This window comes from Osmerus mordax, chromosome 2, assembly GCF_038355195.1.
Source record: "Osmerus mordax isolate fOsmMor3 chromosome 2, fOsmMor3.pri, whole genome shotgun sequence".
In the NCBI taxonomy this organism is placed as follows: Eukaryota; Metazoa; Chordata; class Actinopteri; order Osmeriformes; family Osmeridae; genus Osmerus; species Osmerus mordax.
The window spans coordinates 20,951,596-21,087,892 of record NC_090051.1 but is presented as its reverse complement, the minus strand read 5'-3'; the positions used below and the strand labels follow the sequence as shown (position 1 = coordinate 21,087,892).

General features: G+C 47.9%; 8 protein-coding genes across 13 annotated transcripts; 7 read left to right on the top strand and 1 right to left on the bottom strand.

Moving 5' to 3' along the window:
- Positions 1-42,465: 42,465 nt before the first annotated feature.
- On the bottom strand, positions 42,466-48,513 carry LOC136967581 (ICOS ligand-like). The gene is made up of 7 exons (XM_067261425.1): positions 48,470-48,513; positions 45,310-45,378; positions 44,808-44,878; positions 44,113-44,460; positions 43,698-43,988; positions 43,000-43,092; positions 42,466-42,611 (listed from the first exon to the last, which is right to left on the bottom strand). Exons 1-7 carry the CDS (start codon positions 48,511-48,513, stop codon positions 42,526-42,528), a joined length of 1,002 nt encoding a protein of 333 aa, XP_067117526.1. The 3' UTR covers positions 42,466-42,525.
- Positions 48,514-53,001: 4,488 nt separating this feature from the next.
- LOC136963764 (exosomal polycystin-1-interacting protein-like) lies at positions 53,002-58,387 on the top strand. Its single transcript, XM_067257840.1, has 2 exons — positions 53,002-53,272; positions 55,652-58,387. The coding sequence occupies exon 2, from the start codon at positions 55,721-55,723 to the stop codon at positions 56,480-56,482; it is 762 nt and encodes a 253-aa protein (XP_067113941.1). The 5' UTR covers positions 53,002-53,272; positions 55,652-55,720; the 3' UTR covers positions 56,483-58,387.
- A 1,258-nt stretch (positions 58,388-59,645) lies between these two features.
- Positions 59,646-64,874, top strand: crfb1 (cytokine receptor family member b1). Of its 3 annotated transcripts, none has more exons than XM_067254384.1 (8): positions 59,646-60,420; positions 60,603-60,714; positions 61,425-61,542; positions 61,874-62,013; positions 62,269-62,444; positions 62,519-62,678; positions 63,219-63,385; positions 64,189-64,874. In XM_067254384.1, the coding sequence occupies exons 2-8, from the start codon at positions 60,666-60,668 to the stop codon at positions 64,729-64,731; spliced, it is 1,353 nt and encodes a 450-aa protein (XP_067110485.1). In that variant the 5' UTR covers positions 59,646-60,420; positions 60,603-60,665; the 3' UTR covers positions 64,732-64,874. The 3 variants fall into 3 exon arrangements, with proteins under 3 accessions (XP_067110485.1, XP_067110493.1, XP_067110475.1); XM_067254392.1 differs by having other exon boundaries at positions 61,422-61,542; positions 63,219-63,349; XM_067254374.1 differs by having other exon boundaries at positions 61,422-61,542.
- Positions 64,875-65,419: 545 nt separating this feature from the next.
- Positions 65,420-77,704, top strand: crfb2 (cytokine receptor family member b2). Its single transcript, XM_067261415.1, has 14 exons — positions 65,420-65,545; positions 66,005-66,166; positions 66,332-66,461; positions 67,340-67,518; positions 67,897-68,045; positions 68,549-68,708; positions 68,815-68,927; positions 70,405-70,817; positions 70,857-71,745; positions 74,660-74,856; positions 75,139-75,314; positions 75,633-75,781; positions 76,544-76,703; positions 77,057-77,704. Exons 2-14 carry the CDS (start codon positions 66,118-66,120, stop codon positions 77,455-77,457), a joined length of 3,165 nt encoding a protein of 1,054 aa, XP_067117516.1. The 5' UTR covers positions 65,420-65,545; positions 66,005-66,117; the 3' UTR covers positions 77,458-77,704.
- A 983-nt stretch (positions 77,705-78,687) lies between these two features.
- Positions 78,688-82,589, top strand: LOC136960155 (interleukin-10 receptor subunit beta-like). Its single transcript, XM_067254520.1, has 7 exons — positions 78,688-78,883; positions 79,144-79,267; positions 80,026-80,195; positions 80,567-80,721; positions 81,068-81,218; positions 81,467-81,612; positions 81,834-82,589. Exons 1-7 carry the CDS (start codon positions 78,832-78,834, stop codon positions 82,056-82,058), a joined length of 1,023 nt encoding a protein of 340 aa, XP_067110621.1. The 5' UTR covers positions 78,688-78,831; the 3' UTR covers positions 82,059-82,589.
- Positions 82,590-82,768: 179 nt separating this feature from the next.
- Positions 82,769-93,807, top strand: LOC136960146 (interferon alpha/beta receptor 1b-like). The gene is made up of 7 exons (XM_067254509.1): positions 82,769-82,988; positions 85,651-85,774; positions 86,610-86,794; positions 87,160-87,320; positions 88,496-88,654; positions 89,764-89,916; positions 91,371-93,807. The coding sequence occupies exons 1-7, from the start codon at positions 82,925-82,927 to the stop codon at positions 91,725-91,727; spliced, it is 1,203 nt and encodes a 400-aa protein (XP_067110610.1). The 5' UTR covers positions 82,769-82,924; the 3' UTR covers positions 91,728-93,807.
- Positions 93,808-94,594: 787 nt separating this feature from the next.
- Positions 94,595-107,212, top strand: senp7 (SUMO specific peptidase 7). 4 transcript variants are annotated; one of them, XM_067228614.1, is made up of 24 exons: positions 94,595-94,753; positions 95,378-95,503; positions 95,916-95,987; positions 96,263-96,378; positions 96,782-97,144; positions 97,443-97,564; positions 98,770-98,906; positions 99,088-99,211; positions 99,242-99,457; positions 99,595-99,752; positions 100,746-100,877; positions 100,975-101,008; positions 101,817-102,044; positions 102,331-102,989; positions 103,381-103,511; positions 103,640-103,756; positions 103,858-103,977; positions 104,105-104,197; positions 104,284-104,492; positions 105,009-105,064; positions 105,221-105,264; positions 105,485-105,553; positions 105,655-105,805; positions 105,962-107,212. In XM_067228614.1, exons 2-24 carry the CDS (start codon positions 95,441-95,443, stop codon positions 106,112-106,114), a joined length of 3,567 nt encoding a protein of 1,188 aa, XP_067084715.1. In that variant the 5' UTR covers positions 94,595-94,753; positions 95,378-95,440; the 3' UTR covers positions 106,115-107,212. The 4 variants fall into 4 exon arrangements, with proteins under 4 accessions (XP_067084715.1, XP_067084707.1, XP_067084722.1 ...); XM_067228606.1 differs by having other exon boundaries at positions 99,088-99,457; XM_067228621.1 differs by lacking the exon at positions 95,916-95,987 and having other exon boundaries at positions 99,088-99,457.
- Positions 107,213-109,966: 2,754 nt separating this feature from the next.
- Positions 109,967-126,218, top strand: impg2a (interphotoreceptor matrix proteoglycan 2a). Its single transcript, XM_067228976.1, has 21 exons — positions 109,967-110,036; positions 110,111-110,380; positions 111,897-112,063; positions 112,171-112,196; positions 112,371-112,403; positions 112,966-113,012; positions 113,326-113,411; positions 113,757-113,921; positions 114,538-114,596; positions 114,729-114,749; positions 116,752-117,002; positions 118,135-118,199; positions 119,657-119,939; positions 120,131-121,149; positions 121,448-121,729; positions 122,113-122,332; positions 124,144-124,354; positions 124,776-124,964; positions 125,173-125,374; positions 125,740-125,819; positions 126,161-126,218. Exons 1-21 carry the CDS (start codon positions 109,967-109,969, stop codon positions 126,195-126,197), a joined length of 3,783 nt encoding a protein of 1,260 aa, XP_067085077.1. The 3' UTR covers positions 126,198-126,218.
- The last annotated feature ends 10,079 nt before the right edge of the window (positions 126,219-136,297 follow it).

The window sequence follows — 136,297 nt, the reverse complement described above, 5'->3', positions numbered from 1 at the left end:
ACACAAATCCGCACACACACACACGCACACACACACACGCACACACACACCCACACACACATCCACACACGCACAAAGGTGACAGCCTCATACAAGACACAATAGAAGGGTCTCTACTCACAGCCTACCAAGCGTGTGTTTACGGCACCATGATGTCACTTCCTGTCTTTCTACTGTTCAGGGGTTAATTATAGCAGCAAGCATGGGGCTCTCTCTCTCACACACACACACACACACACACACGTGTATACACACTTTCTCACGCCTTCTATGATGGCATTCGTTTGTCCGGTCTCCACACTGTAGAATAAGTCATCTCAGAGGATTGACGTCAGCTGCAGGGAACTCCATGTCTTTTCTGAAGAGATGAAATATTAGAGAGAGAGAGAGAGAGAGAGAGAGAGAGAGAGAGAGAGAGAGAGAGGGAGAGAGAGAGACAGAGAGAGAGGGAGACAGAGAGAGGGAGAGGTAGTAAGAGAAAGACAAAGAGAAGGAGAGAGTGAGATACCAGATCTCTCGCCGTCTCTCTGCATCACTGTCTGAGGTCACAGTTCAGAGGTTGTCCCCTGCCCCCCCCCCCCAATCTCTCATTGTCCATCTGTTTATCTAGCCCTCTTTCTCTCTCTCTTCTCCCTCCTCTCTCTATCACTCTCCCTCCCAAACCAAACACTGCCCCTTCTCTCTCTTTCTCTCTCGTCTCCTTCCCTAGCTGTCTCTCTCTTCCTGTCTTTCAGCTTTACGAGCCTGTGCTCTCTCTTCTCTCTCTTTCTCACCATTACCGTGCCCCCCGCTCCCCCTCCCCCCCCCCCCCCACACACACCCCTCCCTCCCCCCCACAAACACACATCCTTTCTCCTTTGATTCGTCATTCTCTTCCAGTCTCTCCCTCTCTTTCCTCCTGGCTCTCTCAGCTTCAAATGGACATTTAGTCACCTCCTCTGTCCACTCTCCCTCCCTCCCCTCCCTCCTCTCCCTCCCTCCTTCCCTCCCCTCCTCTTCCTCCTTCCATCCCTCCCCCCTCTCCCCCTCTCCCTCCCTCCATCCCTCCCCTCCCCTTCTCTCCCTCCATCCCTCCATGCCTCCCTCCATCCCTCCCTCCACCCTCCCCCTCCTGTCCCTCTCTCCCTGTGTCTCAATCCAACTGAGAGCTTGACCTGTGGTTCAAAACCCAGATGGGCCGTGTGTGTGTAGTCTGGTGAGTTAACCCCCCCACTCTCCCCCCCCTTGTCTGACGGGCTCACAGGACCTCACCTGGGGGGGGGGGTCGGAGAGGAGAGGGGGGGATGGGGGAGGCCTGGAGACAAAGGGTGACACAAGGCACAGAGGTCAAGAAAAGGAGAGACGGTAAAGAGAGAGAGAGAGAGAGAGAGAGAGAGAGGAGGAGAGAGAGAGAGAGAGAGAGAGAGAGAGAGAGAGAGAGAGAGAGAGAGAGAGAGGTAAACCCTCCCCCCTTATTAAGCCTCCACCCAAGTTTGGGACCATTCAACCTTAATACCCCAGAAATCCCAGGCTCAGAAGTGAAGTCCCACACTGAACACCTCCTCTCCCTCCACACACGCATGCCTGGAGGGAGATACACACACACACACCTCCACACACACACACACACACACACACACCTCCACACACACACCTACACACACACCTCCACACACACACATACACACACACCTCCACACACACACACACACACACACACACCTCCACACACACACCTACACACACACCTCCACACACGCACATACACTTACACACACACCTCCACACACACACATACACACACACCTCCACACACACACATACACACACACCTCCACACACACACATACACACACACCTCCACACACACCTCCACACACACACACACACACATACACACCCACACACATACGCTACATCTATGATGTACAATGCTAGTTTGTTGTAAATGCACACAAGGACGAATCTGACACACCTTAGCATTGTAGTCAGACTTGCGTAACATTCATGCACAGAAAACTCAGGCAGACACACACACACACACACACAGACACACACACAGACACACACACACACACCCAGACACACACCTACACACAGGGTTTCTTTCCCAGGGTTTGTTGATGCCTCTGTTTGGTGACCTGTGGTGGGAATCTCTGTCCATCCAAGCAGAAAGAGAAAAAAACACCTGAAAAGTAAAGACGCTATTGTCATCTTTTGCGGTCATCCCTTGGCCAAGCTGTTTTTTTCATTACTGGAGAGCGTCCAGCGAGGAAAAGAGAGACAGGAGTGACACACACACACACAGACACACACACAGACACACACACAGACACACACACAGACACACACACAGACACACACACACACAAAGACAGAGGCAAGGGAGCTCCCACTGCAAAACAATAGCTACAAATATAGCAACCTCTGGGAAAAAGCCTCCAAACGGGGTGTCCATCCCTGAGCCCAGTCGCCACGCCCAGCCCTGCGCTTCCTGTCTTCGCCACCCCGCCGAGGGAAGAGCATTGTGGGAGAATGACCCCCGTCCATGAGAGCCAGGGCCGTTGTCACGTCGTCACCTAGACGACCTGCAGCAGGGAGACACAGACGTTCTGCAGCAGGGAGACACAGAGGGGACAGTGGTTGTTGTTGATGTTTGTGTGTGTGTCTGGGTGTGAACGTGTGTTTATTTCTATGTATGTGTGTGTGTGTGTGTGTGTATGTCTGTGTCTTTGAGTGTGTGTGTGTGTTTGTATGTGTGTGTATATGAGTGTGTGTGTACATGTGTGTTAGTTCCTATACTGTCCATGCAGATTTTCAAACAGCATCCTTCTTATGTTGTATTTGTAATGGGAGCTTTATATTCACACACACACACACACACACACACACTTTCTTCTATGTACAGATCCAGAGTTCAGAGAAGTCTCTTGGTCGCTCCCTTCCTCCCACACACACTCTCACACAAGCACACACACACACATTGACACAAAGACGCTCTCACATCGTCAGCAGTGTGTGTGACCACCTGAGGCTGACGTTGACCTTCTAAGGTTGATTAATTCTGTGTGAAAGCACAAAGAGTAGAAGTGGACCTCTCTGTGATCGCATGATTGTATGCATGTGCATGAGCATGTGTGTGTGTTCTTGTGTGTTTGTGTGTGTGTGTGCTTGTGTGTGTGTCGTTGCATGTCCACAAATAAGCCTCTCGTGCATGTCTGGTGTGTTTGCATGCATGTGTGAGGGTATGTGTGTGTGTGTGTGCATGTGTGTGTGTGTGTGCATGTGTGTGCATGTGTGCGTGTGTGTGCATGTGTGTCTTTCCTGCCCAACAGTCCAGCCTCTGTGTGTGTCAGTGTGTCAGATAGAGTGTGTGCCTGCATGTGTGTGTGTGTGTGCATGTGTGTGTGTGCCTGCATGTGTGTGTGTGCACACGCGTGTGCCGTCACAGGAAATCAGAGGAACAAGAACCAGCCCCCACCGTGAAGGCTGCCTTCCTAAGTGTGTCAGAGAGGAGGAGAGAGGAGAAGGGAGGAGAGGAGAGGGGAGGGGAGGGGAGAAGGGAGGGGAGGGGAGAAGGGAGGGGAGGGGAGAAGGGAGGGGAGGGGAGGGGAGGGGAGAAGGGAGGGGAGGGGAGAGGAGAGGGGAGGGGAGAAGGGAGGGGAGGAGAGGAGAGAGGGGAGGAGAGAGGAGAGGAGAGAAGACGAGAGGAGAAGAGAGGAGAAGGGAGGGGAGAGGAGAGGAGAGGGGAGAGGAGGAAAGAGGAGGAGAGTGGAGGGGAGAGGAGAGGAGAGGAGAGGAGGAAAGGAGAGGAGGAAAGAGGAGGAGAGTAGAGGAAGAGAGAGGACAGAGGGAGGAGGAGTGAGAGAGGAGGAGAGGAAGGAGAAGGAGGTCCCGGCCTGCCGGATCTGAGGGGGTGGCAGGAGGTCCTCAGGGGCCCAACCCCGCCCCCCCCCTGCTCCCCCCCGAGCCCCCCTCCCCCACTCCCCCCGGCCTCATGGGTCATAGGTTCAAAGCCCAGGTGGAACCGACACACCACCACCCTCCTGGTACTGAGGCTTGGATGCACGCAAGCACGCAGTCACACCCACACATAAACACAAAACCACACACATACAGTTGAAGTGGCGTGCATAGAAACACACTCTTCTGCACACACACAGACACACATGCACACACAAACACACACAGGTACAAAAAAACGCAATCCTCCATTCACACACACATGCGCGACTGTAGATGCACGCCCCTCGTGCACGCACGCCCCTCGTGCACTCACGCCCCTCGTGCACGCACGCCCCTCGTGCACGCACGCTCTCTCCCTCCAACGCATCAATAGAGATCTTCCATCTGCCCGGCTCCTGTTGTTAATCCTCCCACATGGAGGAGAATCTCAGCAAGCTCTCAGATTCATGGAAACGCGCAGGAGCTGGAGAGAGAGGAGGACTTGTGTGTGCAGAGTAAACTGCTCTTACAGGATATCTGCTTTTAAAACCCGCTGGCTTCACTGCCATCCAAGCAGCACATGACCACACAGCCTGTGCTGCTGAGGGAGAGGGCTTTTGTTATGTTGTTTATACCTTTGATCTGTGTGTGTGTGTGTGTGTGCATGTGTGCTTGAGTGGGTGTGTATGCATGCCATCAGTGTGTGTGCATGTGTGTGCATGTGTGTGCGTGCGTGTGTTTGTGTGAGTGCACGTGAGTGCACGTGTGTGTGTGTGTGCGAGTGCACGTGTGTGCATGTGTGTGTGTGTGTGTGCCATTGTGCACATATGAGTGTGTGTCTATCAGGACACTCATAGTGAGGTGAGCCAAGCTTGTCCAGTGTGACTCTTGTCTCTCTCTCTCTATCAAAGAAGGAAGATCATTGTTTTCCAAAATTGGCCAGAGTCTTTTGTTGCAAAGGAAGTGATTTTGTATAGAGAGGGTGGGGGGAGGGGGGGCCTGAGAATGGAGTGAAGTCAGGGGGGGGGGGGGGGGTGGTGGGGGGGGAGGGGGTGACCTTGGAGGCCACACAGATTCACACTGCCTCCCAGACATCAGGGCAGCAAGGAAGACTGGAGACCTAATCCAATGACACACACACACACTACACACCCCCCACCTTGAAAGTACACACACACTAGCAGACCTAGATGTGTGTATGGAAGAACACACACACCTCGCACCTAACCGACTGCTTAAATTCTTTTCAGGTCGCACCTGTATTCAATCTATCAGCCGCTCAGCACCAGGTGTGGTGTTGACCTTTTACACGCAAAAGGCAATCTAAAATCGGAAGCGTTTTATCCGTAAACAGCCTGATTCCTAGTTATTTAGAGTACAGCGCTCCATAGCTCTGGTGTGGTACCCCCCCCCCCCCCCCCTGCCCCTCTGGCATCTTGTCACCTCAGCAAACTGGAAATGTCACCTTCACTCTCTCAGGTGTGGGAGGTGCAGGGGTGGGAGGGGCTGGCAGGAAACTGTTACGCAAGCGCTTGTCGCCCAGGGCGACGGTAGTGCCCCCCACCACTGGTGTGTTCCTGGCTTCATGGCGACCCCCCGTGATGATGTCACAATCTGGGGGTGGTTCTGTCACCCATCGCGGAGATACATACTCCACACACACACACACACCTTTGGTGTACACACACACACACACACACACTTCAACAGTGTTCACTCAAGCACATTACACACACTCCAGAACAGAAAAACGTGGCTGCCTTCAAACTGACGTCACACACACGCACACACACACACACACAGACATACACACACAGCTCCTAATGAGCGACGCGGAGGTGCTGATGATGGCTGTGGAAGTCACAGGGCCTGTCTGACAGCTTCATCTGGAGCACCACAGAGGGGACAGATGGCTCTCTGTCTCTCTGTCCTCCTGTCACACTCCCCTACACACACACACACATTCACTGACACACATGCATATTCACAAATCCCCCCCATCACACACACACACACACATAAACACACATATACATTCACAGATACACACACACAGAAATGAACTGCTGGCTCACGGCTCTGCTACACATAATGTAACACACCTGATCACACAATGTAACACACCTGATCACACAATGTAACACACCTGATCACACAATGTAACACACCTGATCAGACAATGTAACACACCTGATCAGACAATGTAACAAACCTGATCACACAATGTAACACACCTGATCACACAATGTAACACACCTGATCAGACAATGTAACACACCTGATCAGACAATGTAACACACCTGATCACACCTGATCACACAATGTAACACACCTGATCACACAATGTAACACACCTGATCACACAATGTAACACACCTGATCACACAATGTAACACACCTGATCACACCTGATCACACCTGATCCATGGAGACACGGGCACGCTTGGATTGAAACATTTCAAACTTCTGCGTCTATCTAAACAAGCACACAGGTTTCCACTGAGACAGGCGGTCTGTTGATGCAGGAAAACACAATATGTTCAACAAATTGAGATCATGTCGAAATTATCTTTCGCCTACGTCTCACCAGTCACTGCTGTGGTCCAGTTTCATGACATGAATCAACTTCAAAGACGGACACACACTCACACACTCACACACAGACAGACAGACACACACTCACGCTAGCTCGTAGCCATATCATAATTAATCCCAGATGGCCCAGAGGCCTCTGGGCCATCTGAGAAACACTGAAGTAATTAAGAATTAGCAGTTCAAAGAGTGAATCGATGGGAAAAAGGCAAGCAAATATATCCTTTCCTCTGAGTGTATGTTGAGTGTTGGTGTGGGTTAGGACACTTTTCCTCAAATGTAAAATGTTCCTCAGGAACTCAAATCCACAAATCCCTCCTTTGTCTACCAGATTGTTGTCTTTTCCTACAATAACCAAGTTGTGTATATTCTCAGAGTCTTTGAGAAAAGCATTATACAAACAAAGGTATTTGGGTTTGTTTCCTGAGTCCTGTGTGATTAAATTGGAGAAAATCCTATTTCTTAATTTCCATAACAATGAAGAGCTTTCTTCTGAATGTGCATGGGCTTGACACAGCCACACAACAGCACCCCCTAAAGGCCTCCAGGTGTAACTGCAAGCAGTCTCCTAGTCCAGGAGCCACTTCACATCCTCCCACGCCACAGAATTTCTTCTGAAACGACACCAACAATAGTCAAATATAAAGTAGATCTCTACATTTTCTATTTTTCTGTTTCAGATCCTATTTCCTCCCCGCTCCATCACTTATGTCCCCTTCCTTCTCCACAGAACTGCTTCTGGTTACTTCATTGTTTTGTTAAGAGTCATAACTGGTCGGTAGCGTGTGTTCCTGGGAACCTGTTTGCCTACCACAACTCAGAGGGCATGGAATCTGGTGAGTCAGTGTGTGTGTGTGTGTGTGTGTGTGTGTGTGTGTGTGTGTGTGTGTGTGTGTGTGTGTGTGTGAGAGAGAGAGAGCTCGTGCGTGAGGGTGAACACACATTGCGTGTGTGAGAGAGTGAGTGGCAGGCGTGTTTAAGCCGCGTCGGTGCGATGTGTGGGAAGCGAGCTTGCAGTGCTTCCTCTCTGTTTTCTCAGCACCAGTCATTACCAGCACGGAAATGCTAATGGCTGTTTAGATAGCCGCCGAGCAGGGCCAGAGCATTTGTTTTACTTGGTGATCCTCGTCTGGCTAACAGGGCCTAAGGCCTGTTGTTTTAAAAACTGGGGAGGGGGGGCAGAGGTACTGCTGCCTCGGCAAAGGTACCCACGAGTGCTGAACCTCCGCCCCCCCCCGCCCCCGCTCCCCCCCGCCCCGCCCCCCGCTCCCCCCCAGACTGCTGAGTGATTCAAGTTACGAAAAAATTCTGTTTTTGTTTGCGCCTCGAGTTATCAAGTTGAGCACACCTGATTTGTGGCTGGAACAACATCGGGACAAATTATTTCGAGGCTGCGAGGTGGGAGTTGTCGCTAGTTTCGTTAGAAATACTTTCTGACCTTGAAAGTTTCGAAATGCCTGTGAAACGCTTTGTTGGGTGAGGGGTGGTGGTCCATAGCTAAGCACGTATCATGGTGAGGCAGACCAGAGGTCAAGATTAAAAACTGGAGAGAACAGTTAAAAGTTAGTTTGCCTTTCTCATAGATTTGACCAGAATCAAGGGTAATGGTTTTTGAAAGGCAGTTATTCTTCTAGGCAAAGTAGTTAATTAGGCAAGAAAGCACCGGACCAATTCTTCTCTGGACCACTGAACTGACCACTATTATTAAAAGCATTGCTTATTTTGGACAGTCTGGAATAATGAGCTATCACAATGGTTAGATTGGCCCTCAGTACCGTTGAATAGGAAGGTCTTGCTGAAACACAGAAAAAATCCGTTCACCTTCGACCTCTGGGCGCATCGAAAGTGACCCGCCACCGGAGGCGAACAAAATTTTAATTGCAAACATTAATTAACGTGTGTGAATGGGTGTGCTCTTGCATGGCCGTGCCCCTTTGTGTGTGCGTAGGTGCGTGTGTGCCAGTGCATGTAAGGAATGTGTGTGCGCACGTATACATGCGTGCGTGTCATTTTAAAGAGGCAGTTGGTCTGTGTCTCTGCGTGTGCCCCCCCTGTAATAAAAACAGGATTACGGAGCGCTGTACTCTACAGATCATCTCAAGGGGCCAGCCTTGTCTGCAGGTTGCTTGGAGGCGGCCATTTTGTAGACTCTCAGCCTCACCAGATGTTAGCGTTTAAGCAAAATGAGTTGGTAACGCTGTCATTTAGAAAAGTAGGTCAAATGGTCCTCACCCTAAACCCATCATTAGAATCATCCCTGAAATACCAACTTCATCTGGAGGGGAAAAGAAAGATAGTAATTACTTCATTTTTTTCATTACAAAATGGGGAGAATTAAAGTAAACATACTTAATTTCCTTTTGAAGCTAGGCTACACAGACTGTAGCTTCTTATCCAGAGAGTAGAGGAGGTCACCGTGCCAAATCGAACAAACACCCATCCTAGGGTTGCGGCGAATACTTTTAATTTTTTCTCTGAATCTCTGCTATTTAAAAGATTGCCACGTAGGCTCTCAACACTAAGCTGTACGTTCTAAGTCTCGCGTTAGAGGATTCTGTTCCAAGTTAATGCAGCCTTTGTCTTCCATGTAAATCTAGACGTCTGTGTTGCGTATTGTAATGTAAGCTATGACTGTATTCCAGGGGTTGATTTTCATGGCTAATGTAGCTGAACAGTGATGTGTGTAATTGCAGTGTTAAGGGTAATGATACGTCTGTGTGGCTTGTTGAAAAGGTCACCATGTCGACACTCCAGTGTTGAGTGACAGAGCCTAGTTAATGTAGCGTTGAGTACTAAACCTGGACAAAGATAAACATTGTATGTGTGTGTGTGCGCGCACGTGTGCATCTGTGTATGTCAGTATAAATTGAATTTTTGTTACCAATACACGTTCCTTTCACAAAGAAATCCTTACAAAACGAATCAATTTGAGTGCAGTGTTTACGAAGCGAGCTAGATCATTGTAGCACTAGGCCTACAACAGCCCCACTGACAGCAGACGACACTTGAAAAGGTTCGACTCCACGTTTTTGTGAGGGAGCTCAGGCCCAGTGGGCAGATGTAACGCTGTGGTGACCATAGCGACCATGGAAATTACCTTAATGTGTTTTTCTCACTGCAGCTCTTGAAAGGGCAGACCCTGTTGGTCAGTAGATCGTTTACATTCGCTCATAGAGCTTGAGAATAGTCCGAGATTACCATTTAAAAGCCCTCCAGATCTCCTCACACGTTCCTGCCGACAGAACAGGAGGAAAAGCAGAACACACACACGCACACACATACACTTTCCTCTGAATGCCTGTGTGTGGGGGGTAAAGGCCCCATCACCACCACCCCAGCGCCCTAACGGCCGGGCCCATTCAGGTGCAAATGTACCCAGGCACGCTGGAAATTTACTGCCTGGCTTTTACGGCCTTGCTGGCTGGTCACTCCTTCACCCTGTGGCTCCTGTCCCCGGCTACACCAGTCTGGGTGGCTCCCAGAAACATCAGGAAGGGGACAATGGCCCCATGGGAGCCTCTGGGGACCCCCCTGGTCTCCAGTCCTTGCCGCTGACACATGCAGCGAACCCCACGCAAGTCACACCCAGCAGCCCTGGCACACACACATACTCTCTCTTTTACTACGTGTCGCTCACTTGCAAACTCCGACGTGTTTGCGACCGTATTGTTTCGCACAAAGCCACTCGTTACAGGCTGGCGCATGGACACATCTCACACACATACACACACACAAACACTCACACAGTAAATTAGAGGCGCTAACTGAGGGTTAGCTGGGTAGTGTGTGTTCTTTGGGGTGGGGGGTGGGGGGGGGGGGGGTGATGATGTCAGTGAAGAGACACCACTGTCCTGCTCTCAGCTGGGTCACACACACACACACACACTCGTGCAGGCACACATTACGTGCTTGTGAATCCAAGGATGTACAATAGCACACGCACACACACACAAATACACAAACACACTCATACATGCACTAGTGAATCTTTCCAAGGCTGTCCAATAGTACACACATTCCCACTCACCCCACCCCCCCGCTATCCAGACACTTACACACATAGGTGAAAGGGGGGACACACTCTCACTCTCACCACTTGCCCTCTAATCTGCCTTTAATTCAATCCGGGCCTGGGGAGACTTAACTCAATTACAACCCCTCCCCCCCCCCCCCTTTTACCAGACACACACATCCCCTTCCACACACACCCAAAGTACACACGCACACACTTAATTGAGATCTTCCTCCTTCCCATACAAGAGGAACATCAATCAACCTTGAGTAGTTTAGTACTTTCTAAGGGTTCACAATTCAATTTATCCACCGCCTGTCCAGACAGGGACTTGGGGGGAACACACAGACCCCTCCACAGCTCTCTCTCTAACTCCCTCTCTCTCTAACTTTCCCTCTCCACTTTCTGGCTAACTATCCCTTTCTCTCTCTTTCTAAGGCTCCCTCTTACTCTCTCCATGTCCCTCTACCTCTTCACTCTCTTCCTCTCCCTAACCCCCCCCCTCTCTCTCCTCTTTCCCCTGCCCTCTCCCAAACCCCCAAAGTTTAATTAAGTGCCTGGTAATTCCCACATAAAAATACCTTGATGGTATTACCCTTCACGTGAAGCCCTGATAGTTGGATTAGAGGCGGTGATATATTTGTGTGTGGAGCAGGTCTTTATTTCCTTGGCCGGGACTCTGTGGGTTGCAGAGAGGAGCATTAGTCTTCCTTAACGCCAAGCGCTTCACCAGAGCGGTAATGAGAGTTAATGTGTTGGTGGTAGGGTCCGTTGATCCACATGCTGAGTGTCCATCTAGAGGAACACAGTACACCAACACACAGTGTGTGACACTGTGTGTGTGTGTGTGTGTGTGTGTGTGTGTGTGTGTGTGTGTGTGTGTGTGTGTGTGTGTGTGTGTGTGTGTGTGTGTGTGTGTGTGTAGAAACAGGAGCACAAACGGGGACAAAGGCATATTAGGGTGACGTGTGTGTGGGTTTTCATGTTACTGCAAAGCAGAGGAGAGATTCTTAATGTTGTGAGTGATACATGGACAAAGGAGATTTTGTTAAGACTTGGAAACCCATTTACATGCATACTGTGTGTGTACATACAGAATGTTCACACACACACACACCAGTGTTGCCCCCCTCAAAAGTGTGACCTCCCTTTTCCATTCCCCTCACCAGACCCCCACACACACATACACACACACACAGCCTCGCTCACACCGTCACGGCCACAGCCCCCTGGAGGCGTCTCACTTCCAGAGGGCAGAGTGAGAGACACCAGGGAGGGGGGGGGGGGGGCAGGGCGTGCAGCGCCAGGGTGGGCGGGGCCTCTTCAGCGTGCCAGCCTGCTGGGGTCTCTCAGTGCCAGGCACCGGGGGAGCAAGGTTTATACGTGAATATTTATTTCTTTGTTTGGATTCTCTCCGGTCCCCCCGTGACGGGCTTCCCGGCCCCGCTAAGGAAGATGGATGGGAGAGATTAACGCCACCCGGAGCGGCGTGGAGAGGAGTTGGTTCTGCGGACACGGTTCTGGAGAAAGACCCCCGAACGCCAGCGGCCATTGTGAAGTTTCTGTGCTATCTATCTGTCTCCTCCTCTCTCTCTCTATCCCCCTCTCTCTCTCACTCCCCCCCTCCTCTCTTTCTCTCTCTCTCCCTCTCTCACTCCCCCTCCCTCCTCTCTCTCTCTCTCTCTCTCCCCTCTATGTCTATTTTCCTGCACTCGGTATTTATCATTCTCTAATATCCCTTCTGTATTTCTCTCCCCAAGTGTCTGTCATCCTAGCATCCCCTCCTGGCTCCCCCCTCCCCGCCTCTCCCTCTCTGCTCTCTCCCTCTCTCCTCTACTCTCTCCTCGGCACTCTCCCTCTATCCTCTGCTCTTTCCCTCTCTCCTCTGCTCTCTCCCTCTCTCCTCTGCACTCTCCCTCTCTCCTCTACTCTCTCCCTATCTCCTCTCTGCTCTCTCCCTCTCTCCTCTGCACTCTCCCTCTCCTCTGCTCTCTCCCTCTCTCCTCTGCTCTCTCCCTCTCTCCTCTGCACTCTCCCTCTCTCCTCTGCTCTCTCCCTCTCTCCTCTGCACTCTCCCTCTCTCCTCTGCTCTCTCCCTCTCTCCTCTGCACTCTCCCTCTCTCCTCTGCTCTCTCCCTCTCCCCTCTGCTCTCTCCCTCTCTCTCCTCTGCTCTCTCCCTCTCTCCTCTGCACTCTCCCTCTCTCCTCTGCTCTCTCCCTCTCTCCTCTGCACTCTCCCTCTCTCCTCTGCTCTCTCCCTCTCTCCTCTGCTCTCTCCCTCTCTCCTCTGCTCTCTCCCTCTCTCCTCTGCTGTCTCCCTCTCTTCTGTCTGCTCTCCCTCTCTCCTCTGCTCTCTCCCTCTCTCCTCTGCACTCTCCCTCTCTCCTCTGCACTCTTCCTCTCTCCTCTGCACTCTCCCTCTCTCCTCTGCACTCTTCCTCTCTCCTCTGCACTCTCCCTCTCTCCCTCCCTCTCTAATGTTAAATCGCTCTGCCCTTAATCGTGGTTTATGTTGCCATTCCTGTGTTGAAGAGTAGCCAGAGGGGAGGTTGGATGGGCAGTGAAAGAAGGATGGGATGGAGAGATGGAGGGGGAGTGAGGCCTGATTTATCCTCTGGCCGTGCAGACTGGATCCAGCTGAATCCAGAGCCCATATTAGTGCTCCAGGTAGAGATACAGATAGGATCCTATTACCATGAAGTGGGGGATTAGATAGAGAGAGAGAGAGAGAGAGAGAGAGAGAGAGAGAGAGAGAGAGAGAGAGAGAGAGAGAGAGAGAGAGAGGAAAGCAGAGGGAGAGAAAGAAATAAAGAGGTAAAGAAAGAAAGGGAGGCAGAGAAAGAGACAAAGGATTTGTTATTACAATCCAGGATATACTGTATATTACAGTGCTTAATGTACAGTAAATGTACAATGACTGCCAGACCTCTTTCCCCTTTTCCATCTCTCTGCACCCCTCTTTCTCTAACACACTTTTCATGACTTTGTGGTTCTGGCTATTTTTTAGGTGAGGCTTTTCATATGGAGTTGGACCAATAGTACCTTTTACTGTCCAAACCCACTGCGTTAGAGCACAACAGCCAGCTATGAGAGCATTTTCATAACTGCAGGATCACAATTACATTCATGAGCATTTAGGCAAAAAAAAGAAGAGGGAGATCTTGCAACCCAAATCGTTTCCTTACTCTCATTAAAAGTTTCAAATCAGATTAAACGAGGGAAAGAAGGGAAAGAAGGAAGAGGAAAAAAAAATACAACGAAAAAAACAAGATTCAAACTTGAGCGTTTCAACTTTGATTCTTAGCAGAAAATCCTATTTCATGGTGGTGGGGAATTCCGATCCAAAAACCTTTTTATCGTCTCCCTCATCTGACTGGCTAAGGGATTTTTGTAATCTCTCTCTCTCTCTCTGTCTGGTTCCCTCCAATCTCCTGCAGCACTTTGTCAGGGTCTCACAGACAATAATGTATTCTCAGAGCATTTGTTTTTGATTTGCAGTCATGGAAGGCTTGGCTAGCCCGCCCTCGATCATTGCATTACCAAGAGATACAGAGTAATTGGAGAGATTAAAGCCAACATCCAATTTGATAGTCTTGCTGAAAACCAAAGGACGTATGTTTACTTGGTGAATGTTGATTAGACTGCTTGTGGTTGCTCATCATCAAATGTGAATGGACCCAGATTAGATTATTCTATAATACAAATAAACTGCCAACCCTAGATCCAGATATACTGTGGTGTCCACTGTTCTGGGTTTGAAGCACAACATCAAGTTTAGTTAAAAGTGGCATGATGGACTGTGATGTTGAGACAAAGAACAGTGGCATCACTGAAAATCTTCTGCCTACGAGCACACACACACACACACACACACACACACACACACACACACACACACACACACACACACACACACACACACACACTCACACAGCTGTCCTCTACCTGTTTTGTGGCTTTCACATTTGAACCTTGACTCCTGACCCTGACTGAAGTGGTCCTGCTTGCTAATCCTCCCAGACAGATTCTAAGCTCCATGTCTCATGCCCCATCATGCACAGCCAAAGACGCCAAGTCGGCAGAGCTGCCAACTGCTACTCCTCTCGCTCTCTCCCTGCCTCCTCTGGCCTCTCTCTGTGGTCCCTCTGTGCTCCTTCACTACCTCTCCTCTGACCTGTACTCTCTTCTTCCCTTTCCCTTATCGTTTATCCCCTACATTTCCTTCACAGGACATATTTTACCGTTCAACATTCCGTGGTGTCGTCTCTCTTGATCTGCTAACCAAGCTAGCCACTAATTCCCTCGCTTCCCCTTCTTCTCCTCCACTGCCTCACTCTCTTTCTCTCAAGGTTAATCGTGACTGAGGTGGTCTATCAGCCATGTCAGCGGATTTAGTTGATCTTCGCTCCGCAGAGAGGGAGAGAGAGGGAAAGAGAGAGGGAACGTTCTCCAAATTATGTGTATCGATCCATGCTTCTCAGGGTGAAGGCCTTCGGGCATCAATCGATGGCCGGGGATCTCTTCTAATACCGGACGTAAACAGTCTGATCCAACTGACCAACATGAGCTCCAGCGAGCGTAGAAGCTAATAACTACTGTCCACGACAAGGCCTTAGCGTGGGGTCTTAGCATTTAGCAATTAGCTGGTTATCGATATAAAAAGATTTGCGATGGAATATTGAAGGAGGGCTTTTGCACATGCGTTTGCATCCTTTGTGAGGATCAGCATTAGCTTACAGTTGTTATCTTTTGACAGTGACGCCTGTGTTTGCTTTTTTTGTGGTATTTGCACTGCTAGCTCGTTTCGTTTTACAGAAACGTGGCTTTAAACATTGACTCTCTTCAGTGTGTTTTTTTTACCTTGACGCTAAGTCAACTATGAAACAGAGCTAGCAACACAGTCAGCTCTTTTTCATGCTATCGGCGTCAGCTTCGGTACTGCGTTCCTCTCATAACTGTGGAGTTATGTGTGGAGCTATAGCTAATGTTATGATAACAGAATCGACCTGACCTGACCTACCCACCTCCAGACGAAAGCTAGCGTGCCGTAACCGGAACCTTTGCTTCATTGTTCTCGCGTCTCTGCACTCCGTACACAGTCTGTGAACCCGGTGTTCTCTTCAGTTGCCTACAACCGGCATTATTTATCCTGGCCTTCAAAAAGGACAAGAACTCCTTCATGAACGTCAGGCTAATGGTGGATATGGGTTGATAAAGAAAATCTCACGCTCTTGTTTTGGTTCTGCGAAGTGTTTTTCCCACTGCTTACTGAGAGGGGAATGTGTAGTAGGTACTTGGCACACATCATATGATTAGCAACCGAACAATGCATGTAATGACTTAAATGTTCTTTTCAGACCTTTTTAGTCTAACCTAAACCATTTGTAAGTCCACATGGAGGGTTTAAACAGCTTTACATGCTGGGAAAGGATTAATCCACGTTCCTTTATTAATTCTCTGGGTTAACCACCCAGTCTAACTCTCACCAGTGCACCTTTGAGTGGTTTAGTGTATCCTCTTATCCACCTGATACTCCTGTGTTTGTGTTTTTAGTCCACCTGTAATCTAGTCTAACTCCCTCAGCTCTCACGTGGTGTGGAACAGGCTACTTCCTGGATTTGGGAGACCTTTGAAAGTCTAAACTCAGTTAAGTGTTTCACATCTACTCCCTTTGATATTGTATGTTGATGTTGGTATTTTGTTGTTGTTGTACTCACGTAAAAGTATGGGTATACGCTACGGTCTTTTCTGTTATTACTTCATTCTCTTCTATAATAAAAATTTTAACTTCTGAATTGAATCAAGAAAATGTTTCCCACATAATGTGCTTTATCAGAGATGTGTCATACAAACTGGAATACATGAATATCTGACGTTTATAATTCATCATAATCTTGATTGTCTGATCTCTGTTGCCATCTGTCCAATCCCAGACGTGTGGCTGGTTTCACTCAGTCTCCCATTGCTCTCATTTCCCCACGCAAACACAAATGTATTTATTAAAACAATAGTCAACCAAATAATGATGGAGTTAAAACAAAGTTACCCTCTAGTGTAAATTCAGTGGATGAAGTATAAACACGTAAAAAGGAGCAGGAGGATTGATTGAGAGGGGATGTGGGAGGGAAAGGTTGTGTGTATGTGTGTGTGTGTGATGAATGTGAAAGAATAAATGAGAACTCAAGTGGGCTGGCAGATCTGACTGATGGTTGAGATGTTTGGGTCATTACATTGTTTCATTGGGTTCATTTAAATCACTCAACTGTGGGAGAGAGTCTCCTTGTGTTTGCATGTGTGTGTGAGTGTGTGTTTGCGTGTGTGTGTGTGTACAAAGCAAGCACACAGTAAGTGCATGCTCCCATCTGTCTTGTTGCAGTGTTTGTATATCTGTATGTGGCACAAAGGTGTCTGTGATCGGCTGCTCCACTTCCATGTGTGTCCGTGTGTGTGTGTTGCTGCGTGTGTGTGTTGATGTGTGTGTGTGTGTGTTGCTGCGTTCTCCCCGTGTTTGCGGAGCATCTGATGATCAAACAGAGAGCCGTTGGTAGTGAAGTGCTGGATTAGGTTCTCACCCACCTTGACACACACACACACAGTGGCTACGCAGGTGCTAATGGCAGAGCACACACACACAGGCCCAGTCCAAACACCCTGTCCTCCACAGAGTTGTCAGGGCTTGTGGGTAATGAAGTCATACCTCACCACGCCTGTGAGGAGGAAGAGAGAACGGAGACCTCACGGAAGAAGGCCAAGGAGTTCACCCTTTCACCGAGGATGTCAAAACATATCACAGGAAGCTGTGCGTCGTCACTTCCTGTCGTGTGGAAGCGTTAGAAGTTGTACGTTTGCACATGTGTAAAGACCAACGGTGGTTTGGTGTGCGTCGAAGAGTGTTTGTTGTTAATATGACTGAGGGGTTTACCATTGTATATTATCAGGCCATAGAGAGTAACTCCATTGATTTCCTCCAGTATTTTACCTATAACTCAATGAGGTTTCCACAGTAGACATTAACCTTGTTACTGGTAATGTAATATCTCTCCCTCCTTCCATTGTCCCTCCTTATCTCTTCCTTCCTCTCCTTTTTTCACCTCGTTTACTCCTCTGCAAATGTTATCTCACCCCATTCCCTCTTTCTGTCTCTTATCTCCCCCTGCCTTTATCTCTGCCTCACCCCCCCTTCCCCCCAGCACCATTTGCAACCCCCCTCCCACACACAAACACACACTCTCGCCTTCGCACTCCACGGACAACTGCTGTCACCAGGTGATGATCTCACAGATGTGTTTCCTGATACGGGTTCTCCCAGGGGGCCTGCAGGGGTGTAAAGGGTCCAGAGACGCTGATGTCCAGGCTGGAGCGCATCCACCTCTCAGACTGCTGCCCCAGCTCTCTGCCATCCACTTGTATTGATCTGCATTGATCCTTATCAGGCTCTTAACAGGTTGAGCACTAACCAGGCTGCCTGTGAGCTCACCCGGTCCTGAATCCCAAAGCCTCTCGGTCTTCCCCTGAGGACCACAGGACCCTAAAAGGCTGGACGCGCGAAACACGTTTCAACCTGAGGTAACCGTAGACCCTAGGCCAGAGCAGGCCCTGTATTTAAGGTTAGGGAAGATCAGTGTGGTTGACTTGTAATCCTTTCTATTGTTGCTACACTGACCTCTGGCCCCTACTCTGACTGAAGAATTTGATACTGTGGGTTTTTGGTGGTGTAGGATGTCGTAGTGTGTAAGTTTTAGCTTTGTAAGGCTAGTGTGTGTGTGTGTGTGTGTGTGTGTGTGTGTGTGCCTGCATAAGGCTTCCTTACTGTTCTGTCCAAACCATCTCCAGACATGTTTGCCTTCATTTTCTAAGGAATACAAGACAAAACAAAACGTCTACAAAGCAAACAAATTGTTGGGAAATAAGTGATGAATATCTCTTTGGAAAGTGCCAGGTAAATATTTGTCCCATGGGTATTTAACAACTTCAGAGGGTTTTCAGGTTCTGTAAATGTAAATATTAATCTATTTCCTGTGTTAACATACAATGTTTGTCATTCAACATCACAACATTTTGTTTTACTCATGGCTTGATGAAAGTTCACATCCACACACACACACAATTTCATTAGACCACCGGTGTTGCTGCAAACTGCGTACCATACATCCACACCATGTGATATAATGCAGTTGTGTGTCCATCCATGCACTTGTGTGTATAATAAACACAGCTTTATGACATATTATAGTATGTCACATTTATCAAGATGATGAAAGAGAAACACATGTCACTTTCCTCAGAAAATGAAAGATGATTAGAAAACATGATTAAAGGTTCTGGGTTACAGAAACACACACACACACACACATGGGCACACACTCATACACACATACTCCATGTTTCTGGCAGGTGAGAGTTCACTCTGTTTATTATACCTTACACACTCACGGACTTTCCTTCTTCTCTCCGACAGATTCTTTCTCTCCTACTCCCCCCCTGTCCCCCCTCCCTCCCTCCCTCCCCCCCCATCCCTCCCCCCTCCCTCTCCCCCCCGCCCCCCTCCTCTCCAGACGCGACGACCCGGAGCCGGGCAAACAGCTCGAGGGAGGAGAGGAAAGAAAAGAATACACGGACGAACGGACGAAGGAATGGAAGAAAAAACACAGTCAGGCTTCCTCCTCACCACAACCTCCAATTAAAGTGTGTGTGTGTGTGTGAGTGTGTGTGTGAGGGAGGGGGGTGCGGTGGGGGGAGGAGAGCTTGACGGTGTGGTGGGGGGTAAGGGGTGGGAGAAAGAAAGGAAAACAATATTGATTGACACTTGGGGAGTTAATCCCCCATCAATGGCACCAGGAGAGGGAAGGAGCCTCACAAAGAGTAAGGATCAGTGACAGGGAGAGAGGAGGAGGAGGAGGAGGAGGAGGAGAGAGAGAGAGAGAGAGAGAGAGAGAGAGAGAGGGGAAAGGGTGAGAGGGGCATAGAGGGCTTTGAAAGGGCAGCTGTCCTGCTTTGAGACACACAAAACACAACATTTTTACACACATTCACACACAATGTATACTCTCTGGAGGGGAGTGAGAGAGAGAGAGATGACTGTGTGTTTTCGGTTTGTCCATCCGAAAACACACAGTCATCTCTCTCTCTCTGTCACACACTCTCACACAAACACACAGTCATCTCTCTCTGTCACACACTCTCACACAAACACACAATCATCTCTCTCTCTCTGTCACACACTCTCACACAAACACACTCTCTCTCTCTGTCACACACCCTCACACACAAACACACTCTCTCTCTCTGTCACACACCCTCACACACAAACACACTCTCTCTCTCTGTCACACACCCTCACACACAAACACACTCTCTCTCTCTGTCACACACCCTCACACACAAACACACTCTCTCTCTCTGTCACACACCCTCACACACAAACACACTCTCTCTCTCTGTCACACACCCTCACACACAAACACACTCTCTCTCTCTGTCACACACCCTCACACACAAACACACTCTCTCTCTCTGTCACACACCCTCACACACAAACACACTCTCTCTCTCTGTCACACACCCTCACACACAAACACACTCTCTCTCTCTGTCACACACCCTCACACACAAACACACTCTCTCTCTCTGTCACACACCCTCACACACAAACACACAGCATCCATCGAGAGTCACCCCCACCCTCCAGACCTTCGCTAAGCACCAAGTCATTCCCCGAGTAACACACTCCATTAAGTCTCTCACACTGCTGTCTGAACGAGCTCCAGGTGGAGGAGCAAAGAGGGGCAGATGCTGTCTCTGTTAGCCTGACGAGGAGCACCTTTGCCGGGCAGGGAGGGGGTTTATGGTAGGCTACTGCCGCACAGAAGGCCTTTTACAACCCTTCCAGAGAGACGGAGAGAGATAAAGACTGAGGGAGTGAGAGAGGCTCACTTCTTAATGAGCCAGAGTTAATATTTTAACACGGCTGCCATTGTTCAGGCATATGTCAGCGTGTGTCTGTCGGTGTCACTGTTCTACGGGGCAAGGGAGGAGAAGGGATCGAAGTAGAGAATGGAGTCTACCAGAGAGAGAGAGGGAGGCGGAGGGAGGAGAGAGGAGGAGGAGGGGAGGGAGGGAGAGAGGACTTATGGGTGATTCAGCTGTCTGTAAGAGACTGATGGTATTGCAACAAGGTGGGTGGTTTTGGGTTCAATACTGTCACCCGGATGTCTCTCTGTTCTGTCAGTTGAAGTTTCCTCAACCCCCCATTCCTATCCCCTAGTCCCCTGTCCCCTCTCCTACCCACATCACTCTGCGCAAACCTTTGTTGTTTCTGCATAACTTCCTAAACTGGTTGTTCGAATTGTTTGACCTCTCATGTGCAGCCGAAAGCATGTTTGAAAAGCCCTTGGGCAGGAAAAAAAGAAATGAGAAGAGAGAGAGAGAAAGAGAAAGAGAGAGCGAGGAAGAGAGAGAGCGAGGAAGAGAGAGAGAGAGAGGAAGAGAGAGAGACAGAGAGAGAGAGCGAGAGAGAGATAGGAAGAGAGAGAGAGAGAAAGAGAGAGAGGAAGAGAGAGAGAGAGAGAGAGAAAGAGAGAGAGAGAGGAAGAGAGAGAGAGAGAAAGAGAGAGAGGAAGAGAGAGAGAGCTCTACATCTGGAAGAGACCGAGGCAGGATGTCACCCATCTGTGGTCAAGCAGCTGGGGGCCAGAGTGGACCCTTTTACCCATCGGTGTGTGTGTGAACATGTGTGTGTACATATGTGTGTGTGCCCTGGTCCGGAACGCTGGCCACTGAGCATGGAGCAGAGGCTTCTGGGACATCCTCTCAGTGGACAGTCAGCTGGGAGGCTGTAACATCTGTCTCCAGTGATGCCTGGTACAGACCGACCCGCCCTCACAGAACCTGGAACAGCACCCTGCCTGGTGGACCAGATGTGGTGATTCTGCACTGAGCCTGGTCAAATACAGACATTCCTTGACAGTCACCACCAAAATACTATTAAAACTATGTATTTCTGTTCCTTGATTTGGGATAAATGATTCTGTTGATGAATGAGGGTTTTAGACGTCCTACACCTGAAAGACCCAAAAAAAGAATACAAGACAGTTGGATGAAGATGTTACTCTGTGGTCGACCGCTGCCACAATAACTCACTCGCGAGGAATTCTGATCCGTAGCTGAAAGTAGGAATGTGAGCAGCTTCAAACTTTCATCTGTGTGTAGCTTTATGTGCGCTCATCAATTACACACATGATTCTGTCACAAGATAGTTTATGTCGACGGGGCAAAAATCAACGTGCCTTGAGTTATCTCAATGATCTGTAGGCTTTCAGGTGTGCGCCACCTGTGACAGCCAACCTCACTTCCTGTTGGCTCAGCCCGCCTTTCAAACCCATCTGTTCGTGTGATCACCTACCCTCAATCAAACTGACAGCTGAATGTGACACAGTTACTGTTAGCATGCCAGGAAAGTCACTGAAACACACAAAAAAAAACAAAAAAAAAGTTACACTTGACAGGTTTTGCATTCAGGAACTCTGTTTCCGTGTCTGCTCATTCACATGGAGGCACCTGAAAGCTCTTCTTTGTGCCGTTTGGCAGTAAAGGGACGACACGGTTTGTTCTTCACACCTCATAACATGACATCGCTCCTGGCCAGACGGGTGAGGGTGCATTGTGGGAAGGTTGACCTCCTGGGCTTGGTTACCCACGCTCACCTTGGGGTTCAAACGGAGAGGTTAACCTCTGCAGCCTCTCAGGTTCCCCCTCACCTTCCTCTCTCACGGGCCTGGAGACCACAGTCTGGAGGGGGGGGGGGGGGGGGGGGGGCATGTGTGTGAGGGGCGGGGCGCATGCGTGTGTGTGGTGGAAGTGTGTGTGTGGTGTGTGTGGTGTGTGTGTGTGGTGTGTGTGGTGTGTGTGTGTGGTGTGTGTGTGTGTGTGTGTGTGTGTGGTGGACTGGGGTGTCTGAAGGGTCTTTTTCTTCTCCCATCAAAGCGAGTGCTGATGACCCGTGTAGCAACCACGGGCGAAACCTGATCAGTTGACGAGCTCATGGTGGTTGCGGTCTCAAACGCATTCTGCAGGTGGCACACACGCACACACACACACACAATGACACACACACACACGCACACACACACACAAACACCCTGGCGGTCTGTTGTCCACAGACACTATAGCAGGAAAGGGTTGCTAAGCTTTCCCAAGGGAAACTCCAACACAAACTCTCAATGGACATTGTTATTATGTGTTTTCTTTAGTGTTCCCCCTGTTCTAAGCCTCTTCTCGTTCTCCCAGCCTCTAATGGCTTTTACAGGTGATTAATGTGCAGTCGCCACCACTGCTTTCTCACTTAATTAGACTGAGAACGCTTTGCTGATGCCAGCAGAGCAAGCAGAGTTGTGTATGAGTGGGATGAGGTAAGCTGGCCAGGGCTCACTTCCCTCCCTGTCCAATGATACCAGTTTATTATTGCGATGACCCATGAGAAGTCAAAAGGCTGTTTAGGACAAGGACTCTTACAGGTCTTTCTCCCTCTTGCTCGCCCTGTCTCTCTTTCTCTCTCTCTCTCTCTCTCTCTCTCTCTCTCTCTCTCTCTCTCTCTCTCTCTCTCTCTCTCTCTCTCTCTCTCTCTCTCTCTCTCTCTCTCTCTCTCTCTCTCTCTCTCTCTCTCTCTCTCTCTCTCTCTCTCGCTAATGAGGGTGGTTCTCAGCCTTTCCTTGGATTAGCAGATGGAGGTGTAGAATGGATATGATTGAGGGAGGGACTGGCATGGGGAGAGAGGAGAAAGACGGAGGGAGAGGGAGATGAGAGACAGAATGGTGCGAGGCCGTAGGGGGTAAACCCCTCATACAAACCCACACCCCAGGAGGACACTCTCTTTCCTGCCTCCCTTTCTGCCCCCCCCCCCCCGCCCTCCCCTTCTCTGCTATCACTTTGCATTTGCGATTCAAATTATACGTATCTCATTAGGTTTTATTGGATTGGAACTTTCATTAGAGATGCGAGATGTTGCAACTTTCCTATCCTCGTTTTTGTTCCACACACACAAGAGAACATTTTCTCCTTCCTCCTTTCTCCCTCCAGGAGGTCCACCTCTTTCCCATCTCTCTCTCTCTCTCTCTCTCTCTCTCTCTCTCTCTCTCTCTCTCTCTCCCTCTCTCTCCATCTCCTCCTGTTTCCGTTCCTGTTATCATCCATGCTCATTACTCCTCCACATCCACCCCGCAACCCTCCTCCCCCCTCCTTCTCTCCTCGTCTCCCTCTCCCTCCTCCTCCTGTCACACACGAGAGGTGAGACACAGAGGGGGGGAGGGCGTGGTGCCTGTCGCTAGCTCCACGGTGACACCGTGACTTTAGGTGGGCCCGTGAGGCGGCTGTTCTCGTGGCTGTCGTCTGAACTATTTGACAGCAGCCTACGTGGTTCACTTCGATGCCGCTGCACGCGTAACAGGTCGTAACAGTAACAGGTCGTACCAAATGTCGCAAACGAGCTGCGCTCTGGTGCTCGTCGCAGAGCTGAGCCGTGTGGAGCGCTGCCGTCTGTGCCCCCCGCCCCCTCTTCCCCAGTCCTGCCCAGCATTGTCCTGCTTCCTGCCTGGCCAGACGCTATCGGGCTGGGATCAGCGCCGTGGAGCGTTGGGGGTAGGGGGTGGCGGGGGGGGGACAAAGGCTCCAGAGGTACACAGTCCCATGTGGACCACTCCAGGCCCTCAGCGGCCCTGGAGCCACGGGCCCCCAACGCTACGGCCCCGGAGCGGGAGGGGGGGGGGGGGGGTGGGGGAGGAGGGGGAGGGGGGAGGGGGAGGGGGGGGCAGTTCCCAGGTCAGCTGGATACTTTGCTCCCTGCTTTGCTCTCTCTCTCTCAGTCAGTTTCAGTGTGGCCCCATGTCCTCCCCCCCCCCAGCACCACAATATGAGGCCCACAGGGTTGGCCAGGGCGAGCGGGGCGAGCGAGGCCGGTAATCAGCTAAGTGAGCGGAGTAAATGTTAGTGTTTGCGCCTCATTGGCCCGTCAGGCCGCGTTAGTGCACACGGGAGGGTCAGCTGACCCGGACGGACACACAAAGACGCCCAAACATCCCTCTCCGTCCTCCTCATCCCCTCATCCCCTCTCCCCCCTCTCGCCCCCTCCCACCACATCCCAGGACTGTCAGTCAGAAGCTTCGCACATCACGTCTGCCCCGATGCTCTCGAATGGGAGAGGGATTTCCCCTCATGCCCCCTTCCCCCCCCTCACACACCTTTATCTGCCGTGCGCATCGTTAAAGCACGGGTCAAGACAATGTTTCATGGGGTTAAGGACGAGGGTTTAAGGCTGGTGACCAGAGCAATACCCCCGCCTCAGTCCCTCCATCCAGCTCCCTGCACACTGACTCTGGGGTCTGAGACCAGCTCCCTGCACACTGACTCTGGGTCCTGAGACCAGCTCCCTGCACACTGACTCTGGGTCTGAGACCAGCTCCTGCACACTGACTCTGGTCTGAGACCAGCTCCCTGCACACTGACTCTGGGCCTGAGACCAGCTCCTGCACACTGACTCTGGGTCTGAGACCAGCTCCCTGCACACTGACTCTGGGTCTGAGACCCAGCTCCCTGCACACTGACTCTGGGCCTGAGACCAGCTCCCTGCACACTGACTCTGGGCCTGAGACCAGCTTGCCTCAAACATCATTTGTTTCTATAGCTTGTTCTATAGCTGCAATGGGATATTTTATTTTATTGTTTTTACTTTTAACAGGTTAAATACAATTGATCGATCCAACTTTTTCCTGCTTGGTCTGCTGGTGTTTTCATGGATCTTTGTTCGTTGTGATAGCATACTCATAGATCTCTCTCTCTTTCTATTTCCCCCATTTAAATGTCCCCCATGATCTCTTCATCTCTCCAGGGTGTCTGTGGGGTTTATCACAGAGATTAACCCAGAGAGAGAGAAAACATCCCTCTTTTCTCTCTTCCAGCTCATCCCCCTCTCCTTGTTCTCTCCTTTCTCTCACTAAGAGAGATGACGTGAGCTAATCTAGGATCAGCCCCAGGACTTACAATCTCTCTCTCCTCCTCCTGCTCTACCTCCTCCTCCCTGTCCCCGTGATCTTCCTCATTTTTCTCTCAAAATATCCTCATCCCTTCTTCCTCAGTCGTTTGGCCGATTTTTCCCTCTCTCTCTCTCTCTCTCTCTCTCTCTCTCTCTCTCTCTCTCTCTCTCTCTCTCTCTCTCTCTCTCCCTCTCTCTCTCTCTCTCTCTCTCTCTCCCTCTCTCTCTCTCTCTCTCTCTCTCTCTCCCTCTCTCTCTCTCTCTCTCTCTCCCCTCTCTCTCTCCCTCTCTCTCTCCCTCTCTCTCTCTCTCCTCTCTCTCTCTCTCTCTCTCTCCCAGCACTCCCTCTTTCCTCTTCTCCAGCTTTGTTTACCCTCCCCTCATTTTAATCTCTGTCTTCATTATTGTAATCTTTCTATCCTATCCTCCTCCTCCTTCCCTTCATTCCCTCTGGTGGCCCTGCCGGTCCCACATGACCGGTTTGGGCCTGGGGGTGGAGGGGTCAGACAGGGGGTTCAGGGGCGGGGGTGAGGTAGGTGGTGTTTGTGAGGGAGGAGCTGCTGACTGTGTTGAGAGGGGGGAGGGGAGCTCGATGTAAAGGTCCCAATCTTGTTAGCTCTCCTCTTTTGTTTTTGGTCCCCCATCATTGTGAAGGGGGGGGGGGGGGGGTCGGGGGTTGGGGGTGGGGGGGGGGGGGTGTTTGTGTTGCATGCTGGAAAAATACAGACCTCTTTGTTATTTCACTTCTCCTCCTGCCACCGGGCGATATCGGCCTGCGTCTCGCTGTGGGAGAGAGAGCAGAGGGGAGCGAGCGAGGAGTCAGGGAGAGGGGAGCAAGCGAGGAGTCAGGGAGAGGGGAGCGAGCGAGGAGTCTGGGAGAGGGGAGCGAGCGAGGAGTCAGGGAGAGGGGAGCGAGCGAGGAGTCTGGGAGAGGGGAGCGAGCGAGGAGTCAGGGAGAGGGGAGCGAGCGAGGAGTCAGGGAGAGGGGAGCGAGCGAGGAGTCTGGGAGAGGGGAGCGAGCGAGGAGTCAGGGAGAGGGGAGCGAGCGAGGAGTCTGGGAGAGGGGAGCGAGCGAGGAGTCAGGGAGAGGGGAGCGAGCGAGGAGTCTGGGAGAGGGGAGCGAGCGAGGAGTCAGGAAGAGGGGAGCGGGCGAGGAGTCTGGGAAAGGGGAGCGAGCGAGGAGTCAGGGAGAGGGGAGCGGGCGAGGAGTCAGGGAGAGGGGAGCGGGCGAGGAGTCAGGGAGAGGGGAGCGGGCGAGGAGTCTGGGAGAGGGGAGCGGGCGAGGAGTCTGGGAGAGGGGAGCGGGCGAGGAGTCTGGGAGAGGGGAGCGCGGCGAGGAGTCTGGGAGAGGGGAGCGAGCGAGGAGTCTGGGAGAGGGGAGCGGACAGGATACCGCAAAGGAGAGAGAACAAACAGGAAACGTCTCTGGAGACACCGGCGGCCGTGCTTGCGCAGACCGTGGCTTTAATTAACCCTTTTAGTCACAGCTCCAGTCGCCACGATAACAAATGTCACTGTCGGAGGCCAACTTTTGGTCCGAAAATTAGATTTTCCAAAGTGGAGAAAATAATCTTCCACCCTTGGGCACTTTGCCTTCAATTGTCGCTCGTTACGCGTGCCAGTTGAACAAGGTCACAAAGTCAGTTTAATGTTGTTTAGGTCTGGTTTTGTGTTTTAATGTAAACTTTCGGGTTTGGAAACCAATCCAGAACAGACAGAGAATTGGCCCCATGTGAGAACGCACATGAATAAAGATAAGATGCTAATCAGCCGAGCAACAGAGCCAACCGTGACACAACAGGAACACAGGATTGTGAATCAGAGGAAGTGTGATGCGTTCAGGCACAGATGACTGGTCATGTGACAGTGTGCCATGTTCTAAAGGCCACAGCAGGACAGTCACATGGCCCCACAATGACTTAAATTCCTCTCAAGCAGCTAAATAGCCAAAAAAATAAACCACTAAGACTATGTGGTACTTCGGAATGTACGATACAAGCACGTGGTACTACTGCAAAGCAAACCAGGCACCTTGAATTGTGTATTTAGTTTATTTTTAGGTATTGAATAAATTTACATTACATTTACATTTATTCATTTAGCAGACGCTTTTATCCAAAGTGACTTCCAAGAGAGAGCTTTACAAAGTGCATAGGTCACTGATCATAACAACAAGATAGCCGCAAAACATTGCGAGTAGCCAAAACATGAAGCACACATTGTGAACAACCAAAGTAAGTGCCAAAGGGAAGAACCATAAGAGCATGTAGTTAAACAAGTTACAATTAAACAACATGAACCGCTATGAGTGCAAGTGTACCTGTGGAAAACACAAGCAACAATAATAAAAACAATTTATCACAGCGATTACAAAATATTTAAATCAGTTACCACTAACCACAAGAGCAACAAGTCTCTGAGCAAGAGTCATTGTGATCCTTGAGGAAACTAACATCGGGTCAAGCGAACCATTCCTAAGTACCATTGTACTTAGTTCAGTAAGAGTCATTTGAGATGTGTACATTTTGCAATGTACGCATCTACACACATGTACACACACGTATCTCTTTCTTTGAGGTGAAGACAGTTTAAAACATTACAGGACACAGCTACACGTGACAGAATCTGATTCTCCCTGACCTGAAGACCCGTGCTGACACACTCCCCAGCTCTGTATTCACTCTGTGTCCCGTCTGGGACACAATCAGTGGATTCTCCCAGGCTCTCGTCTCGAAGGCCTCGTGTGAATCTGATAGAAACTGTCAACACACACACACAGATCCACTTGCACGCACACACACACTCACACACCCCTCCCTCCATACTTCAGGCCTGACAGATAATTGGATACACACTCCCACTGTTATATCTTGTGCTCAGTCAACCTTTCCTCCCCTTGCACTCACACATTCTTACACAAGCACACACACACAAACACCTTACCTGTACAAACAGGGCACAATAAATCTGCTGTCCTTTTTCTGGACCGCTCACCTTTTGTGTGTGTGTGTGTGTGTGCGGGGGTGTGTGTGTGTGTGTGTGTGTGTGTGTGTGTGTGTGTGTGTGTGTGTGTGTGCGTGTGTGTGTGTGTGTGTGTGTGTGGGTGTGTGTGTGGGTGTGTGTGTGTGTGTGTGTGTGTGTGTGTGTGTGTCAAAGTAATGTGTCCCTGAAGGCCCTGAAGGAAGGGGAGTGGTGGTCAAATAAGCAGTGTTCCCTTTGGCCTTCCTGAGTATGTTAATCCACATACACACAGACGTGCACACACACACACTCATGTGCAGACACACACACATACATGCACACACACAAACAAACTTGGCCGTTTCCACACCCTGGTACTTCCATATTTTGTAGGATCCAGGAGGAGGGGCTTGTGAGGCTTCCAGGGGAATCAAGGAGAGTTGGATAATAACGCTGTATCCAACGAGGTATAATGACCATAACCCTAACCACAGAGGGAAAGATTCAAATGAAAGGGCTGTGGAGAGAAGGAGAGAATGAGAAGAGAGAGAGACAGAGAGATAGCGGTATGTGGGAGACTTAGATGAACTCCAAGCCACCTGCAGAAAAGAGTTAATTGGAAGAGATGTCTGCACCACCCAAGACAGGAGCCTGCTACTGGAGGGTTATTCTGGGGTCATGTCATCCAATCTTCTCACTCAAAGCTCATGTGATGTCACATCCTGTCTCTGTTCTCCAGGGATCTCTTGCAGAGTCTCTTCCCTGCCTATCTTCTCACATCGCCGCGCTCTGGCATCGACACTCAGAGTTGGAAGAAACAAATTAGGTTTGTATGGAAAAAATATGAATCCATGTTCCTCCAGCAGCTCGTTCTCTGTGGTGAAGAGTGAACAGGGAACAGACGTTTGGTTAAACAAGTTTTGAATGTGGTCGTTTTCAGAGATTTAGCAGATTAATAACGGCTGTTTCTTTCTGAGACTTTCAGAGAGTCACTGAGTGCAGTTACAAACTGAAAGACTAAACTAGACACCTTTCACACGTACATCTTTGTACGTTTTGGGAGTTGAACTGAAGAAGCTTGACCACTTCCAAGGCCCCCCTGTGGTCCATTTGTTTTCTCCTCTGTGTAGGTCTCAACTGCGACTACAAAACCAACGCACCCTACACTTTAACTCCACCCGCATCCCCCCATTCCACTCATTCCCCAAACGAACGCAGCCAGACATGAGGCCTTCCTTGAAAAAAAAACGTGTTCGTTCGCTAAACTCCCCTCCTCTCCTCACCCCTCTCTTCATCTTCCACACACTGAGATAACTAGAGCATGCTCTGTAAAAGAGGGGGAGCAGGGAGGGCCGACCATGGACTCATCCCTTCTTTCTTTTCTTTTCTCTTCCTCCTCCTCCACATTCCTGACGTGGTAGCATTCCCAGAGACGCACGGCCACATTCCCCAGCCTTTGTTTGGGATCAGGATGCTCCTCTAGGGAGGGAGGGAGGCAGGGAGGGAGGGAAGGAGGTTAATGATAAGGGCTGGTTTACGATTGTTTCCCCTCCTTTAGTGACAGGCTGGAAGTGGCGCCTAGTTCAGGTATAGACCAGAGTGTTCACAGTAGGCTTGTAGATGTGTGTGTAAGTGGCCCAGCAGGGGAGGAACTTGAAACGTTGCTGTGCTACGCTGAAGACACTGTTAAAGCATGAGGCACTGTTCAGTGATGCAGAGCCACAGAGGACACAGGATGAAGATATTAACTTGTTAAAAGTTGTTGTTAACTCCCACAAAACGTTTTTAACTGTAAGAACAGTATTCGTATCGTATGAAACCCTAATGTCAAGAGGCTCAACAACAGAACGAGCAAGCTCAAGAGTGTTTTAATAAATCGGTTTGTAGATGAAGGGAAGGTTTCACTTCCAGACACTGTTCAGCTTGGTTAATGAAACACATCACAGGCCTTAGTCACCGTTCCATTCATTCTCCATTATGTAGTCCAATGTCTTGATTGCTACATTAACATTCCTCTACCCAGACATACAGAATCACACACACCCTCTTCCTGAAATACCCCCCTCTGCTCTGATGAGTGCCAGCACAGCGACCCCCCCCCCCCACCCCCCCCCACCCCCTCACCCCCACCACGTGAAAAAACTCTGTGAGGTTTCTGTTGGCCCACAGATGTGTAAGTCTGATAAGGTCCCTCAGTCTGGTTCTCAGGAACTCTCACATTGTGGACCAACCAGAATCCCACAACAGAGTTCTATGTTTCTCAGTAGGATATAAGACACACACTCACCCTACACTGTAGGGTATATGTTCGAGCAAACATATGCACACACACACCCGCAAACGCAGACAAAAGCATATAGACTCACAGGCAAGATATTGTATATATTGTCAAAAAAAAAGAAAGAAAAGGATATAACCGCATATGTAAACACACACATACAAACAGTTCTCACGGAACCACAGCCAGACTATCAAACAGCGGGAGGGGGGGGTTTCTCGCCACCAACCTGGCATCCCACCAGGCCAGAGGTAGACATATAGCCGAGAAACCGTCTCCTGTTCCCTCCTTTCTCCCCCCCTCAGTTCAAACACACAAAAGGTCTCGCACAATATCCTGTTTCCGAGCGCAGGTCCTTAACGTGGGATCCCTATGTGCCCGGCTGGAGAGGAGAACACTCCGGCCTGTGAGAGCCGGCTGTGAAGCTTTCACATGGCTGTAGTAACAGGCGGAGACGGCGGTGAGACGGAGCGACACTCCTAGAGAAAATATTCACGATTTCCCGACAAGGCATCTGTATCATTTGTCAATTCAGGGCATAACCTTTTCCACGTTAATAATAAATCTTCCTTTTTGACTTGATTAAAACGTAACTGACCCTATCTCTGAGGCAATGTTGGACTCGTATAAAGGCTATGATATGTATGCCTATAGTGGTTTCCTAGGTGAGTGCGTGCGTGTTTCTCTGAGGTTATCCATTTAAACCTCCCAGATAGGAATGCCACACTGATTTTGGTTACCGTTGCTAGCGCTGTGCTTATCAAAAACAAACGTTGACTTTATTTCCTTCAAAGGACACGTTCCCTGTCTCAGAGCAACGTGCTATCTTCCTCACACCAGGTTGAGACTCTCAAACAGGAGCTGGCCTGAGATCCAACGGTAAATATCTAATCCAATCAATAACCAATAGGTAGACGCACAATGTTATCAGATTCCACCATATGTCAGTATGGAGCCAGTCTCATTGTGGGCGGCGGGTCTCACATTTGAAATGAGATATTGTGATTCAGGTCAATCATTTCCTTGGGTCCTGCATTGATTGAAGAAAGAGAAGATTTAGGTTAAATGGAGGTTATAGGTGTTACTGGATGTGTTAATAGGCGATTGTTAAAACTTCCACAGTAGCTTTTACAGCGGTTGAACTGGGCGACCTTTCTCCAGAGTGTTTCTGTGTTTAAGTGGGGGTTAAGGAGAAAACCAGGGAGATAAGAAAGAGCGAAAGAGCTTGAAGGGAAGGGAGACAGTGAAGTGAGAGAGGAAGAAGGAGAGGTAGAGAGAAGGACAGGAGGAGGAGGAAGAGACAAAAAGGGAAAGAAACAGAAAGGGAGAGAGTAAAATAACGATACAAACATACGAAAGAGAAAAACAGGGAGAGAGAAAAACACAGAGAGAGAGAGACAGAGCGATAAGAAAGAGAGCGAGATAAAGACAGAGAGAGGGGGGGGGCAGAGAGAATAGCTGAGGGTTTCATGGTCAGTAAAGGGCAGCCCCCTCACTCAGTCTGGTATTTACTGCATCCTGGGTGAACAGCAGGAGGACTGCACAAAGACCGTGTTTTATTGATCCCACGATGTGTGTGTGTGTTTGTGTGTAAGTGTGTGTGTCACACACACACATTGATTACAAACACTCTGGCTATACTATACTTTGAGGTTTCCTGAGCATCTATCCGGAGGTCCATTAAGACAGTGAGGGTGACAGGGCCAGAGTCACACTACAGTCACTGCTGTGGGGAGAGGAGAAGCAGAAAGGTGCAGTCACTGCTGTGGGGAGAAACAGGGTAATGTAGATCTGTGTACTAGCATGCCAAAACACCACATATATGATCCACTTGAAGAAGGTTTTTCACAATAATCGGAACCAGCACATCCCAATCTTCTGTTAGTCTACCTGTCATGGCTGCTGTCTGAGAGGAGTGCCAGCTGATGTTTCCAGCTTAACTGGTCCGTCAGAAATGTAATAACAACGCATTCATGTAGCAGACACTCTTATCCAAAACGACGCACAGCATGGGGGGATTTGAACCTGCGACCTCTTGGTCTGTGGCTCTCTAAGGAAAGCAGGAACAGCTCTGGTCCGTGTCACAGTGTCTGTTGCAAGTCTCCATGTTGTCTCCAACAGAAGCTGAAGGCTGGAAATACAACCCTGGCCTGGTTGTTATGTGGAATGAAAGGTGTTTTTTCTCTAAAGGCCTGCATTATAGCTTTAGTGGGGCCCACACCCCAGCTATCATAAAACACTACTGAACTGCTTAATGGCAGGGCCTGGGGTTAGCATGGCTATGCTGTAAAAGTACAACCACACACAGAAGCACACTGCCACGACACACACACTTGCACAGAAGCAGGAATACAGATAGCCATGGGGCGGGCGAGGGGGCGTGGAGGGAGGGAAGAGGGGCGTGGAGGAGTGACTGCCGACACCTGGGGGACTATGAGAGGACAGGTGTGTGTGTGTGTGTGTGTGTGTGTGTGAGAGAGAGAGAGAGAGAGAATGTGGGTTTGTGCCTGTGTGTGTGAGAGAATGTGGGTTTGTGCCTGTTTGAGTGTGTGTATGAGAGTATGTGGGTTTGTGCCTGTGTGTGTGTGTGTGTGCCTGTGTGTGTATGAGAGTATGTGGGTGTGGGTGTATGTGTGTGTGTGTGTGTGTGATAGAGAGAGAATGTGTGTGTGTGTGTGTGAAAGAGAGAGAGAGAGAGAGAGAGAGAGAGAGAATGTGTGTGTGTGTGAAGATAGAAACACACCTGGCCGGATACACTCCTCCTTCTCACCTCTCGTTCACCCTGCTCATCTACAAAGTGACCAACTGAATACTTTCCCCCACCTCCTGACCTCACACACACGCATGTGTACGTACACGCACGCACAAACACAAACCCACATTCTCACACACACGCTCGCGCACACACACAGGCACAAACCCACATTCTCTCACACACACACACTTACATTTTAAAGAAACAAATATAAGCACAAGCACACAGAGACAAACCTAGCCAGCTCTAAAGTGCTTGTAAACTGTGGTGTTCCATCTTAGTTATTCACAGGTTCAGCCAAAGCCACAAACGCTAACTGGAACTATAATATTTAGACAGATGTGCAGCCTACTGCAGCCAATGTAGACCCAGAGGCTGGACAGATGCCCATGTGACCTTTGAACCCTTGACCCAAAATAGTTTTTATATATTATGTCCATCCCTCTCTCTCTCTCTCTCTCTCTCTCTCTCTCTCTCTCTCTCTCTCTCTCTCTCTCTCTCTCTCTCTCTCTCTCTCTCTCTCTCTCTCTCTCTCTCTCTCTCTCTCTCTCTCTCTCTCTCTCTCTCTCTCTCTCTCTCTCTCTCTCTCTCTCTCTCTGTTACCATGGTGGCTGCACTGCGAGCCTGTCAGATATATAGCTCAGTCCCAGGGTGTCCCCTGTCTCTGAAGAGTCTCCTGTCCCAGCACGGTGTCTGAAGGGCCCTCTGCCCACGGCCCCTCTGATCCAGTCCTCCACAGGACGTGTCTCTGCTCCCAGGAGCCAGAAGAGAGGTCTGACTGTCAGCTCCTCTCCCTCCTCCTGAGTGTGTGTGTGTGTGTGTGTGTGTGTGTGTGATTCAGCTGTTAGAGAATCCTCCTAGGCTTCATTCCCATGGCCGAAAAGATCCTCTCACACACTCTCCCACACACAGACAGTGAGTTCATGTGACGCTGTGTGGAAGGCCACCACCTGAGCGACAGGAAAGAGACACTGCATGAGGGTGAGAGACCTGAACAAACTCTGGGCTCTTTCTCACACACTCGCAATCCAACACACATTCTCACACACTTCCCCTTGTCCACCTTTCTTCTTTCTTTCTTTTTTTAACGGTGAGATCTCCTGGTCCAGGAGCCCATACGTCAGAGTTCAGTCCTGAGACCGCGTTCGAACACAGAGTCCCTTCGTTGTTTGTACGACGGCAAAGACAAAACAAAGACTCTCAAAGAAGTTCCCTCTGCCTTTGTCTGTCCGAGGTGAGAGTTCATCCCTGGAGAGGTGCCCTCCCACCCCTCAGCACACAAGCCTCACAGCCATTGATTTGGCCTTGTGACATGGAGGAGGAGGTGGGGGTGGTGGGGTAGGACGGGGACAGGTGGGGTCGTACTTGCTAAGGGACGCTGACCTCTCTGTCTCTGTCGGCCGCTGTGGCACTTTGTTGCAGGGCTCGCTGCTCTGCTGCCTGGTGTGACTGTGTCTGTGTTGATCCACCGCCGGAGAGAGGGCTCAATTTACCCTAACCCCCACCCTCTGAACCCCTCCACCCCATAACCCCTCCACCCCCACCCCATAACCCCTCCACATCCCACCACTACCCATCACCCACCCTCTGAACCCCTACACCCCCAGCCCATAACCCCTCCACATCCCACCACTACCCATCACCCCACCCTCTGAACCCCTACACCCCCACCCCATAACCCCTCCACATCCCACCACTACCCATCACCCCACCCTGCACCCCTCACACACACCCCATAACCCCTCCACTACCCATCACCCGCACCCCTCCACACACACCACATATTCACCCACACCCCCCAACCACCACTGGGAGCTATCCAGGCTTCCTATTCAGCTAGCACTGTCAGTCAATATCCCTGGCATTCAGAGAAAAGGTCACTGTCAAGAAGCTTGTGTCCCTATCTACCAGTTCTGAGGGGAATGGCATGTTATTTAGTTATGCTATTTTGAGGAGGGGGGGGGGGGGGGAGCGCTTAGAGTGTGCATAAGTCCTTTTTAATCATTTCAGCTACAGAAAAAGCTCATCTTTGAACTGATTGAACCTGAAGTGAGTGTGAGTGAGTGTGTGTGTGTGTGTGTGCACTTCTGTCTTAGTGCGTGCCTTGTTGTTATTTCACACACACACACACAGACACACACAGTGACACTGTCTGAACCTGCTGCTCTCCCACCCGCGGCTTCGCTGATGTGAAACATATGCATCCTGTATGACTGTGTGTATGTTTTGTTACAATGTGAATGTGCCAATACAGGTCGCCGTGGCTGTGTCACTGTGGTGTCTGTGTGTGTGTGTGTGTGTGTGTGTGTGTGTGTGTGTGTGTGTGTGTGTGAGCAATGTGTCATCACATGCGTGTGCGTGTAGGAGTGTGTGAGTGTTGCTCTGAAGACTAGAGAGGCTCAGACTATGAGACGGAGCAGGGACCCTGGCAGGGTGTGAAACTCAATGTGAGAGGACAGCTGGGAGGATATATGAACAGAGAGGAGCCAGTGTGTGTGATGTCTCCGCTCAGGGTCGGGGGGCCCCTGTCTTTGGGCTCCTGGTCACCACTGGGCCAGCAGGAGAGGAGTCAACAACACAGCCTTATCGCAGCTGTGGAGTAGTTCTCTCCCGAAACTCCGGTGGAGCAAATACCTGGTGTAATTACATTTACGTTTTACATTTAGTCATTTAGCAGACGCTCTTATCCAGAGCGACTTACAGTAAGTACAGGGACATTCCCCCAAGGCAAGTAGGGTGAAGTGCCTTGCCCAAGGACACAACGTCAGTTGGCATGACTGGGAATCGAACTGGCATCCTTCGGATTACTAGCCCGATTCCCTCACCGCTCAGCCACCTGACTCCCAATAATTAAACACTCAGACTCCACCAGCTTCATGAGGTCTCCAGAGGTGAGTGAGAATTTGGGATGTGGAATATTCTCAGCCGTGGAGAGTTACACCGAGAAGTTGTGGGAACATTGTGTGGGGGATTTTGTGGGAGTAAGGAAGGGTGAACGGTGGGATGGTCTGGCATGTGGTGCCCCCTGCTGGAGAGCGGGAGAAAGGCAGCAACACAGAGAGCTGTTGCTGTAAAAGGGTGGGGCGAAACCAAGGCTGTTTCAATGCAGACGAGTTCCAAGGAGTTCTGGTATAGTACAGAGAGAAAAGAGCACAGAATTAATGATCACAATCCCACTAACTGTATAAACGGCTACAGAAGCATGTTGTTTTCCTAACCTGTCATTCGCCCAGGAGTGATTTGCGTGATGTAGGATTGTAGATATGAAGGATTATCATTACACAGCAGTCCTGCTATCAGACATATCTCAGGTCAAACTTTACTAGTTCTAGGGGTAACCCCAGGTGTATGTTATTGATTCCTGTCTGTTTAGCCCGTGTTCTGGAAACTTCCCTTGCTGTGGTGTGGTGACTCCCTCGCTCTGGCCTCTCCGGACTTCTCCGTGACTGTTCTGCTTGTGTCGGCCGGCCGCCCTGAGACTGACAGGCCTGTTGTTGACGGGAGGGAGAGGGATGCGGGCGGAGGGTTCTCTGCTCCTTCGTTCTCACGCCGCAGTCTGGAGCCAGCGCTGGGGCTGCTGCGGGCCCCACATCCTGCCATTGAAACGGACTCCGATGACGGCCTGTCCTCCCCCCCCTCTCCCCCTCCCCCTCTCCCCCTCCCTCTCCTCCCACGACCGTTGGCCTGTGGCATCATGGCTAACTGTGGCGCTGACCTAACTTCCTTCCTGTCCCTCCCACAGCTGTGACGCCCAAGGCCATCCTCTGTTGTGAATGGCTCTGCCTCGCTGTCAGTCCCGCTTTAGCAACCAATCAACAGTGCAGTACGTTTGAACTCTATTTCCAGAACTTTGGATCACCAACAAGAACGGGCTTTTGTGCAAAGGAAAACCTCAACCGAGCTTTCATGACAGACCACTGCCAGACATGTTTCCAGCTAAAAATCAGGGCTGGACAGATACCAACGACCCCCCCCCCTCTTCTCTACTCAACATGGGTTTAGACCTGTGCCATCCTATGTTTCAGGGCTGCCTCTGGCTTTGTGGCTGGATTAGGAGGACCACAGCTGTTGGCCCCGTGATCAAAGCTGATTGGGGGCCCCGGACCTGTCAGTCCCTGTGTTCAGCAGGCCCGTTCTGTTTGGGATTATCACACCTGTGGTTCAGGGTTTAATCCCAACAGAGACATGGGAACCAGGGACAGGGCTGACTGGGGGTCTGGGGGAGGGAGAGAGGGAAGGGGGGGTAGACCAGACCCCTGGGTCTTGCCCTCCTCCAGCCCAGGAAGCATTTTAACATGTGGGGAACAAAGGCTTTCCTGACAGAGGGTGATTGTGTGTTGTGTGTTCACCCCAAAATACTACATTTCATGGACATTTTGATATAATTTTTAGATACAATGCCAAAACAAGAAACTGAATTCAGATGTTTACGACAGCAAAAAGTTCTCCCCAAAAGACCGCGATAATCATCGGGGAAGCTATCTCCACATTTACAACAATAGAGCCGCCCATCATAAATCAGATCCATGGTCTGTGCAATGAGGCATGTGTGACAAGAGCACCCCCTTTTGGCGAGGAAGGAGAACTACCACATAACAGGACCAACATCTGTATTACCGACAGTTTAACGTTTCAATCCGCTGGTGTATTTCTGTGAGGATCCATTTTCTCAGTTGAGCTCCTAACATGGAAAATCCTCTGTTGTTGTTTGTTGTTTGACTAAGCTCGTGTTCTGTCTCCCCTCCCTCAGGCCTATTTGCTTTGGTCAGTTTGTCTTACAGATTAGCATGACTTGCCTCTTCCCCCCCTCCCCCCCCCCCCTCACCCAACTGAAAAGGGGAAGAATTTTCTTCAAAGTGTCTGTCTGTTCGTCCAGTTCTTTCAACTTCCCCAGGGGGCCAAACCCTCCCAGAGGGGTTGTAATTCCCATCACTCTGTCTTAGCTGCAGCCATGGCGGCATCCTAACCTAGAAACTACCGGCCGAGTGGCAGTGCGGTATGGCCCCCCATTCTCCCACTGTGTTTCATAAACACAGGCTTAACCCCGCACTCTCCTGAAATATACACTTGCCGTCACGCACACAGCACATCACTAATGGAAGCTGACACTCCGCAACATTCTTTCCCCTCCCTCACTCTGTCTTTCCCTCTCTCTCTCTCTCTCTCTCTCTCTCTCCCTCACTCTGTCTTTCCCTCTCTCTCTCTCTCCCTCACTCTGTCTTTCCCTCTCTCTCTCTCTCCCTCTCCCTCACTCTGTCTTTCCCTCTCTCTCTCTCTCCCTCACTCTGTCTTTCCCTCTCTCTCTCTCCCTCTCTCTCTCCCTCTCTCTCTCTCCCTCACTCTGTCTTTCCCTCTCTCTCTCTCTCTCTCTCTCTCTCTGTCTCTCTCTCTCCCTCTCTCCCTCACTCTGTCTTTCCCTCTCGCTCTCTCTCTCTGTCTCTCTCTCTCTCTTTTATCTCTCACTCTATTTTTTTGCTGTCTTTGTCTCTCCTTTTTCTTTCTCTCTCTCTTTACCTATTTCTCTCCCTTTTTCTCTCTCTCTCACCCTCTCTCTCTCTCCCTCTCTCTCTCTCTCTCTCTCTCTCTCTCTCTCTCTCCCTCTCTCTCTCTCTCTCCCTCTCTCTCTCCCTCTCTCCCTCTCTCCCTCTCTCCCTCTCTCTCTCCCTCTCTCTGAACACGTGTGTGTGTGTTCGTGGATATGAGCATGTATGAGTGTGTGTGTCTGTCGGTCGCATGCGTGTGTGGAATTCAGGCTTGTGCTTTACAGTGGTGAACATTCTTCAGCTCCTTCCCCGGGCTCTCTGGCGTGGCCCGCTCCCAGTGCTTCATGGAGGCCACCTCTCCCAGCGCTCCATGGGGGCCACCTCTCCTAGTGCTCCATGGAGGCCACCTCTCCTAGTGCTCCATGGGGGCCACCTCTCCTAGTGCTCCATGGAGGCCACCTCTCCCAGCACTCCATGGGGGCCACCTCTCCTAGTGCTCCATGGGGGCCACCTCTCCTAGTGCTCCATGGAGGCCACCTCTCCTAGTGCTTCATGGAGGCCACCTCTCCCAGCGCTCCATGGAGGCCACCTCTCCCAGTGCTCCATGGAGGCCACCTCTCCCAGTGCTCCATGGAGGCCACCTCTCCTAGTGCTCCATGGAGGCCACCTCTCCCAGCGCTCCATGGAGGCCACCTCTCCCAGTGCTCCATGGAGGCCACCTCTCCTAGTGCTCCATGGAGGCCACCTCTCCTAGTGCTCCATGGGGGCCACCTCTCCTAGTGCTCCATGGAGGCCACCTCTCCTAGTGCTCCATGGGGGCCACCTCTCCTAGTGCTCCATGGGGGCCACCTCTCCTAGTGCTCCATGGAGGCCACCTCTCCTAGTGCTCCATGGGGGCCACCTCTCCTAGTGCTCCATGGAGGCCACCTCTCCTAGTGCTCCATGGGGGCCACCTCTCCTAGTGCTCCATGGGGGCCACCTCTCCTAGTGCTCCATGGAGGCCACCTCTCCTAGTGCTCCATGGAGGCCACCTCTCCTAGTGCTCCATGGAGGCCACCTCTCCTAGTGCTCCATGGGGGCCACCTCTCCTAGTGCTCCATGGAGGCCACCTCTCCTAGTGCTCCATGGGGGCCACCTCTCCTAGTGCTCCATGGAGGCCACCTCTCCTAGTGCTCCATGGAGGCCACCTCTCCTAGTGCTCCATGGGGGCCACCTCTCCCAGCGCTCCATGGAGGCCACCTCTCCTAGTGCTCCATGGGGGCCACCTCTCCTAGTGCTCCATGGAGGCCACCTCTCCTAGTGCTCCATGGGGGCCACCTCTCCTAGTGCTCCATGGGGGCCACCTCTCCTAGTGCTCCATGGGGGCCACCTCTCCTAGTGCTCCATGGAGGCCACCTCTCCTAGTGCTCCATGGAGGCCACCTCTCCTAGTGCTCCATGGGGGCCACCTCTCCCAGCGCTCCATGGAGGCCACCTCTCCTAGTGCTCCATGGGGGCCACCTCTCCTAGTGCTCCATGGAGGCCACCTCTCCTAGTGCTCCATGGAGGCCACCTCTCCTAGTGCTCCATGGGGGCCACCTCTCCTAGTGCTCCATGGGGGCCACCTCTCCTAGTGCTCCATGGAGGCCACCTCTCCCAGTGCTCCATGGGGGCCACCTCTCCTAGTGCTCCATGGAGGCCACCTCTCCCAGTGCTCCATGGGGGCCACCTCTCCTAGTGCTCCATGGAGGCCACCTCTCCTAGTGCTCCATGGGGGCCACCTCTCCTAGTGCTCCATGGAGGCCACCTCTCCTAGTGCTCCATGGAGGCCACCTCTCCTAGTGCTCCATGGGGGCCACCTCTCCCAGTGCTCCATGGAGGCCACCTCTCCCAGCGCTCCATGGAGGCCACCTCTCCCAGCCCTCCATGGAGGCCACCTCTCCCAGTGCTCCATGGAGGCCACCTCTCCCAGCGCTCCATGGGGGCCACCTCTCCCAGCGCTCCATGGAGGCCACCTCTCCCAGCGCTCCATGGGGGCCACCTCTCCCAGCGCTCCATGGAGGCCACCTCTCCCAGCGCTCCATGGAGGCCACCTCTCCCAGCGCTCCATGGAGGCCACCTCTCCCAGCGCTCCATGGAGGCCACCTCTCCCAGTGCTCCATGGAGGCCACCTCTCCCAGTGCTCCATGGAGGCCACCTCTCCCAGCGCTCCATGGGGGCCACCTCTCCCAGCGCTCCATGGAGGCCACCTCTCCCAGCGCTCCATGGAGGCCACCTCTCCCATCTTCACATCCGACAGAGCAGACGTCAGGATGGGGAACTGGCTCTCCACTTCCTTTTTCTACAGGAAGTCTGGTAGATCTGACCAGATCAGGAGAGAGGCTCTTGACTAAGGACACAAACACAGGAATAGAATAGCAGTAGAAGGAAATGACAAATGGCGTTTTATTTAAAACTATGACATTTAAATGGAGAAATACATTTTCACAAAAAAACGAGACAGTCGTTCAAAAAAGAGAACAATCCCGGGAAAACCGGGAATGACCCGAAATGAACACAAAGCACCGGGACCGTGTTGTGTGCTGTCTTGACAGCGAGCTAGACGCGATGTCATACTAATCCAGAAGAGGGCACTCTCTGACCACCAAATTGATCAATTAAATCAAAACAGCACATTACATGTCATGGCAAAATAAATTGTATACTAAAAGGCTACAAATATAATAATAAAGCCATAGCCTACTCTTTTATACAGACTACTTCATACTAACATGGTATAACTATTTACATTCATTACACAGTGAGCACCACAGTACAAACAGCCTGCATGTCACATTTTGTGAGAGAAAACAATTTCAGAATCAGAATGGGTTTTATTCGCCATTAAATTTCACACAGACATTGAATTTACTGTGGCAGAAAGGTGCATACTAAACATATAAGAATCTTAAATAAAGTCTAACTAATACTAAAGGTACAAAGTATAACTAATACTAATGAGCTAAAATATGTACAAGATTTAGAATAAAATAAAATAGCTATAATATACAAATACATTTCCTTATGAGTACGCATTTTACAGTTAGTCGACATTGGCCGGGTTTCCCAGATTCGTTAAGAAGCTCTTAACGCTAGTTTCTTAACGAATCTGGGAAACCCGGACATTGTTTGTTGACATCTACAAGCAAGCCTAAAACAATGTGTGAAAGGAAACAACTCGTAGCCTACCAGTGTTTTTCAGGCTAAACTGAACCTTAAAGGTTAAGTATAAGGCATGCTGGACTAGAATTTAGCCTAGGCTATTCACTTACACTACCGTTCAAAAGTTTGGGGTCACTTAAAAATGTCCTTATTTTTTTAAGAAAAGCACTGTTTTTTTCAATGAAGAAAACCTTAATTTAATCAGAAATACACTATACATTGTTAATGTGGTAAATTACTATTCTAGGTGGAAGTTTTTTTTAATAAAAAAATTAAAAACGTCTGGTTTTTAATGTGAAGTTGACCTCAGCCTGGAATGTCACCGTTGTAGCGGCACCATTTCCATCAGATTCCTGACACCAGCGGCTCCATCATGACACGTAGGCCTATTGGTAATCCTTTTACCTTGAACAAACAAAATAAAATAGAACAACAAAATAAACAGTAATAGTTGAACAGTTCGACACTTGGAGTAGCATTGCTTCGTCCAGGGAGCTATTTTACAGTCTGGCGGCTAGCATGATTTAGGGTGAGTTGGTAAAATAGTTAGCCTAATGGAGTCCGTGGACTAAAACAGGTATAGCCTACATGGTAACATTCTTTAGGCTGCCATAAATCTCTTTTACGGCCAGCCATTGACATGTTAAGATAATCAGCGTTGTTGCATCTTTACAGAGTTTGTGTTTCTGCTAATCGCCAAGTGAAAATATTTTGCCGAATCTGGCCTACTCTGAAATTGAATAATTAATCAATCAGAGTAAGTTTAACAGGTGGATATATATACTTGACTCACGAAATATACACGCACATATGATGACTCCCACAATAAAAACTGGGCCAATAACAGCAACAATAATCCAGGTTTCGGATGTGCCATTTACCTCATCTGTGAAGAAAGAGAAACACGAGTTATAGAAATTACGGTAATAATTTGACACTGCCGTACTAGGCATCTTCCATGGTTATCTTGTGGTTTAATGTGATGTTAACACTATGTTTGGCACATTGGTGGATTCTCTTATGATTTGCCCACAAATCAATCATTTTATTGCCACATATGCTGTAGGATACTGCATAGATCTGAATTAAAAATGCCACTCTTCTCTTGATTGAGGTGTATGTAGCAAGTGATATAACAGGTGATCTAAGATCTAAAAAAAATGTCCAACAACAGAACAACCAGACATTTGTTGTTTTGCACTGGTCACATCACCAGCCACCCTACCCTAGGGCTGTTTCTGGAACAGGAAGCAATTGCCATTGAACTGAATACCCCATTGAACGCTAACCAAATCATCTGCAGCTAGACTATCAGTAGAGTAGCTTTGATGGAGAGAGTTGCACTGATCAAATGGAGATCTCTCCCCCATATACTTTCTAAAAGGCAGTGGGAAAGGATTTAAATGTTGCATTTGATTGGGTATAAAATACAAATATTATAATACTATTAAATTGTATGAATAAGGTATCAAAAGTTATTAAGTCACTCACTGAAATCAGTTGGGATGGACACGTTCAAGGTCTGCTTTGAAGTGGGGTTGGTGACACTGCAGGTTACCGACCGACTTCCTGTTACTGAGACCACGCTTTCCACGTAGTAGGTCCCGTTCTGTTCGACTGTTGAGGTGTTTCCAGCCTCAGAACGTTCCAGAATTCTGTTGTTTGAGGTGTTCTGAAATGTATGGATCCATGTGAGCTCCGGCTGGGGAAACCCACCCTGGGTTGTGCAGTTAGCCAGCATGGCGGCTGTAAGGTTCACGAGTTTCGGCTTTTGGAAAGGTACTGCAGGCGATGAGAGAACACAGGACCACGGAGGGATCAAATAAAAGCGTAAAAAAACATCTGCTACAACTTGATACAGTCATTGATTTAAACGTTGAGGTGACAAATGGAGACCCATCTGTACCTGCCACAAATATGGTGCTGTTGCACACACATCTCTCCAGCTCTTGGTCCTGTTCTCGATAGTAAGCACAGACAGTCTTACTATTGTCTTGAATTGTTAAACCCTCCATTTCTAGGGAGATGTTTCCAAAGGCAAGCTTTTCCGAGGCTTTGATGCGATTTTTATACAAATGATTTTGGTGTTCGGAAAGCACCTTTCCCTCATTAAGATAAAACAAAACTTTTTCATTATTATCTTGCCAATATACAAAGAATTTCTTTAGATCAATGGGATGAGTGGAAAAGTTGACCTGACAGGGTAGGAGTATGGAATGACCAACTGTAACATTGATTGGATGTGTCCATGTAACTGCAAATGAGATAAACAAGAAGGCCTTGTTAAGTACGTGAGTCACATCTATGCAGGGTTTTCTGAAGTGCTCAGTCATTCTGCTGAGTCAATTATTTTACTGTCACAGTGATGGTCAATTAAGTATAACGTCAGAAATGGCCAAGGATGGCTCAATCTCTTGCAAAAACATAGGGACTTTTTCATTGTCTTACACAGATTGCATCACAACAGGCTTTGGACACGGCCACCAACGTGACAAAGTACGCATGCGTGTGTGTTTATCTGCCGTGCTGACACATTTCTGTCTCAGCTAGTAATATACATTTGGTTAATTATTTGTTTATAGGGGGAAGATATTTACTTACCTGTGAGTCCAAGACAAACAAGGCAAATAAACCTAAGATGGTGTCCCATTTCAACCTGCAAGGGAGACAGACTGAAGGAGTCACAAGCCAGGGTGAGTTAATTCAGCACTACCCAATCACATCCGTAATATAGATTCGGGCTAGTAATCCGAAGGTTGCCAGTTCGATTCCCGGTCATGCCAACTGACGTTGTGTCCTTGGGCAAGGCACTTCACCCTACTTGCCTCGGGGGAATGTCCCTGTACTTACTGTAAGTCGCTCTGGATAAGAGCGTCTGCTAAATGACTAAATGTAAATGTAAAATACATTTCTGTGAGTAACGTAGAACAGTGAGTAATCAGAAATCATCTTCTGGTCTTCCCTGTACCGTCCCTTGTAATTAGTACAATTCCACTGGGCTGCCAAAAACTCGGTACTCACATCACATAAAAAATAAGTTATTATTAAAAGTCTTGCACAACGCATATTTTCAACTATAATATTAAGCATAAGTGCGTCCTACCTGAAGATGTAGGTCCTCTCCTGTTCTCGCCCCAAGATGACTGTACTGACACAAACGAGGAAACAATAACTGACTGAAACGAGTCATGTCAGGCAGGCAGGCAGGCAGGCAGGGAGGGAGGGAGGGAGGGAGGGAGGGAGGCAGGCGGGGGGGGAGGGAGGGAGGGAGGGCGGGCGGGAGGGCGGCGGGGGGGGGAGGGGAGGGAGGGGGAGGGAGGGAGGGAGAGGGAGGGAGAGGGAGGGAGGGAGAGACAGGGAGGATGTGCGAGATGCCCCTAGGCTGTAATCGAGCCCAGGCCTCTGCATTAGGCATTTGCCTTTAGTAGATCAGTATCTGAAATCCCTTTCCCCTCCCACCTATCTCCACTGTGAGCTAGCCTGCTGTAGCCTACATGGGGTTTCCCGCAGAAAATGTGTTCGTTAAGGTGGTAGGGTGGGGTAGTTTGGTTAGGGTGGGGTTAGTTTTTTGCGATAGACTATTGCGGGGGGAGGGGGTGGGGGTAGTTTGTGCGATAGACTACTGCGTTCTGCATTGAAGGGAGACTGGCGTTGGTCACGGTTTGGAATGAAAGAGAGTAGGGGGTGGAGCCTCAGCTCCTTCAGGCGACACGCCCCCCCAGTCTCAAGCAGAAAAGAGTTCTGATTTTCTCACGATTTCAAAGCCATCCATCCATCATCTTCCGCTTGTCCGGGGGTCGGGTCGCGGGGGGCAGCAACCTAAGCAGGGAGGCCCAGACTTTCCTCTCCCCGGCCACTTCCACCAGCTCTTCCTGGGGGACCCCGAGGCGTTCCCAGGCCAGCCGAGAGACATAGTCCCTCCAGCGTGTCCTGGGTCTTCGCCGGGCCTCTTCCCAGTGGGACGTGCCCAGAACACCTCACCAGGGAGGCTTCCAGGAGGCATCCTTATCAGATGCCCGAGCCACCTCAACTGGCCCCTCTCGACGCGGAGGAGCAGCGGTTCTACTCTGAGCCCCTCCCAGATGACCGAGCTTCTCACCCTATCTCTAAGGGAGAGCCCGGACACCCTGCGGAGAAAACTCATTTCGGCCGCTTGTATTCGCGATCTCGTTCTTTCGGTCACTACCCACAGTTCGTGACCATAGGTGAGGGTAGGAACGTAGATCGACTGGTAAATAGAGAGCTTAGCCTTTCGACTCAGCTCCTTTTTCACCACAACGGACCGATGCAGAGCCCGCATCACTGCGGACGCCGCACCGATTTCAAAGCCTAATTTAACATACTTGTCTGTGTTTTTTTTCATTCGAATTTGGATGGGTAGTTAATAACACATTCTTCTGTGGTGTGGTGAACTTAAAACTCGTTTTCAATTCCACTTTACAGGATCTTTAAAGCCTCACACTCCCAGAACATCAGTCCTGCTTTTTCGAAGTTCACCCACATAACAAAAGTCTGAAATCACTACCAATCACGAATATTACTGTAAGCCTGATATTACTAGTTCAGTGTTTCCCCTAGGTTTACAGCTTTGAGACGGCAGTGGCAGCGGGCGGGGCGGGTCGGGGAGTGGTGACCATGTAGAGACAGAAATGACATGCCGTCGTGTAAATAAGATAAATAACATAAGGCCATTTAGTTTGTTTAATAAAAGAGCAAGCTGTAACCTTAAATGACTTATTTTGTGATCTGGCGCTATATATATATATATATATATTTTTTTTTTAATATATAATTAACTTGACCTTCCAGGGGGGGGCGGGGGGTGCCGTTGGGGGGGCGGGGCACCCCCCTAATATAATGGTAGGGGAAACTCTGCCAGTTAGTCCAAATCACTAGAGAAGTCAGTGTCTCACACAGATGATAGGAAGGAAATAATAAGTAAAATATGAAGTGGTCTGTATAATATTCATATTATTCAACTTGTGTTCATATAATTAGATACACCAATCAGATGAAAAAGTGAAATGCATCTGACTTCAAATCAAATTTTATTTGTCTAGTCCTTTTTACAAGCAATGTCACAGAGGGCTTCACATATGCCATAGAACTGCTTAAACCAACCAACCACCAACCAACCAAAAACATGTAGGTCACAAGGTCAACTCCTTGTCCTCTTCCCTTCGTTACTCACAGTATGTATTTACCAAGAAAAAACAAAATAGTTGCCGTCACAGTGAGGTGCAGGAGATACACTGTGAAACCAGTTTATGTGTACCAAGATGATACACCTTGGGAAAGGGTTCAGTAAACAAACAAAATAGAAGATTTCTTGCCAGTATTGCGGGTAGAATTGCCACAGTACCCTTATAATCTATTTAGTTGCTTTCCGAAGATTAAAAAAGCATTTGGTTTACTTGTCAGGGTCGAAAATAATTGTACCCAGTAATTTACCATGGACCTCTCACTCTCCCACAGACACACACACACACTCACTCTACCTCTCTCCCCCCCACACACACTCACACACACACTCTACCTCTCAACCCCCACCCCTCTCCCCCCCCCCCCCACACACACACACTCACTCTACCTCTCTCCCCCCCACACACACTCACACACACACTCTACCTCTCAAACCCCCCCCCCCCCACACACACACTCACTTTACCTCTCAACCCCCACCCCTCTCCCCCCCCACACACACACACACTCACTTTACCTCTCAACCCCCACCCCTCTCCCCCCCCACACACACACACACTCACTTTACCTCTCAACCCCCACCCCTCTCCCCCCCGACACACACACACACTCACTTTACCTCTCAACCCCCACCTCTCTCCCCCCCCACACACACACACACACACTCTACCTCTCAACCCCCACCCCTCTCCCCCCCACACACACACACACACTCTACCTCTCAACCCCCCCCACACACACACACACTCTAACTCTCAACCCCCCCCCCCCCCCCCCACACACACACACCACCTTAAGACCTTCCTTCTTCCGCTTCTGTCTGTGGAGAGAGTAGTCCTGTGACACTGTGAAGTGAGTCAAGAAGCCCATTGACCTCTGACCCTGAGGCCCAGGCAGAACCAGGCAGTGGCCTAGCTCTCAGGAACCAATTAAACATACCGTAAATCACTGCTCTGAGGAGGAGGAGGGGGGTGGGGGAATGAATATGCCTCATGCTTTAATTCTCTATTCAAGTAAGCATGCTTGTTACGGCCACATGTGTTGTGTTCTTTGTTTGTCACCTCCCTTCCCTTTTCTGTAGTTCCGCCCAGGTTGTGTTCCCCATGATTGCCAGATGAGATGCACCTGGCCAGGTGATCAAGCAGCAGATAAAGACTCCAGTTTCCTGCTGCAGGAGAGGCTTCTAGCTTGGGGACTGGTGTTGCTGCCTCTTAGCCTGGGAGTTTGTTGCTCTGCTATGTTTGTCTAATAGTTGTGAAATGATGTTGTATTAATAAATCCCATGGATTTGGTACTTTTAAAGGTGTTCTTAGTAGTTGTTTTGGGTCAGTGGTGGAATGTTTGTTCGCCCCATAGGGCCACTAAAGTTGGGGCGTAACAATGCTATAGTGATATTCTGGTGTCAGGCTGTTAGAGGTTTAGCTGGTATGTTCTTGGCAGTAATTTGTGATTAGGATTATGAGATGTGAAATGTACTGGAGGCTCCTGAGAGTGATATGGGTGTGTGATGTGTATCACATGCATTCTTAGGGAAAATCCCTTGAAAAACACTCTTTAAAACCAAATCCAATCTGAGCAATAAAAAAAATTATAAGATGTATTTCATTATTCAAGGTCCCAAACTCAGTCACCGCCATTTGTAAAAAAAAAACTACTGCTTTAAGTGCTGTGTGTTTGTAAGATATTAACTCATAATCAAGGCTTATCTTGACTGAGCTACCACAGGAACTATTGAATGCCCACTCAGTGATGGTGTTAAGATATGAAGTTGGATTTTGACACTTAGCATGTCTTGTATACTGATATATGCAACAGCATATTATTGTTTTATTTCATGGGCAACACAAACTACATTAACTACAGTGTAACGAGCAATACTTGCATACAATTGCTGTGTGATTTAATATGAATTCTTAGCAGTGGAAGTTATACCAAAAGTGAAAGAAACTGTAGTATGGGTGTGGTGGGAAAGTGGATGTTGGAAAATGCTTATCAAGATCAAAGTGAAAAGTGTTTTTCCTAACAATTATTACTTGTTAACAATTATTACTTGTAAGAACTTGTACCCCTTCAAGATCAAAGAGATTTGCAAAGGAAACTCAGTTGCTATAGTAACTATCATTGCTAACTCTTTCTAGCTTACTGAAGTTTATCGTTGCTAACTCTACTATTGCTAAATCTATTGTGGCCAACTCTATCATAGCTTTTTTGAATATACACACATGTATGGACACGCAAATACTGTATATATCATGGAACACACAAACACACACTGACACACAAACGTATAGTCAACACACTCCCAAGAAGTTCTATTGAACTTAACTGAATTCTTGACTAAGTCGACATTCTTTCTCACATGCACAAACACAGACAAACACACACACACACAGAATAATTAATAGTTCCTGCAGTGGGAGAGAGAGTTCTTGTCCTACTGGTTTCATTATAAAACAAGCTGGCCAGTGGCTTTGGCAGAGGACGTTGCCATAGGTACGCTTATAGAAGGGGACTGAGGGGGATGGTTACTGGACAAAGAAAGAGAGAGAGACAGAGAGAGAGGGGACAGAGAGAGAGAGAGGAAAGAGAGGGAGAGAGAGAGAGAGAGAGAGAGAGAGAGAGAGAGAGAGAGAGAGAGAGGCACCTTGTTGCCCAACCACGTGCCTTGGCATTCCTGCTTCGGATCTGTGGGGATCTTAACCTCCTTCTGGGGATATCAGGAAAGAGGGACTACAGAGTCAAGGGAAGAGAAGAGAGAGAAAGAAAGAAAGAAAGAAGAAGAACAGAAGTTGGGGAAGACAACTCAATATAGCTAGATGGTAAGTGTCACGTGATGTGAGGGTTCAAAAGATAATAAGTGTGTGGGAGAGGGTGGGTGGACAGTACCAGTGAGTCACTGTATAACAGCTCAAAGAAATCCCCTTTAAAACTGATGGCTGTAGCATCTTCTGATTCTGTTTCTGAAAAAACAACAACTATATGTCACGATACACTGTGGAAGGTTCTACACCATCTCACACATGTAGCGTAAGAACACACTCAGACTGATAAAGTGGACAAAAAAAATGAGTTTGTCTAAAGTATTATTGTATTATTTATGTTCATTTGATTAAAGTTACCTGGCAAAATCATGCTTCAGAATCCGCACAAATTGAATGTGGAATGGAATTCACAGACATTGCACGTGACTGCAAATGGTCAGTGTTCATTTAACACCATGAGTGTTTAATCAGTACACAAACACTCCTGGGGTCAAAACGAAACAGAAACTTGCTGTAAAGGGTTACTTTTAGTAAATTATTAAAGTCTAAGTCTTACTGTGGAACTAACTGCCTGGGTGTGCTGGGAGTCTTGGTTAGAGCAAGACAGGAGCAGGGAACAAGGGGGAGGAAGCACTCTTAGTAATTATCAGAATAATCATTAACTACATCCACAGACCTCGGAGGAGAGCAGCCTTGGTTAAAGCATCCTGTTAAAGTGGCTGACTAGAGGGAAAGTCCCTCTTCGGTTGGCAAGCTAGACGTCTGTCGCAAGAGAAAGCCAGAACGTTAGCGGCTTGCTCTAGTAGGAATTGGCCGTTGGCATATGATTGTCTCCGCTCCAAACCCCGGTGGGTTCTGGGAACTCGAGCGGAAGTGATCTTACGGCTGGGTGAAGAAGCCAACATTAGCATCTGCTGGGTCCTCTGGGCAGCGATTCTCTGGTTGCTAGCAACACTGTTGCCACAAAAACAGTTGAGGCACACGTGAATTATGTGCCGGCATTCGCACTGAGACCAACATGTCCTCATGCAAGCGTAACATCTGTGTATTGGCATGACCTGGTGAGTAATGACCAGGTCAGAAGAATGCTTAGTGTGCATTTGTCTGTTTAGAGGGAACCATGATAAATAGATGATAGATATTTTATTGATCCAGAGGGATGTACTTATACCTTAAGTGGGTCACATTTTAGATCCAGGTGCTCATAATAAGCGTTCATAAGAAGACAGGGTATCTGGAGAGTACTGGTGTAGCCTACCTACAGTAGATCTACTTTGTACGAGCAAGTTTTCACATCAGAAAGTCTGTTTGTCGGTGTACTTGGGAGACTGGAAGCAAATCAGTGACATAATGTTTTCAATTTAAAAGGCATTGAATACTTAATAATGAAATTTAAACACTACCCAATTTCTTGGTTTTGAATTCACCTCTTTAAAATTGAAATATGAATTTATTTCAATGTAAACAGATCCAAATATTTTCGCCAAAGAAATTCTGAAAATCAGCTACACCTGGATGAGGGGCCTGAGAGAGGACTGCAGTTGGACCCTTCTCGGAGAAGTGAGATGGTTCGATTGCCTTCAGGTTCAATTGCCTTACCTGTCCTTGGTATCCTGGATGTTGCAATCACAATTCTTTCGGCTGAATTTTTTTTCCGGATAGAGTAATTTCGCCTAGAGATTTTACTTTTCGAATATGAGCAACCTGAATGTCCGCACCTTGAATTTTTGGATCTGATATCATATTTCAGTTTTAAAGAGGTGAATTCAAAACCAACAAATTCAGTGGTGTTAAAATGAAGTATTCAATGCCTCTTAATATTCAAGACATGATGTCACTGATCCCATGTCTGCATAGCTCTCTTCTCACATGCACACTGTCTCTAACAGGCACTGTTCTGACCAGAATTCTCTTGTGGCGTTTTCACTCTCTCTCTTTTTTTTTTTTGGGGGGGGGGGGGGGGGGGGGGTGTACGTGCAACGTGCTTTTTGTGTGCGTGAGAAAGTGAGTGCTCTGTGCTCTAGTTTTGAACCGAAGCCAAACAACCAAGCACGCACACAGAGCCCCAGTCCTCCAGGCTGTTGAGGTAATGAGTACCACGGGGCCAGGTTGAACCCATGTGTGTTCTCCTCCAGCTCTCCTCAGCTGACCTAGCGAGATCAGCTCCACCACAACCCCATCACAGAGAGATCAGCTCCACCACAACCCCATCACAGAGAGATCAGCTCCACCACAACCCCATCACAGAGAGATCAGCTCCACCACAACCCCATCACAGAGAGATCAGCTCCACCACAACCCCATCACAGAGAGATCAGCTCCACCACAACCCCATCACAGAGAGATCAGCTCCACCACAACCCCATCACAGAGAGATCAGCTCCACCACAACCCCATCACAGAGAGATCAGCTCCACCACAACCCCATCACAGAGAGACCTGCACCCAGTGGACAGTTAAAACAGCTTATCTGTCTGAACACAGTGTAATAATACAAAACGTACTATATTATAAGAAAACACACAAGGGAACATAAGTCATATTTTTATATTTTATTTTAATATTCATTTATTTTATTTGTACAGTGAATTCAATCATCTCATCTCTGATTTTAGAATCGTATAGATATGATTGGTGACTGAGCAGCAATTCCCTTGGATTTCCATACTGGATAGCAACCCAACTGCAGGTGGCAGTCACTGCCTCTCACATGCCTAGCCTCCCCTCGCATGGAAGGGGGAGCTAGTGGAGGAGGAGGGAGAGAGAGAGAGAGAGGGAGAGAGAGAGAAGGAAAGAGAGAGGACAGGAAAAGCTTGGGACTCGTGGTGAAAATGAGCAGAGGCTTTGCGTCCGTCATGTTTCTGCAGTCCATTCATGCCATTCCGTGTTCAGAGTATGTTTTTCTCTTTTTTTTTCTCTCCTTCTCTCTCTCTCTCTTCTGGACTGACTGTTCCTGCCGTTTGCGTCCGTAGACAGTTGTGAGGGGTTCCAGTGCATCTGTCCCCAGATGTTCTAGCCTGCGTAGCTGTACTGGGAGCCAAGCTTAAGCTGTTTGCGGGGAAGAGACATCAACATGCCTCCTTGACTGCCAGAACACCCTCTGTAAGTACATATTAACACACTCCTGCACACTCACACAGTGGTTTGTCTCTGTATCCTTAGATGAAGATCCGTAGACAAAGCTTTGGAGTGATTGTGTGTTGTGTGTGGTTGCATCTGTGTCTGTGTGTGTGCGCGCGAGTGTGCCTTTGTGAATGTTTCATAGAAAGAAAGCAACAGAGAAAGCAAAGGAGAGAGGGGGGGGGGGTGAAAGGGAGAGGAAGAGATGATTTGGGTGGGTGCTTGCGACCGCATGTGGAACATGATGTCAGAGGAATGCTCTCTGCCTCTCCTTCAGCAAGCCCAGTCTGGAACTTCAGCCTCTCTCTCTCTCCCTCTCTCCCTCTCTCTCACTTAGCATCCGGCCCTGCAGCTGGAGCCTGGACAGAAAAAAAGAAGGGAGGAAAACAGGGTATGGAGGGAGAGATTGGGAAAGAGTGGGAGAGCGGAGGATTAAAGAGGTGGATAGGAAGGGAGAAAAGGAAATACGGTATCAGAAAGACTCAGAGAGGCCTTGAGAGAAAAAGAAGCAGAGGAAAGAGAGAGAGGGAGAGAAGGAGAGAGGGGGGGAGAGAGAGAGAGAGGGAGGGAGGGAGATGCTGGGGTTGGGGTATAAGGGTGTGAGAACATTTGTAGACGGCAAAGAAACAGTAGGAGGCAGAGTTCAAAAGGGGAACAGCTGGAGAGGGATGACTAATATTAGGGTTGAGTGAAAAAAGAGTGGGAGTAATGAAGAATAGGCCTAGAAAGAGATGAGGAGAGAGAGAGAGAGAGAGAGAGAGAGAGAGAGAGAGAGAGAGAGAGAGAGAGAGAATGTAGTAGGTTACAGTAGCTCACCAACCTGGGACTCTGGTTGGAAACGTGCAGCGCCACAGATCAGGTGACGTCTGAGGAGAAACGGTCACAAACACGAGGCTCAAAGACTGAGAGAAACAGGTGGTTAGTAGTACGTTGCAGTTTCGGGGCTCATCTTCATCGTTTCATAGTCAGCTGGACTCACCTCGTCCAATAGCATATCAAGAAAAGTTCTGGCCTTCTCTTCAGGAACTATGTGACTATGCAGTTGTGTTCTGGGTTTGTTAGTCGTGAAGTATATGTCATGGGTTGATGTGTTTGCTTACTTCAGGGAAGGGTGAATAGGGGACTGCCCTCTCAATCATCAGCCGGGCTTAGCCCTTCCGTGTGACTGAAGAACTAAAGGCACTCTTTGTGACCATATCCATCCTTCTTTCTTTCCCAGACCTAGTTTCAAACAACTAAGTACATTTTGTCCATCCGTACTGCCAATCACAACATCGGAAAGTCCTCTCCTTCTTCAACCCACAAAAAAGAAGGGAAAATGTGCCTCCTAGACGTCAGGCCTGCTTATTCATCCCTCTTCTCCTCCTCTCCTCGACAAGGAAAGAAAGAGGGCAGTGTTTTATTTTTCCTGCCAGTTTTTATGTGGCTGGCCACGGACATTTACCACAGCGCAGCAGGGCGAAGGCACTTTTATAGACAGCCGTATGCCATCCGCAGTAGCCCTGGGCATGGAAGGACCCCTCCCCAATAAAGTCAGAGAGCAAAAAATAAGTGGCTCAATTATGCGTGTGGGAGCTTGTCCTGGCCGAGACGAAAAGATTCAGTTGGCTGTCTCTCACGGCTTTTGCTCGGTACCCAGTAAAAACACAGACGTAAATTACAAGCCGAGGTTACTGTAGGACATTACAGCTTGACGTGTTTGTGGGACAAGTCTGGATCTTCGGTTCACATGTTTGAAACCTTCAAAGAAACACACAGGATCGTTATGTGTCATCAGAAGTGCTTTATAAAGTAATTCAATTCAAACTGTGCTATTTCAACCTCGCTCAGACAGAAAAGTATCAACAGATTAAAGATGAGCTAGATTAGATTAGACTTTATTTGTCATTGTGCAGTAAAACCATACATCGAAATTTGCTTGTGCAGCCTCTAAAACAATACTCACTTTCATATACACACTCACACAATAAGTAAAAGATAGATCTACATGAAAACCCAACAAACGTTAACTGTCTGTCTGCTTTTACAGACTTCATTTTGCCTTCTCCACCCCAACTGGTGATAGACTGGTTCCTGTGTCTATCTTTACCAGTCATGCATGGGGTGAACTTCCTCTAGGAGTATGGATTGTAATTCATGCGCTCAGGTTTATTAGCTGTAGGCCCAGTGATGAGGACAAGTGTGGGGTTGAGTAAATGATTCAGTTGAATGTGCTTGTTAAAATGAGATTTCAACAGTCTTACCGACTGTTAAAACCTCATTTTAATTTTCCATTTTTTTTCCAATGTATTACCGATTCTTAAGATCTCATTTCAAATTGTCTATTTGTATTAAATATATATTTTCCCTTCGCCCTTCCAGGTTTGTCCAAATACCCCTACTTCAGCATATCCAATCAGTGAAGATGTAGTCTGGTTGGTTGCCGTGGAGATGTCTCTTAGCAGGACCTCCCCTTGGCTCCGCCCACCTGTTTTGTTGCAGTGCCTGCTGGGAACGCTGTGGACTCTGCTCCTCCCCTTCCCCGTCACCCCGACGACAGACCCCGCCCCTGCCCCGCCCTCCAACAGCACCCTGCTCTTCGACACCGGCGCCCCCGGCAACAGCCTGCGCAACTGCAGCTGCTCAACCGCCATCCAAGACTGCAGCGAGGCTCTGGCCAACCTGCAGTGCGACTGCCACACCGTCCAGCGCTCGGCACTGTCCCCCGGAGGCCTGAGGGTGCCGGGGGGCTTGGCCGTGTGGGTGCGCCAGCCCTGGGTCCTCCAGGAGCTGCTGAACGGGAGCGAGGTGTCCGACCTGCGCCTGTCCTCCTGCGGCCTCGGGCCTCTGCTCACACAGCACCTGGCTGTGTACGGCCTCCGGAGGCTGAGGGTCCACAGCTCTGCCCAGGGGGCGCCACACCCCGACCAGGGGCTGAGCATCGCCTCCGGGGCCGGGGTAGACGTCAGGGTCGGGGGGTCCCTCTCCTCGGCTGATCCCCAGCCCCCCTCCTCCGTGCTCCAGGTGTCCATTCTGGATTTGGCGGTGCTGAACGGGTTCTCAGCCCTGAAGGCGTACAGCGTGGCTGGACCCACCCTGTCCAGCCTCTCCCAGCACCTCCCTTTCCTGTCCCTGCCTCCACCCCCATCCACCCCAAACGACCCCCTACCCTCGAACCCACATCAGAAATGGGTCCTCACCTTCATTTATTAAAGCGTCTATCGTTTTGTTCGACATCTGCGGAAAATCAACGATCTGGAAGACACTGTTGTCTGTGGAACCATGTTGTAAGGTGGGCTTCGCAACCGTGACGATTGAAAATCTACTGTATCCATGCCAACAATGTAAAGAGACAGAGACAAGGACTACTTTTGTTCGCATCTCTTAGAACCGACTAAATGTTCCTGGGACATCTTCTTGAATTTGATCAAATGCCGACAAAATGGTATTCCATCTGGTCTTTTCTTTCCGCACTTATCGAGTGCAGATGGTCTATTAAACATGCTGTTATGAAACAGGTTCGGACGGCTGTGTTACGAATGGGATTGTGCTCAGAGAATCTTTTTGGATCTGGCAGCAGATTCCTCTTCTCTTGGATCAAGTCCGATTCAAATGTTCTTCACTTGATACGGAATGTTGTGCCCCCTACTTTAAGCTGGACTTGGTAGGACACTTATGTGAGACTAAGAAGATCTATGTGGATCTCAACTGGTTCGATCTGGAAACTTGTAATCATGTCGGGGTGTTAAATATAATGTCAATGTGGTTTTGATGTTCTAGATCATATTTTTTTCTGGATTTCCCAGAAGTTGGATTTGTATGGATATCGGAGAATTGACAGGGATATTCTGCTTATACTCTTTAACAGTCCACTCTGTTTTTCTTTGTACAATTGGAAGAATGTTCTAAAACTACTGTAGCTAAGCACTTAAATCAGATGACAGAAGAGTTGGGATAAGTACTGACTAGCATGCAAAGAGGTGTTGGGAGCACAGAGAGAAGCTTTCACTGATCTCCTCACAGGCTCTCTGGGTTCTGTCTGCTCTGTATTTCCAGCTCCTATCCTGAGAGAGAATAGACATCATTAATCTGAAACTGCTCTCACAAACAAGGACTGCAGCCAACACTTCTGTTCTGCAGATCCTTCAAAAAAGGAGCTGCGTATATATGTGCGTGCTTTCACAAGTTTGTGTATGCGTTTAGTGTATACTGAATATGCACGGTGTCAGTATTATTTGTGTGTGTGTGCGTGTATGTACATATTTGTCCATGTAAATCTGTGTCTGTTTGTCCGTGGGAATGCATGGATAACAATGTCCGTTCATGTGTGTGTGCACAATATTTACAATTGCTTTGGTATCGTAAATGCTTCTGCTTATTACTTCTCTGTGGCGGCATTGACTGCTATTTTCTGGCACTGTCGACACTTTTCGCATATGCCATCCTAACCATGTGTCCACTGATGACCGTGGATGTTGGAATCTTTGATACTGTCTAAAACTCTGCCTGCCTTGTTTGGTTTGGCCAAAAGTTGGCATTATTCAACTCCATCTTGGTAACAGACTATAGTGCTTATAAGCACACACTATTGACAACAACGTAGCAAAGTATAAACATTTTACTTTTACAACAGCAACAAAATAAAAGATACCTCACCATGTACCAGCTGATACTCTCCATCCAGAACATTCCACCAAGACCAAATCATTGGGGAGGAGAGTTTCACATGCTCTAATGTTAGCCATTACGGTTTTGGAGAGTGAGACCTTTTAAATTCAAACAACGGTTTTCATGTCCACCTCTCACCTGATTTTGGAAATATTTACCTGGGGTTAATTTTAAGCCTGTTGGCTGTCTATGTAGTTGTATAAATTATTTAGATTTTATGATGTGTTTGATGAGTGACTCGTCCGCTATGTGATCACGACAAAAGTAGCCTATATTTGAAAAGGTTTGGTACGTTTGATTTGTATATAATTTGGTTTGTGCAGACAGATCATTATAGCCTGAATAAAGGAATTTGTGCGTCAAACTTTCTGTGTGGATTATGGCTTCTCCACATAGGCCTACTTGGTGTACTTTACAGATCAGTAGAGTTATGTATCAATACAAATTCGCTAATTATTGAGTACAAATTTTCTTTGGACACGACAGCTACCACTCAATGAAGAAGACAATTCATACAAAAAAATTATTAATGCCGAAATACGTCATTTACTATACTTGAGGGACCTCTTGTGGCTAAGGAGGGTGTTGACCGTAAAGCTCGTGGTGGAATATCCACGATCCTATTACATTAGACGTCGTTCAATCAAAACAGCTTAACCAATAGAAAGCCTTTTCGTCCGTCGAGGCATTTTCCTGCTTCCGCTGTTGTATCAAAATCGGTGACCTGTCAAAAACTGACCAGGTGTCACTGTGCTAATAGCTTGCCAATGTTAAGGTAATGGTAAGGGCCGCGTTTCGGAGCGTTCTAGAGCGCGCGCTCTAGAACGCTCCTAACATAGTTCTCTAAGGTCACTGTTGTAGTCATGGCCAAGCGTGTAGATTTGGGTTCATGTACTCACAATATCGATCAAAATACCACTTTTACACAACATTTATGTAAGTGCAAGATTTTACTAGTGCAAGATTACAGTAGAATACATGTTACGCCACCGGTCACTCAACCAGTCGTTTGTAGGCTGGGCTAGCGAGCTAGCAGTGGCACAGAACAGTCACGTAATGTGACGAGACTAAATTTAAAAGTAGGCTATAAAAACACACTAGGAACAATGACGACATCGGCAACCATGCATTATTAGTTTAATGTATTCTTTAAATTCAGGCTCGTCACATTACGTGACTGTTCTGTGCCACTGCTATCCCAGCCTACAACGACTGGTTGAGTGACCGGTGTCGTAACATGTATTCTACTGTAATCTTGCACTAGTAAAATCTTGCACTTACATAAATGTTGTGTAAAAGTGGTATTTTGATCGATATTGTGAGTACATGAACCCAAATATGCACGCTTGGCCATGACTACAACAGTGACCTTAGAGAACTACAACTCTGTATTAACTTGTCTAACACGCCCCCGAGCGTGGTGTACTGTGGGAAGGCAAGCGATGCAGAGCGTTAAAAAACGCTGCAGTGTGAACGCAGCTAAGAGCTTCTTAACGAATCTGGGAAACGCGGCCAAGAACATTTGCTGAACAGCATGGCAAACATGATTGGTCACTGATCATGTTTCCGTCAAGGATTTAGTCAAGTAAAATACAATATCATAAATTTTTTACACGAAGGCGAGCTCTACTAATAAATGTGTACAGTATGAATTCGATGCATTACTGTACTGACAGCAAGCTGAACAAACTGTATTTTATTTTAAATGGACTACAACACCAGGCAAATAAATACAGAGGAGACGTCACAAGCAACACCAGCGCTGCATGAAGTCGAACGCACCTACATACATGCGCCTGTGTTGTGGTTCCATTTTTTTAAACTTGCTGTTGGTACGTATCAAGAATACTGAGTCAACCTATTTAAAAAGGATGTATTAAAAGCAAATCCTTTTGGGTGCCATTTTTCGAAATCCCAATGGGAAATACATTTGATTTAATGCAACGCGTTGGTTGCATAAGCTTTAGCATTAGCATTTTTCTGTTGCCGACCTGCCGACCCGGTTGCCTGTACAATTTTTTTGACCAATAAATGTCGAAAGTACTGCTGCCTACAGCGCCACTTAACGAAGACTTAACGACACGGTTTGGACTATCTCTAGACACTAGCCTTGGAACTAGAGCTATGGTTCTGCTGGCACCAGACGAATCTGCGAGCTCATGTTTGAATTCGCTCTGGCATATCAGGCAACAGCGTACTTTGCAGACAAGTATTTGGGAGGCAACTACAAATGACTGGTCTTGGAGATATCACGTGATTGGAAGGAAACTCGCCACCCTTCGTGACGTTTAAAAAACTGGTGGACTATGGCACCCGAGTGTCGTCAGGGTGTAGAAGCTCTCTGTGATACAGTGTAGATCATGCAGTTGACAGTGTGTATTTTTGAGTAATGTTTGTCATTTTCGATTCGGATTTTTATGCGTACGATGGTAATGCGGAGCTTTGACGAATACGGCAGGCTATCCAGATGCTGCCGTCCTCAGGTAAATCTGAAACATCATGCCATTGAATTTATCATAGTTTTAAACCAAACTCAAATCAACAAACGTTTTTATGAACACATAATATAGTTCACAACTGTTCATAAACATTTGGATTCAGTATAAATAAATCTACAATTTGACCGGTAGAATTAATAGCATCGAAATTATTGTTCTTTTTCTAGCGTAATTCCAAGAAAATGCAGCAGAGAAAGACGCCGTATCCGGAGCTTTATGTTTAAGAAGAAATGAAATATTCACTTCCAACTTTTTATTTATTGTTACAGTGTTCCTATGGTAAGTTATTCACTTTTACTACCATGAAACCAAGTTAGTGATTAGTGCCTGATATACTGGTAGTTCAAAGTCAAGTCTTTTATTGTCAGATGCACAGAACAACACAGGGTCAGACTGGGCACTGAAATTCTTAGGACAAGACAATGCCATAGAAGTACACAGAACATAGATGACATCTATGATAAGCTAACATATAGTAAATCTTCTAATATACAAATAATTTACAATATTCAATACAGTATACTAAACCTCTGTAAATACACATAATAACCTATACTAACCACATGTACACACCCACCAGTGAAAAGGAATGTGATGCTTTATTTTACATCGTATCAAATGTGTTTGTATGCACATACAATCACACACACTTGTGTTTGCTGATACAGCCAGTGTCATTGCTTGTAAGCATATAAGTCATGTGTCACATTTAAAAAGGCAAATGGGGCTAATGGGGTCAGATGGCTGAGCGTTTAGGGAGTCGGGCTATTAATCAGAAGGTTGTTGGTTAGATTCCCGGCAGTGCAAAATAATCTTGTGTCCTTGGGCAAGACACTTCACCCTACTTGCCTCGGGAAGAATATCCCTGTACTTACTGTAAGTCGCTCTGGATAAGAGCGTCTGCTAAATGACTAAATGTAAAATGTGATGTAAATGCTAAACTGTCAGTGGTCCTAAACAAACGTTTGTGTGTGACTTTCTGTCAGCAGCTTTGTACGTACTACCTGCTCCTCTCAATGTGTCCGTTGACTCGCACAACTTCCACCACAACCTCCGATGGGTCCCGGGCCCTGAAACGCCTCGGGGAACCACCTACAAGATGTGCAGGTGTCTCTTGTCGGTTTTCATAGACCCCCCCCCCCCAACACTCCCTCATATTGATGCTGACAATTAACTAAATATTTCTCAAACACATGGAGGTTATCTGTGTAACTGATTTGGAGTTAGGTTCCAGAGATGCTCAGGAACTGTGCAGAATGTTAGGCTGCGTCAGCACTTGATAGAAGTTTTAATTGGAAGTGAAATATTTGATACGCCAGCATTTTTTTTGCAAGCAGTGTTTGGTCTTCACAAAATTAAATCATCTCTGTCCGTTGATCACAGCCTATGTCTATCCATCTTTCCGATATTTTCTTTAATCATTTGTTTCTCTCCACAGGCTGCAGGGGGAAAGATGCAAACCTGTGAAAAATCCGCTGAAATTGGATCCGTTCAGCACACATATTCTGTGCGTTTGGGCAGTATACAATCAAACAGAGTCCAAGAAAGCCCAGACTGTTTTCACTCCCTTTACAGATAGTAAGTCTGCTTGCTCAAAGAAGCATTGTCAAACTTTAACTCTGTTCTTTCAACTGTTAATCCATGATCAAATGTTTATTCTGAATGGGTTATTTGGTAAAGGTTGGTTTCATCAGGCTAGTTGCCACAGGTGGTGCCTGTGTTGCCTCTCACTCTGGATCGCTGTGTGTTTTGAATGTCTTTTGTTGACACTTTGTAATATCCTGACCTCTGGGTATGTCCAAAAATGCTACGGTTGTCTTTCTTTTCTCCTAGCTGTCATCAGTTCGCCAAATTTTACTTTGACCGGATGTGGCAACTGTACTGGCCTTGAACTTGAGATCTCTCCTCAGCCTCTCCCAGATAAGGGACATTATTTTAAGAATAAAACAATTCAGGACTTGTATGGAGGGCATTACTCCGTATTATGGAAGAAAGCTGGAGACACAAAGGTGAAGACACCTCCCCTTATCCATATATTCTTTAGACCGTCACTTCCATACTGAAATATTTCCACTCTTTGCAGATTATAAATGATGCAAAAATCTCCGAATTGAAGCTTGAACTAAAGGACTTGGAACCAGGTGTGAAATATTGTGTACAGGTGCGCCTGGTCACTAATAGCAATCCCAAAACACTTTCCTCGGAGTGGGCATGTGCTTATACCAGTGTGAGGCAGAACCAAGGTGAGTGTTTTTTATTTTGGGTTTATCCATGTACCTCTCCATTTCCTATTCTGAAACAAAAATCAAAATAACAAAAGAAAATATAATTTTGTTTTGTATTACTCACTTTGCAAGCGGATATCCAAGCTGTTTCTGACCCTAAATATAGTACATTTTGTACACAAAAGAAGAAAAGAGTCACTCTCGAACCCATCCCATAATTATACAGCTCACACTGTTGCATTTACAATAAACAAATATTGAAGATATTTTGTGTTACTATATAACAAAGACATAAAGGGCTTAAATGAAGCCGATGCCTCATGTGATTGTATTTCTTTAACTGGTATATTGCAGAGGTTACTTTCCCTTCCCATCTTCTCTCTTTCATCTCTCCTCTTTCATCTCTCATCTCTCCTTCTCTCAGTTCTCATCTCTCCTCTCATCTCTCCTCTCATCTCTCCTCTCTCATCTCTCCTCTCCTTCTCACTCATCTCTCCTTCTCACCCGTCTCTCCTTCTCTCTCCTCATCTCTCCTGTGTTTCTCTCCTCCTGTTTCAGTGCCAGCTATTCTCTTGGGGGTGTCAGCTCTGATCATACTGGCCAGTGTAACCTTACTGGTCCTGGGGTTTGGTCTGGTGTACACCGGCTTCCTCTGGATGCTGAAGGCCCATCTACCCAGAGCACTCCTGGTGAGTCACCATTTACAGCCTCATCCCACACGCTCGGTAATAAATAATGTGTTTATTTAGAAGATGCTATCCATGGGATTTTCATCTTGTGAGCTATTAGCTGGGCTCTAGGTGTGTGTTGCTCAAATGATGACCAAGGACCCAGACATAGGGGAAGGTTTAAGGCGCTTTATTTCCATAGTGCAGGATTCAGGCAGACAACGGTTGTCATGAATTATCTAAAACCAAAAGTTCCCCCACTGGGATTTCAACAAAAGTCACTTCACCAAGCACTTGCCTGCATTTTCTCTAACTTCATTTACATTTACAATCACAAGGTTGTTGGTTCGATTCCCGGCTGTGTCAAATGACGTTGTGTCCTTGGGCAAGGCACTTCACCCTACTTGCCTCGGGGGAATGTCCCTGTACTTACTGTAAGTCGCTCTGGATAAGAGCCTCTGCTAAATGACTAAATCTAAATGCACAGTAGGCGTCAGGCATCTGGCCCTTGCCTAGTCAATGTTAGCAGGGGGTGCATTTCGTGGCAAGGCCCAACACAGCTATGCCCTGAAACGTATCTGTATATATTGATATATCGGTTAAAAGCCACAGTGGTACTATTTCTAGCTAGCTTTCCATTGGCATAACTGGTAGTGGTCCTGCTTGACATGTCAAAGGTGGAGAGTGTGCACCCAGGTGGGATCACATACACAATCAAGGTTGAGACATTCAAAGTCTATGCAGATGATTTTGAGGCAAATACGACTTAACTCACAACACGAGGATGCTGTTAGCTCGTGGCACGCCATGGTACTCTCACCCCACCCCTTTTTGAACCTCTCTCGGCTCTCTCCATACAGGCTACGCTAGTCCACTACTACATCCTCACCCCAGAGAGGACGATCCCTGACCTGGTCTCCATCGACTCGCAGCCACAGGAACTGGTGAAGGGCGTCAGGACAAAACCGGACCCAGACAGAATCAACCCAGACCTAACTACCTCAGATGAAGAGGAGGAGGAGGAGGACAATGGTAACCATGGCTACATGGATCGGCCTGTTGGGTTACGCTCAGACTCGAACTCCGGTAGAGAATCCCAGGATGCATCAGGAGGGGAGGGTGTGCCCCTTCCCGACGTTGCAAGGGATTCTGGGGGCTTGAGTACTGAGGTAGAGGCAGAGGAGGGGGAGGTGTCTGTGGGTGGGGCTGTGCTCAGAAGTTTCACTGAGACTGAGGTCAAAGATTATTCGGTGAAGGCCTCTATCTGCCTCGAGGATTTAGCCACAATCGCACAACATGAGATGGGGGGGGGGGGGGAGGGAGGGAGACACATCAGAGGAGCCGGAAATGCCGGGAAACGTCAATCTGTTCTCCGTGACTCTGGGGAGAATAGCGATAGATGAAGAAGAGGATGAGGAGGTGAATCAAACAACTTCTCTTTTGGACAATCTGTTATCAAAGCAGCAGCCTTTGCTTGCAGATGTCAGAACAAATGCAAGTCTAGACAATATGGGATCCCAGAATGAGATACAGACAGACAGCCCGTGGACGTCCTCTGATTATGATGGACGGAACAGGCACTCTGGGTACCTTGCTTCTCACACAGGAAGAATGCAGACAGGTAGTGAGGAGGAGGAGGAGGAGGAGGAGGAGGAAGAAGAAGAGGAGGAGGAATGTTCAGGTTACATGGGGCGTTGAAATGTGTATCACATAATCCATCCACCATACGGAGCAAGTTCTGTTATACATTCCTGTATTAAGTTGTTAATAAACATTTTTTTGTTCGACTGTGGATGCAAATGCTTGTCTGGGGTGGGTTGACAGTGACACTGTCAGTGTGTGTGTGAGTGAGGGGGGGGGGCAGTGCCAGTGTTTAAACTTTTCAATAATGGTGCTGTTATTTTTTTATCTGTTGCGTATTAAACAGTCAATAAATAATGAATCGCATTTGTATTGTCAACCAGTCTTTCACATTAACACTTTAGTCTTTAGAAGTCGATCCGTTTTGAAAATCCAATATGACTGGAGGTCGGACTGAGCTTTTTTTTTTAAGTCACGTGATTTCCAATCTTAACCAGCAGACCAGAAACCCCGGAGACGAGGTTGGCTGAAAGTGGCACTAGCCAACCGACTGTATGATGACAAGTTACGGGCGGTATAGCGTATTCTTTTGCATAGTACCAGGAGGAAAGGAAATGAAGATAAGAGCAAACGCAGGTAACCATGGAACTTGTTTTTTTGTATTGAATTAACGGTGGGCTTGCTACAGTAACGTAACTGTCAAGACAGGCACATGCTTTCGGTACAGTACCTTGCTTCCTGTGCGTGGGAAGTTGGTTGGGTTTGTTTGAAGATGGTTTATAGCTTGAGGAAAGCTTTGTTTTAGACCAGTTACTTATTGAACTTACATGATAGCTTCACTAACTACTACAGCCAGACGCTATCATCGTATTAGTGCTAAGTAGGCTAGTTAGGCTAGTTATTATATTTCAATATTATACACCTTAAAGATAGCGTTATATTTATTTATGTGAAGCCCTCTGTGACATGCTTGCGTGTAAAAAGGGCTATACAAATACATTTGATTTGATTTGATGTATTCAAAAGGAAAAATGTTGTTGTATGGATGCTAATTACGATTTGTCTAAAATTGTTCTAAAAACGTCTTCTGTCCAGTCTCAGTCTGGTCCTAACATAATGGGAAGAATGAATGAATGCAAAAGTGAATGTAACCGACTACAGTAATGCCAGAGGGAATGTCTGGCCACTGAGAGTGTGGCAGCGATGTAATGACTCCTCTGGTGTTGATGCTAACCTGGATACTTCAGGCTCACCCAGGTTTGGATTTTGACGTTCTCCACAGCTGTTCTATGAAGTAAAAAAATAAACATACCATCCAGCTGTTTTAGTTGATGTAATAGTTTTTTTAAAGGATCAGTCTAATCTCGTCTCAAAAGGTTATATATTTATCTCCTCTATATTCCATTGTTTTCTACCACACAGTGATGTGTGAGGTTCCTGTCCCCATGAACGTGAACATCTCCTCCAAACATTTTGTTCACCTTCTAACCTGGCAGCCCGGCCCTGCATCTCCCAAAGATGTGTACTACAATGTGTCCGTCGCCTCCTTAAAGTGAGTTTGTGTGTGTGTGTGTGCACGTCTGTGTGACACAGTGAGAGTATGTTTGTGTGAGGCACAGAGAGAGATAGTATGTGTGTTTGTGTGAGGTACAAAGAGATAGTATGTGTGTTTGTGTGAGACAGAGATAGTATGTGTGTTTGTGTGAGGCACAGAGAGAGATGGTATGTGTGTTTGTGTGAGACACAGAGAGATAGTATGTGTGTTTGTGTGAGGTACAAAGAGCTAGTATGTGTGATTGTGTGAGACAGAGAGATAGTATGTGTGTTTGTGTGAGGTACAAAGAGATAGTATGTGTGTTTGTGTGAGACAGAGAGATAGTTTGTGTGAGGCAGAGAGAGATAGTATGTGTGTTTGTGTGAGACAGAGAGATAGTTTGTGTGAGACACAGAGATAGAATGTGTGTTTGTGTGAGACAGAGAGATAGTATGTGTGTTTGTGTGAGACACAGAGATAGAATGTGTGTTTGTGTGAGACACAGAGATAGTATGTGTGTTTGTGTGAGACAGAGAGATGGTATGTGTGTTTGTGTGAGACAGAGAGTATGTTTGTTTGTGCATGTGTCCCTGCCTTCTATAGCTGAAGGGTAAAACATGAGTCACTCCCTATAAAGCAGTTTCTGCCTAGCACATCAAGCCATGCTCACCTTTCATCAGGAAATCCGTCAGTTACGTAATGGAATAATTCCGCAAATACGGAAGCAATGGACTTGTCAGAGCAAGAGCTTAAGGCTTTTAACAATTCAACTTAGCAAGTTGAAACAAACAAACAAAAAAACACAGATGTAAAAGTAGGTTTTTCCCCACTTTCACAACACCAATAAAAATACAATCATGAGTAACATCCTGCTTCTGTGTTGTACCTGTGTCCAGTAGAGGGAACTCCTGGGAGCCCGTGGCAGGTTGTGAGCATGTGGAGGACCCCCTGCTGTGTAACATGACAGGAGCCTTCCCAGACCGTTCTGAGGTCTACTACTGCAAGGTCCAAGCGGTGCTGGGTCAGCAGGTCTCCACCGAGGCCATGACTGAGGGATTCAAGCCCATCCAGGACAGTGAGTGCACAAACAGCGCCCCTGTTCGGACGAGAAGAAACCTCTACAGTTCATGTTTTTCTGTATTTTAGTGAGATAATAAACCACACAGTAGATTCTGCGAGAGAAAATGATTTGTTAGTTTGTTGGGCTACTCATACACAATATTTGGGCAAATACATACAGTCATAGACATTTTTTCATGCCGGTAATCGTTGGACCTACTAGTTCAATTCAAAAGTTCTGTAGAAGTCCCTACTGTACTGCTAGCTACCTTTCAAACACTAATCCCCAGGAGGAGGGCCACAGACGGGAGAGAAACCCTCCTTACAGTGGCAGCAGGGTGTCATTATTTTCATTACTGAGTCTGTGTGTGTGTGTGTGTGTGTGGACCCGCAGCCCACCTGAACCCCCCCATGGTGAGCCTGCGAGCCTGTGGACGAGGGCTGTGTGTGGGGCTGCGGCCTCCGGTGGCCGGCCTGGACGACGTGTACGACTCTCTCAGCTACGCCCTCAAGGTGAACTGCAGCAGCATGGAGACATGCCAGGTGAGGAAGCACCCCCTCCCCCCCCGTGCGTCGCTTCAGCTCCCTCTGTCCCCAATCAGCCACCATCACGCTGCACATGTGTACAGTACACACAAGTTCAAGTCTTTTATTGTCAGATGCACAGAAGAACACAGGGTCAGACTGGGCACAGAATTTTTTTGGACAAGACAACACAAAGCAACCTGGCATAACATGACATATAAGTACTCAGAACATAGATTACACCTATGATAAACTAACATATAATATAATAAACCTCCTAGATATACAAAATAAAAAACAATACAGTATACTAAACCTATAATACACATAATATCCTATACTAGACACACACACGACTACCTAGATTTTGTGATAAAAAATTGGCAAAGAGAAAGTCAGTTTCACAGAAGAAGAGTTCGGTTCTAAGATATTCTAGTATCTGGTTTAGACATTTCGTATAAATTACAGGTCCTATAGGTGTCTAAGCCTGATTTCCCTCTTCCCTGCATCCCCCATTCCAGTTTTCCAGGGAGACCAAGTCCCTAAAGGAGGTGATTCTGCCAGACCTGGTGCCCGGTAGAGAGTACTGTGTGGAGGTCCGCATCTCTGACAATTTGGAGCGCCGGGACTCTGTCTACGGGTCACGGGAGTGTGTGCACACCACGGCCACACACACCACAGGTAGGCAGAGTGGTGTGTGTGGCGTGTGTGTGTGTGTGTTGGGGGGGAGGGTGTGGGTTTGCATGCATGTCCGTTCTAATCGTGTGTTGCTCCCTCTTTTTCCTAGACACGGAGGCTGCGGTGGTGCTGTGTGTGTTAGTGGTGGGAGGTGTTGCAGTAATGATCCTGCTGGTCCACACCGGAGTGTGCTGTCTGCAGACCAGCGCGCTACAGATGCTGGTAGGCATCCTCATCATCCTCATCATCCTCTTCCTGGCCGTCTTTTCTTTCTGCGTGACAAACAGGCTGACAAGAACAGACGGTCTCAAACGTGTCGCAGACCTTTAAGGTCTTTGCACACTCCGAAATTCGTGTCCGAAATGTTCGCACGTAAAAAAATAAATACGACCTCACGTTATGTCAATCACGCTTACACACTGCCTCGTCCCAAAAAAAAAACGGATCGGGTTTTCTGCGTTTTTCGCATCCATAGCTAGTATTTTGAACGTTTTTTTTGGACAATTCAGAGCCACCAAATTTTTAGGCTGATGATTGCAAAAAAAACGTACATTTCGGACTCAGTGTGCAAAGACCTTTAGCCTGCATACATATTTCATTTGAACAAGAATTTACAACATCTGTGTGGAAGACAGGAAGGACATGCAGGTGGAACATTTCACACACACACACACACACACACACACGTTACAGATGTATCTTCCTGTGGTGTAGTTGTGGTTTTAAACGAGAACACCAAGGCTGCTTGTTTACCATCCTGCTTGAGTCAGCCTACAGCTCGATCTACCACCTGCATCTCTCTTAAACAATTTGATCTGTCTCTCTGTCTGTCCTTTGTCCATCCATTTATCTTATCCATCTACCATCTATCTATCTGTCCAACCATCTATCTTATCTATCTACCATTTGTCCATCCATCTATTTCATCTATCTATCTATCTGTACATCCATCCGTACATCCATCTATCTGTACATCCATCTGTCTTATCCATCTACCATCTATCTACCATATATCAATCTGTCCATCTATCTATCTTATCCATCCATCTTCTTATGTAATGATCTTGCACCTGTATCATACACTTCTGTGCACCGCTGTCATGTGGAGGAACATGAGCCCCATGTCTGCACTGTATGGCAAGGGGACACACCCAGCTGGGTTAGTAATACGTGACATTACATTACATTAATCTGAGTTACAGTTCCCAGTCCACCCCCTCCAGATCAACACAGTACCTTCTCACGATAGCTAACGACAGTTAGCATGGGTTTGTGTCTGCCTAAACCACATGCTGCCTACACGCGCTACAGGTCCATGTTGGAGACCTTTTGTTGTCACATATGAGGGCGTTTTAATCACTGCTAATGAAATCAGGAGAGGCCCCTCCATTTGTCAGATCAGGTGGGAAGTGGAAAATGTTCATCATAGTCCCGGGTGGGGTTTCCCCCGTGCAGGGCAGAAGCATGCACATCGTGCGGGGCAGAAGCATGCACATCGTGCGACGGTTTTCAGGAAGTTAGAACTGCTTCAGAGTTTTTTTGCCTTCTTTCACACCATTTTTGGTGTGAAAGCGTTTTGTCAAAGCGTTTTGTCAAAGCGTTCCTTTTTTGTGTCTAATTTTAAAGAGCTGGCATAGCCAGTTAAAGCGTTGTCCATCCGCCTACTACATTCACGGTTTCGATGTCTCTTTCCTTCCAGAGCGACGTAAAGCACCATGAGAAACAGCTGCTGACAGACCCATCCTCAGAAACCATGTTCTCCACGGTGCACGTCGAGGCATCGCTTCCACCTGCTGCTGAGACCGAGGATAGCAGTCAGAGCTGCGAGGAGAGTGAGGGGGAGGCGGAGGACGGCAGCAGGGGAAAGAGAGGGAACTACGAGATCAGGCCTAGTGCCTCAACCATGACAAACCCCCTCTCCTCCTGTTCCTCCTCCTGTTCTTCCTCCTCGATTTCCTCCAGCGCTCAATTGCTGCCCTGCCCCATCCCTGGTGCCACGACCGGCCAAACCAGCCAGTCCTCAGGCGCACCGACTGATCCCGTGTGTGTCCGTCACCAGCCTGCGGTCCCCGTCCCTGACAGGCAGACCGAGCCGGCCGGCACACCCGACAGGTCGTCACCCGACACACTCGACAGGCCGTCACCCGACAGGCCGTCACCCGGCGCACCCGACAGGCCGTCACCCGGCACACCCGACAGGCCGTCACCCGACAGGCCGTCACCCGGCACACCCGACAGGCCGTCACCCGGCACACCCGACAGGCCGTCACCCGACAGGCCGTCACCCGGCACACCCGACAGGCCGTCACCCGGCACACCCGACAGGCCGTCACCCGACAGGCCGTCACCCGGCACACCCGACAGGCCGTCACCCGGCACACCCGACAGGCCATCACCCGACAGGCCGTCACCCGGCACACCCGACAGGCCGTCACCCGGCACACCCGACAGGCCGTCACCCGACAGGCCGTCACCCGGCACACCCGACAGGCCGTCACCCGGCACACCCGACAGGCCGTCACCCGACAGGCCGTCACCCGGCACACCCGACAGGCCGTCACCCGGCACACCCGACAGGCCGTCACCCGGCACACCCGACAGGCCGTCACCCGGCACACCCGACAGGCCGTCACCCGGCACACCCGACAGGCCGTCACCCGACAGGCCGTCACCCGGCACACCCGACAGGCCGTCTCCCACGCAGACAGGCGGCGGCCCGCTCCCCGCCCGTCCTCTCTCAGGGACGGGTCGGTCGCCAGACGAGGCCCAGTGTCCCCCACCGAGTGTGGAGGTCCGGTTGAAGCCCCGGCGGGCGGCAGAGACAGACCGGGGGACGGTGGAAGCTGGCGAGCTACAGGAGGGGAGCGGCCTGGATGTCAACTTGCTGTCTGTCAGGCTGGGGGGCCGCCTGCTGGAGGAGGGCGCTGAACCCAAACCGGGGGTCAGTGAGGAGGGGGCCGCCGTCAGCAGTAGGACCTCAGGAGACTGGTACAGGACAGAAGAGGAGGAACAGGAGGAGTGCAATGGTTACATGAAGCGTTAAGGTCACACAAGAAAGGTCATAAACAGGGAAAAGGACTGTTTGACAATACATTGAATGTCCTTTACAGACACTAGATAAGCAACACTTGTTTTATAATGGGCATGGGCATTGTTATAATATATTTTAATAGTAGCACACAAAGGTCAAGCAAAGATCAAGCCCTTTTTTAACTTTTCTGTTAATACTGTATCTGAAAGGGCAATGTAAAAGGTTATTTCATACATTCCTTTGATATTTCAAAGGAATGTTGTTCAGATGGTCACACCACATTTGTATTGAAAGTATTGAAAGCTCTGGTGGTGTCCATGGCTACGATATGCTGCTGCTAAAACCTGAGTGCACAAAAACTCACTCAATTACCAAGATCAAAACTGTGTTAAACAGGCTGCCCGCAAAGCTGTGGGAGTCTAATCATGCAGTACCATGTGATTCATGCAAGGATCAATTGAGAACGTGGTGACTGACGTGTCAACCTCAGTATTAAACAGTTGTGTGACACCTGCAGTACTGTAGTCGTGGGTGGAGGTTTATGGAAAATACTCGCTGTTTCTTTGTACAGAAACATGGTATACTCACTTCTTAACTGCTCATTTCAGCCAAATCACTATTTGAATACATGTTGTTTTTTGTGATGCAAGTGGCTCTAGCACACCCTATTGGACATTGATTTTGAGTCCTGGTTGGCTGGATTTAGTCACTAATCTAGAAGCACATGGTTGGCCTTACAGTTTTGAAATTGTGGAAATGCTTGTTTTGTGAAAAGTTGGGCAATTTCATTATATTTAGAAGGTCAAATGGTTACATATGTTTTAGCTACATTTGATTATTAGGTTCAAAATACTTATTCATCATGAAGGTATACAGCTGTGGCCAAAAGTATTTGGAGCGACATACATTTTGTGTTTGCAAAGCTTGCTGGGCCTTGGCATAAAATGACTGCTAACATAATTTCAGTAAGTCATATCATCAGCACAGGGGAAAGTGTGAACTACTTCTAGCCAGGTGAAATCACTATCATTCTGATTGGATTTTAAGAGCAGATTGACTGTCGTAAAAGAGGGGACTATTTGCATATTTTGAAAATGTTCGCCCCAAAAAAGCTTTAAAAAATATGAAATGTGCCTTTATTGTATTCCAGTATTCTATAGAAACGTGAAAACATTTTCCTCAAATACTGAACCAGCAAACTTTGCAAAACACAACATTTGTCGTTGCCAAAACTTATGGCCATGACTGTATTATAAATATACTGTATATATTAATGTGAGCAGTACACATTCAATACTAGATCTGTACCCTACAGACAAATATTTCTAAATTGTTTTTGGGTGTTTAGACCAAGTAAACCATCTTTTGTAATCATTACAGATGTTCCCATTTTTATTTTTATATGGGTGGATGCAAGATATTAGTATTTGTTGAAAGGTTTATGTTATGCCAAGCCAAAGAACAATATAGTTGGGTCCTTAATAATAACCTATAATGAAATACATTTGAGATAACATGAATCTTTAATGTATTCTGTAACAGTGTATAATGTAGTGATTTTACTAGACTATTCATCTATCTTATCAGTTTATCTTGAGCTTATGAACCATACATAGGAACACAGCTACAATCGACCAACATACTCACAAACACAAACAGGGCATCCAAAAAGGCAATCCTAAAATTAAAAAAGGAAAAGTCCATCTTCTTTGGAAATACCATGTATTCATGTGTCAGTCCAGTGAGTGTTCGAGACGTATTGCACGGTTTTGGAATCCTATGTGTAAGTTAGGGGCAGAGAACCTGGGAGGGACTTCTGAGGAAAATGAAACTCAGCCCTGACTGAATAACAACATCATGATAAAGGGTACCTCTGTCAGCAGCTTTCAGCCTGATCCTGCTGCACCATGACGACCTACCTGGCCCTGGTCTGGGCGGGTGGCCTGTGGATCCCTCTGCTCCTGACCTGCGGTATGCACCTTTCGGGGGGTCTTGAAGACCGGGAGTTGGCTTCGTATTCTGGGAAACAGCCGTGACTTGCACAGATTCTTTAGGGGCAAGAGCTGGGGGTAGGGCCCTGCTTTGGTTAGGGAAGCAGTGGTATACACACAGCCTTTAGAGCTTCATTCGGTAAAAGAGCGTGTTAGAAGAAAGGCATTGGTTCAATTGTGTGATTTATGTGTCAAGACATTATGCCGAATTCTACTTTATTACAATTTGTTACAATTGTACTAATTATATAATGCAATATACATGTATGAATGATTGTAATGACGTGTTCATAGAAACTGTAGTGTAGAAAATGGTGATGTTGTAGCCTTAGCTATAGTACTCATCCTTATCTCCACCTCGTTAAACGTACGCGACTTGAGACATCTGTTTATCTCTACAATCGCCTGATCCTATAGTAATAATGATAATACATGTTATTTAAAGGCGCCTTTCTCTGCACTCAAGGACACCGTACAGGATATAAAATACATTTAAAACAGCAAAAACAAAAAAATACAACAACATTAAAAACAACAGAAGCAGGCAGCGTACGTGATATCAAATGGAATATGTCGTTTTAAACAGATGGGTTTTGAGTTCCAATTTGAAATGATGGAATGAGTCAATATTTCTTAGTTGGGGTGGTAGTGCATTCCAGAGACGGGGAGCAGAGCGGCTGAATGCTCTACTCCCCATGGTAGTAAGTTAGGTAGTAAGTAGTGTTACGACTTTGCATCGTGTCTACAACTGTCAACCCAAGTTGTCCTACCTGTGTACCTGTTTATATAGATTTATGAAATATTCCTGCTAAATGTTTATCTGATATTTGTAAACGGCTTAAGTCATTTGTTTGGTGTTTCCTATGCTCTGTATTTCAAACAATTGACAATGTTTATCTCCTCTTTTCATGACCTCACCTTGCTTCTAATTCTCTCCTTTCCTCTATCCGCTACCCTTATCTCCATATCCCTCTATTGCTCATTCTATCCTTTCCCCAGGTGAGTGCATGCTCCCAGCACCTCTCAAGGTGTCCATTCTGTCTTTCAACCTGGAACACAATCTCACCTGGCTTCCAGGTATTGATGTGCCAGCCCATGCTCAGTTCAGAGTGCACAGCCTGCATCTCAGGTAGGCTTGCTGACTCATTCTGGTCCGCTCACAGCTTTCCTTTCTGGCACACGGGACTCTGAAGATGATGACTTAGCGCTTTCCTTTCTGAACTCAGCTGGAACACTTTCGTTTTAAATACGGCTTTGCTTATCTCTATCTGATCACAGTCTTCACAAATCAACCCCCCTTTCTTTCTTTTTCTTTCTTTCTTTCAATCTCTCCCCCCCCCTCTCTCTCCCTCTCCCCCTCTCCCTCTCTCTCTCCCCCTCTCTCTCTCTCTCTTTCTGTAATTCCCCACAGGAGAAATTCGTGGAAGCCAGTGAAAGGTTGTGAGATGTTGAGGTCCAGCCAGACATGCAACCTGACGAAGGCCTTTAGGGATCCCCTTCGGTACTACCAGGCCCGTGTCCAGGCCTTCACACCCACCCAGAACTCCAACTGGACCCTCTCTTCTCTCTTTCACCCTCTGACTGAAAGTGAGACTAATATATCTTTTTTTCTGTTACTGCAGCTCATTAAGTACAGGGACAGCTGAATATTGTGTTTCAAAAATAATATGATTGACATCCTTTAAAAATCCCCAGTGTTATCAATTAATTACATGATACCATGTAAGACATGCCATATTCTTCCGTTGTATGTCATTATTACATTTAGTTCCAAGGCGGTTAATACAGGTATTGTGGTTTGGTAAAGGAGTAGTGGAGGAGGACTCAAGGAAATCTGCTACCAATGTTACTTGGAGAATCCACTGGTTAGGATGAACTTTACAGCACACTCTCTCTCCCCTCCAGCGGTTGTGGGGCCTCCGGGGGTTGCTGTGTCCGGCTGTGGAAACTGCCTGCTTCTGAAGCTCACTCCTCCTGCAGATAGGGGTCCCCAGCTGTCCTTCTTCTACAGGGATTTCACTTGTCAGGTGCAGAGGACCAGGGACGGCTCCCAGGTAAGGGTCAGGGGTCAAGGCTGACCTAGCCCACCTCAAGAGTAGCCAAGTTTTGGATTCTGGCCAGGTTTGTGTACTCTGATTCTAACTGTGAAGAGAACATATGGAGGTGAACACATTTCCGGCTATTTCGGCTTTTCCGTTTTGCTTTATCTATGCTTTTATCGTTCTTTTATCCACTTGTATGACATATACACTTTAGGAGGCTTTCTAGACAGGTCTTCCGGTATACAGAGGTCCAAACCTATAAGTTATGTGAAGAAATTTGGTATTAGTCAAGCAAACCCACACATTTTCTAGAACATTACCTAAAAAGCAAAGTGGAACGCCAAATGAGAAATATGTCTGACATTTGCATGTTATCCGAATTAAATCATCTACATTTTCCTATCTGTCGTGTTTACTTTGTGTGTGTAGCCTGTGTGGTTGTGCCCACACTTTCCTTTCACGCGGGGCATGTGTTCGAGGAAACACTGTGTCTCTGAAGATCTCCAACACACATTCAGTGGGCAGGGAAATCCTCTCATCCCTGATTGCCACAATATGTGGCTTCGGTTTACAGAGAGCCTGACGGTTATTTTGTCTAGGAGTACAGTGAACAAAACAAGAAAAATCACAATAACTTTATTTAGGAAAGAATAAGTGACTGAATGATTATTTGCCTTTTTGAAAAGATCGAGATACTGAAATGGGTGCAGTGAGTAAACGCCGGGTGAACACAAATCGATATACATTCTAACTGTGTTTCCTGCTGTCTTCCAGTTCAGTCTCGGGGTTGTGTCCACTAAGGAAACTGTGATTGATTACCTGGAGCCTGGAGTGGAGTACTGCTTGACGGCCGTGGCCTCTCCCGTCCTGAACCCCCACGTAGTTCCCTCTGAGCCGCATTGCGTCTTCACCAGCCCCCCGGCCTCCAGCAACGGTACGCCTGGATGCAAGACCAAGAAACTCTTAAGAAATTATGTTGTTTTTGATGCACTGAACCATGTTATAGTGTAGTTGAGATTGTCGCACAGTATAGTTGTGGTTATTTCGCACTGCGCCTGGTGAATGACTGTGACCACTGGAATACTGTTAAAACAACGCACTTCTTGCTGAGTTTTTGCTGTACTTTATAAATGCACTATTTGTATTTCAAATAAAACGTCTGTTAAATAGATCAAAATGTAATTTGACATTTTGGGATCATCAGTATAGGTACAATAGAACATCCAGACTCAGCATTGATCCGTATCACTAATCTCCTGGGTGTGCTTGTTTGGTTTTGTTCCTCAGTGCCCATGTTCCTGGGCGTGCTGTCCGTGTTCTGCCTCCTGGGGGCGCTCTTCATAGGAGCGGTGGTGTACACGGGTCACATGCTCTGCCTGGCTAAACCTCTCCCCAAAACTCTGGTACTATACCACCAACACCCTTCCAGGTACCACGTTTTTTGTTGTTGTTTTTTTCACATTCTATTTTTCTCTCTGTCTTTCTGTCTCTTTCTCTCGTTACCCAGTCGTCCATCCCTCTTATTGGTTGGATCTCACACCAACAGCAGCAGCCAGAAGTCTACAGCCAAATCTCAGTCCTCTCTCCAGGATGCTCTGAATGGGGTTGGGTCCTCCGAGACCACGAGCCGCTGCAGAAGACCAGCCCTGAGGAGGAAGAGGAGGAGGATGAAGGCTATGGATGGGTGATCTCATCGGAATAAAGTGCCAGAGTCCTTGATGGACAGTTGGTTACTGGCTGAACAGGAGTCCTATAGTCCTGCATGGGGCAAGGAATAATTGTGCCAAATTATTTTTATGTTAGTGTGCTTACTGTGTATTTTAAACTAGTGTATTTGTGAAGCTGTGAAATTCATGTGATTCAGGTCTCCTCAATCATTTGTTGAAATAAAAACAGTTGTTTATATTGAATATATAATCATTATCCTGAATAAAAACGGTCAAGGATATAATCGTATTTGCAAAATATGGTAATTTATCCAGAATGCCCTGTGCCAATTGGCGTTATTCACACAATGTTTAACGGTTCATATTTATTGGTAATTGAAGATCAGATATGAGGCATGATCCCAGTAGTATGACAGGTCGTTTAGGAAATAATTCAGACTGTTCTAACACAAACACATATGAAACATACACATTGAAAAATTCAAGAAAGCGAAACCCTGCTTTCTTGACTTTTTCAATGTGTATGTTGTACAGCCCTGCCCTGAAATGCATCCCCCATGTAGCCTACTTTCTGTTCTGTATGTCCCAGCATCACATTACCGTACATTGAGGAGACTAGTATGAGTACTAACCAGAGTAAGTTTCATGCATGTGTCACTTTCCTAATCAGAGTGAGAAGGTGGTGCATTACTCAGCATTTCCTTTCTTTTTCAACCTTTCCAACAAGAAATACTAACTTTTTAGTTAAAAAAATAAAAAACTTATTTTGGAAAAAAAAAATATATTTTTCAACCTTTTGAAACTTATTTTCCCCACACGTGAAGTAAAAGGGGAGGATGAGGAGAGAGGAGAGGAAAAACAAGAAGCTTAGAACAGAATAAAAGAGTACAGTAAAGTCCTCTTTAAGTACTCATCAATAAGGCAACCTTTCTTTCAAATATATTATTTAAACCTTTCGAAACTTTCTTGTACACACAACACGATACAAAAACGTTTCTTTCTTTTTTTAACCTCTTTTTCGAAAAATTTTTTTAACCTTTCGAAACTTTTTTTTCACATACACAGTGAAAGGAGAGGAGAAAATATTTGTTCTACCTCTCAAAAACAAAGTTGTATGGATGTGTGTAAACGTTTCATACGTGAATGTGTTTCATGTGTTTGTTAAGGACAGCCTCTTATAAATTAGGGCGGAGCCTTCTGAAACTGTATACACTATGTAAACTTTGTTTCGTTTTCCCAGCGTGCCGTCAATAGCAGTGAAACCTAAAACGGCAGTTACCTGGCAGTTACCGAATGGCTACAAGGAAATAACCGGCGATATTTATTCAATCAGCGTTCAGTTGTAGCCTATATGTTTTTACAGTTTTTCAGACTGACAATCCGATAAACAAGAATATGAAAGAAGCATTTTGTATACCTATTGTATTACTCTTTTTTATGGATGGGGGTAAGTTTAATATCCAACTACTCTTTTCCTTATGATAGTGTTCTAATTTTACAGTAAGAGGTGGCAATGTTTTGTCAATTGACGGCATTTATTCAAAAAACATTGACGTTATCACCAGATATTTACACGCTTTTCTTGGCTGGTCTTGGCTCCCAAATCGGCATATACTACGTCCGTATCTACCACTACTACTACTACCATATTGTTCGGTTAAGTAGTGGGTGTTGTCTTACTATATTTTGCTCCTGATTTATTTACAGGGGTATTAGCCGAACTCCCTCCTCCCATCAATGTGAGGATAGAATCCATCAACATGGAGCTGGTATTGCAGTGGGATGTCGCCCTGAACACCACAGACAACATCACCTACACAGCAGAATACAGGCAAGCCTACACCACGTTAGGGTTGGTCTTGTGGTTGAGACAACAATGTAGTCCTGTAAACATGATACAGAAATATGAGGAAGTTCATTTCTAGGAAAGGACAGTGACACACATACCCTTTTGTCTTATGTCATGATGAGCATACACACACACACCTACACACACACCTACACACACACACATATACACACACACATACATACACACACACACATACACACAGGTTTTTCCCTAACCTCAGACTCTTGTTGTCTCTTTCTCTCTCCCTTGTTCTCCCTCTCTTTCTCTCTGTCTTGTTCTCGCTCTCTTTCTCTCTGTCTTGTTCTCCCTCTCTTTCTCTCTGTATTGTTCTCCCTCTCTTTCTCTCTGTCTTGTTCTCCCTCTCTTTCTCTCTGTCTTGTTCTCCCTCTCTTTCTCTCTGTCTTGTTCTCCCTCTCTTTCTCTCTGTCTTGTTCTCCCTCTCTTTCTCTCTGTCTTGTTCTCCCTCTCTTTCTCTCTGTCTTGTTCTCCCTGTCTTTCTCTCTCCCTTGTTCTCCCTCTCTTTCTCTCAGTCTTGTTCTCGCTCTCTTTCTCTCTGTCTTGCACCCCCTCTCACACACACATCTACGTACTAATTTAATCATTCCTTCCTCAGTTTCTCAATTCTCAGGAACTCAGATAAGCTTGTTGTGGTTTTTCTTCACTACATGTGAAAACTTTCATAACTTCCCTGGTAATCTCCCCAACATGACCAATTTGCAATGTTATTTTGTTGACAGGGGCTTTTACCTACCCTACAAAGCGGTGTGTGGGAACGTCACAGCGCTGCGTTGTGACTTCAGCAGTGTTCTCCTACCATTTGGAGTGTACTCTTTCAGAGTGAGGGCAGAGCTGCAGGGGGAAGGCTCTCCTTGGGTGGAAATTTTAGATTTCGGCATGGACGAACATAGTAAGCACACACACACACACTATTAGTGTACAGGTTGGCAAAAACATCCACAAATCAATGCAGGGGCATAGCCATAATTGTATTTTTGGAGGGTCCCATTTTAGCAATCAGAAATCTGGGGGGTCTGGTCTGTAAATGAGCGGGCCAGGCCCCCTTGTGGCTACGCTACTGAATCAATGGTTTCAAACATGGATGTAAAGCCAAGCATAATTTCTCCTTAAAACCAAGCTTAAGAACATATACTAAGGAATATAGTGCCCTAGATGGCAGAAGTTCTGTCTTTGAAACAGTGAATGACAGTTAGGGTTTTTCCAGACATCTTGGTTACATTTCCTGAAGCTCACTTCCTGTTCCTGTGACCATCTCTGAAGCTAAGATCGGGCCCCCCTCTGTGATTCTCAACGCCAGTGGGATCAACATTGAAGTGACTATTAAGGATCCAGAGTTCCGGATCAAAAAGTTCAGAGATGTTTACACCAGGGCCTCATACAACATCACCTACTGGGAGAAGGATCAGAGAGATAAGGTGGACAGACAAGGTTTTTTTTGTTGATATGATCCATTGTAATCCCACCTTATGGATGGTTTAATGCTGAACAAAAGATTTACCATTTTTCATCAGATAATCAATGATTAATATGCTAATCATAAGTTAAAAACAAAATGTGACAAACAAAATTTCTAAGTTTGTAGCTACTTGGATGAGGCAAAGCAGGCAAAACTCAATGAGAACAGACCAGCTCAATGTTGATGTAGAGAAAGAAATTGTGGTCCATTGGTGTTGAGGTTTTTAAGATTGGTTAAGAAAATTTGACTTAGAATCTGTGGTTGTGAGGCTGTTTTACTCACCGCTGCTCTATCGCCCTCTTCAGGCCATTTACATGAGTGACATAGAGCAGCACAGGCTGTTTCTCCCTTACCTTGAGTCCTGGACCAGCTACTGTGTCCAGGCCCAAGTGAAGACCCTCAGGTTTAACAAACTCAGCCAACCCAGTGACGTAGTGTGTGAGACCACTGGGAAGGGTGAGTTTCATCCTCATCTCCTCTCATCTCCTCTTCCTTTTCTTCTCTCACCTCTGAGGACCCTGTTACCACCTCATGCTCACTTTTTTTTTTTTTTATGGTTTCAACAGTTTTTGGTATAATGACTACTTTTACACTCTTTGAATTGTGCGTGTCTGATTCCTTTCCTATTTTGAAAGTCTTTGACGTGACAGTGACTTAGTCTCTCCTCCATGCTTCCTCCCTGCTTCAACGGAACACTTTCACAGAAGGTGACAAGGCATGGGTTTTGGCTGTGGTGATCATTGTGGTCGTAGCTGTGCTGGTGGGCTTGGTGGTGTGTGGGGTGTTGTATGGGAAAAAGATGGTCCGATTCATCTGGCCCAAAGTCAAACTCCCAAAACACTTCAAAGAGGTATTGTATTTGACATCTACAAAGCTCTGGTGTGTGTACGCGGGCGCGTGTGTGTGTTTTCACGTACACAATTCCTGTTTTTATCCTTTCTGTTTAGCCATGCTAAAATGTGTCATTCAGTCACAGTCTGAGTAGAACCTGTGTAATCAATTTATGCTTCGAGGAAGAATACAGCGTTGTGCGCTCAAGGTCTCAGTCTGACCTCCTCTCCTCCTCCCCAGTATCTGTGGGAGCCTCGTGACTCCTGCGTGTTTATGGCCGTGCAGACCAGCCCCCCTCCACAAGAAGTCTTCCACCCTGTCAGCGTCATGGCGGAGGACACTCCGTCAGAGTTCCCGCCGACGGCTACCGGACTTAGCGTCACCGACCACGACGAGACGACCGTGGGAGAGACGGTGAACGGAGGGTGGGTTGGGCGAAAGGAGGAGGAGAGGACTGTGATATAGGCCTGAAAGAGGGACGTGCTGCTTGACTGAGGCCTGTTCGGATGACTGTTTTCTGAAGGCATGGCATCCCCATGACAACAATGGAGTTTCCACTGTGTTGTGTGTTTGCGTTTGAATATTGGAGGATTTCTACAAGTACAGCACAGATAAGTATGTCCTATGAAATGAGATAGTATTTTTAACCCTTCGTTGTGTTGCGACAACTTTAATTTATACAAAAACAAATAAAAAGCATTTTATTTTAACCTTCGCGCTGTGGGGGGTCTGACACAGCCCGACGGTTAAAAGAAAATGCTTCACTTAATTTTTATTAATAAGGTACAATTGTCGCAACATGACGGTGGGTCACACTCACAATGACCCAAAGATAACACAAGGGTTAAGGTCTGGCTGCAGAGTGTTGAAGTGTTGTGCAATATCAGTGTGCTTCAAACCTAGTTGTGGGTACTGTGTTTATGTACTGTTTAGTGCTTTTTTTGGAAAATAATGACATGTCAGCAGATTAAGCTTTATAAATAAAAAGTTGTGTTAAATCCATTGTCTCGTAAATGTTCCAATTGATTCATATTTTGCTGGTTTTAAAGCATAATAATGGTTTTCAGAACATAAAATAGGTTAGGCCAGAGTGGGACCCGGCTTCAACGGAGCTTCGCCCTTGTCATGCGCAGTGCACAAAGAGCTAAGAGCAAGAATGCTCATTGTCAGACGCCACCTCCAAGACACGCTACCGGAGCATTCAAGAGACGGCAGAATGATTGCGATTAATTTTTTTTGTCCGATTTGAGCAAATGTAAGAACCCCATACCGACTGAACAAATACATTTGTACAGTTTGTTTAAGAGTTAAATGCAAGAAAATATTCCGCCATGAACATCGGTTTCGCCTTATTTCTGTTCGGGTTTCTACGAACGTCATGTTTCAACGCTGACGGTAAGTAGGCAACGCTACAACGGCTTGTTTACATGATACTGTAGCGTTCGTTGGTGATGGGTTTTTTCCTTTTCTTAGGCCAGGGGGTAGTTACATAGACTAGCGCGAGGAGCTACATTATTGGGCCTAGCACTGTCCATAACCCTAACTCGCTTTTACTAACAGTTAGCTAATAACGTTGTTAGTCAGCTGTTATTAGTGCGTGCCATCGGCGACTATACCCGAATGACTGGCACGATACCAGTTATCGATTGTTACCAGGATAGATTAAAGTTCATGTACACAGACTACATAGTCAAATTTATAGGTTGGCTATATTATACAGTCGCTCAGTAAATTCTGTTTGTTACACCAAATCACACCGAACCAAGCACTTTTTGAGTGTACGTGTGTGGGGAAGCGTGCGTGTATGTGTTTGTGCACATGTGAATGTCCGCTTTTGATGTATTGTTGAACAGTTAGACCCTGTTTCTCCCTCCCTTGATTTCAAAGGTCTTGACATTCAGCATTCAATCTGTGTGTAAACAGCTTGTAATCGCTGTTTTCTACAGATTTGGGGGGTCTAGCGGTGGGAACCACTGAGGGCTGATGTGGCCGTATAGTGAAACTTGGATAGCCATCTTTGAGAGAACCTTTTAGAAACCCCCTAAAATGTCTCCTTGAAACATAGGTCTGGGTTCTAGAGACGTGTGTACTATACACTGTCCATATCCAGAACAGGAAAATCAACCGCCGACCACAAAGTACTTGGATATGGGCGTGGCCAGTAGATAAGAGGAATTTAAGAAGTCAGCTGACCCCAAGTTCAGTCAATTTTCTAGCCCAAGGCTACATTACGAATCACTCCCTCAATAAGTGCTTAGTGACCTAAAGCAAGATTTGAGTTGAGGAAAATACTCATCACAATAAACCACGTTGTTTGTTGGATCACATTTTTTTGTATGTAATCATAACGGCTGTGATTGTTTAATGGCTTGACTGAAACTATTTATGACTGTATGATTCACACGTAGTTTTGCCCACTGTCGGTTACATTCACACAGTGTTAAGCTTATAACTACCTGGAATCTGTACCTGACGTAAAAGACAATATAGAGTAGGCTTGGCCTCAATAGATATGAGTTCTAGCTCTGTAGAGCCTTTTGTGCTGTACGGTTATTGAAGGTTATTAAAGTGTTGGCTGGCCCTGTCATAAACCTTTGCCGAGATAAATAATGATATACTGTTCCTATAAGGAGAGGAGGAGGGAGAGTGGTTTTCTATGAAACTGCTAACTTGGTTATCAGAAGAACAGCATTGTGGGCTGTAATGAGTGTAAACACACAAACCAAAATCAAAATGTATTTGAATAGCCCTTTTTACACGCAAGCATGTCACAGAGGGCTTCACATACGCCCATAGAACTGCCCCTCAACCAACCTAAACCCTCAAGGAAGACAGGGGAAAACTCCCAGAAATGCAAGATGAAAGACCCCTTGGGAGGAGCAGTTCAGTGAGGGATCCCCTCCTCCAGAGACGGTTGGTGAAAGAGAGGAGCAGAACACAGGCTTAACATAGTCAACACCAAAATCCATTGTTGAACTTGATAGGTGTAGGAAGGGACCGGAAAACTCGCTGTTGCCCGTCATGGAGACTGGTTTCCGGTTGGCGACCAGGTCCAGCATTGGCAAACCGACGACCAGGCAGGTGCTGACAGCTCAAACCCCCCACACCACAGGGGATGTGTAAAGGGGGGACAGAGAAAGAGAGCAGGGATTAGAGAATGCCAGGAGCAGCTAACAGTTACAGTCATATTAGAATGAGATCCCCACCGGTCAAGTGTGGACTAGTGCAGAAATTTAGCAGAGCAAAAAAAGGCTATTTGATGCAGCCATAGACACAAAGGCAGCTCCAGCCCCCCTCGGTTGGAACGTGAAATCTGTTCCAGGGGAAATAACTCGAAAATAAGTTATATTTAAAGAATAAGGGTGAGAATGAACTAGTAACGGAAACTATAACAATATACAGTAACAGGTTTACTTTATTTGTAAAAACAAACCTTTACCAGAGAGGTCTAAACAGGCACAGATGTTTTCATCAACACTGGTTGAACTGAGATATTGCTGTGAGTGTAGACCACGGGACTGAGAGTGAGTCAAACTGAGTCAGACACAAACACATTGCGAAACACTTTCAGATACATCCTCTGGGGTCCACACACATACACACACACACACACACACACACACACACACACACACACACACACACACACACACACACACACACACACACACACACACACACACACACACACACACACACACACACACACACACACACAGCCTCATAGGGGATCATCTTGAAATAACAAATACAGGATTAGCGGTATTGCTGCTTGACCCTTCGGCTTGTGAAAATATTTAGTACTGCTAGTTTATGTACCCTTAGTATAGATAGTCCACATATTTAAATTTTAGGTATATGTTTATTGTATGCACCTTCCTGCCAAAGCAAATTCCTTGTCTGTGCAAACTTTCATGGCGAATAAAAACCATTCTGATTCTGATTCTGATTGTTTGTGTGAAGCAGTCCTGAACTATAGGCCCTGTCCAATAGTTCTCCTAAAACCACATGTTTCAGTGGTTTTCAGCCTTCAAAGTACTTATTCTGTGTCCCCCAGTCCAGGAAGCTGAGCTGGAAAAGCCATACTTGACCCTCCACACCCTCAACACCCAGTACATCCTGACCTGGGAGCATGAGGCAGCAGGCCAGTACGCTGTCAACTTCACCACACAGTACCTGTCGTAAGTCAACTCACACTGTCAACTTCACCACACAGTACCTGTCGTAAGTCAACTCACACTGTCAACTTCACTACACAGTACATTTACATTTATTCATTTAGCAGACGCTTTTATCCAAAGCGACTTCCAAGAGAGAGCTTTACAAAGTGCATAGGTCACTGATCATAACAACAAGATAGCCAAAAAACATCGCGAGTAGCCAAAACATGAAGCACACATTGTGAACAACCAAAGTAAGTGCCAAAGGGAAGAACCATAAGAGCATGTAGTTAAACAAGTCACAACCAAACAACATGAACATCTATAAGTGCAAGTGTACCTGTGGAAAAAAGCAAGCAACAGTAATAAAACAATATATCACAGCGAGAACCAAAAATTTAATTTTAATTTAGTACCTGTCGTAAGTCGACTCACACTCAATCCTCACATCGTTTCAACACGATTTCAGGCGCATGAATATAGGAGTCTTGCGGGCGGTTGTCTGTGTTTGTTTGTCAAAGCTTGCATTTGGTTTATCATATAATTATTATGATTATGTATCATGTCATTGTAAAGATTTTACACATAGCATGTGCTTGGCCTTGAACTATAATATCTTGTTACAGTGTAGTTAGTTCAGGGAGAATTTTCAAGTACCGCTGTGTGTTTGATCTGGTCATTATTTTTGTCTTGTCAAGTTGCAAGTTTTACTCTCTCCAGTCAGCCGCTTGTTTAACACTTATGAACCCAGAGCCTGAACTGGGAGTCATCGCATTTTAGTGGAGAAGGACAGCAAAGTTTTTTTTTTTATAAGACTGAGTCTTTGTTCCTGAGCCAATGTCTTTTCCACCGGCAGGAAGTACAAGCTGAAATCAAAGAGAAAGGTGGTGTGGAACTCGGTGTGTGTGGGCCCAGAGCACAGCTGTGACCTCACCGGCGTCAAGCTGCACTACCACGCCATTTACCGGCTCCGCGTCCGCGCCAGCGCCCACGGACTCCACTCCGACTGGGCCCAGAAAGACTTCTGCCCTGACATGGACGGTGAGAGAAGGGGATGAGGGAAGTTTGTAGCGAGAACTGCGGGACTGGAAAGCAAGAAAGTGTGCAGATGCGAAGTACATTTACATTTAGACATTTAGCAGACGCTCTTATCCAGAGCGACTTACAGTAAGTACAGGGACATTCCCCCCGAGGCAAGTAGGGTGAAGTGCCTTGCCCAAGGACACAACGTCATTTGGCACGGCAGGGAATTGAACTGGCAACTTTTGGATTGCTAGCCCGATTCCCTAACCACTCAGCCACCTGACTCCCTGAAGTAACAAGAGTTCCAAGTAAAGCACAGCTACCGTCATGTAATATATTCATGATAAGTTACCTATATGGTTGTTTGTTTTGCCTCTCCTCAGCTGACCTTGGGCCACCATCCAAGGTGGCGCTATCTCCTGTCAGCAACCTCCTGGGTGTGGCTATCTCTCCCCCCCTGACCAGCGAGGGGGAATATATGAAGCAGAACGTTCCTCAGATGTACTATCGTATTCACTATTGGAGTCGCTTGGAAGACCCTCAGGTTGGTGGGGGAATTGACCTAAGTTTTGGACGTCTAGCTACCCTCAGTTTGAAGAGCACGCATTCAGACCATGGAGAGATCGCTCTTCCTCTTTGATTTCCGCATAAAAATCTTCTGTTAAGGACTAGCAACAGTTTTTTTCATCCTTTTCAGAGACGCATTGAAACTTGAAAACATTTGGAAAGAATTGTCTAAAATACCCCTGTTTACAGTTCTCTATTTTCTATTGATATCAAAGACACCTGTGTTCTCAAACCTTGTGACCAAAGTACAATCACACTTACTCCAACAGGAACAAAGAGATGGTGGTACCTACACCTGCGTTCGTGTTGTGGTTATGGGTGTGCATGGAAACATGCAGCTGCTGCTCTTCAGCTGACGTATGTTAAAACACCAGTGTTAGGAAGTGTGATTTGAAGGGCTTACTGTAGGGTTTAAAGTTGCTAACCTCCATGACAGTCTCTTGAGGCTTAGACCCGCTTGTTGTGGCTGTGCATGCTGTGTTTTGGTGATATTTGCATTCAAATTTACAGTGAAACGAGCCAGTCCTCTGTGCCTGCATCAGGAAGCATGATTTGAATTTAATACGCCCAAAGAAACCAGATAACCACCACGACTTTCTTCTGTTTATAAAGATAACATTTTTAGGGGCATTTGCGTTTCCTCTTCGAGCCATAGTCCAGGAGATTTTATCAGGGCGTTCCTGATCCTCCCATCCTTTCCAGTTGAGCAACTCAAACTGAACGCACTCTGCTCTGTGTACCTGTCCAAAGGGAGAGGACTTGATTGATGTTGACTCTCTCTCGCTCTCGCTCTCTCTCTCTCGCTCTCTCTCATATATATCATATATGAGAGATGTGTATATATATCCATATCTTTACTCAGTTCAGGCTGATAACAGGGAGCAAGTGCCTAAATATGAATGGTAATATAATATTACCATTCACTGACCATGGCCGTAACCACAAAACACCCATCCTACAGGCTCACACACCCTGCCTTCCTCAAACCTCACTTCCTTGAACAGCTCTTTCACTTCATATACATACACAAACATGCCAGATTCTACCAGTTTAGAGCCCCTTTCAACCCACAGCTACAGCCAGTGTTCCGGAAGGCTCTAGCCAGCCAGCCATGACGAGGCCTCAGCCTGGCTCCCTGTGTTGTGTCCGCAGGGTGCGAGTCCTGCCGTGGTGAACTCTGGGTCTGAACACGTGACTCTGCCTGGGCTGCAGAGCTGGACCTGGTACTGTGTGAGGGTGCAGTCCCGCTTCGACTACTACAACAAGACCAGCAGCTTCTCCTCCACTCAGTGCATGCAGACCGAAGGTGAGGTGCCGAAGCCAAGTGGTCGAAAGTCTGGCTGTATTTCACAGCCAAGGATTCTGACGTCGCAAAATGCAACACATGTTTCCAAACAATTACGTGCAAAGGGGGAAGCACGTATAATTTATTTCAACATGCGGGTTTCAATGTTTTGAAAGCCGCACCGTGTTCGACAGCTTGTGGACATCAGTCCCTGGTCCCGGGACAGCCTCCCCAATTTGTCTGCCCTTTCAAACTCATACCTGTGTGTACAGGCCTCTTCAACACTGAGTTTTCTCCTGTGGAGGACATGCCATAAGTCAGGAGAGGTGTCGTATCTTGCCAGATCAGGCAAATATGGTCATTTTTCTGCAAAAGAACTGCTGACGTTTGAAGCTGGTTTAGTTAGCATACCAACTCAACATTTATTTTGTTGTTACTTGTTAATAGTGTAACTGTTATTTATTGTTAAATTATGGTAGTTGTGTGTTAGGTGACTTAGGTTTACTTATTATATATTTAAGTAGGCTACTTCAAAACGTTAATATATTGTTACATTAAAAACAAATCCATAAAAAAAAAACTATAAAAGAGCCTTACTTTCATTTTTAAGTTTTTCAAGAATCGTTTTAGGAATCGGAATCGTTTTAAAAGTACCAGTTTCGGAATCGTTTAAATCCAAACGATACCCAACCCTACACACACACACAAACACAAACCTGCATTCACACACACGTGTATATACACACACACGTGCACATTGACAGACACCCAAACAGGTGCCTTGCTGAAGACGTGGTTGATGTACATTTACATTTAGTCATTTAGCAGACGCTCTTATCCAGAGCGACTTACAGTAAGTACAGGGACATTCTCCCCGAGGCAAGTAGGGTGAAGTGCCTTGCCCAAGGACACAACGTCATCTGGCACGGCCGGGAATCGAACTGGCAACCTTCTGATTACAAGCCCGCTTCCCTCACCGCTCAGCCACCTGACTCCCTGATGTGTCGTGTGGTTGAGGTTGGAGTGGTTTGTGTAGTTTCTGTTGTTTAGTAACTGGTGAGATGGTAAGAAGGATGTGTTTCCTTTCCACAACGTTTACAAAGTGTGTGTGTGTGTGTGTGTGTTCCCAGGTGAGATCCCGTACTGGCTCATCTTCCTGTACTTCCTGGCCTCTCTGGTGGCGGCTTTCCTGTTCGTTCTGGGGTCCTCCTACATCATCTACAAGGGCTACAGGGTCCTAAAGACCACCTACTTCCCTTCCATCCAGCTTCCTCATCACATCCAGGAGGTAGGCTCACACACAGCCAGCCAGTGACGAGCACACTTCTGATGATTTGAAAGAGACGGACGATTCAGTTTCTCTATGAATAAGCTGTGACACTCACTTTCTCATTCTCATTCTTGCTCTCTTTCTGTCTCAGTTTTTCTTGTGGTGGCTAGCTTTTTAGCCGAACATGTGCAAAGGATGAACGCAGTGATGAAACAAAAGTTCTGTACATCTTCAGTCAATTCTCAAAATGTAAAAACAGCACTGGAACTCAGCAGGGTTGATGCAAAGTGTTTTATTGGTTCTCAGGTAACAAAGATTCCCAATAGAACGTGAGCCTGATCCCGGGATCAGACTGAAGTTTTCTCCGGACAATTTAACTTATATAGTCTTCTCCCCATTGTATGTTAATATGGTACGATATTTGTTGGTTTCGTAGACATTAGGTAATCTTACAAAGCGGATCCCTTGTCTCAGGGGATTCAAAACAGGTACTTTCCTACATAGACACTTCTTCCAATTAGGCTCTTTCTGACCTTGAACAGCCAGCTGCATTAGGCTTCTGGGCGAAAGGCCAAAAATATGTCTCATAAGTCATAGCTGTGCGTACTGGTCCTTTATGAAAGCATACACATGCTCCTCTCCCCCACTCTTCCTTTAATTATTTAAACCTTATTTTTGGGCTTCATGTCTCCTACTATTGTTTAGGAATAACAATAATCAGCAAACAGCTTTGCATCTGGTTTCCTATAATATAACTTGTAATAATATGGTTTCCAATAATATAGCATATACCAAAGAGTGATTACAAATATCTTTAAGTCCATAATCATTAACCATCTTCATAATTACAACAATATGATGTTTTTTCCACAACAGCAGGGAGTCGGTCCGAGTTTCAGATGCAAACAGCAATGATTTTATTGATCAATACAGGGCACACACGGTTAGGTCTCTCCGAGCACAAGATAGAGAGCCTACCTAAACATTTGAATACAGACAGTATTTATAGTTGATAGGCAGTCCCATAATTCGTACCTTGAACCTGCCTGTGTGAATAACTTTTAGTTATTGATCTAAACAGTGTATGTCAGTTTGCCTCGGTCCCAGAAATCTGGGCCTATCTGTACTAGCCGTTCGAAGTCTGGTCTTCGTTAGCTATCTTTCACTATCTGGTCAACAGGACCCACTCAGGGTCCTTCAATGGAAGATTTGTCTTCGTATGTTAATTGTCTCTGTACTCTCTACTGTAAATATGTAATGTTCTCGTTATGACCTCTGATGCACGATCATTTCTCTTACATGATCGTGCTATTTAGGTTTTATGCTTAGTGGCCTATAGTTTAAGATAAACTCGTTCAGTTGGTAGTTTTCCATCTAGTTCCCTAGATAGGCCTAGAATGGGGTGTTCTATCCAGTTTTCGGCCCACAACATTCTCTTACTCTCTCTCTGTCTCTCCGTCTCCCCCCAACAGTACCTCTCTGACTCCCCTCACTCGGACTTGCCCCGCCTCCTCAGCCTCGAGGCGGAGGTGGAGCTCGTCTGCGATAAGATCAGCGTGTGTCTGGAGAAGGACCTGCTGGAGGTCCACAGCCCCCCCTCAGACCTGGAGGACGACTGCGGCAGGCACAGCCGGCAGCACAGCGGAGACTCCGGGGTCTACTCCACAGAGGGCGGGTCTGCCCAGAAACGTGGCGGCCACAGCCAGCCAATGGTTGCCAGGCTGGATTCCTGGGACGCGCCCCTATTGGAGCATGTGAAGATGGAGATGGGCGGAGAGCTGCTGGATGAAGGGGTAGTGGATGAAGGGGTCCTGGACATTGGCGTCTGAGAGATGACATCAGAGGTCTCTTTTTATCCTCATGGGGCAACGTGAAGGAGTTGTGCTGAAACACAACGTGACAAGCTTTTACGCCAAAAACATCCTCGAGCTCGCTTTTCAAAGCTCAAAGTGCCCTTAGCTTGTCGCTAGCCCCTCGCTGGAGTGATCTTGCTGTGCTTCATTCTCACAGAGGTTTTACTGGAAAATGTGACAAAACAAACTATCAGTGTGTGATATATGTGATATATGGATGCATATAGTTTCAAATCACTGACTGACAGTTAGTTGAAGACTTTCTGTCAGAGTTGTAGTCCTGTCTCTTGAAGAGTCGTTTTATTCTGTAAACTGGCCATGACACCCTCGGATTGACCAAATCTTGGTGGTAGTTGAACACGTGTAGCTATTTACACCATACATCTGTGACAAACATAAGCATTTCATAGGAAATGCTTACATAAACACAAACATAAACATTTCATAGGAATAAACATAAGTTTATTCCTATGAAACATTGACTGGATTCCTAATGACCGAAACAATGTGGCAGACCCCATCCAAAAGCCTCGCTAATCACGCTTTTAAAATTGAAATGTAGAGGACTTGAAATTAATTGATGATCTAATTGATCATTGTTTGAGGGGTGGCTGTGGCTTAGGGGTTAGAGAGATTCACCTACGATCCCGGACTCCTGCTGGCTATGTGTCGGAAGTGTCCTCGAGCGAGACACTGCACCCTCTGGGTGTGCTGCTAGATGCCTAACATGCGCTGTATGAATGCAGTCCATTCACTGTTTACCATTGTTGTTTCTAGAGGTGTTATTTCCTCCATGGGAACGAGAATGCGACGGTGTGAAATGTTCGGGTTCTGCTCTCAAGCCCCATCTGATATAGCCTGGTCCTAACCAGACCCTCGTACATTTCATTTGTACAGAGGGTCTGGGATCGCTCCATTGACAAGCGTTAACTTCCTTGAAGGCGGGTACTCTGTTGAAGTTTAACCCTTGTGCTGCCTTTGGGTCACATGACCCAAAGGTTCATAACGAACCATCATTTTGTTTACCCAATTTTACCCAATACAAAAACAAATAATAATTTTCTTTTAACCTTTGCAATGTGGGGGGTCTGAGACAGCCCAACGGTTAAAAGAAAATGCTTCACTTTGTTTTTGTATGCGGTAAAGTTGTCGCAATACGACGGTGGGTGACAATGACTGATGGGTCAGAATGACCCAAAGATAACACAAGCGTTAACTTCCTTGAAGGCGGGTACTCTGTTGAAGTTTAAACTATTGAGCGGATGTGTGTAGGAGGGTAGAGCCTAACTACATCTGATAGGCATGGCAACACCTCTGCAAACTATACAAAACTTCAGAGACTCAAGCGTAGATCTCATCATCATCTTGTAAAGGTGGGTTCCAGGAGCCCTCTAGGTGGAGGGCTTCAGCACTTTTTTCCCCAACAGATTCCGTATCAGTGTTTTAAACATCTGAATTGTAGTTTTAACATTTCAATTGAAATGCCCTGCCCAAGCTTGGGTTGATGTCTGAGTTCTGGGAATATGAGGCTTATGGTGCTTTTGGAAGATTGTTGTTACCAGTAGATTATGTTTGTGAGTGTGTGAGAGAGAGGATATGTGTGAGGGAGTGTGTGTGTGTGTGTGTGTGTGTGAGAGAGAATATACGTGTTGGGTTTAATACCTATAACTTTCAAAGACTGATGCCTTTAACAAAAAGATTAAGTAGATAAACCGCAAACCAGGGTCTTTAAATCTTTAAACGTCCATTTTTGTGCTTCATGATGTGTTATGATTTTGAGGGGATTTTTGTTGAAACACTTAAGTGTATGATTCTTGTAGAATCGTGAAACATTATTCTAGTAGTATTTTTTTCTTTATATTTCATTGTATTTGCTGTCTGACAGTCTCATTTTCGTTTTGAATGGTGCTTTGATTCAGTTACAGCTGGTTTGTCACCTTAAAATGAATGGAATCTTGTTGTTCTTCAGAATGCTTGAAGCTCTATCAGTGTATCAATGGCCTTTGTTTGTCGAGATTTAAACTTGCATTGAATTATTCAAACTAAACAAAAGAAATCCATAAAGCACTTAAGTAGATAGACATGTCAAACTATTTAACATTCACGCACTTCCTTCTCTTGTATAGTCCATTAAAGTGTACTACTACTACTACTACTACATGAGTCTTGTGTTGAGGGAGCTCAGCTGAGGGAGTACTTCTATGTACATGAGTACTTGTTTGTACATGTACAAGTACTGTGAGGAAGTCTTACGCACCCAAGGGAGTCAGGTGGCTGAGCGGTGAGGGAATCGGGCTAGTAATCCGAAGGTTGCCAGATTCCCGGTCATGCAAACTGACGTGTCCTTGGGAAAGGCACTTCACCCTACTTGCCTCGGGGGAATGTCCCTGTACTTACTGTAAGTCGCTCTGGATAAGAGCGTCTGCTAAATGTAAATGTAAGATGTCTTGCATGAATATTGTCTTGTGTAAATAATGTGTCTTCTTTATTTGTGCAGCACCATAAAAGTGCAATTTTGCAAAAACAGTTGTTTTGTCTTTTGTCCTACATTCAAGAAGTGAGTATGGGTAATTTAAGACAAACCAGGCTCAGAAATGCAGTAATTCTTTCACAGATTTTCTGGGGGAACAAATCACACACACAGAGAGAATTTAGGCTAAATTTGACACAGACAGGGTCAGTTAGAGAGATTAGTAGTTACTCCTCTAAGAAGTAGTGGGTCAGGAATGTTATAACGGTCCTAGTACCTAGTGTCGGCAGAAGAAAAACTCGGATTCTTAAAAAATGAATCTGTACTCTGTCAACTTCCGGCCACTACCGGAAACAGTTGGTGTAGTGAGGAAGTGCTTTCGCTTTGTGAGTGGAAGCGTGTCTTTATGATCATTTTAAGGATGCTACCGGCAATCGGCATAGATGTGTAGAATAGTGCATTAGATCATTTATCGTGTTTTTATATACAGATTTCCACGATTGATTTTCACTTTCACCCACGCATTTATTGGGTAAGTGGAGCCCGCTATCCAGCTAATCACCATCGTTAGCTTGCTAGCCACTGACGAGCTCTTGCCACAAGTTGTAGACGGTTAGTGCGCTGCATAACACAAGTGTTGTTTTGGCTATGGTCAGCTAGCAAGCTGCTAATAAGCTACATTGCTACAATAATAACGCAACGACAACCTAGCTAGTTGCTACACACTTGTTCTCCACCCACTGAGCTTGCATTAGCACAGTCTAGCCAGTACCAACGTAACGACATTTTTGGGACATGGCTAAAGCTCATGCTTAACTTACAAATAAATGCCAGCTGCTTGCTGATCATGTCAGGTTATTGACTAACTTTACCTAGTTAGCAGCTAGTTTATCTAGCTACATGCATGTGACAGTGCATAATGTTATGTGTAACGTACGCAAATAGTGAGGGAGATCTGGGAGATTGCGTACACAAATGCACACAAGTATAGGCCATGTACACACCAAGTTATTTATTATTAAAATAATTAGTGCTGGCAGGTGTTCGTGCTTTTTGTGTCATCGTGCGAAAAGCGCCAGGGATTTGTCCTTGCCACGACTGATATTTACGACCGTAAAAAGTGGTGTGAACACTTATGTTGGTTTCTCTTTCAAAGACTAGAACCAAGGAGCGGAGTACTGCTCCACAAGGGTGACCCTTGAACCTCTAACAATTGAGCATGATGGACCGCAGGAAAGCCTTGACCATCTCACTGGCGGTGGACAAGGGTGACGATTCCATGGTATGTTCTGCACATTCCTATTCCCAGTGTGAAGCGGTAATTAAGATTCGATCTCATAGGTAAAGTCAATAACATTGTTCCATTTTTGTGTGATACAGTAATGTTATCTAGCTGATATTAGCAGTGTAGCAAAACAACCCAGGGTTCAAGATGACCAATATTTACTTGTCCTTCGAACAAGTGAAAGGACAACAAAAAAAGAAATGCAAAGGGTATCTAAATGGTCTATCAGAGAAAACCAAGGTTTGGTTATGATGCTTCAGTGCATTGCTATTTTGGTTACAGCATTTAGTGCCCAAAGTTTCTGTCTCGCAGCACGTTTTCCTTTCCTTGATGTCCACTGTTTTAAGTGTTGTGATTCTCAAATGACTATATGAGTATAGTAATGGCTACCTACCCTTTTGCTTTTTAGATGGGAAATCCACTCAAAATCCACAAAACACTCCTTTCCACACCGCCAGGGTGTAGGAAGGTAGATGCACAGGTAGACTATCCTCACTGGAAACTTCTTTTTGGGACAGTTTTCCAGCCACAGGTTGAGCCTAGGATGTTTTTTTACCAGGCTGCATCTCACACTGGGAAACTGGCCCCTTCTGGGTTTTTCGGAGAATACATTTTGTCATGCGTGTTCAGATCTGTATCCTGAAGCTCCCCTTTACCCTACCTCATGTTCCATCCTCTTCTCTCTCTCTCCTCCTTTCTCCCTTCCCTCTCTCCCTCCCTCCTCCCTCTCTGTCTTATCTCTCGTTATTCTAACAGATCCACTGGAGCCGGTTAGGAGGGAACAGGGCCAGCCTCCAGGATCCACAGCAGGAGAAGGGAGCAGTGTTAGGGGATCACAGCCAGGGGGCGCTGCCACAGTGCAACATGGTCACGTAAGCAGGACTAACTTTGAAGGAGAGCTGTGTTTGTTTCCACTGCTGAATGTCCCATGTGTTTCAGTTGCAGTACCCCAAACACTCACTAGGTGTCTCTCTCTATGCATAAATAAGCCATGTGAGGGCCAATCCCATAGACCTGCCGCTACTGCTAGGCCTGGAAGGCTTATCTTAGCAACACAGGACACACTGCTAGGACCTATCTTCTCCGGCCCACTTGCGTGCTCGCCCCTTGCGCTACCCCAACTCACAGCTCACTATTGGTCAACTAGCTGGCGTATAAAAAAATCTGTAATGTACTGTAAGTCGCGGCTAGTGAATGTCGCAGCTGAAAGGAGAGAATGCGCCGGAAGCTTGGCAGAGCTCCAGAGGGATCTGACCGGGTTGTGTCTCTTGACAGGCAGCCCAGACTGGTCCTCACCGACGTCCTGACCACCGATGTCGGGCGCACCTACCTGCACAAGACCAGGCATGGCCAGGGTGCCAAGGAGACAGGGAGGGGGCGGGGGGCTCGAGGGAGGAGGGCTCAAGGGAGGCCATCCCAGTACAGCAGAGAGACATGGAGAGGAGGAGGAGAGGAGGAACCGGGAGAGGATTGGAGGAGATGCGGCGTGACGGAGGACGGATACAGAGACGGAGGTGAACCTCCAGGCAGCACCGGAACGCCCGGCTTGCTGGACCCCGCGGCCCCGAACGGCCTGAAGAGGAGGGCCTCGCTGCCCGCTGTGGACCCCCCCACCAGGCCCCATCAGGAGAAGAGGAAGTAGGCCTCCCCAGTCCTTCTGACACCACACACTCCCCCAGGAAACTAGAATGGAAGGGGGCATTTCTGTTTTGAAGGTTTTTTGGGGGATGGGGGGGAAGGGGTCTTATTCTTGTATAAAATCGAATGTGTTTGTTTGGTTTGGCCTGGGTCTCTCTCTGGCACTGCCTGTTTCCCATGTCGATTACAACTGGACAGGGGGTAATGTGAAGCATTACGGAATGCATATCACATCACAGCTCATGGTTCAACAACTGGGATGTGTGTGTGTGTGTGATTTCCTTCTCTTCATTCTTAGGTCTTGCTATCAAAGGGCGTCAGAGGAGGAAGAGGAAGAGGAGGAAGAGGAGGTGGTGAAGATGGTGATCGTTGGAGAAGAGGGAGTCAATGGAGAGGAGCAGAGATGCAGACAAACAAGAGGTGGGAGACCTGAACACAGATTCTGTCTCTCTCTCCCCTCTCCTCCTCTGTGGAGGTCATGTGACCTGATGCTGATCCCAGACTGGCTTCTGGACGTCTGCTTTAGTGTTTAGCAGCTCTATTCATGCCTTTTTTCTCTTTCTGTCTCTCCATACCTCTGAAATGGCTCCCATTTTATTTCTCTCTCTCCCTGTCTTACTCTCTCTTTCTCTCTCGCTCTCTCGCTCTCTCATCCACACAAACGCACACACACAATCAAAAGTGTTCTCCCAGTTGGAAAGGGTTTGTCGTATACCAGGGGCCCGTTCTCCGTACGTCGCTAACTCAGTTAGCTGGATTTGATTGTTGACGATTTGTCATTATCTTGGATTGTTCGGTTCTTTGAAGCTCATCCTGGACTTGCTGTCATAGCAACAGGTCCGTACGCTTAAACCTGCTCGGGAGCAGGTTTATTTGATGTAAACACGATTAGATTGAGGCTTTTTTGTGAGGGTGTCATTTACATAATACATTTGTTGAAACCACATCATATGACATTAAAGATGATGAATGAAAATATAAAAGTATGAAAAAAAACATAGGCCTAGCTTACTGTAATAAGCGATAAAACGTGTGGTCACTCCTCTACATTTAATTTGGTCTGCTACTTTTTGCCAGCCCTCTTTCTTGGATTTTGCAGACTTTGAGGTGTTCCGTGGCGTTCTGATAAAATCTTCAAATTCGGAGTAACCTTCGAGCAAGCTGTTGCTCTGTTGCGGAAAAATCAGGGAGCTCATTTTGGCCACGGTGAGCAGCCATAGACTTATGTGAGCAGCCAATAGCAAATCAAGGTTTCTACTATTGATTCATACCCCTTTTAGACCAACGCATAATTCAATCCAGCTATACTAATTATAAACAACATGGGTGTTCGAAGAACCGAATTAGCCAGATCATGATTAGCCAGATGAAGTCGTCTTGGATGTGTCATTTGATCTCGGATGTAATAAGCGACGTACGGAGAACAGGCCCCTTGCCTCAAGTCTGAGGTAAATAAACAAATACTGAGCTTTATAGAGCAGTTAAAACTAAAAACCTGCTGAATCTGCATTCCACCACACACACACACTGAATCACTCTTCATGGGAGAGTAGTTCCATGTTTGGTGTGAGAGGGTGTGTGTGTGTGTGAGAAAGTGACTGAGTGTGTGTGATGTGTCCCTGCAGACCGTGGCGTGTCAGAGAGCTGGCGTTCTGGCCGGGGGAAGAGTCAGGGTGGGCCTCTCAGGGTGCAGGAACTGTCCCCCCCACAATTAATCAGGGCCTGGGACACCGATTCAGGAAGTGATGCTGAAGGCAATGAGGTAGTGTAAAAAAATAAAATAAAATGCCAAACCGTGTCACGAACCAGAGCGTCCCTTCAGTTAGGGTCACTTTCAACTCAGAATAATGGAAATAAGGTTCAAAGCATTTTTGGTCTCTGAAATCCATTTGAAACTGACCTGCTCTCCTGGTGATCTCTTCCCCCCTCCACCCTGCTGTTAGAGCCACGAGCTGCGCTGCAACGGCAGGCTGCAGGTCCGAGGGCGCGGGCTGGCCGGCTCCAGGAGCTCCAGGAGGAGTGTGCTGCGTCTGTCTGGGGAGGCCCAGAGGCCTGGGGCTGGGCCCGGCGCTGGGGCTGGGGCCGGGGCTGGGGCAGCGGAGGGGTCCGCCAAGCGCCTCCGCCCGGAAGGGCAGGATCCCTCCGACCACACTGGGATAGTGATGCTGACCTCGGGGATGGAGGAGGGCGCTGAGGCGAGCCCGGGCCCCGGGTCTGGGGTCAGACTGGGGGTGGGGGTCAGGGGAAGGAGAGGGACCGTCAGACCGAACCCCAGCCTAGACAGGACCTCCACACCCAGCACTGTGGAGCCCAGTAAGTGCAGTGTTACACCTCACACACACACACTTTCCTTTGCCTTCCTCCTTATTTTTCACCTCCTCATTTTTCTATTTTATTGAATCAAACGCAGTCCTTTCTGCTGACCTGTGTGTGCGTGTGCGTGTGTGTAGTTGTGCTGTCTAGTGATGACGAGGAGCCCTCAGGGGGGGCACAGAAGCCCCAGTCTTCCTGTAGTTCTGTTCTCCAGCCACTGGGGGAGCCGCAGCCCCAGGGAGAGCGCCCAAACCCACAGAGGGGTAACAGTCGGATGCGCAGGACCACCCCAAAGGCAAGTCTTAACCTTCGGAAATACGGCTTGATTCTTTACAGTATTTATGTATTTTAATATGCAATGACAGATTCTGTGAATATATCTCCTCCACCTCCACCGAAATAACCTCACACACAGAGGAGTTCACACACTCGAGACCCAGCCCTGTATGTGTGAGGTGAGGACCAGTATACCGCACAGTCTACCTGGAAAGGAGAGCATGTTTCCTTTAAAGCAGTGATAAGCCGCTCGTTCCAGGTTGCACGGCCAACTGTGGCTTAGAGCCAACACTGCAGGTCCCCAGCTTCCCCTCGCTCGAACCCTCTGTGTGTGGGGGGGGGTGTGTGTGTGTGTGGGGGGGGGGGTGTGTGGGTGGGGGTGTGTGTGTGTGTGTGGGTGGGGGTGTGTGGGTGGGTGTGTGTGTGTGGGTGGGGGGGGGTGTGTGGGTGGGTGGGTGGGGGGGGGGGGGGTGTGTGTGTGTGGGGGGGGTGTGTGTGGGGGGGTGTGTGTGTGTGGGTGGGTGTGTGTGTGTGGGTGGGGGGGGTGTGTGTGTGGGTGGGTGGGGGTGTGTGTGTGGGTGGGGGTGTGTGTGTGTGGGGGTGTGTGTGTGTGGGTGGGGGTGTGTGTGGGTGGGGGTGTGTGTGTGTGTGTGTGGGTGGGTGGGGGTGTGTGTGTGTGTGGGGGGGTGTTCAAATCAGACATGGAAAGTAACGAAGTACAGTACTTTGTTACTGTCCTTAAGTAGATTTTTTCTGGTATAAGTACACCATTACAACTTTTTACTTTCACTCCTTGTCAATGCAGCCTTTTTTTCATTTCCTGGCTATCACGGCACAACAAACGTAAGCTAGTCTACAAAGCTACCATGGCACAAGGCAGAAGGCAACAAGAAAACAGTTTTAGAAAAAAAGTTGTTAAAATATTTGAAAAATATTTATGATTTTTGTTTTGTAGAATGGTTGAAAAAACAATTGTGAGAAAAAGGTTTAGAAGGTTTTCTTCTTCTGTTAGTTGATCCGTGTGAGGGTTCCCGGGTTCCCAGCACTCTCAGGCTCCACGTCAAAGAGCTCCAGCAACCAGGCCCTGCCCTTCTCTGACCTCTACTGTGGGGGGGTGTGGGCTCAGGCCAGCGCAGACGCCACGGTGAGAGAGGCGTACACACACACACACAAGCAGGCTTTCACACGTTCAATATCGCTCGCTAACAGACACTCATACCTTTTACGTTTGTCTCCTGTAGATCTCAGCCCAGAGAATCACCATACCTCTGAAAGGTAACGATGGCCTAACCCCTTTCAGCACTCCTGTGAACGTCACCACAGCTCTCTCTGTCTCTCTCCTCCGCAGGCAGATCATGAGCTAGGCCTGGGAGCATGGATGTGTGTGTGGACGTGTGTTAGTGTGTGAATTAGCATGAGAGTCAGTTTGCATGGGAGGGATTGTGAGTGTGTGTAAAATACTGCTTTTGCATGAGGGCGAGTTTACATGCGAGAGATTGTGTGTTTGTAAGAGAGAATGCATTTGCACGAGATTGAGTTTACATGAGAGGGATTGAGTGTGTGTGTGTGTGTTCCCCTGTGGCCTGCCTGTGACCCCGTGTGTTCCCTCTCCAGGAGATCCAGTAAGATCCTCGTCAGGACTCCGTCTGCACACAATGCTCTGCCTCCGAACCACCTCAGATTACTGGGCTATTTCTGCATTATGTCTGCGTTTCTGTGTGTGTGTGTCAGGATAAGACCCTCTGGTATTAGTGAGCCTTTTCACCTTCCTATTCCTGAAATCCACCTCTGCAGATTAGCCACAGATTAACCTCTGATTCCTGAACTATACTGTGTGTCTGTCATGTTTGTATCTGTCAATCAGTACGTTTTCAAGTTGAAACTGAGTGCTCCAACATTAACCCCTTGCAAATGATGGGAACTGACCAGCCAATTGGCTGTCTGACTCGCTAGCTATCTGATTGGCTGGCTGGCTCACTATCCAATTGGCTGGCTGGCCGGCTCACTAGCTATCTGATTGGCTGTTGGTTTGTGTGTCTGGCTGACCGTGTGGGGGTGTAATCCCCTCCCCTGTGTTCCCCAGACGGGCGTGGCCAGGCCCATGTGGTCCTGCAGCACCCAGGGCTGTGGAGGTACAGCGTGTGGGAGCAGGAGGACCTGACAGCCCGGGGGCTGGCCTGGGAGGGGCCCCCAGGAGCGTGCTCCCCACCCGCCACCCTCCTCCTCCTCTACCTCTCCAACGCCCAGGCCCTCTGCGTCCAGAGGCAGCTCCGACAGCTGTTTGTCAAGTCGGGTCCCGCCCCTACGGCCGGTGAGGCTCCATATCACTAAACGCTTTAGATCCGGGGTTTTTATTCTTTCATTGAACCTTATTCTATCAGGCGATATCAGTTGCATTAAGGGGATGAAACTCTGTAATCGTGGATTTTGTTGTGTGTGTTTCTAAGGCCTTATACCTTTGTTTATGCGTGTGTGTGTGTGTTTTGGGTGTGGGCACTTTTGTAAAGCTCTCTCTTGGAAGTCGCTTTGGATAAAAGCGTCTGCTAAAGGAATAAATGTATATGCAAATGTTTGTGTGTGTGTGTGTGTGTGAGCAGCCCAGCCCAGCCCCTTCTTGCTGCTCAGTCTGAGTTCCTCCCTGAGCGGGGTGGAGGGCGCTCTGTGTCGCTCCGTCCTGGACATCCTCTGCCTGGGCACATGGCCCTACCAGGCCTCCTGTAGCTCCCCCCACGGCCAGGCCCAGAGCCCAGGTCTGTCTCTGGAGGAGAGCCTGGAGCTCATCACCACCAGCGAGACGGACGACCAACTGCTACTCCTGCTGTGCCGCACGGACCGGTCCAAGCCAGAGAACCAGGACCTGGTCCGGGTCCTGGACAGTGTCCAGGCCGGGGATGAGGAACAAGGAGATGAGGCGCTGAGGTCAGACGGAGAGAATGAGACGGAATCACACACACAGCTGGAGATGGAGTCAGAGACCCACAGCCAGATTAGCTTTCAGGCTAGCACCCTGGCTAGCACCCTGGCTACCACCACAGCTAGCACCCCGGCTATCACCCCGGCTAGCACCCCGGCTAGCACTCAGGCTAGCACCCCGGCTAGCACCCAGGCTAGCACCCAGGCTAGCACCCAGGCTAGCACCCAGGCTGAGCCACAGACTGAGCCACAAACAGAACTACTGACAGAGTCACATGCCGGGTCACAGATGGAAAGACTGAACCCAGAGGTGGACAGGGTAGAAGCTGAAGCTTCTATAAAGGTGAGCAATAAGAATGGATCCTTGCTTGGCTAGGAAGAAAAGACGTAGAAGAAAATATGATGTTTTAATGGAGATATTTTCACCTGTAAAGAGCACATGATCATAATAGACATCTCCTTGCTAGTCTCGATGATACAGAATATACCAGCTCCAGTCACTAAACTCCAAAACATCTTTGAGTTAAACTTCGATGGTTAATTATCACACATGGCTTGAAACTCATCCTGTTCTCGATTCCAACAAATCTTTGAAACAGTGTTTTATTTTGATTATTTGTAGCAAACATTTCACCAGGAAGCATTTCTTGAAAATATGGCTGAAATTGTGCCACATTTGAACTGAAACCACGTAATTAAGAGGCCCCTCCCCTTCTTGTATGCCCCGCCCACAGGAGGGTGTGTCCCTGCCCAGACCCGTGTACACGATGTGCCACCGCAGAATAGGAGATTCCTACTCTGTCTCCCTCTGCCGCAAACCAGACGACAGCTGGGCCCGCTACAGACACCGTGGGTCGGCTCGCAGGCAAGTAGCCCACTGTGACCTTACCAACATGTCTGCCTTGTACATTCTACTGAACTGCCATTACTTCCCCAACATTACGGTTACATTTGAGCTCATCATTCCTCCTCTCTCACCTCCCTCTCCCTCAGTCTGATTCAGTTCCCCCCTCCTCCGACGAAGGGGGGGATCACCGTGGCGATGGAAGACCTAGAGTGTCTCAACAACGGCCAGTTCCTGAATGACGTCATCATCGACTTCTACCTCAAGTGAGTGACAGTGACATCAGACCCAAGGAACACATCGGTTCAGGAGACTGTGTGTGCTGACTGCACGTGTGTTTGTGTGTGTGTGTGTGCGCGTCCTCCAGGTATCTGATCTTAGACAGGGCTCCGAGCGACGTGGCTGGTCGTTCTCACGTCTTCAGCAGCTTCTTCTACAAACAGCTGACACGCAGGGACAACGCCAGTGAAGACGGCTCCAGCGCCACGTAAGACTTTGTGTGTGTTTGTGTGTGTGAGTCTCAGGTAACATCCTTCTACCTGGGTCCCCTTTCCTCCACACTCCACAGCGTGTTTACTACATGTTTACTACATGTTTACTACATGTGCTTTCAGTGCTCGACAGAAGAGGCACCAGCGAGTGAAAAACTGGACTCGACACGTTGACATCTTCAAAAAGGACTTCCTGTTTGTGCCTGTCAATCAGGAGTGAGTAAACAAATACATGGGCTATATTTGTGGCTAAATTAAAACATGATGTTGTATGCTCCTAACGTCTCTCCTCTTTCTCACAGAGCTCACTGGTACCTGGTGGTCATCTGCTTCCCCGGTCTCGAAGAGCCCCAGTCCGAGACATGGGCTTGCCCAGCCTCGCACAGGGGACCCAGGGAGGAGAACTCAGGCGAGCCCCAGGCTGACCAGGAGGCCTCCGGGCCCAAGAAGGACATCAGCGATGCACCAGCCCCAGGGACAGGCCCAAGCAGCAGCCAGGATAGGCAGATAGGTACATTTACATTTAGTCATTTAGCAGACGCTCTTATCCAGAGCGACTTACAGTAAGAACAGGGACATTCTCCCCGAGGCAAGTAGGGTGAAGTGCCTTGCCCAAGGACACAACGTCATTTGGCACGGGCGGGGAATCGAACTGGCAACCTTCAGATTACTAGCCCGCTTCCCTCACCGCTCAGCCACCTGACTCCCTGTGGTAGGTATGTGGTACTTCCCCAACTTTTCACCAAACTCTCCACGGATGGAGCCAGGAGCTCCGACCGAAACCAGGAAACGACAACACGATACCAAACCGGTTTGTTAAGTTCAACTAAGAGAGTATCAGTCACCCTCGACTACTCCCGTGGTGGGATTGAATCTGCTAGGAACACCAGAAAGAAACAGTGTAACAGGGTGAAGAGAGTTGCGTTATCAGGGTGAAGGAGAGGGGATCTTTTCATGTTCTGTGAGTGAGGATGATGATGGTGGTGATGATGATGATGATGATGATGACGGTGAGCGTTCTCTACAGGTGTTTCAGAGAGCCCCCAGACTGAATCCAATGTGCAGTCTCCACCTAGTCCTCTGGTAAGATCTCACCTCGTTCCTGACCAAGCCTGAAACTCATGCTTTCAGGGGTCCCCCACACCTCCCTCCTCTATTCCTCTCTTTTTCTTGTTCTTTCTTAGTTTCTCTATCCTTTTTCTTTACCATCTCTCTAACTGTGTTGCTTTCCCACTCCAGGACTGCACACAACAGACCTGCCACAGAGAAACCGTTTGCAAGAGGTTAGTGGATAGTGGTGGTATGCTAACCTTGCATGCTAACACTAAAAAACAGGCTCCAGGGTATGAACAACATATGTTTAGGTCCAGAGCCTTAACTTGAGGTGCATGCTCTCGCACGTGTACATAGAAACTACACACACACACACACACACACACACAGGTCCTTCCAGATAGAGTGTGTTTGTATTTGAGGTGTGATGATGCTCTCCTCTTTCTCCAGGCCCTGTATTCTAATCATGGACTCCCTCAGGTTCTCTCTCCACGAACGAGTCTACAAACTGTTACGGGAGTACGTGTTTCCTTTATCCGTGTGTGTGGGGGTGTGTGTGTGTGTGTGTGTGCGCGCCCGCGTGTGTGTGTGCTGGTGTATTGACGCTGCTGTGGGTTCAGGTACCTGCAGTCTGAGTGGGAGGTCCGAAGGGGCTGGGAGAGAGACTTCAGCTCTGAGCAGATGAGAGGCTCTCACTGCCGGGTCCCCCTGCAGGACAACAGCAGCGACTGCGGCCTCTACCTGCTGCAGTTCGTTGAGAGCTTTCTCCAGGTGACAAGCCAGCTTCCTCACACACACACACATGTATAAACACACGTGCCAGCCTACTTCCTACCTACTTTCTCAATCTCGCACACACATAAACACATGTACGCATAAACCCGTACACACACACACACCCTAAAGCTCTCTTCCTCCTCCTTCAAGGATCCCGTGGTGCACTTTGACCTCCCCCTGCGCCTGGAGCTCTGGTTCCCACGGCAACAGGTGCGCAGGAAACGAGACGAGATCCGAGATCTGGTTCTTCGGCTCTACAGACTCCAGAGAGACAATGGAACCCTGGGAATTGTAGGCAGCTAGGAGACTGTAGTCACTAAGCTTCAGGCATTTTCTTATTAATTTGGCTCATACTGAGCAATGGACATTTCAGAATGTGATCTGAAGTTTTTTTTCTACTACTATTTCGATATGCTTGTATAGTTGTGCTTCCAACTTGACTAATAAGATTGGATTTGGACATATGTCTGATGTCAGTCGTACCCTGTGTGAGTAATTTACGGTTGGCTTGTTCACCCATCATACATGAAATGAAGCAAATAAGACATAAGAACCACGTATGAAGAAGTACGGGACAGTATTAGGGTTTTTTTGTTGTTCAAGAAGTTTGTGTGAAGCAAATGCCTTGCTGAGGGCTGGGTTCTTCAGACAGGTGAAGGTGAGTCTTCAACTAAAGGTGTCTTTTCTGACGCTCACCTCCACATACATGTCTTGGACTAGAACCACATTCAGCCTTCACCAGGGAGACACAAAATATCCCAGAAGAGATGTTACGCATTCATGTATTTGATCCAGAACCACTTCTACACCTAGTATCACGTCAAGCTAATATTCCAAGACTTTGGAAGGCTTTTCTTGGTGCCACATGTAGCCTTTGTTCAGAACAGCATCCATCCATGTTTAGGCTGTATGTTCAGAACAGCATCCATCCATGTTCAGGCTGTATGTTCAGAACAGCATCCATCCATGTTTAGGCTGTATGTTCAGAACAGCATCCATCCATGTTTAGGCTGTATGTTCAGAACAGCATCCATCCATGTTTAGGCTGTATGTTCAGAACAGCATCCATCCATGTTCAGGCTGTATGTTAAGAACAGCATCCATTCATGTTTAGGCTGTATGTTCAGAACAGCATCCATCCGTTTTCAGGCTTTATGTTCGGAGGTGGTCTTACACAGGGTCTGATGCTGGTCTTAAAGGGGCAGCAACCCACTTTAAACAAATGCACATCAATTCTGCTTGTAATTTTTTACTTTTGGCTAGTATTTTTAATTTTATTCCAGAAATATTAATCTTATGTAACATTGTTTTTTTTATAAATATTTTTTCAGTTTGTAGGACGTTTATATTGAAGTAAAAAAACGGGGGGTTGGAATTTCATCTATTAAAGTTGTATGTGGACAAACATTTTCATGTCTTAGTGTCTGTTGACATTATTTTTTTTTTTAAGGTAGCTGTTGAACATTATTGAGTCGGTGACTTATTTCAGCCTCCTGAGGTATTCTGGGTGAAAGTTCATCTCTGTGTACCGTGCAGGCTGAGGCTTTATAAAGGTTCCCGGGTTTGATTCCACCCTGGGCATTTTCCTTCATATTCTCCCTTCTCTGTCTCCCCAACATTAGCCATGGTCTAAAACAAACCAGGTCCCCAATCGATCCATACCATCTTATTCAGAAGTGTCTATTGGTTTGTCCGGAGGATGACAGGAGGGGTCAGACCTCTGTGACTGATACCCCCACCCCCCTCATCTAGAATGGTACAGTCCAGATGAGCACTGGTCTCTTTTCCTCTATAGAAGGGAAAGGTTCCATTTAGTTCAGTCTCTGTTAGATTACTGCCATTCCCAGTACCGTAATCTAATCACAGCTAGACACCCAGATTATACTTGTTTACTGGCTATGACTTTGAGAGACCTCCTACCCATTCCCCCTTCTGCCTCCCCATTCTGCCTCTCTAATCCCCCTCCCCCTCTAATCCCCCTCCCCCTCTAATCCCCCTCCATAGTCTCTTTGCAGACCACCAACCCAGGACCATGTACCTACCTCAGCTAAAACATGCAGGAGACCACATTCCCCCACACACCATGCTTAAAACATATGAAGTCCTTTCAAAAATGTTCAGTAGTCCAGAAAAGTTCGATCTGTGTGTCCTTGACAGTGATTTCCACACAGTCAAGTATGTTCCAGTGTCAGGTATTGAACTTGTGTGTTTGCTTACCGACCTCCAGTTTGTTGTCAATTATCTCAGGTTACAAGAATGAAGAGCTCAGGGAGTTACAGTGCCACTAGGCAAGCCTTGTCTGCCTCACAGCACATAGGCTCTGCTGCTAACTGCTTGGCTCCAAGCCTAAACCTCTGAAGGACATTGTTGTTGATCGTTGGCTCTAACGTGTTAACTCGATGAACGTTTACCGTCGCCGGTGTTAATGAATAGCAGATTGTTATGCTTAACGACAAGCGTTCAGACATGATTAGTTAATTAGTTGTCATTGTCATCGTCCCCTTCTGACCTGTGTCAGAGATGTCAGATGGGTTTAGGGCGCAAGGCCGCTCTTCCGGCGTTATGTAACCTCTGTGTGTGTGACAGTTGATCAGGGAGACCTTCAACCGATGAGGTGCGCCTTTTCTCGTAACATTACTTGGCTTGGGAATAAGACGATGGAGAGTAAAACTGATTACGTGTAATCAAAACTAAGGCTATAGCCAATTTGGAGTTCTAACCAATGGTTATTGTTCTGGATAAGCAGTTTAAATATATTAAAAGTAAGATCAATGTATTTGGAAACTCAAATGCAAGTGTGCGATAACGCGAGAACAAATATTTTAAAACGCTCATAATCTGACGGCCTTTGGTGAGGCTCCTATCAACAAACTAGGAAGTGCTTGAATAGGCAGAGGAGAAGGATGATGTTTATGAGTTGATCAACATGGGCTTTGGCGGTATTTAAAAAGAGCGAGAGTGAGGTGTTATGAGACAAGTTAGCCTATAAGCCCGTGTCTAAACGCGCGCACACACACACACACAGAGGATTTCAGCTGTAGCCCCCTCAGCCCATCATCTCCAACTTCCTACCCAGACGTGCTTGCTAAAAGCAGGCTGCTTATAGCTTCTCGATGGTCATCTTTGACCTTCCTGAATAGTAATTAGGCAGTATAACCTCGTACTCAAAGCCTAACGACAAAATCTGCGTCAATGAGCTAAATTTTGCTGTCTATTTATAAAATGTATAGCCTACTGAACCAGAGATTTCCTTGAGGGTTTAGGTTGGTTTAGGTGCATTTCTATGGACCATGCGCGAAGGCTTCTGTGACGTTGCTTCTAAAAAAGGCTATATCCTACTTGTTTGATTGATTTGCTGAGCGAAAGTTCAAAAATGACTTTAGAGGTAAATGTACATATGTTCTAGAACCATAAAGGACCTGCAGTAGCAGGTGTCTGGGGAGCTCTTGTGTGTAGGCTAATGGAAGACTAGAGACTCGCTGTCGAGAACAGTTCAGCAAACGGCTGATTCATCATTGGCAAGGGTTAAACAAACCATCTCGTCCAGTCGACTCAATACCCACCGACAGAAATAGATAGGCCTCCTGTTGCCACATATTCCTCGAGTCGCAGTTCATGGTGACGAGCCAAGACTGACAGACAGTCTGGTAACCTGACTGATCAAGGCCTCTGATAGCCTAGTAGTCAGGGTGCTTTCACGCTTCCAGTCGGCTCGCGCTTCCAGTCGGCTCGCGCTGTGGGTGGCCTCCTCATCCTCTTTTTCGATCCATCCACGTTTCTTTTGCTCTAAGCTCTATTCCCAGTTCTGCTCCAGTAACTTCTTGACGAGCTAGGCTAAAAGGCTTAGCAAACAAGATTAGAGAGCAAAAAAAAAGAAGCTATCCCTCTCACCAAGTCCCATCTGCCGAGCTGAGTAGAGCGTGCGCTGTCTTCAGCACCAAGCGACATTCTTTCCCTCGGCCACGCGACAGACGTGAAGAGAGGCTGTAATACCAATTGTTTAATGAAAATGCATTTGTGACAACTTATTCTGATGCGCTTGGGGAACTCCGAACTATGCAAGCTCGCAAGGTGGTAAAACTACCTCTGTTGGACGAATCGAGAAGAGGAGCCTGTCGACTTGACCCTAGGAGATAAACTCGCTACGGATTTATCATGTTGGACTTTTCAGGGAATTCCTTTTTATGTGCTCTTGCATTCATTCTTGCAGCATTGTTGCAGACAGGTACGTAGTTCAAAACTATTCAGATTGTTTCGACCGCTTCCACCTGTTGACTAACGGTTTCTTTCTATTAACAGATGCAGCGACTGGGCCTGTAACGGTTCCACCTAGATTTCCTACAGAACTGGATCATTTTAATAGACCTATTGGGATATCATCAGGTTATTCAATATTGCCAGTTCCTCAAAACAGTGTTCAATTACCAGCCCACAAGTTATCCCACGAAGACAGTGGAGCTATTCCGCGACGGAAGCGCAACGTTCTGTTTCCAAGCGGAGTCAAACTATGCGCGCAGGAGACCGTGCAGCAAGCCATCGACAACCACCTGGGATATTTTCACCTCCGAGGTAAGTGTGTGTGTGATCCTTGACTTGACATGATACAGCAAAAACCATTATTAACACTAGACTACACAGCATTGCCGCTTAATCGCGTATGTTGCCCTTTAGGACAGGGTACGAATACAATGACAATGGGGGGGGGTCAACTTTTTCTCCAGGGCGTCAAGGATACCTCGTACAGCACAGGCGCGTGCTTCAGTGAACAGAAGTATTTTACAAGTCTGTTACCAACCTGTGGGCCGCGGCCCACTAGTGGTCCGCTAGGGTAATACAGGTCAGCCGCCAAACCAATGAAAACTAAAGTATGAAAAATTAATAAATATCCAAATATGTATATTTACAGTTGCTAAATGATTATAACAATTCTAATATAAAAACGTGAATGAGTAGGCTGTTCGAATACCCTTCCACACCTCAGTCCACATTATGATGAGTTTCCCACCTACCATTAATAAAAAAAGTGATTATGATCAAATCATAGTAACAGTCTTCTACAGGATGGCATCGTTAGCCTACCTGTATGTGTGTAACACTTGTGAAGGATGTGCTAGCATGTAAAACGTGCTTAACCAGCACCTTCACAGTGTGCAGGTCTCTCCCCTCCCCTGCTGTCTAGATTAAAGGTTAGGGCTTGTGAAAGGACAAGTGTCAGCAGAGTTCACACACCATCCAGCCGCACAGCTAATCCTGACATCTGGTTGCTAATGAGCGTTAAAGCGCTAGCTGATTAGGTCTGTTGCCCTACATCCACCCCCAGCATGAGGCTCCCCTCAGAAGGGTAGCTCTCCTCTGGTCACCTGAAAGACATCAAGGTGTCCTACCGGAAAGTAAGCCAGGCTGGTAAGTCACAGTAAGTCAGGATAAGTCAATTTAGTTTACACTGATCACCAAGAAAGGGGTGGGGGGATGGGGGGAGGACAGTCAGGTTGTTGCCTGTTTCTGCATCTCTCAGGAAACTAGAAATCATTGCATTTACATTGTCATTTAGCAGACGCTCTTATCCAGAGCGACTTACAGTAAGTACAGGGACATTCCCCCTCGAGGCAAGTAGGGTGAAGTGCCTTGCCCAAGGACACAACGTCATTTGACACGGCCGGGAATCGAACCAGCGACCTTCTGATTACTAGCCCGATTCTCTAACCGCTCAGCCACCTGACTCCCTATTGCAACCATGAATCAGCAGTAGAGAAGCTTACAAGAGGGGTCAGAGAGCTGTGGCCTTGGAGCTCAGCTCTAATTGGTCACCGAGGGACGTCTTTGACAGAGCATAGGTCTCCTGAGCTTGCAGCGTCGATTTATTTGTGTCAGGCAATGCCACCATGCTGCAACATGATGCACTGATGTACAAAAGGAGGTATAAAAGTGGTCTGTTGTTGTCTAGTGAGGTTTGAACCAAGTGACTCATGGACTCAAGGACATGCATGTTAATTAGGAGCTATGCTTAGATATACATATATAAAAAACCTTTATGAATCATGACCTGGTTATCTGAAATGATCGTGTGTGTGTGTGTTTCGACCAGTGTGCCAAGAGATGGTATGGGAGGCGTTCAAGATCTTTTTAGACCGCCTTCCTGATCAGGAGGAGTACAAGAGCTGGATGAGCCAATGCCAGGACGGCACGGCCACGGCTGTGGAGATTGGCAACCACTTCAGCCAATCAGAAGAGCACCTGGCCTTTGTTGAAACCGTGAGTGGAAGTTTTAGAAAAGTGTCTGGCGACAGAATCTGCACAAAATGTGTATGTGTATAATCATACTCCACTGCTTCTTATATCTTCTGTCTTCCTTATTTCAGAGAATGTCAATGACGGGTTTGCAAGGGTAAATATACACCACCAAATTTCAAATCTGCTCTGTGTATCACATTCAATACCCTTGATTGATAAAAGACTGATTCCCATGGCGCTCCTCTCTCTCTCTCTCTCTCTCGCTCTCTCGCTCTCTCGCTCTCGCGCTCTCTCGCTCTCTCGCTCTCTTACCCTATTACATCTGTAGAGCGCCCACTAACTCCTGGCAACATATGTGCAGGTAAGGTTGTCCAGGATTCTCCAACCTTGCAACCTTCATCCTCATCCACGCTCACTCTTGACTCCAACAGTTGTACTATTCATACACCTCTTTCACCTGGTTCTCTGAGTCCTCAGAAAAATAGGCTTTACACTGGCAGTGACACCCCCTCGCTCTGCTATGCCAACCTCTGTATCAATCTGTGTCAGATAGCCAAAGTCAGATAGCCAAAGTCAGATAGCCAAAGTCAGATAGCCAAAGTCAGATAGCTCCTCGTAGGGATACACACAATCTAGAATCTTCTAATAATGTATTAATGCAGCAAAGATCTTGTATATCTACCCCCACATAGAAGGTAGAAGAACCTTTTTTCAAAAAAAATGTGCACAGGGTTCCAGTACAGGTTCTGCAAAGCCCTCTTATCTGTCAGAGAGTGAGATGTTCTAAGCCTGTGCCGTGATCAGACTGTAGACCTTGTCCCCAGCTTCATTCACTGAACCAATATTAAAGTAATCTTCGAACTGAACAAGGACTGTGTCTTCACGTGTTAAACGAGTGTGTTCCTCTTCTTCTCGTCCTCCAGCACCGAGGCTCCAGCCACCCCAGAGCAGACGTCTGCTCCTCTGGAAGGTAGGTGTTCAGGGTGCCCCCTACTGGTGTGGAGCTTTACTCAACATAATATCGAATGAATTAAAGTGAATCACTCGATCAAGTCAAGGGATTTAGCCACCATGTAGAACAGGTAAAAATGTGTGGATCCAGTATTTTTTTAGTTTATTGTTCTGTATGTTTGGTTTGAGTGCTATCTTGAATATGTGTTTGCTTGTCTTTGTGTATGGCTGTGTGTGTGTTGTGACAGAGTTTTATTGGATGAAGTATTTTGTTTTGTTTATAACCAGTCTCTGTATCCTATTGCTCTTGTTTGTCACCGTGGCGATCGTAGAAAAGAGGGCGGCGAGCGAGCCTGAGGGAGAGGAGCTGCAGGGGATGATAGAGACAGTAGAAGGGGGAGTAACAGGGGCTAGCCCGGTGAGTGAGGGACACACACACACACACACACACACACTTGGTTTCTGCATGATTGTTGCTCTGTGTAACTCTTTGGATCATCATTATATGTCTCTCTCTCTCTCTCTCTCTCTCTCTCTCTCTCCTCTCCCTCTCCTCTCTCTCTCTCTCTCTCTCTCTCTCTCTCTCTCTCTCTCTCTCTCTCTCTCTCTCTCTCTCTCTCTCTCTCTCTCTCTCTCTCTCTCTCTCTCTCTCTCTCTCTCTCTCTCTCTCTCTCTCTCTCTCTCTCTCTCTCTCTCTCTCTCTCTCTCTCTCTCTCTCTCTCTCTCTCTCCCCTCTCTCTCCCCTCTCTCTCTCTCGGTCCAGATCACCAATGACATAGAGACAGAGGTGGTGGCGGGGCCGACTCTCCCGGTCCTGGAGCAGGTGATGGACCTGAGGGTCCAGCTGAGGGGGGAGAGGTTCAGCGAGGCGCTCCGGGACCCAGACAGCCTCCAGTACCAGATCCTGGACAGGAAGTTCACCAACAAGGTCACAAGGCCCCACTCATCCGCTTGTTTTATCGTCTGCTAACCTTCCCCTGCTTTCCTTTAGTCTGACAGCCCTCCTGTGACTTTTTCCCTCTCTCTTTTTCTCCCTGGCTCTCTCTCTCTCTCCCTCGCTCTCTCTCTCTCTCCTCTCATCATGTCTGGTAATCCTCCTGGTTCCTTTGCTTCCATCTCTCTAGTCTTGTCCGACACTGTCTGTGTGTGGACGGTGTGTCTGACTTTATGTCGGGCCTTTCACGAGATCTGGTCATTCCACTGCGATCACACACAAACACACAGTGAAAATACATAATTTTGTCTCCAGCCTCAGAGACAGAGAGGAGTGGGGAAAGAGAGAGAGGGTGAGTGAAAGTGTGACTGAAGGAAAAAGGAGATGAAGTGAGGGAGAGGTAGAGGAAAACACACTGATCATCGCCCTGTTTTTTTGCATATTAAACTTCACCACCATGCATGAACTACGGAGCAGAACAAATGAGCCAAACGCCAGACCACTGCCAACACACACACACACACACGCACACACACAAATACACACAAACACACACTGTCATGCTTGCTGGAACGCTGGTCTAACTCTGTGTGTGTGTGTGTCTCCCCAGATCGAGGATGCTCTACAGAGACTGCCTGGGTTCAAGAAAATTGCACTGATTGAGTTCATGTGAGTTTCGCTGATCAGGAACATTTCCAGGCTTTGCACCACATTTTCAATCTAAACGACACAACACATACATAATATTACTATGACTATATATATGACTATAATTCTGTAGTTTTTCTGTTTCCATCACAGGCACCAGAGAGACGCTCAAGGGTGAGTGTGTGTGTCAGTGTGTGTCAGTGTGTGTCAGTGTGTGTCAGTGTGTGTCAGTGTGTGTGTCAGTGTGTGTCAGTGTGTGTCAGTGTGTGTCAGTGTGTGTGTCAGTGTGTGTCAGTGTGTGTCAGTGTGTGTCAGTGTGTGTGTCAGTGTGTGTCAGTGTGTGTCAGTGTGTGTCAGAGTGTGTGTCAGTGTGTGTGTTAGTGTGTGTCAGTGTGTGTCAGTGTGTGTCAGAGTGTGTCAGTGTGTGTCAGTGTGTGTCAGTGTGTGTCAGTGTGTGTGTCAGTGTGTGTGTCAGTGTGTGTCAGTGTGTGTCAGTGTGTGTCAGTGTGTGTGTCAGTGTGTGTCAGTGTGTGTCAGTGTGTGTGTCAGTGTGTGTCAGCGTGTGTCAGTGTGTGTGTCAGTGTGTGTGTCAGTGTGTGTGTCAGTGTGTGTCAGTGTGTGTGTCAGTGTGTGTGTCAGTGTGTGTCAGTGTGTGTCAGTGTGTGTGTCAGTGTGTGTCAGTGTGTGTCAGTGTGTGTGTCAGTGTGTGTGTCAGTGTGTGTCAGTGTGTGTGTCAGTGTGTGTGTCAGTGTGTGTCAGTGTGTGTCAGTGTGTGTGTCAGTGTGTGTGTCAGTGTGTGTCAGTGTGTGTCAGCGTGTGTCAGCGTGTGTCAGTGTGTGTCAGTGTGTGGTCATGTGTGTGTTAGTGTGTGTCAGTGTGTGTCAGTGTGTGTCAGTGTGTGTCAGTGGGTGTCAGCGTGTGTCAGTGTGTGGTCATGTGTGTGTTAGTGTGTGTCAGTGTGTGTCAGAGTGTGTGTCAGAGTGTGTCAGAGTGTGTGTCAGTGTGTGTCAGTGTGTGTCAGTGTGTGGTCATGTGTGTGTTAGTGTGTGTCAGTGTGTGTGTCAGTGTGTGTCAGTGTGTGTCAGTGTGTGTCAGCGTGTGTCAGTGTGTGTGTCAGAGTGTGTGTCAGAGTGTGTCAGTGTGTGTCAGTGTGTGTGTCAGTGTGTGTCAGTGTGTGTCAGTGTGTGTCAGTGTGTGTGTCAGTGTGTGTCAGTGTGTGTCAGTGTGTGTCAGTGTGTGTCAGTGTGTGGTCATGTGTAAGCTGTGCTGTGTTTACCTGTGAGCATGAGCATGTGCAGGGGTGTGACCCAGGAAGTGAGGTCATTTTGTTAATGGTTAATTAGCATGGTGGCTAAAACAGACTGAGCCAGATGCTGTTCACCCACAGAGGAGATTATCCCGCAGGCTTTACGACTACATCAATCAGCTTCCTTCCCTGTCACTAGACGATGGATAGATGGATGGACGGGTGGATGGATTGATGAAAGGATTGATGGAGAAAGAGACAGAACTAAGATACAGAACTGCTCTTTCTCTCTCTCTCTCTCTCTCTCTCTCTCTCTCTCTCTCTCTCTCTCTCTCTCTCTCTCTCTCTCTGTCTGTGTTTCTCTCTGTCTCTCTCTCACTGAGCGGACAAACGAGGACCTGTTAGAGGCACGCGCTGAGGCGGACGCCAAGCCAGAACAATCTAGGTCAGAGTAGAAAGCTCCAAGAAGCCGTATGAAACTGATAGATGGCTTTTTCCAGCCCTCGGCCCAGTCGGCCCGCTAGGCTTTCCTCCATGTTTATTATGATATCGAGCACTCCGCTGACTGGACTCGTATACAGCTCGGTAATCGCTCCACGCTCCAGAACGGAGCGAATCCCTCAAATCATCCGTCATCGCTCCACCCTTCCACACACATCCCCTTGAGCAGAGCGCTTGTTAAATCAGAGTTAACCTCTGTCTTCCAAGGGAAAGTGATCGCCGGTTCCAAGAACTTGTATTTTTAGGCGGCCATCGTAGATGGGATAAATCAAGGTCAATTTCTGATTGATGGATAGACAGAAGGATGTTCTGAATGATTGACCTGGTTGTTGATGGACTATTGTTTGATATTACTGAAGAACCCTGGTAGAGAGACCTGGGTTTCAATCTGATTGGTTGACGATGGCGTGTCGTGCTTCTCGTCTGCAGCGTGGACGGTGTGTTGGGCCTGTACGCCGTGACGCTGGAGGTGGAGTCTGACGGAGTGAGCGCGGAGCAGCTGGACTACCTGACGCTGCTGTCCAACCAGGTGGAGAGCTGGTACAGGGAGGTGGAGGAACGCCCCACCGTGGTCTACAGCATCACGGACGTCCAGAACTTCATCACCGAGGCGCTGCAGAGGGAGAGCGACCTCGGCAACGCCACCCTGGGCCTGCGCGACTCCCTGCAGCCGGAGAGCGGTGAGGCTTCTGATAGACGTGTAGCGGAGCTCGTCATGTATGAGAAGTGTGTGTTTACATTTAGTCATTTAGCAGACGCTCTTATCCAGAGCGACTTACAGTAAGTACAGGGACATTCCCCCGAGGCAAGTAGGGTGAAGTGCCTTGCCCAAGGACACAACGTCAGTTGGCATGACTGGGAATCGAACTGGCAACCTTCGGATTACTAGCCCGACTCCCTCACCGCTCAGCCAACTGACTCCCTAGATCAGAGACCTGACCTCGCTTGTTCTACTTCCTGTAAATCCCACTGTCCTGGCTGGGAGACGGATGTCTCGGTCTACTCTTTATACTCACGCAAACACACACACATACACACACACTCTTACTCACACACTCACATCTAGCTCTGCAGTATGTAGCTTAGCGAGCTCTGGCACAGTTTTCATTGCCAGCGAATGGAACAACGTTTCGGATGATGACCGTCCCCTGCCTGTGGGCCCAGCGCCAGCCCGTTTTGTGAGAGAGCGGCCGTCATTCCTTCACTGCTGTGTCACCCAGATGATGGACGCCATCTGGCATTCGTCAGTGGAATGAGACGTGATATTAGGGGTACAAATTCTCATATGCCTGGCAGCAATCAGTAGGGGAATGACAGGCCGTGCTTGGCCCAAGCCCCAGCCTCTAGCCCCAGGCCCCATACTCATTACTATCCTAGCCCAAGCCCCGGCCTCCATCTCCAGCCATAACCTCCAACCTTGGTCCCAGCCTCTAACCCCAGCCACTGACCTCTACCCCCAGCCTCCGGCCCCAGCCCCAGCCACTGACCTCTACCTTCAGCCTTCAACCCCAGCCTCCAGCCCCAGCCACTGGACCTCTACCTTCAGCCTCCAGCCCTGACCCCAGCCCCGGCCCTAGCCCCAGCCCCAGCCTGCTGCTTGCCCTGGGGGTAATGCAGTAATAGTTCTGGCTCAAGGCGCCAGCCAGGAGAGCTGATTAGTGGGGTTCCCCTCAGGCTGACGCCGACTCAGCACAACAGCTGTCAGCAGGCATGGAAACTAGAGAAGGGGATCATTCTGCATGGTGGGAGAGCCGTTTTCACTGCCACAGCTTGTGTCTGCCTGACATCTGTGTGTGCTCTCTGGTTCTTCAGTGGCAGGGTCTCTCTCGCCCGGCTCCTTCCAACCGACCGCCGAACCCTCCACGATTGACGACATGGTGAGTCAGATGGTTGTGTCCATGACAGCGCCCACTGTCCTGTCTGTAAGACAGGGCTACTGTCTGTATAGTGTATGGTAGTAACCTGGGACTAACCTGGGACTAACCTGGGACTAACCTGGGACTAACCTGGGACTAACCTGGGACTAGCCTGGGGGTCTTAATGATGATCAAGACTGGGACTTTCCCCACAGTGAGCAGGGCTGTGGAAGTGAAAGACACATGCTCCATTATACAGTAAAGACACATGCTACAGTATACGGTAAAGACACATGCTCCAGTATACGGTAAAGACACATGCTCCAGTATACGGTAAAGACACATGCTCCAGTATACGGTAAAGACACATGCTACAGTATACGGTAAAGACACATGCTCCAGTATACGGTAAAGACACATGCTACAGTATACGGTAAAGACACATGCTCCAGTATACGGTAAAGACACATGCTCCAGTATACAGTAAAGATGCACTATGATACTGAGATGGATAGATGAATATGGGAGAGAAAGGAAACCAGTAAGAGTGTGTGTGTGCACGTACAAGCATGTGAGTGTGTGCGTGTGTGAGTGAGTACTGTGTGTATGTGTGCTGTTACCCAGGCTTCACCAGTACTGAGGTAAAGGATGAAGAACGGCTTTGTGGATTAGCTTGGCTCTTCCTATAGTAATCCACAACTATTCTGGTCACAACTACAGCCAACCAGCACACTGTAAGCATACGGCACATAAACACACATTGTGTGTGTGTGTGTGTGTGGGGGGGGGGTGGTATGCATGCATGGATGTGGTAACTAGTTAATGTGTGTGTGAACTGTGCTTACTGTTTGGCTGCTTAGTGTGTGTGTGTGTGTGTGTGTGTGCGCAAGCATGGTTGTCTCTGTCTGTGTGTGAACGTGTGTGTGATGGGAGATGAGGTACCCGATTGCAGGTCTATAATCATTCCTTATGGTGAGATATCTTCTCTGGTGGTGCGGGTTCGGCTGCTAATGCCTGGTAATGTGATCGCTGCTCGGCTGGCTAGGTCTGGTCTACTCGTATACTTTACTGCTCAGTGCCTAAGTGATTAAATGGCATAATTATACGGACTGGGAGCATCTGGCAAAGTCCTTGTTAGTAGTTCATTTACAGGCAACAGTACACCCACTAGCTACTGCAGAAGCACTTCTCTTCTCGCTGCTGTTTCTAATCATCCAGTGGTTTCTAGTGGTTTCTAGGTGGAGAAAATGTTTGTTCTGGAGTTTAGCATAATTGTGCAGAGCTTAGTCATGGAACTGGCTTGTGTTAACAATATTGATAAAGATAAATATACATTATATCCTGAAGCATTTTAGCTTGTTAGGGAATCTTAAAAAAAGGATTATTTGTGGTGACCTGATTCTACTGTAGGACTGTGCTGTAGTGAAGCGTTCATGAAGGTAGGTGAGTTAAACGTTTTATTCCGGTGGCTTCTCCAGAACAACGTCCTGGCCACAGAGAGACCCCCGGGTGACCCGGAAGGAGACGGCGATGACCTCACCAATGACGACTTCCTGTTTGACCCGGCGCTGACCTTTGACCCTTCGGCGGGTCCTGACAGCGGAGCGGCGACGGGGGGCGACAATGACGTCATCGTCCTGGAGGAGAGCGAGACGCTGCTGCTCCTGCCCGACCAGACGATGGAGGAGGTGGAGGAGGAGGTGGAGGTGGAGGAGGAGGTGGAGCGGGCCCCCTCCACCACGGCCCTGCCACCCCCCGAGGGTGAGCGTTGGGGGAGCAGCACGAACAACGCACGCAAACTCACATAAACCCCCGAGAAGAGCACATATACACATAACAACACGTTTATTATTGTGTTATTTTAAACACACCAAGCGCTTCTCAGGGAGCCGTAGTGTAGTGAGAAGGCTGTCCTGACTTTGGTCGTTTTTCTCTTTCCTTCTCTCCTTCAGCCATCGAGGACGAGGGCCTGTTGGTGGAGAACACTGTGGACACTGCGAGCCCCCCTGCTTGGGCCCCCCCAGCAGACGACCTTCCTTGGGACACAGCCGACCCCGAGCCTCCGGAAGACCCCACCTTAGCTGAGCCTCCCCTGGAGATTGAGGCCTCCGGCTCTGGGGCCGACCTGGATGACCTGCCCTTCACCTCCACCACGGAGGAAACCCCTGCAGAGGAGGATACCACAGAAGAAGACACCGCCCCCAGAGAGGTGATCATAGAAAAAGAGGAAGGAGAACCTCTCCCAGGCGGTACCACAGAAGAAGAAGCCGGTCAGGAGGAAGCTGACACGTCAGAGGAGCTGGAGGTCTCCACCATAACGACAGAGACCGTAGAAGAAGATGAAGCAGCTGCTGCCTTCGTTCCCATAGCGACCCAGACCCAGGAGGCACCTGTGTTGGTGGAGCCTCTGGAGCCTGTGGTAGGTGAAGAGATCGGCCTGCTTCCTGACACGGTGAAGGACCCCTCAGGCGTGGAGACCTCCTCGCCCCCGGAGCCTGAGCCCGGTCTGGGGTCCAACGAGGTGCTGCCCTACCCTGACACACCCTGGGAGGAACAGGAGGAAGACGTGGAGGTGGAAGAACCAATCATGACGGTGCTTACCGTGGCAACTCCAGTGGTAGAACCAATAGTGGAGGACGTTGTTGAGGTGGTGATTGAGGAAGGGCCTGAGGGGGAGGAGGAGGGGCCGGAAGAAGAGGATCCAGAGGAGTCACAGGGAGAGGCGTCTGTTGAAGCTCCAGAGGAGGAGATCTCTGAAGAGGATCTGGTGGAGGATGAGATCTTATTGGTTGACGAGCCCGCCCAGGATATGCCGGTGGCGTACACCCTGAGCCCAGCCCATCCAACGCTCCTGTCTCCTGAGAGGGAGTCACCCTTCACTCGCGTCTCTGACATCTTGGTGGAGGAGGAGGAGGAGTCTGTTGACATGGCAACAGAGGCCCCGTTACCTGGCGTAGAGATCACAATAGAGGTGGGAGGAATGGTGCTGGCACAGGACTGATTGGCTACCTAATTAACCAATCAATAAATCAACCTACCAAAAACCCACCGATTCAGCAGTCCATAGTTAAAATGTTTTACTACTTATCATTCAATCAACCAACTACTAACTGAACATCAAAAGTTCCTTAACACAGAAATCCTTATATACATTATTGTAGTGTTAACACTCATACCGAGGGAAACTTTAAACTGATGTTTACTAAAACTTCTATCCTGAATGTTCAAACAGACATTTACTAAAACTTCCATCCTGAATTATCCTCCAGGTCCACACGTCTGAGCCTAGCCGGGCTGACGTCACAGGGTCAGACCTGGGCTACGAGGTGATCCTGTACGGGGGAGCGAACCACACAGATGATGGGAGCAGTGGGTTCCCCTCTGGGGCTCCACATGGTACGGACCAGGCCAGCATCGCCATGCCTGCCAACCCTGGCAGAGCCCTGATGGTCTTCTTCAGCCTGAGGGTCACCAACATGATGTTCTCTGATGACCTCTTCAATAAAAGTTCCCCGGAGTACAAGGCCCTGGAACAAAGGTTCCTAGAGCTGGTAAGAGTCATTATTTGGAAGCACCTTGGTTCCAGGGACTGTTATTACCCCAAGTTGCTAGTGTTCAACTCTAGTAGCAATACTTTTAGTATAGTGTTCAACACTCATGAACTATCATCTACAATTCTGCATACAGCAGGGTTTCCCGCAGCACTTTGCTGTTAAGACGGCAGCCTTAGCAACACACGCCTGCCGCCTTAACTACGTTGTTAAAAAAACAACAAAAAAAACATGTTTATTTTTATTTTTATTAGCGATATTCGCCGTGTACAGCATAATCAAAATAATGATTTGGTTAGGGTAAGGAGATATCAAGTAAGTGAATTATCTCATATGTTGATTGAGTTTTCGAGAGTTCATCAATCTCATCTCCCCCGTCCCAGCTGGTTCCCTACCTGCAGTCCAACCTCAGTAACTTCCAGAACCTGGAGATCCTTAACTTCCGAAAAGGCAGCATTGTGGTGAACAGCCGTATGAAGTTCGACAAGCCGGTCCCGCATGGCGTGAACACCGCCGTGTACCTCATCCTGGAGGACTTCTGTAACACGGCCTACCAAACCATGAACCTGGCCATCGACAAGTACTCTCTGGACGTGGAGTCAGGTATGGAGCATTCGCTGAGGTTGATACTGAAGATACTGTGATTCACTGGATTTAAAAGACCCTGTGTCATCGAACCAATAGTCTTGTCCCAAAGTGTAAAGAGTCAGGTCAGCTGTGTTTTGATCCGTAGAAACCAGAAACACATCTGTAAGACGTGAGAATGAGAGAATAACTGTGAAGGAGAGCATTAGCAGAGCTTGGAGATCTCTTTTTATTGAGGATCTGTGTAGTCTCACAGCATAATGTGGTGAATAGCACTGCACTGAGTCACTCTCGAGGGGCCTGTGTGTGTGTGTGCGTGTGTGTGTGTGTGTGTTTGTCTGTATGTGAGTGTGTCTGTTTGTGTCTTTAACTGTGTGTCTGTGTATGCTTGTGTGTGTGTGTCTGTTCATGTGTGTGAGTGTCTGTCTGTGTGTGAGTGAGTGTGTGTGTGTGTGTGTGTGTGAGGCCCCTTGTGTGAGTGCAGGTGTCAGATTCCTTTGGGATGTTTCTTAGTTCCACACTGTGTTGCCTGCAAGTCATGGTCACACTGATTAGCAAAGCGAGATTCCTGCTGCAAGATAATCAACATCTCTCTGAGGAGCAGAAAATCCAAGTGCTTTATAAATCACTCCTGGCTCTGGACTGTGAACGATGTAAGACTGCTCTTTGAATTGGGCACAAAACTAAATGGAAAGAAGTTGATATGAAGCTCTTTGGGGAACTCCCATTCTCACTGCCAGGGTATTCTCCAGTTCTGGAGCTTAAGTCGTCCAAGGAAAGGTAACGCTATTTTACCTAAACCTTATAAACGTTACTTAGGGATGTCTTTTTTTAACATTTCATCAAAATTCCAATGTACCCTTGACGGGCCTAGGCGTAGCACCTTTTTATAAAATTGCAACCTATTATGATTGGGTGTTAGCGGTGAGGGAATCAGAAGAGGCTAACGGGGTGATATCATAACGATGATTCATCCATGTGTTTACATCTCCTCCCACTTCCTCATCAGCTGAGCCAAGATAAGTCATGTGAGCCAATCAAGAGCAGCCCGACGATGGCTTGTTACCGTATACTTCCTGACACGTGTCATATGGGGGAGGGGTAGCAGGGACATGAGTTGATGAGATTCTTCTCAGCAGATTAAACTCACATGGCCCTCTGTCTCAAGTGACCTCTCTCCCCATGTTCACCAGAGGTGAATAAAGAATCAGACTACTACATGTTCCCAGAGATGGGTCAGAAATACAGCTAGGGGTTGTGAAGGTATAATGTGGATTGTCATAGAAAATCCTAACAAACGTCCACACCTATAATACAAACTCCAAGAGGACTGTTTTAGTGGACAGTACTCTTTACAGTTGGCAAATTGACAATGCATTTGGATGCACCATTGGCCCTGGTCCTGGTAATGAGTTCTGGAAGGAAGTCTTTTTTTTGCGTATCTCTGGATCTCTCATCCCCCCCCCCTCACTAAAGATCCAGAGCTGAACCCCTGGTAGGAAAAGTGGGAAGGAGGGTGGGGGTGAGGAACACCCAGAGCTTCTCAGAGAGCTGCTGAATCTGTCCTGTCTGACAACCGAAGGGGGTTCTGCTTGAGGGTTTCAAACAGCAACACAGTTGTGGGGTTTAAGGAGTGTTGAGTGGCCCAAACTCCCATGCTAATGCTAACATCCATGCTAATGCTAACGCTCATGATAATGCCAATGCCCATGCTAATGCTAAAACCCATGCTAATGCTGCTAAGCCTCTACTCCATGGCCTGGTGGCGATCACCCAGACCCTCATTGATCCAGACTAACATGGTTCCATCGTCTCTCAAACGTTGCCAGGAGACCAGGCAGACCCCTGCAAATTCCAGGCGTGTAACGAGTTTGCGCAGTGCTCGGTGAACCGGTGGTCGGGCGAGGCGGAGTGCGTGTGCAACGCTGGCTACTTCAGCGTGGACGGCCTGCCCTGTCAGAGCATCTGTGAGCTGCAGACAGACTTCTGCCTCAACGATGGCAAATGTGACATCATCCCAGGCAAGGGGGCCATCTGCAGGTGGGTACCCAGAGTTATGGCACTGTCACTGGTCTTCTGTCCTAGGACACACAAACGCACATGCACACACACACAAATGTACATGCACACCCACGTAAACACTCAAAAACACACGTACACACACACACAAACACGTTCAGGCAGCAAGGACTGTGGTGGCTTCGGTTTCTCATCCTCCATCACTTCATAAAACTAACAGCTTCCTCCAGATGCCGCTGTTTTGTTGTTGTTTACCTCGTCATGCCAACCAGGCCAGGCTCCCTCACATGCCACGGAACTTTCCACACTTCACATTCCAACTCCTAAATACTTCACCTTGCAACGAGGTGGTTTTCAACTTGTCTGACTGAGTGTGCGTGTTTGACTAGATCGGTGACCATCGTAGGCGTGTTCCACTGACCTTGGTTCTGTGTGGTTCTAGGTGTCGTGTCGGGGAGAACTGGTGGTACCGAGGAGAACACTGTGAGGAGTACGTGTCAGAACCGTTGGTGGTTGGCATAGCGATCGCCTCTGTTGCCGGCTTCCTATTGGTCGCCTCAGGAGTGATATTCTTCTTGGCTCGTACGCTGAGAGACCAGTATGATAAAGACGAAGCAGAAGACCCCATACGGTGAGGACACACACACACTCACACACTCTCTCACACACTCTCTCACACACACACACACACACACACACACTTAAAGCAGTTTGACTTAATCTTGCCCAGTGTCCGATGCTAACTCTCTCTCTCTCTCTCTCTCTCTCTCTCTGTGTGTGTGCGTGTGTGTGTGTGTGTGTGCACTTGTGTGTGTGTGCGTGTGTGTGTCTCCTCCCAGGCGAGGGGAGAGCATCCCGTCTCTGGAGAGGGCCACCAAGTACAACCCCATGTACGAGAGCGAGGCCACGACGGGCTACAGCCACTACTACCGCCGTTACCCAGAAGCCCCGGCGTGCAGCAGTGGCAGCGCCGAGGCCTCCACCGACTTCAGCAGCGAGGAGATTCGCCACATTTACGAGAACAGCGAACTCACCAAGGAGGTGTGTGTGTCTGTGTGCGTGTGTACCTTGACAAGTTATCAACATGCGTGTCTGCTTGTGTTTGTGTGTGCGAGTGTGTGTGTTTATAAAAGGGAGAAGGAAGTCAGATGGATGAGCGGTTAGGGAATCGGGCTAGTAATCAGAAGGTTGCCGGTTCGATTCTAGGCTGTGCAAAATGACGTGTCCTTGGGCAAGGCACTTCACCCTACTTGCCTCAGGGGAAATGTCCCTGTACTCACTGTAAGTCGCTCTGGATAAGAGCGTCTGCTAAATGACTAAATGTAAATGTAAATAAAAGCATCGTAAGTTATAAAAATGTAATCTTCATTTTTATCAATCAGTTGCAAATCATTGTCTCTCAACAGGAAATCCAGGACAGGATACGCATCATCGAGCTGTACGCCAAAGATCGCCAGTTTGCAGACTTTGTGCGACAGCATCAAGTGTGAGTTGGCCGTTGTGTAGAAGGACAGAGGGGGATTAGAGGTGGACTGTGTGTGTATGCGTGGTGGTAATTACATATGTTTATGCACGTGTATATGTGTGTGTGTGCGTGTATATGTGTGTGTGTATGTGGGGGTAATTCTTAGTGTGGTGACGAGTTTGTTGTTTAGGAAGTTGGCATGCCATGTTTGCATGCCATAATCACAAACAGGCTTATTAGTGTGCGTGTGTATGAGAGAGGTGTATTGGATTGCACCTGATTAGATTACACCGCATGCCATCATTAGAGTTCCTAGTGTTTGTGACAGACAATCTAATCGCAGATGTGTGTGTGTTTCACAGATCGCTTGACACACGCAGAGAGAGCTCGTCCACGTAGACAAGCATGTGAAGAGTGAACCATAAGGTATCAACACATCTTTCACACATTTCTCTGTGTGTGTGTGTGTGTGTGTGTTGTAATTGACTGTATCTAAACACACCTCTCTCTGTTTCTCTCTCTGACCGTACAGAAACCTGCCTTTGTCTTTGAAGAGCGAAACCTTTGTGACCTCTGTTGCCATGGGCGCTAGAAGGTGAACGGTACCACACTCCTAGGGGTCGTGGGGTCATGACCCCTGGTCAACTTTCAAATCAGGGTGAAGTGTTCACATGATGTCATGTGTCCGATCGCTTCTCTGTGAAGCATCTTAGAATACGGCAGTTTGGCTGAGGCTTTTTTGTAAACATATGTATTTTAGCTTTTCATGTGTTCCTGTTGTCTCAGCCAATCCTGTTCCTCATCTCTGTCCCTTGCTGTCAGTCACTTTGATCCCATTGGTTTAGACAGAAAACTCTCTGCTTGGTCCCGTCCCTTCCCCCTCCTTCTTCAGTGCCTTCTCTCAATGTGGTGAGATATTCTTAAAAGGGGCGTGACTTTGTTGGCAATATCTGCTCACTGATTGGGTGTCTTCCAAACAGAGGGGAACCCTCCATGTTTATTCTGGATTCCTATTCGCTACTTGAAAATGGTAACAAACCAATAGCAAGACTCTCTAAGACTATGTTCTTCAGAATGAGTATTAGTCGTTTTTTTATGTGTAGAATACTGTTGGAAGGGTGAGTTGTTAAGATGTGAATTTCACTGTAGGCCAAGTCTAATAACGTTTTGTCTACTTCAGGATGATGGTCAAACTGTCCATTAGAGACATTACTGCTGCAATAACACATTTTTTTTGGTAAATCTATTATGAGAAAAATGGAGAGAGGGAATTGAGGATAGAGAGAGAAAAAGAAATGTGAGAGAGTTTTATTCCAAGGATTTAGATGTAAATGAAAACACATTTAGAAAGTACCCCAGGGTTTATGATGTGGTCTGTTCTCAATACAATAGAAAAAATAAATAAAAGCATATTTATAAACAGACAATGTGACCAGGCAAACAACATTTGGTCAGCAATAAGCAAACTCAAAACAGAATATTTTAGACACTCAAACACACAAATTTAATGAATCAAATAAACCCCAAAACAGGTCTGGTGGGTAACCTGTTTCCCTTCATCACAGCCTGGAAACGTTTGTCTCGAGAGTTATTCTAATGTTTTTATGTTCTTCTATTCTGTAAAGTTGTTTGGAGGGCATGTGGACCTTCTTTGCTGCAGCTATGAACCTTAACTCCAGCCCAGCCAGACGTCTGGATGTTATGGAGGTCAGAGTAAGAACGTGTTGTGTATCTTAGCTCATGTTTATACTAGGCATATGTCCTGTGTAGGGTGACACACCTGGGTAGCACAGAATCTCATATCCTCCACTTTTGTGACTAATTCATGCCTTAGCAATTTTTTTATCCACTTTTCTCCATAAACCATTGTCTCCATCCACCTGAACAAATAGCCAATTGTTGTGTGATACAGTGTACATACAATTGAAAAGATGTCAAGTTGTAATTTACTGTGTAGAATGTGAAGAAAGTTTGTTTAAAATGTTTTAATGTTCAAATACTGTGTTTGTTTTGTTTTTTACCTAAGCACTGGTTTGATATTTTGACAACATTACATAACTCCTTGCAGCTGTCTCAATCTCAATGTTAAACAAAATAAAGTGACTCAAATATGTTTTTCTATTGAATGGAAAGTCACAATGTTTTCTACCTCTCCTCCTCCTCTCCTCTCATCCTCCTCCTCCTCTCCTCTCCTCTCCTCTCCTCTCCTCTCCTCTCCTCTCCTCTCCTCTCCTCCTCCTCCTCTCCTCTCCTCTCCTCCTCTCCTTTCCTTTCCTTTCCTCTCCTCCTCTCCTCTCCTCTCCTATCCTATCCTCTCCTCCTCCTCTCCTTTCCTCTCCTCCTCCTCCTCCTCCTCTCCTTTCCTCTCCTCCTCCTCTCCTCTCCTCTCCTCTCCTCTACCTCTCCTCTCCATAGATGCAGTGTGTATATTGATCTGAGTTGATATGCCAGGTGTTTAACCACCCGGAGCTAATCCCCAGAGCAGATTAGCAGCAGAGGAGGATTAGGCCATCTTGGACCCGGGTCTGTTTCTAAAAGAGTGAGTGTGTGTGTGTATTCAGCCTGCGTCACACACACACTCACTCGCTCACCAGGAGACCGGCTCAATAATTTGACACACACCTCGCGTGCTCTCTCCCACTCACACACACATACTGCACACATACACACACTTAATACTAAGGATTTGGAGATTTATCTAACGAAATCCTTCTGCAGTCTTCCCATCAAACAGGCCTGTTGCTGTGTATCTGTGGGTTGTGAGGTGAGGTCAGGGGGTGTGTGGGCCAGGATGGGTGTCAGACGGGTGTGTCTTTGACAGATGTTTGTGTCAGAGGGATGTGTGTGTGCCAGATGTGTGTGTGTGTGTGTGTGTTAGTGTCTGTGGGTGTTGAGGGTGAGTAATGGATAGATTATGACTGCTCACCTGAGGGTTCTTTAAGTCACTCTGACCCAGTCAGACACAGTCTGCTGCATGAGGCCAGATCCACCGTGTGTGTGTGTGTGTGTGTGTGTGTGATGAGATAGGAAGACAAGACCACACAGATGGTTCATCCCAGTTCACCACCCATGTTGGAAAAGGTAACACACACACTATCTTAACCATGTTAGTTCATATCTATCTTCAGCTCAGTACCAGTGTGCCTTTGTATGCCAACTTCCTGTCCACATTATTTATTAAGGCTGCAGCCCCCAAAACAGCCAAACTAGGAAAACATACTAGGAAAATCACAGAACATTGTTTTGGAGACCTCCTCACATCCTGGCTTGGGGTTTGGGTGACTCACCTTGGCTCATTCTGCTGAAACCAAACAGGACAGTTATAGATGCACACCCACTCCCACACACCAACATAACACAGTAACCAAGTTGAATTGGTTAATGTCAGTGGAATCGCTGGCTTTAGAGTCTTTAGCATGTTGTTTTCAATATTTCAAGCCCTTGTGCATCAGGAAAACGCAGCACTGTGTGTGTGTGTGTGTGTGTGTCTCACAGTGTGGGGTTATGAGGATGCATGTGTTCTGTTTTACACAGGCCTGGATCTACACTGTAAAACCTGATGAGTTCAGTTTTCTTACAGTTCAGTTTGAGGAAAAGATCTGCCTGGAGCCATTTGAGTTCAACTGGATCAATGGAGTTAACTTCACCTCAATATAGAAGTATACCAAAGTATACTGTGACGCAGCGGAATTAATGAGGACAGATTTGATGTAATCTCTGCACAGGACAGGATGGAGGAGAGGAGGATGGAGGGTGGCGTGGTAAGGAGAGGAGGATGGAGGGTGGCGTGGTAAGGAGAGGAGGATGGAGGGTGGCGTGGTAAGGAGAGGAGGATGGAGGGTGGCGTGGTAAGGAGAGGAGGATGGAGGGTGGCGTGGTAAGGAGAGGAGGATGGAGGGTGGCGTGGTAAGGAGAGGAGGATGGAGGGTGGCGTGGTAAGGAGAGGAGGATGGAGGGTGGCGTGGTAAGGAGAGGAGGATGGAGGGTGGCGTGGTAAGGAGAGGAGGATGGAGGGTGGCGTGGTAAGGAGAGGAGGATGGAGGGTGGCGTGGTAAGGAGAGGAGGATGGAGGGTGGCGTGGTAAGGAGAGGAGGATGGAGGGTGGCGTGGTAAGGAGAGGAGGATGGAGGGTGGCGTGGTAAGGAGAGGAGGATGGAGGGTGGCGTGGTAAGGAGAGGAGGATGGAGGGTGGCGTGGTAAGGAGAGGAGGATGGAGGGTGGCGTGGTAAGGAGAGGAGGATGGAGGGTGGCGTGGTAAGGAGAGGAGGATGGAGGGTGGCGTGGTAAGGAGAGGAGGATGGAGGGTGGCGTGGTAAGGAGAGGAGGATGGAGGGTGGCGTGGTAAGGAGAGGAGGATGGAGGGTGGCGTGGTAAGGAGAGGAGGATGGAGGGTGGCGTGGTAAGGAGAGGAGGATGGAGGGTGGCGTGGTAAGGAGAGGAGGATGGAGGGTGGCGTGGTAAGGAGAGGAGGATGGAGGGTGGCGTGGTAAGGAGAGGAGGATGGAGGGTGGCGTGGTAAGGAGAGGAGGATGGAGGGTGGCGTTGGTAGGGAGAGGAGGATGGAGGGTGGCGGGTGTAGTAGAGGGATGGAGGGTGGAGTGGGAGAGGTGGAGGGTGGTTGTAGGGGGTGGTGGATGAGGTCTGTGGGTAGGTGGAGTGGAGGTGGGTAGGGAGGGTGGTGGAGGTGGTGGAGTGGAAGTGAGGTGGGTGGATGGTGGGTAGGGTGGAGAGGAGGATGAGGGTTGGGTGGTAAGGAGTGGGTGAGTGGTGGTGGGTGGGTGGAGGGGAGGGAGTGGGGTGGGTGTGGTTGGGGGAGGAGGTTGGTGGGTGAGTGGTAGGAGGGGGTTGTGTGTGGAGGGTGGAGTGGTAAGGAGAGGAGGGATGGAGGGTGGAGGGGGTAAGGGATGAGATGTGGAGGGTGGCGTGGTAAGGAGGTGAGGATGGAGGGGGTGGTGTGTGAGGAGGGTGGAGGGTGGTGTAGGAGGTGGAGGAGGTGGGGTTAAGGTGAGGTGGATGGAGGGTGGCGTGGTAAGGAGAGGAGGATGGAGGGTGGCGTGGTAAGGAGAGGAGGATGGAGGGTGGCGTGGTAAGGAGAGGAGGATGGAGGGTGGCGTGGTAAGGAGAGGAGCTCACAGGAGCTCCCTGTGGAGAGGCCATGCAGGATGTAACCCCACGTTTAAAAGATTTAGAGGCTCAGGCGGACCCCCCGCCTGGCTGTCTCCCCCACCCTCTCTCTCTCTGTCTCCCCCACCCTCTCTCTCTCTTTCTCCCCCACCCTCTCTCTCTCTTTCTCCCCCACCCTCTCTCTCTCTTTCTCCCCCACCCACCCTCTCTCTCTCTTTCTCCCCCTCTTTCTCTCTTTCTCCCCCACCCTCTCTCTCTTTCTCCCCCACCCTCTCTCTCTTTCTCCCCCACCCTCTTTCTTTCTCCCCCTCTCTCTCTTTCTCCCCCACCCTCTCTTTCTCCCCCACCCTCTCTCTCTCTCTCCCCCACCCTCTCTCTCCCCTACCCTCTCTCTCTGTCTCCCCCACCCTCTCTCTCTCCCCCACCCTCTCTCTCTTTCTCCCCCACCCTCTCTGTCTCCCCCACCCTCTCTTGGGTTTACTTTACTGTACTCTACTCTCTTGTAGTGTACTGTTCTCTATTCTATTGTACTCTACTGTATTGTGCCATATTCTACTCACCTAACATTGCCATTTTATATGCCTATGGCATGACTGTGGTCATTCTCCATGCCACCACTAGAGGACACTGTCTCTGTGTAACCAGCAGACAGGTAGCCTACCTCACGATTAACTCCAAAGGAGCAAAACGGTTTCTGTTTTCACAAAAGACAACCCCCCCCCCACACACACACACCTCCCACACACATTATCCTCAAGCCTGTGACTACATTTCACAGACAAACCCCTTCATCAAGGTTTACGATTCCATCTTCCACCAGATAGACAAATGGGTCCCACCTGTGTCTGGGCTTGGAAGCTGTCCAAGGGCTATTACAGTCGAATTAGTTTCCATGATGGATGTCGCCCAAGGTAGATGTTTCGCTATCACACAGAGTCGCAGGCGCCTGACCGGGGGCCAGCTGATGGATTGTGCTCATCGCTTGGTGGTGGAAAAGTGGGAAGATCCCTCCTGTCTATTTTTATTTCTTTCTTCCTACCTGCATTTTGTCTCACCTTGTTACTCCCCCATCTGCGTCTTTCTCTCTACCTCTGTCTATTCACCACCCCCCCCCCCCCCTCTCCATCTCCATCATTTTCTCTGTCGGCTAATTCAGAAGTGTTGTGTGATAACTCCATTGACCTGTCGCTCGTTCCAGCATGTCATCTGCTCGGACTCCTGTTCAGTGTCTCATAAAACTCTGGAGGAAGGAGATGGAAGGTGATAGAAAAGAGGGAAAGGAAAAGGAGAGTGTGTGTGTGTGTGTCTGTGTGTGTGTCTGTGTGTGTCTGTGTGTGTGAGTGTGTGAGAGGACAATGGTAAACTGACCCAAAGTCAGTGTCAAAAGATCAAGTCCCTTTTCTCAGTTTGTTTTCTCTCACCGTAAAAAGTCAGTGCTGTTGATTTGTTGAGAGATGGTCGATGTGCTGTTCACACTGGGGATGTAGTGACATCATTATAGTATTGTATGACAGTCTGTCACTGTGTGTGTGTGTGAAATACGTCTGGGCTGACAGGAAGTTGTTCACAGACACAATGATATCAGCCACCGCAGCCTGTTAGAGCAATGTTCATGACTTCTCTCCCTCTCTCTTCCATCCCTCTAACTCTCTCTCTCTCTCCATCCCTCTAACTCTCTCTCCATCCCTCTCTCTCTCTCCCTCTAACTCTCCATCCCTCTCTCTCTCTCTCTCTCTCCATCCCTCTCTCTCTCTCCCTCTAACTCTCTCCATCCCTCTCTCTCTCTCTCTCTCTCTCTCCATCCCTCTCTCTCTCCATCCCTCTCTCTCTCTCCCTCTAACTCTCCATCCCTCTCTCTCTCTCTCTCCATCCCTCTCTCTCTCCCTCTAACTCTCTCCATCCCTCTTCCTCTCTCTCCCTCCCTCTCCCTCTCCCTCCCTCCCTCTCACCCTCCTTCCTTCCCCCCCGCTCTCCCTCCCTCCCTCTCACCCTCCTTCCTTCCCCCCCGCTCTCCCTCCCTCCCTCTCCCTCCCTCCCTCTCACCCTCCTTCCTTCCCCCCCGCTCTCCCTCCCTCCCTCTCCCTCCCTCCCTCTCACCCTCCTTCCTTCCCCCCCGCTCTCCCTCCCTCTCCCTCCCTCCCTCTCACCCTCCTTCCTTCCCCCCCGCTCTCCCTCCCTCCCTCCCTCTCACCCTCCTTCCTTCCCCCCCGCTCTCCCTCCCCCCCCCCTCTCCCTCCCCCCCTCTCCCTCCCTCTCCCTCCCTCCCTCTCCCTCTCCCTCTCCCTCCCTCCCTCTCCCTCCCTCCCTCCCTCCCTCCCTCCCTCCCTCCCTCCCTCTCCCTCCCTCCCTCTCCCTCCCTCCCTCCCTCCCTCCCTCCCTCCCTCCCTCCCTCCCTCCCTCCCTCCCTCCCTCCCTCCCTCCCTCTCCTCTCCCTCTCCCTCTCCCTCTCCCTCCCTCCCTCCCTCCCCCCCCCCCTCCCTCCCCCCCCTCTCCCTCCCTCTCCCTCCCTCCCTCTCCCCCCCCCTCTCCCTCCCCCCCTCTCCCTCCCTCTCCCTCCCTCCCTCTCCCTCTCCCTCTCCCTCTCCCTCCCTCCCTCCCTCCCTCCCTCCCTCCCTCTCCCCCCCTCTCCCTCCCTCCCTCCCTCTCCCTCCCTCTCTCTCCCCCCCTCTCCCTCCCTCTCCCTCCCTCCCTCTCCCTCCCCCCCTCTCCCTCCCTCCCTCTCCCTCCCCCCCCTCTCCCTCCCTCTCTTAATCCCCTTGTTCCCCAGTACTCATGCCTGGTTTCTTCTGTCTCCTCAAAGTCAATATTTTGACCCTGAAATCTGAAGATTTACTGCTCAGTGTGGTGGTTCAAACCCCCTCTCCGACTCAAGGACGCTGCCAGGGGCTTCGCTCGGTCTCCCAGTCGCCCTCGCGGCCGCAGCCTGATGAGGTTACAGCCCCAGTGTTGATTTACACCCTCCCAGATGGTCCTTGTCATAACCGAGGACACATGGAAGGAGTCTCTCATGACGCCCCGTCCAACCAGTTACCATCAAATCCGATTAGGGCGAGTTCGAATGATCCTGCTCTTGTGTATTTTTCGAGAGCTGCTCTGATTTTGTTGACTCGTCTTGTGGCTTGGCATGTACATTGTAGGGGGGTGTTCTGGGACAGGCTTTGGGAAATGACACGCAGGATGGGAAACCCCTGGCCCTTGTCACGGATGATCACTCCACATTCAGAGCCGTGTTTTCCTGTTTTCTCCTAACAACCTCTCCGATGTGGGCCGAACACGAAATGCTCCGCACCGTGGGCCTGTCTGACTCAGACCTGGGCCTACGTCAGGAGGGTAAACAACATGAGCTCACACTCCCAGACCCCCGGGCTGCACCAGCCTCCACAGCCCTGGCACAGCCTCGGACCAACACAAGCAAGCCGGCCCTCCCTGTCAACACGGTCCACATCAGGACAGCCAGCACCCCCATCAACCAGGCCCAGCCCTGCCAACTCCATTGTATACAGGGGCATGCCCTCCCCCCCCAGTCTTCTGTCTCTCTTTATTACTATCTTTCTTTTTATCTGTCTGTCATTTACTCTCTTTATTTTAGTCTTCTCTGTGGAGAGCCAGTCTGTGCTGGAAGAGCATGGAGCCTAACAGACATGGCTGTGGGCTGAGCTGTCCTCACTGTCCTGACATCACCTAGATCTGCCCGAACTCTCCCCTGATTCCTCTGGTGGCCATGGCGATGACCACGGAGATGACCACGACGGCAATGACCCCAGTGACTATCTGCCTTCATCTCCTCCGGCGCTGCAGACGACGCCAGGCCAAGTCCCCCCCCCACTCCCTCACAGCATGTTCCAGAGGTTTCTGCTCACCCCACTTTGACACTACTGAGAGATGCCTCCCCGTATGAAACAGTCGAAGGCTTCTTTCGAGCCGAAGTGTGCAGCACGGACGTCTTAGTATGAAAACGTGTTATTCTCCCTCTTCAGATCCAGTGGCTGTCGCCTGACCGGGTGACCTCTGACCTGTGGACCTCTGGGTGTCAGAACCACCACATCCACTGTCCACCCTCTCCACCCTCTCGGACAGAGCCTGCATATGCAGGGCTTATCCGGCACTGGAAGCGCTGTTAACAGGACAGGTTTTAAAGGCCTGTAAATGTGTCCCCCAGGCTTGGCGTAGGGTTGCCCACCAACTGTACCGCTCAACAGCCAGTCCGGGGTCAAACACGGCTGTCATATATAAAGGGGCGCGCTTGATTTATGAAGCCTAGTGCAAATGGACCAATGGAGCTGTCTCAAACGTCCAGATATGTTTAGGACTTAAGAATGTTTTGGATCGATTGGATGTTTTCAGCCCATGTCTGCCATGATCAAAGCTAAGTCATTCTGAGAAATCCAGAGCATAATACTATGAAAACGACAATGATATGATACAGCATTCGAATGAAATACGACTTGTAGGCTACTAACTGATTGTGATTAACATAAACAAATTGGTCAACCCTTCCATTTCTCCCACACAATCATTTGTTAAGCGTTAACAATTTGCTACATGTCACAATTCATGATAGTGTTGGAATGCTGAACTGTACAGTTCGTCTTTCCTACTTCCAAGTGAACTCGGATGCCAAAGATGTTTTATCCTGCTCGCTTGTAACACCACCATGATTGATTCCCCCCGTTCTCGTCCTGTAGTGAAGAATAAACCGTAAATCTGCTTTTAGGACGAGATGAAAGCATCGGGAAAATCTGTTTGTCATCATTAAAAGATACCATCGCCTGACACAGCCCTAAAATAACCAGAGAAGACTTGTGGGAGGAAAACCACAGTTGAAAGCATGTAAGCTAGGGAAACAGTGATTAGAAGAGAGCGGGATGGAGAGGTAAGTCCTTTCAGTCTTAGAGGATACAGGCTAAAGCTCACGTTTGTTTTATGGACCTGCGTCTCTTCTATCCCAACATGTTTAACTTGGCGCGGTCCCTCTGGGTATTCCTCATCTGTTGGGTATTCCTCATCTGTGGTCGAGGCGTTTAGCTTAGCCCGCCACCCCGCTGCCTCTTACAGGGTTGTGTTTTACACAGCGAACGTTTGCTCCTAATTAGATTTCCTGTAATGGCATACGTTTTTTCTTTACTGCCATTCATCTTTGAAAACAAAAAAGAGAGCTGGATGTCGCGATGGACATGGAATGGGCCTACATCAGCTGACAAACTGATACGCAAAAACAGTTTTCTCTTGCCATCTGGATTAAATACAAATAGGCCTATTGACTTTGTATTTGGATGCGTCTTTTTCCATCCTTCAAATGATCAAATATAGTGTAAATATCTCTCACTGTTGCGATAAATTAAGCACAGACATGCTCAAAGCCTTGGTTTACAGCC

What these genes read in the sequence shown, in the direction of transcription:
- crfb2 (XM_067261415.1), top strand. Translation starts at nt 66,118, where the DNA reads ATGACTCCTCTGGTGTTGATGCTAACCTGGATACTTCAGGCTCACCCA. An exon ending in GATACTTCAGGCTCACCCAG is followed by an intron (nt 66,167 to 66,331) that starts GTTTGGATTTTG and finishes TCTACCACACAG; the next exon opens with TGATGTGTGAGGTTCCTGTC. An exon ending in GGACCAGGGACGGCTCCCAG is followed by an intron (nt 75,782 to 76,543) that starts GTAAGGGTCAGG and finishes GCTGTCTTCCAG; the next exon opens with TTCAGTCTCGGGGTTGTGTC.
- LOC136960146 (XM_067254509.1), top strand. Translation starts at nt 82,925, where the DNA reads ATGAACATCGGTTTCGCCTTATTTCTGTTCGGGTTTCTACGAACGTCA. An exon ending in GTCATGTTTCAACGCTGACG is followed by an intron (nt 82,989 to 85,650) that starts GTAAGTAGGCAA and finishes TGTGTCCCCCAG; the next exon opens with TCCAGGAAGCTGAGCTGGAA. An exon ending in GTCGCTTGGAAGACCCTCAG is followed by an intron (nt 87,321 to 88,495) that starts GTTGGTGGGGGA and finishes TTGTGTCCGCAG; the next exon opens with GGTGCGAGTCCTGCCGTGGT.
- impg2a (XM_067228976.1), top strand. Translation starts at nt 109,967, where the DNA reads ATGTTGGACTTTTCAGGGAATTCCTTTTTATGTGCTCTTGCATTCATT. An exon ending in ATTGCACTGATTGAGTTCAT is followed by an intron (nt 114,597 to 114,728) that starts GTGAGTTTCGCT and finishes TTTCCATCACAG; the next exon opens with GCACCAGAGAGACGCTCAAG. An exon ending in GGCAAGGGGGCCATCTGCAG is followed by an intron (nt 124,355 to 124,775) that starts GTGGGTACCCAG and finishes GTGTGGTTCTAG; the next exon opens with GTGTCGTGTCGGGGAGAACT.
- LOC136967581 (XM_067261425.1), bottom strand. Translation starts at nt 48,513, where the DNA reads ATGGGGAACACAACCTGGGCGGAACTACAGAAAAGGGAAGGGAG. An exon ending in GAGAGGACCTACATCTTCAG is followed by an intron (nt 44,879 to 45,309) that starts GTAGGACGCACT and finishes TGACTCCTTCAG; the next exon opens with TCTGTCTCCCTTGCAGGTTG. An exon ending in CAGCACCATATTTGTGGCAG is followed by an intron (nt 43,989 to 44,112) that starts GTACAGATGGGT and finishes CATCGCCTGCAG; the next exon opens with TACCTTTCCAAAAGCCGAAA.
- senp7 (XM_067228606.1), top strand. Translation starts at nt 95,441, where the DNA reads ATGATGGACCGCAGGAAAGCCTTGACCATCTCACTGGCGGTGGACAAG. An exon ending in GGGTCCCGCCCCTACGGCCG is followed by an intron (nt 102,045 to 102,330) that starts GTGAGGCTCCAT and finishes GTGTGTGAGCAG; the next exon opens with CCCAGCCCAGCCCCTTCTTG. An exon ending in AGTCTCCACCTAGTCCTCTG is followed by an intron (nt 105,065 to 105,220) that starts GTAAGATCTCAC and finishes TTCCCACTCCAG; the next exon opens with GACTGCACACAACAGACCTG.
- LOC136963764 (XM_067257840.1), top strand. Translation starts at nt 55,721, where the DNA reads ATGTCTCTTAGCAGGACCTCCCCTTGGCTCCGCCCACCTGTTTTGTTG.
- crfb1 (XM_067254374.1), top strand. Translation starts at nt 60,666, where the DNA reads ATGAAATATTCACTTCCAACTTTTTATTTATTGTTACAGTGTTCCTAT. An exon ending in ATTGTTACAGTGTTCCTATG is followed by an intron (nt 60,715 to 61,421) that starts GTAAGTTATTCA and finishes ACTTTCTGTCAG; the next exon opens with CAGCTTTGTACGTACTACCT. An exon ending in ACCACCTACAAGATGTGCAG is followed by an intron (nt 61,543 to 61,873) that starts GTGTCTCTTGTC and finishes TTCTCTCCACAG; the next exon opens with GCTGCAGGGGGAAAGATGCA.
- LOC136960155 (XM_067254520.1), top strand. Translation starts at nt 78,832, where the DNA reads ATGAAAGAAGCATTTTGTATACCTATTGTATTACTCTTTTTTATGGAT. An exon ending in GTGTGAGACCACTGGGAAGG is followed by an intron (nt 81,219 to 81,466) that starts GTGAGTTTCATC and finishes ACACTTTCACAG; the next exon opens with AAGGTGACAAGGCATGGGTT. An exon ending in TCCCAAAACACTTCAAAGAG is followed by an intron (nt 81,613 to 81,833) that starts GTATTGTATTTG and finishes CCTCCTCCCCAG; the next exon opens with TATCTGTGGGAGCCTCGTGA.